At 34.2% G+C, this 144179-nt stretch overlaps 1 protein-coding gene across 2 annotated transcripts; it reads left to right on the forward strand.

Annotated features, from left to right (window-relative positions):
• Nucleotides 1–24220: 24220 nt before the first annotated feature.
• Nucleotides 24221–97927, forward strand: Msr1 (macrophage scavenger receptor 1). 2 transcript variants are annotated; one of them, XM_076852437.1, is made up of 10 exons: nucleotides 24221–24307; nucleotides 34229–34335; nucleotides 36730–36843; nucleotides 42223–42632; nucleotides 47158–47344; nucleotides 58268–58348; nucleotides 64032–64121; nucleotides 68109–68162; nucleotides 87664–87852; nucleotides 97646–97927. In XM_076852437.1, exons 2-10 carry the CDS (start codon nucleotides 34233–34235, stop codon nucleotides 97777–97779), a joined length of 1362 nt encoding a protein of 453 aa, XP_076708552.1. In that variant the 5' UTR covers nucleotides 24221–24307; nucleotides 34229–34232; the 3' UTR covers nucleotides 97780–97927. The 2 variants fall into 2 exon arrangements, with proteins under 2 accessions (XP_076708552.1, XP_076708553.1); XM_076852438.1 differs by lacking the exons at nucleotides 87664–87852; nucleotides 97646–97927 and adding an exon at nucleotides 70343–71688.
• The last annotated feature ends 46252 nt before the right edge of the window (nucleotides 97928–144179 follow it).

Raw genomic sequence — 144179 nt, forward strand, 5'->3', positions numbered from 1 at the left:
GGGATTCATGCATGTTCAGCAAGTGTTGTACCACTGAGATAAACTCAAATCCTAGAGTCAATGACTGAAACACACACACACACACACACACACACACACACACACACACACAAATAGAGGAAATAATTCAAATTTTGCTGTAATACCCCAGCCAGACTAATCTTCATAAAATGGGAAAACATTACGTATCAATGAGAGAAATATAATTCACTTTTAAAGATAATTGGAAGGTATTGTGACAATATATTTAAAAATTTAGAATAAATAAATAAATTTAAATATAGACACAAATTAAGGCAGCCCACACCAGAAAAAGATATAACTTGAAAACCTCCAAAATTTTAAAGAAATTTAATTTGTTGTTAAAAGCTTTCTCACAAAGGAAACCATTTATAAGCATCCATGCTAATGGAGTGTATCAAAATTTTTGGAAAGAAATATATCAATACTTCTCAAACTTCGCTGGAAAATACAAAAAGAGAAAAACACCATCTTGTATTATGAAGTCTACAGTACTCTGAGCCTTGGAATAGGAAAATATTATAAGAAAGAATAATTACACTCTCTGACTTACAATGGTTTGCTTTATAATTTTTAAACTCTACTAATGGTACAAAAGCAATATGCATTCATTAGAAACCATACTTTGAATTTGGAATTTTAATTTATTCCACAGCTAATGATATGTAGTATGGTATTCTCCCATGGTGTTGGACAGCAACAGAAAGACACAGGCCCCGTGGACTCACAGGTTCACAAGTGTAAATAATCAGAATTTGCTAAATTGGATGTATTAAATGCATTTTTTTTAACTTTTAACATTTATAACTTTGAATGGATTTATCAAGATGTAACTCCACTGTATTTAATCCAAACATAAATAAATAGGATAAAAAAAATCATGACTCTTTGGAGTTTATCCTAAACATGCAAACTTTGTTTAAATTTCAAAAATCAGACAAAGTAATTCACAGGATTAACAGATTAAAAATGAAAACATGTTCATTTCAATAAATGCAAAAAAAAACCCAACACATTCATAATAAAAATTTTCACAAAACTGAAAATAGAAAGAAACAATTTTCTTAAGATGATGAAGAGTAATTTTTGAAAAGGAAGAAGAAAAATACAAAGGAAAAAAATCTCTAATTGAGGGCATACTTTAAAGTGGAGGACTAAATTCTTAACCCCTAAATATGAAAGCAAGGCTAAGTTGTTCATTCTCACCAATTCTCTTCATTAACCTAATCAGCCTACCATGGCTCATGCCTAACAAAATACAGCAATAAAGAAAATGTGGGTAGGGGGATTAGTTCAGTGATAGAGCAGGCAGACCTCACCTCAGGCAGTGGGTTCAATCCCCACACCACAGGAAGAAGGAAGAGAGGTGGAGGGAGGGGGCAGAGGGAGGGAGGGAGAGGACAGGAAACAAAGGAGGGAGGAGGAAGGAAATATAAAGTGATTAGAAAGAAAAAAAAAAAAAACACCTTTATTTATACAATACATACAACCTGTAGAAAAACTTAAGATATTTGTTCAAAAACCACTAGAACTATTATTTAACATCAGCAAGGATACAGGATATAAGGCCAGTATGCAAAAAAATGTTGATTGTATTTCTACATACCAGCAGCCAATAATCTGAAACTGACATATAAATAGCATTTTCAATGCAAGCATCAAAAATTAAACTATTGCAGGACAAATGAAATAAAGGCTATGCAAAATCTATGTGCTAAAACTATAACATTGCATAGAGAAATTTCAAAAGAACTAAATAATTCATGAAATGTACCATCTTCATGGAGCAGGAGACAATTTTAGTGTGTAAAGGGAAAAAGAGGTTGATGGAAACTTGAAAAGCCAATCAACAGTTTAGGTTAGATATTGAAAAGATAAAGTGGGGAGCAAAAAATATTTATAAATTAGGAGGACTGGATCATTAAGGAATGATGAATTTTTAATGCAGTCTTCTGTGTCATCTTCAATATGTATCCTTCACCCACTCTGGGAGCCCATGTGTAGGAGTTAAGAAGTTATGCTATAGGAGGTTTGAATAAAGTGCAGAGTTAGTCCAACAACTTCAAAAAATTAAGTTTACTGAGACTGCTAGTGATCAAGTAATTCTATCAGACTTTTTTCCCCTGGAGAATCAGGAATGGCAAGAGACTAGTAAAGTGGAGAAACACCTAGAACTGTATTGCCTGCAGAGAAAAAAAACTAATTTTTCAAAAGTTTACCCAACACCAAAAAAACCTTGTGATTGGTGTTGAGTAAACTTTTGAAAAATTATTTTTATTCCCAATTCTTCTACCCAAGACTAAGGTATGTCCCAGATTGTCTCTCAAACATTTCTAATGAGGAGCATCATCTGAAATATTGTGGAATTTTAATTTAATCATTTTATTCATTCGTATCCAGAATATTTATACTTGAATTGTGAGATGTTAAAAATTATACCACAAAATAATATGTCAGTAGTATTTCCAAATTGGAATAACTCACATACAAATATAGTTCAGTTTTACAAAATTCTAAAATTTTTGAAAGGCATTAATAAAGTATGAAAAAGCAAGTTAAAGTTTTTAACTCTCTAAAACTTAACTGAGAGTTTGAAACATGATATATCAGGAAAGACTAGATTCTTTCTCTTGAAGAGCTGTTGAAGGCAAAGTTAGCTAATCTTGAGAAGGTCATGTATTTTATGTTGAATTATGAAAATAATGTTTCACTTTCCTCTTTAAATTTAATGTTTCTATATTTACACTGATAACCATGCTAATAAAAACAGAATAACTAAAAAAAGTTTTTTATCACACCTGGAAAAAAAAGAAAATTTGTTTTTTTTATAATGCTAGTATTACATGAATATTCGATTAATGAATGAATCAAATGTGTTCCTCACCTCTCCATGCATATGCTTAGTTCAGTATGTGTACCAAATCTAGACACAATTCGCCTCACTTAAGAAAACTTGTATTTATTTCTATGGCAATGCACATCATTATTTCAACTGTAAATACATAGTTATTAACTTTATTACTCCCAAGATCAAAGCCAGAAGTGTTTTAGTTTGTTTATAAGCTATCCCAGGAAGTTAAGGGAATGCTTGCTCATCGGGAAACAGAGGAGGAATCAGTATTGTTAAAAATCGGATTGAAGAAAAAAAAAAATGAAAGAACATTTAAAAATTGGATTAGGTGTTATAAAACCTTTCTCAACAAATTTTATGTCTATGTTTTAAAATGTAACAAGGATAAAAATATTGTCTCATAATTCTAATTTATACTCATGATTTATGACATGACATAATATTTGATATGGTCTAGTTCCATTTTGTAGTCAGAGGCAAGTTTTCAAAAATATTTACATAGTAGCTTTATGAATATTAAAATATGCTATTTAGTGTTCAACAAAAATTTCAAACAGTAAGAATACACTTTTTCAGAAAGACTCAGGGTTCACTAACTTCAACTCTAATACAAATGTTACCTCATAGTAATGATAACCCTTTATTTTCTGTTTTATTAACATCAAAATTTTCTCTTCACTTGAAGGTATAAGCTGAAATTTTAGCATTAAAATACTAATGAGCAATCATTTAACCAGAGTCTATTTTCAAATTGTCTCATTTTAAACAGAATACTTAATTCAGTCTTTGCTTCACTTAGATTGTATGTATGGTGAAATAATAAGAAAAATAGTGGATGGATGGCTTTTTAGATGTCCTGAAAATGTTTCTAGTGAGTATCAGAGAATGATTATTACCTGGCTCACAACAGTCACAGCACCTCTCCTATTCAGTGCATATCCCAAGCCTTTCCCTCCAAATATTTTGATGATCCCTTTACAGAATCAGCATAGAAGCGCTTTCATATTTAACTACTGCAGAAGCTATTTTTTAATACCATTCTATGTTTTGGGTGCATTTTTCTAATACGCAATAAATGTATTTATGTGGGTTTGTTTCTGTGTCTTCTATTCTATTCCATTGGTCTTCTTGCCTGTTTTGGTGCCAATCCCATTCTATTTTTGTTACTATAGCTCTGTAGTATAATTTAAGGTTTAATAGTGTGATACCTCCTGCTTCTCTTTTCTTGCTAAGGATTGCTTTGGCTATTTTGAACTTCTTATTTCTCCAAATGAATTTCATGACTGCCTTTTCTATTTTTATGAGAACATCATTAAAATTTTGATTGAAATTACATTAAATCTGGATAGCACTTTTGGTAATATGGCCATTTTTATAATACTAATTCTGCCTATCCAAGAACATGGGAGATTTTACAATTTTCTAAGGTTTGCTTCAGTATTTTTCTTCAGTGTTCTGCAATTTTCAGTGTAGAGGTCCTCTGGAAATCCATATGTAGTAGAATGAAATTTAAGCCCTATCTTTCACCCTGCACAAAAACTCAAAGTGGATCAAAGACCTAGGAATTAGACCAGAAATTCTGTACCTACAAGAAGCAATTGTAGGCCCAACACTCCAACATGTTGACTTAGGAATCAACTTCCTTAACCAGACTCCTAAAGTACAAAACGTAAAATAAAAAATCAATAAATGAGATGACATCGAACTAAAAAGCTTTTTCACAGAAAAGAAAACAATCAAGAATGTGAAGAGAGAATTGGAAAAAATCTTTGCCACCTACTCCTCAGATAGGGTGGTAATTTCCAGGAAATAAAAAGAACTCAAAAAACTTAACACCCAAATAACAAATAACCCAGTCAATAAGTGGACAAAGGAACTAAACAGACACATTTCAAAAGAAGAAATATAAATGGTCAACACATATATAAAAATATGTTCAATATCTCTAGTAATTAGAGAAATGTGAATTAAAACTTCACTGTGATTTCACCTCACACAAGTCAGAATGGCAATTATCAAGAATATATGTAACAAATGTTGACAAGGGTGTGTAGGAAAACGTACACTCATACATCGCTGGTGGGACTGCAAATTGGTGCAACCACTCTGGAAAGCAGTATGGATATTACTCAAAATATTAAGAAAGAAACCACCTTTCAGTCCAGCTACCCCACTACTCAATATATATCCAAAGCAATTAAAATCAGCATACTACAGTAACATAGCCACATCAATGTTTACACAGCACAATTCACAATAGCTAAGCTATGGAGACAAACTAGGTGTCCTTCAACAGATGAATGAATAAAGCAATTTTTATGCACACACAGACACACACACAAATGGAATATTACTCAGACATAAAGAAGAATGACTTTATGATATTCTCCAGTAAATGAATGGATCTGGAGATTGTAATACTAATTGAAATAAGGCATTTCAAAAAAAACCAAAGATCATATGTTTTCTCTGATATGTGGAAGCTAACCCACAATAAGTGGAGGTGGGGGAGACAGGAGATAGAAGTCCATTGGATTGGACAAAGGAGAATGAAGAGAAGGGAGGAGGGATAGGAATAGGAAAGACTGTGAACTGAATCTGACATAACTTTCCTATGCACATATATAAATACCAGAGTGAATCTCACCATTTTGTACATTCATAAGATAAGGGTCCTAATTAGAATAAGATATATACCATGCTTGTATAATTATATCAAAATTGACTTACTGTCATGTATAACTAAAAAAATCAATAAAATAATATTAATAAAAATCTTACTATTTCAGTCTTCTCACAAACTTTTCAAAATCACTTCTCCAACTCACTTCTTTATATTTATACTTTCCTACTTTCATTCTATCCTCTTTAACTTCTGAAATTCTACTACTTATGTAAGAATGTAGCATTCATTCCAATATTCATTTGCTGTTATGTAAGTTTTTAATTTAATAAAGCCTGAATCTCTTATCCGTGCTTGTAGGGGTGCTGTGTTTGGGATTGGGGTTGATGACTACGTGGCTGTGGCATGCTCTGTACCTGGAAAGTTTCTGTGCGAAGGCATAGGATGCCCGGTTGCTATGGTAATGCCCTCCATGCTAGAGTCTTATCCCTTTGACCTTATTCTTAGGCACATAGCTCCTGGGAATAAAGGAACTTGCTTGCTTGATAACTACAATGTTTCACCAAGCTCTCTGCTTCTGGAACTGCCTGCCAAACAGTAACTTCAGACAAGGGACCTTCTTGAGAACTGCACAAAGCTCCTAACATTGCATATTGTAACAATGAAATGTAACTGCAGAATAAGCAACCTTATGGATACTCTAAACAATAATGTGGTTATGGTACTAATGACCTAATGTAACCTATTGGTTTAAATAAACGTGGCCGCTTGGACAAAGAGCCACTCGCCACTTTCCCTGCCTCTGCACTTTGTCTCTTTGTCTCCTTATTATTATTCTTTACAACTGGTGACCAACATTGGGCATGAGAAGAATTCCCTCCCCCAAAGTCCTCCCAGGCCACAGAGAGTTTGGAACAACAGAATTCGCCATAATAGAGACTCTTCCAGACGTTGACAAGTAACAGGGGAAGAGAGTAGCTTACTTATGCCTGGAACAGGTTTTTGACATGTGTCTCTTTCATTGGCTGCTACTTATCCTTAATCAGTAGGCTGTGGGTAATTGTCTATCCCTATCTAATGCGAAACAATGTCATCAGGCTGAGCTTTCTCTCCGACTTAGCACAGCTGAACATACTATAAGTGACAATGATCTTACTTACTTGCTGACAGAGATAAGCTCTTGTTGTCCTCTTTATCCAGAAAGTGGGACACTAAATTTAAAAGACTGGGAGAAAGTAGGTGAAACACTACATGAGAAGCCACGAATTTCTATTCCTGTGCTTCAAACTTGGTTTCTCTGTAGAGATGCAATCGATATAACCTCTATTTATCAACCTGCCTTCTCTTCTCCTTCTGTGCCTATGCAGCCCCTTTAAATCAACAACACTCTGCCAGGAGCTGTCCTGGAGCCTCCCACACATGTGACCCCTCTAACTAATTCACTGCCATTGCCTTCATGGTCAGTTGTGGCAGCTACCCTAACCCTAGCTAGATCCCAGTTAATTCAGTGTTTGGAACAAGCTGTGGCTGAGGAGGAGTCTCATAACGTACCTGCCTGTACTATTAAGATACATTCTGCTAACCAACCAAAATATGAACAGTTACCTTTTGCTGTATTTAAAGAGCTACAACTTTTAAATGAAAGGGAAAATACAAGGTTTAACTCTACTGTCATTGAAACATGTTTATCAGTTACCGCAAATAGACCTAAATTAACTCTTTGTTTAAATGAGCAGTCAATTTCAAGGTTATTGGACACAAATACTAATGTCATGGTGATATATACTTTTATGGTATGGCTTTATGCATGGCCTCAAGAGGCCACCCCAGTCTGGGATAAAGGAAACAAAAATAAACAAGTGTCCAAAAACTCCATGTGGCTACCATGCTGTATCCTTTCCAATTCACAACAAATCATTACTTATATTCAACCACACATAGAAACTGTTACAAGATTTACAAGATTCAAAACAAAAAGAAAAAATATCTCTTCACAAAATATGTAAACTATAACATCATGCTTTAAGAGAATTATCTTATAATAGGAAGGGAAAAATGGTTACAACAGTTTTACTTACCTTTTAACTTCGGCTGGATCTCTAACTTTCCTAGCCTTATATTTAAAATGTAAATTACAGGACCTACAAGATTTACTAAGCTTATTAAAAAAAAAAAAAAAAAGTTAAAAAAAAAAGGAAAAAAGTATCTCATTTAATCCAAACTGCTTGGCTGACTCTCTTCTGTGTTCAGCTGTTTCTTGACCAGTTTCTCCCTAATGTTACAGCACAGAAATACAAACATTCTAAATGTACAAGCTTTATTTTCGAAAAAAGTCTTTTCTTAAAAATGTCACAGGCTTCCAACTGGCTCTTATCTGAGCTAAAATTACACTCTGACCTGATAAAATTTAGTATTACAGTGATGTAAGTTTTAAATATTCTACATAAGTTGATGTATTGTTCAGATCAGTCTTGTTTTATCTAACTATAAAGGTTTTTACATTCTGTCTTTATTCAAGGACCAATTTCTCCAAAGTTAACTCTCAAATACATTCAAAAATTTCTTTTAATAAATCCTTAGGAGAATATAAATATAGTTATGTTGGAACCATGAGTCTGATAAGTATCAAGAACAAAAATGCCAGCTAACCTGAAACTCTTGATTTCAGTGTCCATGATACCTGTTAAGGTTTCTATACCTAATATTTCTAATTAAGTATAATTAGAAATATTAGGTATAGAAATAATAATAATAATTCTAATTATACATACAGGATATGTATAATTAGAAATATTAGGTATATATATATAATTAGAAATATTAGGTATACATATATATATGTATATGCATATACACATACACACACACATATATCTCATCATGTACTTGATATCAAAATTGACATTTAGACAAATGAGCACGAATAAATAAAAATTAAAATAAAAAATGGATCCAAATGACTAAATTTAAATCAAGTAATGAAATAAAAATATAAATGTCTTTAAAGTTCTAACTTACGGGTTTTTCTAGGTGACCAAAAAATAAAGCCTTAATTTCTAAAAAATATCTAAAATATAATATAATATCCATTACTAAAATGTTTTTCAACAAAACAGGGATTATTAATACTATTAATCATGTTTTTCTTATGTTTTTATGTTACAATTAAAATAAGTAAATTAGATTTAACAAATATGGGATTAATTTTCATAATATAGTTTCTTAAAAACAAAAATTACAGTTAATGCCAAACTGATCTCTCATTTTTTTCCAGTTGTTAAAGAAACAGGACACTGCCTCCTTTCTTGGTATAACTCCTTCTTTAAAACAGGCTTTACAAAAAATTAGGAAGGATTATCAACAATAATGGTGAATCACTTTTCAGTATCTAATGTGCCATTGTCATTGATAGTTTTTGTTAAAATACCTTTTGCTTTTACAACAGTAGTTACTAATTATAATAACAAATTTTATATATATATATATATATATATATATATATATATATATATATATATAAATAATTATGTTGTCCTCATTTTTCAGGCAATGATATTTTGCCTTTTACTGCTTTGTATGCTCAATTAATTACTGATGGTCATACCAAAATTTTATCCTTAACAGACATGGACATTCATGTTTTATGCCTTACTTATGGAAAAACTTTGTATCTCCAATATTTACAGTTCTTCCTCTACTATCAAGTTGTATTAACAATTTTTTTTCAGAACCAATTGACCTTTAAATGCCTCATGATGGAAAATTCTATTTGTTATATCAGGTTATACATTTCCCTTCTTCCTTAATTTTTATCATTCCTCTTATAAATTGATTAAAGGTGTATACAAATAGAGGTAAACACAGAGGAGTAATATCTGTTCTTATTAATGATAAATGGACTGACTATTATACCCTACCTCAAATCTCTCCACAGCAAGCTGAGTTAACTACCATTGTCCTGGCACTAAAACTATTTTCTACTACTTTAAACATTGTTACAGATTCTCAATATATAACTAAACTTGTTCCTCATATTTTTATAGCTGTATTATGCCTTCCTTTGGATTCCAATTTACTATCTCTTTTGTTAACCCTTTAAACTCTTTCACAGCGCCACATGTCTCCTTTCTCATATACAAAATTCCTGGACTTTTGACGGAAGGTAACACTTACACAGATAAAGCTATAAAATCCCTTTGTCCTTTATTTTCAGATGCTGTGAAATCCCATGGATTATTTCATCAAAATGCTTGATCATTAATGAAAATGTTTTCCATCTCTTCTCAACAGGTTCATGCTGTAGTCAAAAACTTTTCTCACCTTTTGGGCCCCTATATAAAAATCTATAAATTCATGAAGCCTATGTTCTAATTGGCTTTTTTAGTTTTGAAAAAAGCTTTTTTTTTTTTTTTTCAAATGGATGTTATCCATTTCCCTTCTTACTTCTTTCTTCATGTTTTTATTGATACTCATTCTGGGTTCATTTGGGCTAGAGCCCAAAGGTCTGATAAGGTATCTACTTACATTTCTCATTTATTACTTTATTTTGCCACCATGGGCAAGCCTATCATTTAAAAATGGATAAGGCCCCTATATATACATCTCGTGCTTTCACACAATTTTGTAATCAATAAAATATAATTTTAAATCATAAAATTCCTCATAATTCTACTGGACAAACTTTGGTAGAATGAGCACATTGTACTCTTAAAACTTGTCTTTAAAAAGGAGGAAGGGAATCTAGCCTCTCTCATATTAATACTGCTTTAGATATTGTTTTATTTATAGTTAATGCACTCAACATGCAATATAAAGTTAATACTCACAATTGGTCATCCACTTTGGATAGACATTTTATTCCCAAATATCCCAAATAGCCATTACAAAAAAATTTATGTAAAATATAGGGTTCCCCCAAACCCAGGATGATAAGACCCTATGCTTCTGATAACATGGGGAAAAGGATAGACTGCTATGCTTACACCAACAGGTTCAGTTTGGATTCTAGCTCCATGCATGAGACCTATCAACTATGAATGGACATCAGGAACTTCACAACGTGATCCCCAAGTCTTGTTTGATTGTGAATGAAGAGAATCCCACCAAACAAAAGGACAATGATCACTCTCCTTCAAAGAGAAAATACATTGAAAGAGGATCTCAAGCTACTAGACTTCCAGTGATTTGAGGAGATACAAAATGACGAACAGCATCAGCTCAACATGGGTTGGCTCAAATGAGGTTAAAATGTACTCCAGAAAATTTAGTTACTGCTTTGATTGCTAAACTCACACAAAACTCTGTAAATGCTTTGGTCTTAACAATAATGTCGTTCTAATTTTGTACCCCAGCTAGGGAAACTCAGTACAGTCAGACTCCTTAACTTCTAAAACCCATTATATATGTATATATATAATATATATAATACCCATTATTTATATATATATATATATATATATATATATATATATATATATATATATATTTTTTTTTTTTTTTTAAAGAGAGAATGGGAGAGAGAAAGAGAGAATTTTAATATTTATTTTTTAGTTATCGGCGGACACAACATCTTTGTTTGTATGTGGTGCTGAGGATCAAACCCAGGCCGCACACATGCCAGGCGAGTGCGCTACCGCTTGAGCCACATCCCCAGCCCCTAAAACCCTTTATAATATCTGGGTTTGCTTGGCTAAAATTGTTATATAGCTACAAAAATATCTTCTGGTACCTATTGTTGTCTTAAAGGCTAACTGTGTTCTTACCATCCCTATAGGATTTAATAGGCCAAAATCCTGCCTAATATATTCATAAAAGGGCTATTCTCCTTGATAAAAACTGTGATGATTCAGTGAGCCTTCTCTGTAAGGCAAAATTTGATCCCTGGAACAGCTCTCAGGGCTTACAAAACCACTAAAAAACTGGACTATGCTATGGTAAATAAATCATACCTCTATGACAATTAATATGCTTCATGAAAAACAAAAAACAACATCGTCAAACCATACTTGACAATTGGGCTGCCATTGATTATTTGTTATTACATCATAAAAGATGACAGGAGTTTAATAATACGTGTTGCTTTAACTTAAGTGATAAGAGTAATTCTATTTCAAAGGAATTAGATTACTTTAATGATATCATTGATAAGGTCTGACAAGATGATGGAGGTTTAGACTTATTGGATTGGCTAACTTCATGGTTATCCAGCTTTACTTGGGTCAAACAATTATTCATAGGTGGAAGTTTACTAATACTAGGATCATTATGTTGTGCTTGCTATTGTCAATGTCTACTCTATTTTTTGTCTCCACCAGTATTAAGAAGAAAACAAATATCATTCATCTGAAAGGCCTTAAAAAAAACAGCAAAGGGATGCTGTAGGAGTTCTGTGTTTGGGATTGAGGTCCCTGATGACTTCATGGCTGAGGCATGCTCTTTGCCTGGGAAAGTTTCTGTGCAAAGGCATAGGGTGCCCGGTTGCTATGGTAATTCCCTCCATGCTAGAGTCTTATCAGCTTCAACCTTATTCTTAGGCACATAGCTCCTGGGAGTAAAGGAACTTGCTTGCTTGATAACTACAATGTTTCACCAAGCTCTAGTGCTCTTGGAGCTGCCTGCAGAAGAGTAACTTCAGACAATGGACCTTCTTTAGAACTGCACAAAGCTACTAACATTATACATTTTAACTATGAAATGGAACTGCAGAATAAGCAACCTTACTGATATTCTAAATAATAATGTTGTTATGGTACTAATGACCTAATGTAACCTATTGGTTTAAATAAACGTAGCTGCTTGGACAAAGAGCCACTCTGCCACTTTTGCTGCCTCTGCACCTTGTCTCTCTGTCTCCTTATTATTATTCTTCTTTACAAGTGCTAGTTGATTATATTCCTTTTAGGGCCCATGTTCAAAAAATGCAGAATAAATTTAGAAGTTCCTGTGTACATATCTGAATAATAAGTTCATACTGATGATGATGCATTAATGACGGTGTCTGATCCATCAGGTTGTTTTTTTTTTATTTTTCCTCATTAGCTAAATCATGGATGCTCTTTTACCCCAACTCAAAATATATGTTGTCCAAATTTGTGTTTCATCTTATTTTCAAATCATGGTATACTTTGAATCTTAAAGTCATTCTAAAATAGTCAAATATAAAATACAAAAAGCTTACTGTATCTTTTTTGAGTTGGCCAGCCATGTCTTTATCATTGGATTCTATCACTAGAGAAAAGGTTTAGAAATGTGGACTAAGACCTCTGAAACCATGAACCCTCAAATAAACTCTTCCTCCTCTATAATTGTGGTGGCTCAAAGCATCAAAAAAGGGTTACACATGGACATAGCAAAGAGAAGAATTACAAAGAACATAAATATTCCTTTCTTACATGGCTTTTCAATAAGGAAAAAATAAACCATTTAATAAGGTGTAGTGGCGGTGGGGGGGTCTGACTATTCTTTGTGGTGGGGGAGAAAAGCTAGATGCTTACTCTGCACCAATAAATATTTAAAAAGAAATACAAAAAAAAAAGTAGAGTAAATGTTAGTTCATCAATTTTATTGCTTATGATGTATACACAGAAAGGAAAAGATATATACATTTTAATGAATTATTATAAAATGAATACCTGTGAAACCACTCCCTCAAATCCAGAAATATATCATTACCTATCTTCTGGAAACCACCCCTTGCTGCTTCCTATAAGAACCCCTTCCCTTCCCAAGAGGCAACCACTGGCATGACTTTTGTGAGAAGAGTGTAATTCAGTGTCTACATGTTTTTATCACATGTATGTATCCTTATGCAACAGTTCTGTTTCCCCCATTTTAGAATGCTATATGACTAAAATCAAATGGCATTATTTAATTATTGCTAAATTTTTAACAATTATAGCTGTAATATTGATCTTACCTATTTTCTGTATCCTTATTTGATCACAGTAAGACTAAATCCAGCATGTCAGTAAAGTTCAGCATATCCAGCTCAATATCAAAACACTGTACTTTGGGGTATCATTGTCTGGGCAGCAGCACATTCTGAGAACTCTAGTTCTGGCCTCTTCAGCCTTTCCCAAAATTTAATACTTGGTTCCCTGAAGTATATATCTCTCTTCTCAAAATCCCTCAGTACTTTAAAGTATGCAGGTTTTTGTTATAGGTCATTGAACTCTTAGTGACATCCAAAATTTTTAGAAATTGATAAACTGGTAGAAAATTAACTCTAAGTAAGAAAACTTTGAGTTAAATTTAATTTCTTACTCTAATAAGTAGAGTAAGAAAACTTTTCCTGCAAAGGTGAGATAAAAAGTATTTTAGGCTTTGTAGACAGTACACTGTCACAAATACCCAGCTCTGATGTTGTAGTGAGAGTAGTCATAGGCCATATGGTAACTGAAAAAGGAGAAGAGGAAGGAATAGGAGACATAGAACTATATTACAATCAAATTTTATTTATGCAAACAGGCAATTGAGCATAGTTTGCTGACCTATAGTGTAAGGATAAGATAACCCAGAATTTGATGAACATATGATTAATCAAAATGAAGATGCATATATAACATTCCCACAATTTTCATTTTGTTTTGCTAAATAATAGGAAACATGACTTGAGTAAATGTGATTAATAAAAAAAAAAAAGTAATTCTCAGTGAATTAGACAAAGGGGAATGAAGGGAAAATGTTCTGTAGAATATAATTTATTTGAAATCTTATAAACTATTCTTAATTACATTTTGTAAAATTCTCTAATATTTTAAGGTGTTCTGCTTTATTTGAAATTAGACAGTTACCATTCTAAGAAATAGTACTTTTTTAGTACCGGCTTAGAAATATATTTTTTGCACACTGTCGCATGTGATTTTTGGTATCATGCCATTTTCTTTGCAACAAATAATCTAATGTTTAAAAATATTTACTATTGCAAGATTGTAGTATGCCTTCTTACCTGAACTGACTTTTGTCATTTTCTTAACCCCAAACTGACTTGCCTTACTTCTGTTAATAATGTCTTGATCCTAATAGCCACATGGATCCACAAGTGGGCTAGAAATCACGATTTTCCAAATGCCTAGGAAGGAAAGAAGAATCTACTACCAGTAAGTACTAGTAATGTCCTCCACATATATCCTTTCTAGATTTTAAATCTAAACATAGGTGTGTTTTCTTATATTTATTTCATCAACCTATCTATAAGGTAGTCAAACTAGTAACAGAAACTAATACATATTTTTTAAAAAATATAAACAATATCAAAAATGTTGAAATCTACCCAAAATTATATATATATAGATTTTTACCATGATGTTATAATACTAGACTCTATAAGCAAATAAGTCAATGATGATAATAAATACAACAAAAATATTTCTAACCATTATAATATTTATATTATCTATTTAAATTTCTGAATTGTCAAGGACAAAAAGAAAACTATTGGTAGATAAGTAAATAAGAAAGTAGAAGATAGAACTATCCTTTTCTTTTGTTTATATCAAAGTACTCTCCTCAGTTGATTTCACAGGACAATATAGCATGCCAATACTTAATTTCATCCTCATTTCATATATATGTGTGTGTGTATGTGTGTGTGTGTGTGTGTGTGTGTGTGTATCAAAGGCCCAGAAACAAATGCTAAAAATTAAACTATAATGAAATCACAATAAAAATTATTATAATAATGCTAATAGTGATAATTAGCTCATGATTGCCTACTACAGGAAAGCACAGCTACAAACTCATTTATTTTTCACAACAAACCTACAAGATAGATTACTCCTTTTTTCTTATTACAGATGAGGAAAATGAGGCACTATGAGGTTTAATAATTTTCACAAAGTCACAGGTGGAAGGCCATCCTTATATGTGATCCAGTTACCTCCCCCACTGGGGGAGAGGCACTTAGACACATCTTTGTGTTCAGAGCTTTCCCTACCCTTCTAGGTCCAAGAGCTTGTCCGTGCGGAGGTGTGCCTGACCACAGCCCCTGAAGACCCAATCATCTCACCTAACATTGGGACACTGCCCCTCTTAATCTTCATTGGATGGGATTTTCCCCAGAATTTTTTTTGTTCCCCAATAAAAGTCCACTCGCGGCATGTTCTCTGTGTTTTCTCTCTCTCTCGTTCTCTCTCTCTCTCTTTCTCTCTCTCTCTCTCTCTCTTTCTCTCTCTCTCTCTTTCGCTGGCCTCTTCAGTAAACCTCACTACTTTAATAGGTAGCTCAAGGCTGGGGGTATGAGAAGCCATCCTGGAGCTGGTTTAAAGGTAATTAGAGTCTGTCTCTTTAATTCAAACTCCCTTTGGATTTCCCACATAGCCAAACCTTAACCTGTGAAGCCTGTGCTGACCAGGGGCTAAAGTCACATAGTTAATAAGTAGTGGATCCAAGGTTTGAAGCCAGATAGCTTAGCTCCAGAATCTGAGATTTTTACCATGATGTTATAATACTAGACTCCATAAGCAAATAAGTCAATGATGATAGTAAATACAACAACAATACTTCCAACCATTATAATATTTATATTATCTATTTAAATTTCTGAATTGTCAAGGACAAAAAGAAAACTTATTGGTAGATAAGTAAATAAGAAAGTAGAAGAGAGAACTATCCTTTTCTTTTGTTTATATCAAAGTACTCTCCTCAGTTGATTTCACAGGGCAACATAGCATGCCAATACTTAATTCTCCCACTATCAGTTACTGAAGATGAAAGAATCTTGCAGATCAGTTAACATTTCCTATGAGACAGCTCCTTTAGGAAAACAATATGAATATTAATGGAGGTGACTCAACGTTGGTTTTTCGTTTTCAAATTTTAACATTTTAATTCATACTGTTTATGATTTGACAATATACTTATAGATAGTATACTAGATATGAGAGACAATTAAATATGCTTAAAAATATGAATTCATCCCCTGGGTTGGATCCCTAGGAAGGCCAAATAATGATAATAATAATATGCTTAATTATAAAATAGATCATTTTAAAAAAAATTCTCATTTCACTGATGACAAACTGAGGTTAAGTACCTTGCCTAATGTCACACAGTAAGCTCCAAAGACAGCATTCTAAACCCAGCAACCAGGTATTAATGTTCATATCGTATCTTCCACACTATACAAAAAAGAATCATATATATATAGTAATGAGCAATTATCACAAAAAGATAAAAATGTTTGGTTTCTGGAAACATTGAGGATTCTATAATGTGTTTCTTAGGTAAACAATGCCATCTTTTTTATTGCAATAGTTTTCTACTAGCTGATTCATACAGTATCATTAGAAGTCCTGCATTCCTCATTTTTCTTGTGATTTGGATGCAAAGAGTTTATTTCAAGATGTAAATATAATAATTTCAGTACTGATTTTTGAACAATTCTCTTTCATCTTTTTTAGGTACTAGATATTTTTAAATGTAAGAAATACAGTGTTTTGCGATAGGTATTTAAAGACGGAGATGCCTGTTTCTACCACAGTTAACCAAAATAAAATGAACAAATAAGCAAACAAAACTCTCTTCCATGTGATGTAAAAACAACCAGAGAAGACTGCTCCCTTGGGTTAAGATAATGCCATGTGAAGTGCTATGTAAATTTGTTGTAAGCATTATGACAGATGGGGAAGAACTCATTTAAATTTTCAAAAAGCTTTTGCTTTGCAAAGGAATTTTCTTAAGATAATTTGTATTCATATCTCAATAATGGAAGGCTCAAGATTAAGCATTGCAATTGTCATTTATATTACAAAGACAAATGCAATCTTGAGCAATTTATGCTTGTTCCATTTCCTCATTTTTCTAAATCATACTCTTCTTTGAACTATTATTCAGACTATGACATTGCCTTTTGTCTTTGTGGGGTATCCTGAACTCTGGCTAATGATAAACAGTTGCCATTTTCTTTCATCCTCATTATCATAGGCATTGTTCTTCTTCATGGGGTGCTGTTTTAGATGACAGCCTTGTCCTGCAGAGAGCTGCAGGATTCCACCAGATCTATTCAGGCACCTGAGCCTAATTAATGAAGTTTTCACTCTTTTTTAAATTTTTTTTAACCACAGATTTAGTAAAGGAGAATAGCCACTTCTAAGTCTCTATGGGTTAAGTGACTACTTTAAAATTGGTCGTTACTAAAGATCTCAAAGCATATCTCCTACCTAAGATATATCTGATGAAGAGAAATAGAATATGACAAATTTTCACATTTATACTGTTTATTCATGATGCCCGTGATTTGGCAGAGAGCTCGCCAATATAATTGGGAAAGTGTAAGTCATTAAATTTTGAATTATAAAAACTGAATTTGAAAAGGAAGGAAGGAAAATGGGAAAGTAAGGGAAGGGGATGGAAGGGAGAAAAAGAGGAAGGAAGGGAGGGAGAAAGAGAAAGTCCTGGAAGGTGGTGTTTAACCAGGGAATAGTGATCCGTATTCCTCAGACCATCTGGTTTCTCTGCATCTGCTTCTCTTTGTTTACCTCAAGAATAATCACTGTTGTAGTACTTTTTGTGAAGGGGTTGACATTCTTAGAAAAACCCGCATCTGGAGGAAAGTGGTTGGACTGGTGAAGAGTCCCTCACCAAACTTAAACAATCAGAGCTCATTTTTGAAGCCTTTAGACTTGGAATCATCTGTAAATTGTGTTCCTTGATCAGAAACAATTTTCTGTAATATGTATCTTTGTTGAATAAGAAATTTAATGTAGAAGAAGTACTGCAAGAAAGAAAGGCAAGTTCACATCTTCAAGTTCTTTTTGTTTGATTTTGCTTTCCCCCAGTGAGTCTTAAGCATGTCTCATTTCTCTCTGGAAGAAGCCAAGTATGATCAAAGACCATATCAGGAGGTAGCAATGTTTGCCTTGGCTGTTAACATACAGCAGGATATATATTGGCCTTGTTGAAAGAAAAGTCTTTGCTCAACTCATGTAGCACTTCCAGTCTCTGCATCATGACTGTTTTGTATATGCTGTGATTAAGTAAACATATTAACTAATTCACCAGATGGGTTATCTCTTCAGTCAGATTTTGGGTTAAGAGCCCTCTAGTGGGTATTTATATGGAAAATGAACATTTTCACACTCTGGTCCATTTTGAGAATTTCAAGCACAAATCATTCCCTCAGAGTCACAACCTTGCAACATGAATGGTTGATTGTGGCCCTGATCTCACCTGTCCTCCAAGAAGTGGGGTATTACCATCTTGGTGGAGAGGGAGAGTTCAGAGGCTTCCACAGTTCAAAAAATATCAATATGGATTCTTCCAATCATCAATTTAATATCCTCTTCGCACATATTTTGTGTCTTGGGAAATAAACACAGAATGGGTCTACAATTACCATAAAAGTGGATTTGAGCCAAGAAAGCACTCAAAATGGTGGGAGTGCTGAGTCTCTATTAACAAGTTCTGGGTAGTCACTTTGTGATGATGCCTCAGAGATGTTATATTTCCCTCTTGAGATGGCTTCAAGGAAGATTTATAATACATTTTTTTCTTATGGACTGAATTGTATCTCCCTCAAATTCATATGTTAAAGTCCTAATGCTCTTGGGTCAGGATGCGAGTATATTTGAAGACTTTTACAGAGATAATTTTACAGAGGTAATTAAGCCAAATTGAGGCCAATTGCATGGATCTTAATCAAATCTGAATAGTGTCTTTGTAAGAAGAGAAAATTCAGACACATTAAAAGCACCAAATATACACTTGGAGAAGTGACCATGTGAAGAGACAGAAAGAAGGCAGCTATCTGCAAGTTGAATGAGACATTTGAGAGAAATCAAATCTGTGGACTCCTTGCTTTTGGACTCTGACCTCCGGATATGTGAAGCAGAGACTTGTGTTTATTAAGCCACCCGGTGTGCAGTATTATGACACCCAAGCACACTCCTATAGACTGTAATAATTTTCTTTTTCTACTATGATGTTAGCACAAACCTAGTAACGTAAGAGAATACAAATTTATTATCTCACAGTCCTATAGGATAAATGTTGAAAATGGATCTTACTGAGCTAAAATCGAGTTGTCATTATGGCCACATTACTTTCTGGATGCTCTATGAGAAAAATTGACTTTCCTAGTTTCTACATAACAACCATATTTTGGGGCAAGTGACCTTCATTCTCCATCATCAAAGCCAACAATCTTTCATCTGTCCAGCTATTCTTCCCCCATCACATTCTTTTCTTGGACTCTCTTCCTCACCTCTCTTCAAATGTTAAAGATCAACTGATAACACTGGACTCACACAGATAATCCAGAATAATCTCCCTATTTTAATGCCATTTGAGTGAGTCCAATGTAACTAATATTCTACATGCAACCTTATTCCTCTTACCCTGTAATGTAACACTGTTTCAGAGAATTAGGATGTAGATGTCTTTGGCGGAAGGGCATTATTCTGCCTACCACAAGTCTTACTGCAAAGTTGTTGGAGAGTTCCTTAAAGAGCCTATCATTCAGGAAGTGGTGGATTTTTGAAATGGAACAATTGAGGAACTCTTGTGAATCCCCACAATAAGGACAGTCAGATTTCTTCTCACCAGACCCAGAAATTTTCTATTTATATAGATCAAGTAGTTCCTTAAGAGACCACCCCACATTCATTTACTTCATTTTTGATAATTATTTCACATTTTTGATAATTAATATGGAAGATTAACTCTCCTTCCTTCCACAAATGTCCTGCTGGAACATTAACTCTCCTTCCTTCCAGAAATGTCCTGCTCAATTGCCTTTTTGCCAAACCCAATCAGTAGCTAGAGGTCTAGGGGGCCTCTTAGGGAAACTAGAGGGGTGAAGGAAGGAGGAGAGTGGGTCCTGCGTAATAAGTGAGAAATTTCCATCTTTTGATGGAGATCAGGAGGCACAGATCTATCCTTCCTGATGAATAGATTTCAAAGGAATAGCATTCAAGTCCTTGAGAAAGATTCTCCTGAGTTATAGGAGATGTGCATACAAAGGGTGAGAGAGAGGATTTGAAATTATATACCCTTCTTATCAAATGTTCTGAGAAAGAAAGGTCAGGTGGAATAAACAGGAAATTCTGTTGATAACTGAACTTTCCAAGACAGGAAATCAAAGGGGGCCTGGCTTGCCCCTGGGTGTGCCTTTAATTGCTAGAAGCCATGTCAAAGTTTGGTGAAATCTCCAAGTGCAGAGTTTCGAATAGAGTGTGCCTGGAAATTAAGTGTCATTACAGTCCATATTATCTTCCCCACATGGTTCTTGGTTAGAATTTGCCAGTGAGTGGTCCTCTCAAGAGATCTGGGCAATAAAAGACAAAGGGACTTTTCTTCTCTGATTGTAAGCAGATGAAAGAACAATGAAAGATTTGAGCTTTAGAGACACTCCTGAAAATTATCAATAGTAACTTCCAGAAATATAATGGAGGGAAATGGGGATGTAGAGCATATGCAATTATGTGTGTTCAGGAAGGCTAAGTGACCATGTGGCTTATTGGAAAAAAACTTCATGGAGCAAATATTCTAGTAGGGTCTCTGTCACTGTCAGATGACCCTAGATAATCTATTGAAGGGACTTTCAGTTCTCTTATTTCAAAATAAAGAGGTTTGGCCTTGAGAATAAAAGGATATGAAGCATGTGAAGTTGTTATAAAGCAAATGGTATCCACACTGCTTCAGTCCACTTGGCTATGGTTCAAGTCCCATTTTATTTTTGAGCCCCTAGGCAGACATCCTATAACAATTTCAGAGACTTCTGGGTAAGAATTTGCTTGATATGTTTTACTCAAATTTAAGCTAAAAGACACTTTTTCAACATTTAAACTTATCTAAACTGCCTGGATCTTTCATCACAATTTTGAAGCCTCACTTCTCTAAACTTGATGCGTGTGCATTCATGTTTTTAAAATAGCACAAGAAATAGGCTCACATTCACTTTTTTTTTTTTCTTATATTTTTGTCTTTTTAGTAAGACAGGATCACGAGGAAAGGGTGGTTGTGAACGTTGCTCCTGGTAGACAGCTGAGCTTGCAAGGAAATTAGTCACTAGCACTTTGCCTATATTTTACTTTTTCGACTTCCCTAATTGCCTAAGGAGTATGTGACTTTAGGGTGGCGATATACTTGCTTGCCTTTCAGTCTGAGGTCTCATGTTCATCTGGCTAAGAGATGGATTGTGTTTAACGGATGCTGTAGATATAGCTGTCAGGGGCTAAAATTTCCCCCACTGGCTTTGTTTTCGCGTCCTCTATTGTCTTTGGGTTTCCCTTCAAACTTCCCTTAAAAAGGACCCTGGAGGCTTTTCAGTTGCTATCCCCTGGTGTAATACTGTTGCTGCTGAGGAAGTGGCAAAGTTTGGGGGAAGAGAAGCAATCTGTAATTTTAAGCATTAAATCTTAGTCTTGTAGTGAGTCCTTTTCCTTGCTTGGATTGTGACCTTCACAAGTGTTTCTTGGCTTTCTATGTTTTTAAAAATTTAGTATTATTATTTTTCTACTCCCCTATCCAGTTGGATTGACAGGCCATCAGGAACTAGAATTGAGTAATTGCCATTCAGCTGTTCAGGTAAGGAGACTGGTAAAGTCTTTTCAATGGAGGCTAGTTATTTGCTATTGAAAACACTCAGGATATATTTTTAAATGATTGCATTTCCCCTACCTCTGCCAGAGACATTGAATGATTTTTTCTTAGCTCTACACTTTGAAAGCCTGATGGGATTCCTGGAGGTAAGGCTCATGAATGTTTGGGGGGGTGCCCTGAGACTGCAGCCCCTAGGAGCCTTTTGTTCTAGTGCTGGTCTACACTCAGCTTTCTGGAGTTTGCCAGAATTTCCTTTTAAGTTTTTCTACTAGATTTCAACTTCCAGTGGCTTTTTCCAACAGGAAACTGTTGTGATTCTCTGTATCTGCCCATCTCTCCCAATGTCAAGTTGGTGATTTTCCCCTGAACCTCAATTCTTTGATGGGTCCAAGAAAAGTCATTGATTTTCAATATGTTTTGCTCTTTTCTTGGTATGGCAATGTTAGTAGCAACTTGTGAGCTCTTTAGGAATCCAAGCTAGAACTCTATATCTTCTAAACACTTTCTTTTAAATGCTGACTATGTGATATAGTCTAGTGTTTCTCAAAGAAAAGTAAATATGTTGGTCCCTCCACCCCAAAGAATGTTAATTATATTACATATTTACATATATAAACACAACTATAATGAAATGAATGCATATAGATAGTCCATGTTTATATATAGAAAGACAGTGAGAGATTTTTGTACTGAACAGTTAGATTGGTGAAAGGGTATGGAAGTAATCAAATAGAGAAGTGGTTAGCATTGTGGAAATACATCTTATACGTAACCATAGTATAGAGGCATACTAGAAATAGAGCCCACTCTGACCTAAAAAAGTCCTCAGTACGAATTCTATGAATTTTGGAAAGTTGGTGTCTCAGCTTCTTTTTCTCAGAGTCTGATTTTTCTAATCCTATACTAGTGACAGGGTGCTCAAATTCAGCAATATAAAGAAGGAGTTCTTAAACTCCAGATTCTGAAGAGCCCCCAAAGGATCATATTTTCCAAAGAGATGTATATGTATATAAGTGTTTGCAAGGGAAACAGAGTAAATTTGATGTTAGTTCCTTGTCATCTTCACCAGGAATTTCTTGATAAACCATTGTGACAAAGGAATAGCCTGGCTCAACTGGTGATACTACTTCATGTGGCTAAAAATCATGTGGCTTGTTTTAATGCTTCTCTTACTATTAACTTTTATTTATTAATTTATTTTTATTTTTTTCTATGGAGCTGGGGATAGATCCCTGGGCTCCATACATGCTGGGTAAGAACTCTACCTGAACTGTATGTCTCCTGTTCCACTATTAGCCTTTTAGTGACTCAGCAATGCTGTTGGTTTGTGTCTCGCAAATGCTGTGCATCATTCTTGAATTCTTCCTAGCAGGCATACTGTCTTCTGAGAGATGGTGTCTATGGGCTTGACAGTTTGGGCTACCATTTATTAGGAATTATAACCCCCTCCTGTTTAGACACCAAAAAGGGCCTGTGGAATAAAAGTAAACACATGCTCCCAGAACTATTATTTATAAAAGTTAGCTCATTAATGTCATGTTGAATGCTTTCCATGTGTGTCTAATTTGAACTTGTTGAATGTTAATAAATGAGGTAGAATGTATGCAACTCTGACAAGGCAGAAAATAAAAGGCTTTCCTCTCCTATGTCCCCATGCTTGACACCCTCCTGCTACTAGGACAGTAACTTGTTAAGTGCTGAAAAGAGAGATGATGCTAAATTCAGTATGCAGAGAGTCAAAATGAGCATTATTTGATTATTATTTTTATTTACTAAGCCTCATATCCTTTCCTTTTGTGTTTTATGTTTTAGTGTAAGGATAAAAGGTACAGGAGAAAGATGAAACAAAGATGGTCTTCTCTCTATATTATATAGTATGAAAGAAGAGTTAGTGGGACTCATGAATGCTAATAGGGGGCATGAATAACTTATTAAAAGGGAAAGGTCAATCTGTTATAAAGTATGCACCCCGTTCCAATACCCTTGTTGCTTTTCATTTTTAGTTCTCTCCCTTTTTATTTTTTATCTTTATTTTTTTTTACTGTCTTACATGGGGAGAAGGAATGAGTTATCTGACAAATTTAGATTTTGCAAACCAGTGCATTGATGAGAACACTACTGAAATACATTGCTAAGAAATTTTTCAACACACGAATGTGTCATTTCCTTTCTTCATAGACCAGATGCTGAAATACTATGAGATAAAGATTTTGGGTTTCAATTGTAAAGAGAGGGAAGTGGACAAATCAGAGCTGCCTTCTTTACAATCAACGGTAAAAGATACTTATTTTTTCCCCCAAATTGCCTTTATTGATTGCATGAGTCTGGTGTCTGTGTGTGTGTGTATGAATGATAGAGAGTGAGAAAGATACTAGTAATACTACATATGATCAATAGTTCTAGTACAGTGTTTTATTCTATCACTAATAATTTGCTTTCATTGTTTTGAATGGTAAAATATATTTCTGTTCAGGTTTCCATGAGTGAAAAAAATGGATGTGTGTGTGCAAAAAAATTATGTAAAATACACTAAATACTTTGTAGTTTGAACTGGAAATTTTTTGTCATATGATTATTCATATTTTGTTAAAAATATTGGTTTGTTCCAAGTATGATTAATAAATTTTCATTCTTCTTCTTTCTTTCCTTTTCACCTGACACTTTTGGCTATAACTTTAAGGGGTTTTATGATCCTTACTTGCTCATAGAGCAAATATTAGCTGATTACCTACTATATGCCATTGGTTGAACTAGATGTGAGGAAAGGTTACAAAAGATGAAATACATTTTTTTTTGTCTTCAGGAATTACATGATCTAGTGCATGTATCCAAACAGGTGTAATGCAGTTTGAACACCCTAAGGAGCATAAAGATGCTGTAGATAACTACTGAGAGAATATAGGAGAAGCCAAATTATTTCACAGGAAAAAAGTACTATTAAAAAATCCTCATAGAGATGCTAGAATTTAGGTTCATCTTTAAGACTGGGCAAGATTTACACAGAATAGGATGGGGGTTGTTGTTGTCACTGGCCATGGTAGAAAAGTCACAGGACTGAGATTCTAAATGTCTTGTACAGTCTTCAGGAGTTTTTGTTTGTAGTAGCTAAGGACTGATATTCTGCATATATACTGCCTGTTTGCATTTAAATCTCCACACCCCACTTCAAGTTATATAATATTAAGGAGTTACATGAAGATTCAGTAAGAATAAAATATTTTAAAAATGAATTTTAAAATAATGGTGATTTATTTGCTGATGCTTTCTGTGTACCAGGCAATTGATTGATTGATTGATTGATTTGAGAAAAAGGAAAAAGATTTATTGCTTTGCTAGCAAAGAAACACCTGGGACTCCTGTCCCAGAGGCTGTGATTCTGCCAATCAGCAGGAACAGGTGGCTTTTAAAGAAGTAATTCAAGGGCTACATTTCATGTATTCTCTGTTGGAGTTGTAATTCAATTGATAATTTGGGAGATAGTCATTTCCGAGATCTGGTACCATCCCAAAACCCTGGATTACTTCTTTTCTATAGTAGGTATGTGGGGACAGATTAACTATGTCTAGGAAAGAGAAGAAAGGTAATCCTGTTTCCCCTGAGATAAGGGAGGGGGAGAAATTAGGGAGGCATAGGGAGAGAGGAAGAGAAAGAAACATGTCTGATTTAAAAATAAGTTTCAGTGGCAGAGCAGCAAGGGATATATTCAAAGCATAAAGTGGACCACTGTTACATTTCCCCACTTTCAATTTCTACATTCCATTTCTATGGAAAAATGAGCATTGGTATCTCCAAGCTGTTTCCTGCTGAAAGAGGGCAAAGTTGAGGAAAGTAACCCAAAGTCCTTGTTCTCTATCAGGTGGAGCATGGACAGTTAAGGGTATTGAGCATCAGAGCAGTCCAGAGGTCCACAGTGGCAGATGGCAGGTGACAGGACAAGGAATATATAGGGCCAGGATCATGCTAAGAAAACAATAGTCCTAGACAGCAAAGCATTACTTCTTTGTAAACACTTAGCACATAAGCAATTAGTACTTCAGCTAGTCTCTGCAAACCATGAAGACAGTAACTCATAATCATATTTATGAAAAAGAGATCAAGTTTATCAATGCAGGAGGACAGGAATATTTGTAGGTCTATAAAATCAGACTCAAATTAACTCAGGACAAACTTGAAACTCTAGAGTCTTTTGTGATCATTATTGTTAGGCACTCCCACACAAGTATTCTTTCTTTATAGCCTCCAGCTTTACTTACCTTTGTTGGGCTGACACAAGTGTACATCTTAAGCTACATTAAAAAAAAAAATAACCTTGTAAGTTGGTCAAAACTGACCTTGTTCCTATATACTCTTAATAGTCAGCTGAGATTTCTCAGAGATCACTCTTGGGGATGCCTGTAAATCCTGTTGGCTTCTTTAGCTTTCCTCTACCAGTGGAGCCATGTGCCAGGACAGGTGAGGGTCCTGTTGATCATATATGGCTTCTCTTAGAAATATCAGGGACATTTCCATCTCCAATGACCTTCCTCTTTTCAGAATGTGCACTGTACCAGGCAATTTACCAAAAATATTTTTAGGCCTCATAATAATTTTAAAATTGATATTTTAATAATCTATCTATCTCTATATATGAAGAAACTGTGATTCAAAATTTAAATATTTTCCTAAGATCACACAGCTAGATAATGTCATAGCCAATAGTGAAGTCTAGATTCTGAGTCCAAAATCATTGCTTTTTCTTCTTTATTCCCAAGGATGAATACCACTGCTATCAGGTACAATATAGATAGATGTTTCTTATTAGAATCCTTCTAACAGACATATTCTTTGAGAGTAGAGCAGTTGGCTGTACAGATATATTGATTAAAAAGTTTACCTACACTTTCAACTATTCTAACAAAACCAAGGCTTTTATTTTTAAATAATAAGGAAGCTTCCAAAATAACTCTCCTAACTTAATGAGGAATTGACCTTAAGAATGTGCTCACACATCCAAACAGGGCACAATGTTAGAAGAATATACACCAAATTTTAAAAAAACATGTAATAACTATATGCTACAGATAGAAAATTATTACACACACACACACACACACACACATTAAAGCTGCCCTGGGGATGTCCAGCAGTGGATATGAATTGACAGAAACCCAAGAAGTAAGGTAAATAATCAATACTTACATGGAATATCTCTTGGGTGGTAATAAGAAAAAATGAAAATAAAAGCCACCTTGAAGTATCATTTTAACTCTTCTCAAAATGTAAATAATTCTTAATTATAAACATTGTCTATCAACAGTGCTAAATTTTGTTCAAAACTTCCATGCTCAATATGACATAAATATAAATAAATTTTAAAATAACAGGCAGTAAATTCTGAGAAGTTCAAGATAGTTTTCCTTTTGCCTAGTAGTTCGACATATATATGGCAAAATATCCTAAAGTGTTTGAAAAGAATAAGGGCAAATTATGAAAATATTTACATCATAATTGTATTAGCAAACAGTAGCCCTTTGGATAAAAAGGGGAGAAATTAAAAAGAAAAAGTTCATTATAAGAAAGTGGCTATATAAATAAGATATGTACATATAATCAATGAATTATTAATAGCTCATTATTTTAAATATAAAAAAATCATTTGAAGGATAAAAATGCTGATATAATTTTAAGGGAATGCCTAATACTAAATAATTTGAACTGTGACAGCAACAATATAACATGGATGTATATGTATAAAACTCAAGTTTCATAGGAAAAACAAAGGTATTCTTTTTCCAGTGCTATGATAATGGAATGACAGAAATTTTGTTTTTACCTTTCCTTTAATATTGTTACAATATTTCCACAAACCATATCCAAGAAAAATAAAGGGTATGGTTTCCAAACATATTAACCTTGAAATGCTTTCATTATGGTTTTCCTGTTTTTGCCTCTGTAAACTTTTCACCCTCTCTATGAAAAGCTGATATTGCAGAGACGTGTTTCACTTCTCATGAGAACATGCTTTCAATAGTTTGTACAAACCCACAGGATTTCACAATCCTGTATAGGTGCATTGACATTTGGTTGGAAAAGTAACTTTGGTGTAGTTGCTGTTTCTTTAAACTTTGGAAATGATAGTTAAAGGTACACTGGAAAGGTGTGTGTTGTCTTCTGTCTGCTAACCAGGCCTCCCTTGTGTATGTGTTTTAACATTATTTTAAAAATTATAATAGTCAGAATAGAACTGAAAATATCTGGTAATTCTAATAATGAACACCTCTGAAGCAAAGTGAGGACATTGAGGGTGATTTTTTTTTATTTCAGTTTACAAATTACATGCAATTCAGAGAAAAAAAAAAACACTTTATCTTCCAATATGTAATGAATATTTTTATTTGAAAATAAAAATATTTTCAAATTAATGAAATGTGAACTTTTCTTCAGGCATACACCAAGATATGAAATTTGGTCATCTTGCAAAATACTTTTCTTTCATCTGTGCAATTTTTTATATAATATGTATATAATGGATACTTCATATTTGTGAGAAACTCTCTGATTACTAACTAAAACAATGAAAACCCACATCATGCACCTAACTTGGGTGAGAGAAGACACACAACAGATAAGACAAATAAGGGAATTTTATTTGTGTTAGATGATGACACTTTTAGGAGGAGAAAAATCAAGACAGGAAGGGAAAAAAGAGGTATGATAATATGATATTTATTTTCTGATTTTCCACCATTGTTTCTGGTTCATACTTCCCTCCTGAATGCACACATAGGAACTCCACCTACCCTTAGTAGTGGGCCATAAGACTCTTATTATTACAGAGGGGTCCTTCCTACACTCTGGTGAGAGGATTGCTTCACTGACAGGCCAAGAAGAATCTGAGTAGACAGGCCTTGCTGGGTTTCCTCACTCAGACTACCAGCCATCATGCCTACATAGTGCAGTGAAGGACAGATTTGTAAGAGCTTCCAGATAGCTGAACATGTGCAGGTTCTTGGAGGGTGGAGCACCTAAAGAGGGCATGGAAGCTATGTGCCTCTTCTCCCATACCTTACCACATACATGTCTTCATCTGGCTGCTTATTGGTATTCTTTTTACAATATCCTTTTCAATATACTGGTAAATGTGTTTCCCTAAGTTCGCTGATCAGCTCTAGTACATTAGTCAAACCAGAGGAGGAGGTTATGGAAACCCCGATTTTACTTGGTCACTCAGAAGTACAGGGAAAACAACTGGGACTTGGAATTGACATCTAAAGCCATGGTGGGGTAGGAGGTTGTCTTGGGGACTGAGCTGTCTACCTGTGAGATCTGATGTTATCTCCAGGTAGATATTGCCAGAACTAAAATGGAGTAGAGAACCATCAGCAAATGTTGGCTGCTGCAGAATTGCTTGCTTGTTGGTGAGGCAAATCCCCACACCTCTGAGGTCACAGAAGTAACCTGTGTTGTGAGTGTCACAGGAGAATTTGAGTCTTGAGTGGTAGGAGTGGATTTGTCTTCTGTATGTTTATGAAACAAAATGAGAAGGCTATAATTCTAAGGCCCCCTTTTTGGGGGAACAAGGGAATGACATGATGTATCTACTGGAGAGAATCTTTTGGGAGACTGGGTGGAGAAGGACGTATGGAGTAAAGACTGAAGTGGCAGATTAGAGACCTAATAAAACAGTGAGCAGGACTAAAAAGGATAAGACTTGGACAGGGTGAGTGGGGGAATGGTAGAGTTGCAGTCAGCTTCTGCATTGGCATATGGCCAACAGGATCTGATGAGGAATGTTATGTGGAGGATGAGAAATGAGAAAGAAAGAAGACCTCTAAGGTGGAGCAGGTTAGAAATCTAAGTAGACATGTTAGGCTGTTGCATATAAGGGTCTAGAGTTGAGTGGTCTGGGAAAGAGGTAAAAATGGGAGTGTCCCCACCCATGTAGGTAGTATTTAAAGCAATGAACCTAGTAATATCACCAAGGGAGTGAATATGGAGAGAAAGGGTTACAAGAACTGCACTCAAGCACTCTATGGTGTTAAGAGATGGAAAGATGAGGGGGAATACCTAGGAAACATTAAAACTCCACTCAATGTACTGTCCCAGAGCATAATCAGCAAATCTCTTCTCAACAGGAAACATGAACATGACCAGCTTTCTGGTATACACAAAAATCCTTTCATTTAAATTTTATTTATTTATTTTTGTGACTTTTAAAAATTCTTTTGAATGATATACAAAATAGTATATTTGGACATATTTATGTAAACATGGAGTATAACTTTTTAAAATTAAGATCTCATTCTGTGGTTGTACATGGTATGGAGATTCACTGTGGTGTATGTACATAGGAAAGTTATATCAGATTCATTCCACTGTCTTCCCTATTCCTGATCCTCTCCTTTCCCTTCATTACCCTTTGTCTACTTGCTGAGTTCCTAAGAGTCTGTGTCTGCCTCTGTAACCAAACGAAACAGCTCCAATCCAATATGGCACGTCATGGATGTCCTTGCATATCTTGAAATTCTATTTTTTCCCCCTCCTTCATGACCCTGACCACTTTTTTGCTGTACTCTTATGGTATCAAAAAGTTCTCCCTTGTTTTTAGCTGGGTCTTCTTTTAGTCACCTATTTCTCTCTCTTGGGATTTTGTCCTGAAAAAGTTTTTTTATTTTTTAATTTTTTTTATTGTATGATTTGATTCTTCTACGTTGTTAAAAGATTCCATTAGTAAACTTTAATTTTCTCCTCATTCTAAAAGTTCTTAGATTTTCCCATTAATTTTCTATCCCATTGTTACCATTCAAGATGCCTGGCTGAGTAGATAAAAATGAGCTAAAATATAAAAATTAAAATAGATCATAGGAATGGATTCAAGGAGGTCAGTAGTTGTATACAAGTGGACATGAGTTGTGAAGGTGAGTGGGGTCTGGAAAAAAGCCCTGGCTGCTGGACGGAGTGACTGTTCCTCTAACTCTTTCTTCTGTCTTGCCGTATGCATGACTGTATCATGTGTTTCCACAATGAAATAAGATGATGATGATATATGGATATAATAATAGATTATATAAATGGATAACATGCCAACACTGAAAATCCTCAAAAATGAAAAGATAGGTTGGTGTGAAAATTGCACCATTATCTCTTTTTAAAAATCTGATTCTGAAACATGAGATTCAAGCTGGATAATTACTGGCTTGGTTGGTACACAGCAAGTAGTTCAAGTCATCAAAGTAGATGAGACCCCAGAAAGAATATGTAGAAGGTAAGAAAAGAAAAGTAACGACAAAAAACACCAGCAATACTATGACAGCAATGTCTATACTGGGTCAATACCTAATTTCTTTTTATGGAAAAAAATATATATCCTATAGTTCATGATGAACTGCAGTACATTGTCCTAGAAAGAAAAAAAAATAACAGAACTATCATACACCAGAATTGTCAAGAGGAATATTTTTAATTCATCCACCCACACATTAGATTTGGTGGTCATCTCCCTTCCAGCCCCCTATACATGTCTGAGGTGTTACACAGACAAAATATGGTCATATAGGCTAAAACACATACAGACACTGATTAGAGAATTTTCTTTCTGAAAATTTTAATATCTTGCCAAAGAAACCTCAGTTTATAGATACAGGCATCTGTGAATATTTCTTATAAAATTTAAAAATTATAAAATTCCAATTATTAATTTCTTATTAACTGAAACAATTATTATCATTAGCATAAGCTAAAAAAAGATAGATCAAAACTTAAAGAAAAGCAAAACCGAATTTAATTTTTATTTCAGGACAAAAGAGGGAAATGCAAAATGTTTAATAGACAATATTTATTATAACTACTAACATTAATCCAGGTTACTACAGTCAGAGCAAAAGAACATGTTATATTTTACAAATTTGTATAGTGACTTCAATATATTTTGGAAATCAAGATTGATTTATGCAATCAGAAAAATGAGAGAAGTCAACGAACAGGGTCCTGCCAATTACAAGCTCTGCAGCCTCTCGCTTGGCTCTGTGCCTTGAACTTCAGTTTGATGATGCTGTTAGGCTTAAAGTCCCCATGTTGTTCATGCCTCCATGCCTCTTAACATTAACTATTCTGCAATAATTTAACCCCCAATTTTTGCTTATTTTTTAAAGTGCCCCTCAAATGTCTTTTTTTTTTCCTGTGTTTTTCCCATGATTACCTACTTTCCCCAAAGACTAAGTCACTCCCTTTGGTATTATGCCTGTGCCTTCTCTGTTTAAAAAAAAAAAAAAAAAAAAAAAAAAAATATATATATATATACACACACACACACATATATGTATAAAATATATTATGTGCATATATTACATAAAATTATCAATAATATATAATATATAGATATATACACATGAGATATATCATGTGTATATATACAAACATACCACGATGTCAGGTGATTTTTGATAAAGAATACAGTCTTCCTAATTGGTACATGAATAAGATCTTTGGGTTACTAAGACTATTCCATATACATTGATCTTGGCCTCCTTCTCAGTTACACAGAACTTGTTATAATGTCTTGATATATAACCTGACATAATGACAAATTGTGTGGATAAAAATACATTTATGCTTCTTATTACTGTGTGTATATATGTGACTGCATGACCAATATGATTCTGCAACCTGTACCACTCAGAAAAATGAGAAATTATATCCCATCTGATTCAAATGTATGATATTTCAAAGTCGTTTTACTGTCATGTATAACTAATTAAAACAAATAAAAAGAATTTAATACATTTATGCTGATTTATCAAGGCCAAGATTAGATCACTGCATCATCGTCCTGGAAAGTGTCATTTCCCTTTTCTTTAACATATAACATGTTTAAGTTTTGTTATATAAGAAGCATTCCTACACACTTTAAAGGCTCTCTTACGTATACACACACATAAACACACACACACACACACACACACACACAGTGATTTGAGAGATACTGCCACACAAAATTTGACTAATCTGTATTGTTGTTAAAACTCATGAAGATTTTTTTTCCATAAAAACTAATGTTATTCAGGATGCAGGCAGCACAGTGGTTCTCAAAGAGGGTATAAGTTTGGAAATATATAGAGATGAGGTTTGTGTGGGGTAAAAGTTTTGCAAATTATTGATGATACAATAATTTAAGAGATATTACTGACATTTAGAGTGTGACAACCAGAGTTGGTAAATATTCTACACAACTAAGATGGTCCCTAATTAAAAAAAAAAATCTGTTCTAACCAAAAAACAAGCAATGTTTTCTTGAGAGAATTGCAGTGGGATATGGTCAAATCCAGTGGATACGTGGTACAGTGAAAATGCAAACAAACACAGGTTAGGAACAGGACAGAGGCAGTGTCAAAAGTATAATTCAGTTCTAAGGAAGCTATCAAAAGACTAAGAATGTAAATTAGAAAAAGAAAAGCCATAAAATCTGAATCACAGACAAAAACTATTTGCCAAGAATCTATCAGAAGAAGCACACCTCTTCACGTTCTTGTATTTCCCAAACATCCACCTTACCTCATACACAAAAGCAAAACTAATATATAAAACCAATGCCCTATGAAGCCAAACCAGTCATTCAACAAATATTTATGAAACATATTCTATGTTCCAGGTTGTTTTAAGCACGTGAACAAAAACAGACATAATCTCTGTCCTTATGTAGTTCAGTTTAGAGATATTTTAGGCTTTGTTTTATGTTTCTAAATTGGTAAATAGATACTCTGGTAAGGAAAAACTGACTTACAAAGATATGCTTAATAAATTCAATCCAGAATCTCTGATAAGAGGTCACAGGAAATATTTGTTCTAAATATGCATAACTATTTGTTCTAAGGGAAATTATAATATTCTTTTCAGCCAAACAGTTTTCTGTCACATGGGGAAAAAAAATTCTTTTATCTAAAAATCCTACCTCCACTCAAACTCAAAGACACACCATCTATAAACACCGAGACGCGTTTGTGCATTGACAGATACCTAAGTTCCACATAAATCTCTTTATGGGAAAGTTAAAATTCATGTTTAATACATTGCTATCTATGACATGTGTATTCGTTCTACTAATAATTGTTAAAATTGAATGTTAATCATAAATTTCAATTTGAAACATTAGGCAAAAAAAAAAAAACCCTAGCCAATTTATGTGGAAAAATTCATATATTTTTCCATGTGTTTGATAGAAGTATGGAGCAGCTGGATGGCTTTCCTGATCAACTGGAGGACCTGGATACCTATTCAGAATCTGTGAAATTTGATGCTCGCTCAATGACAGCACTGCTTCCTCCCAGTAAGTAGAAGGGGGACAGGGTGCCTACGGGCAGCAGGTGCTTTCTTAGTTTTTGAGGGCCATGCTAACTAACTACCACAAATTGGGTAACTTAAAGTTTCCTCACTAGAGATGTTTCTTTCACAAACTTGAATTCCAGAAGTGTTAATTCAAGGTCCCTGGAGGTCTGTGCGTCTTCTAAAGGCTGAGGGAAAATCCTCCCAGGGCTCCCCTTGGCTTCTCTTAGGCCCTGGCAGTTCTTGGTATTTCTTGGGCCTGTAGCTCTGTCCAACTAATCTCTGCCTCCTTCTTTTTTCCCCTTGTGTAACTCTTTTCTTTTATATTCTTACAAAGGCTCCAGTCATTAAGTTAGAGCTATCCTAGTCCAGTATGACCTCATTTAAAAGTGAGTATATTTGCAAAGATGCCACAGTCTGGCTGGGCACAAAATCACAAGCCACTCACAGCTTTGTAGATTCAAACAGCAATTCTTTATTCCCGATCTCACACCGGCCCTCTACAAACACGTTCTGGGGGAAAATCCCCAATACTCTCTGAATCCCACGAGAACTCAACGGGAACTCCAGGAGTGGACACGCCTGACGCAGCAGGTTACGCCCTATTCCCAGTAGGGTACACCATAAACCTGGAACCGCCCTAAATCCAAGGAGAGTCCTAAACCCTGATCCGCCCTAAAGCCGGATCCGCCCTGGTCCTTGAGCAAGGTCACCTTACATGCGATGTCACTGCAAATGTCCAAGGCAAGTCCATTTCCACGAGTCCTTCCTCTAAGCAACATGGGGTACGCTGGCAAGGAAATTGTCATACCTACTTGGCTAATGGCTCTCAGCACAAAGACACTATTTCCTATTAAGATTACTTCCTTGGGTATCTGGGGTTAGGAGTTCAACATATCTTTTGGGAGCACACAAAATGTTCTTGACAGATGAAATAGATGTTTATTCAGGTTATGATAAAAGCTCAAAAGTATCCAACTGTGTCTTTATAGGCTGAATGGGGGTGGGACAGGATTGTTTAGAATTCCACCAAGCCTTAAAGGATGAATATCCATATCCAAGGGAATGGGTGGAGAGGAAAGAACAGTTAGAGAAAGCAGCACACACAAAGCTACGGACTCGGATGTGAGTTTTTACTAAGGCAAACCTGGAATATAGCTCTCAACCCCAGCTGTGTGCTATGCTAATGATTGATGGGAGAAGGTGGTACCAGTGACATACACATTAAAAGATAATAGTAAAACCAACTATAGACAAAGATGCTCCATGATTGAGGAGGGAGGACAAAGGCATTGGGAGCAGGAAAAATAAGAGCAAAATCTGAGTTATTTAAAAGATAAACTACTCAGAACTTGTGATAATAAATTATACATGAGAAACTGGATGACCCATCGGCTTCAGGTTTAGTCAACCTGAACGATGGAATATCCCATCTTGCTTCTGTTATGAGTTATTCTTTTTCTTTTTCCAGCAATCTTTCCTTTTCTTTCCTTTTCACAATTTTTCTTTTCCTCTTGATCCTTCATAAAGCATTATTGAACAACATGTCAAATTTTGTTTTTAAATTAGAAGTCTGTAAACAGAAAGGAAGTTACTTTTTTATTGAACAATAAAAGAAATAGCTACAAAAAGAAAATTTTAATGGATGTTTTATTCATCTAATCAGACAATTTGTCTTCCCAAACTACTGAGCTTCCCCTGTATGTTAATATATTTCTACCACAATTATCTTTCCATTATGTGAATCACTGTTCCATATAAATGCATTAGGCTACAAAGTTATGGTTAATATGTTCTGAAATATCCAGAAGATGAGCTTCATTGATTCATTTCAAAATTTAGTCAGCATGTAAATTCTTTTATTTCATTTTTAAAATAATTTTTATATTATATTAAAATCATAGAGGTACACAAATACGAAATTATTGAGATGGAATTGATAAAGAAATATTTTGCCTAATGGTCATGGAAAGTAAATATTTCTCTAGTTTCAAAATATGAAAAAAATCATAATCATGTTGCTTGAGGAATTTTATTTGACCCAGAATATATTCCCATGTGAAATATGCAGAAGAATATTTATGCCAATGTATGTCAGTACCAATATTAAAATTTGCCAATTAATCCTCCCAAATGAGATAAGCACAACTTGTAGAGGGTAGTAACTTTCTCTTGGACTTTTGGTAAATAGATAAGTGAATCAAGTGTTCATAGTCACACCTGAATCAGCTTTTCCTATGACTGTCCCTTTGTTTGGTACAGACTAACTAAGAATCTAGTTTTCCTTTGTTTTGTTACAATAGGCTTGGTCCTAATCATATAACTAGAGATTATAAAATTTTAATCACATAAGAGCAGAAAGTTTTCTAACAATAGTTTTGGCTTTTGTTTTTCGTAGATCCTAAAAATGGCCCTGCCCTTCAAGAGAAACTGAAGTCCTTCAAAGCTGCACTAATTGCCCTTTATCTCCTTGTGTTTGCAGTTCTCATACCTATCATTGGAATAGTGGCAGGTATGGAATTCTAGAATATTGAAAATTAGCAATTCATCCTGTGAATTATTAAATGTAAAAAAAAAACAGCATTCAGTTTTCTTTTAATACAGTAGATGCATAAGGAAAAATTCATGTATAATTATTTCCTCAAGTTTGTTAAATTAAAAAATAGATTCAGTGCAGCCATAGTATAGAGATATTCCTTATTTATTTTTCCTGTAGTAATTTCCAAAAGTAAGCCCTAGAATCCACTTCAAATAACCTACACTAATAATCACACAAGAAAACTATAATACATAATGGGGGAAAAAAGGCAATTTTTAAAAAAAATAAAACCTTTTTCTTTTTCTTGAAATAAAAAAATAGATTCTGAAATGTTAAGTGGAAGCAAATAGATATTTTCAAATTAGAAAAAAAAAACAGAATAGAAAAGAACAAAATAAAACATAAACATGTGAAGATGGGAAGATTTTCAAAAATCTGTTATACTCCAAAGTTCTATGTATATAGGACTAGCAATGGACCATAAATTTCATTGCCAATGTGAAGTATTCTAGTTGCCAATGTGAAGACAAACATGATCATTTACACTGACAATGGATTTACCATTAAAACAAGGCTGTTGTTCAGAAGACCTTCTATGTCTAGTACTGAGAGCAGAAAGAAATATTCCCACTATAAACCAATGCCTTACACCTACCTCTTTAGGTGCAGTTTTTACAATTAACATGATCTCATGCTTCATGAGCTATTACTTAAAATATCTCTAAAAATAACTCATTGGCATTCTTTCACATTGAGCTCTCCTTTGGGGAGTCTGACTTGGATTGGGAATAGATTTAAGGATATTGACAATAGCAAATGGCTTGTATGTAGTTTATATATACACCTAAATGTTTTTCTCCTAAATAACATTTTTATGAATTTGATGAATTTCATTGGAATTTAAATTTATATGCCTTGTTGCTGTCCTCTTCTTTATGGCTGGGAAAACATATGGCCATATGTTCTGTCAAGAGATAAGTTTGGAAGAAGATGTATTTTTATGTCTATATTAATCAGCTTAACAAGAATATACTCCTGAATAAAAGATCAAACTTCTTTTATTAAGAGGAAATGTAAGAGGGTATTCCAAAACAAAGTCAAAATTCCATACCAAAAATATAATACAGAAACAACAACAATTGTAATAGCCCCTGTCATTTTTATCTTTTAAACATTTACTATATTTAGTTACTAGGCTAAAAACTTTCCAAAATTTTCTTACTACACCCTTATACTTTAAGCAGATGCTATAGTGTCCTCATTATCTGTACAAGAAAACTGAGATTCCTCAGTAATTTAGCTGGAGTTCCTATGACTTCTGAATTCTAAACTCTATGGTCTGCTGTTTCTCTAGGTTTTTATAACAAACTTGAATGGTCAGTAAAAATAAAAATAACAATAGCAACACAATGAGTTGTGATAATTTTAGCCAAGAAAATGGTTTCCTCAGGAAAAAATTATCTAATATTTTAGCCATTAAAATACAAATGAAAACAGAAATTGAACCATAACATCCAAACCAACAAGCAAATGCACTACAGTCATCTAAATAAAAGGATCTGATATATCTAGCAGTAAAAAATCAACTTCCTGATGAGACATAGTTATCTGTATGCTATTTGTGCATCTGCTTATCTCTAATGTGAAATGCATAACTGAAAGATGCATCATTGTTTGGGATTATTAACTACACCAGAAATTGGATACATTTTATTTTTTATATAAATCGCAGCCTACGGAGCCAACCTCAGGAACTGAAGCTTCTGACAGTTCCATGCAGAAGGCAGGCAGGAGTCTAAAAAAGATTTCAGGGATTCTGATCAAGGTCCAAATACCTGGACTATTAGAAAGTACTATAAGTGTCAACATATTTGTTCTAGAGTTGATAACAATTTATCTGAAGTAGTTTGTTTCCTAAAACCACAATAGGCACCTATTAAGATTGACAAGAAGCTAATATATTCCAATATTATTGGTTTGCATCAGTACCAAATCCATGAGAATTTGGAATAGAACTCACCGTATCTATCATTTATTCATAATAAAATATTGATAATCCATTTATAACTTAAAGTTGTAGATCAGAATATTTTAAAAATGAACTAAAATATAGTACATATCTCCACTTGACAAAAAATATATTAATATAGACAAAATATATGCCTAAGATAATAAAAGGTACTCCTTTTGGAAAATATGAATTAATGAGCCCCCAAAAATAATTGCACATGAAAACTAAATGTCTTCTTAGTTATACAGTTTATTCCATATGCTTCCTGTCCTTAAAGAAGCTGCTGAAACATTGTAAGAGCATAACACATAATGCTTTCCCATAACAATAAAATACAACCTAGAATTGATGTGTATAAGTTGCTCCTGAAATACTAAAAATTCTTATTCAACACAATATAAATTTTGGATAGGAAAAGATATTACCAACATGAAAGAGCAAACATGATCTGTAGAATCAAATATAACCCTCTCCCTAGATCTTTGCATAGGCTGTAAAAGTTTGTCTCCTTTCATATATGAAATAGGAAAGTCACAAAATGCCAGCTCTCCAATAAAAATGAAAGAAATGAACTTCTGAAAAGAAATGAACTCTGACCTTCTTTACCTCACTATATGATAGCATTAAACATTTTTAAAGAAAGGAAAGTTTAAGTTAGTTTCATTCAGGTTAAGGTATTAATCAATGTTGTGTTTTTAAATCTATAAGCAAAAGATAAGCCTTTATTGTCAACTCTTTTTCAACTTGTTGCCAAATTGTTGGCCTTTTCTAAAATTAGTTCTTCTCTTTCAATACTGTGAAAAAGACTAAGGTTACCTGCATGAAACAAAATTTTTTTCATGAAAGCAAAATTATGTGATGAGCAATTAGAGTAATGCACCTAGTAAAATAAAGCACAGTGACTACTATATTCATGGGAATATCCAATCCCAGAAAATTTTTTATATTATACAAAATTAATTTTCTAAAGTTAATCAGTATGAAGCATATAGATAATTGGGTCACATATATTGAGTTAAAAATCATAATAACAAAAACCCTGAAACTTATCCAATGCCTATTACATGCCACAAAGTGGTCTAAACTTTGTATATTTTATTTATGTAAACACTGAGATAACACTAGATAATATTCCATTTAAATAGATAGCAAAATAGAAGCGCTGACAAATTAAATAACTTGTCCAGTGCTTGTCCAGTGTCACACCTTATAAAGGGCAGAATCAGAGTTGCTAATGATGGAAGTTCTACTTCATAATCCAATCTTAACTGCTACCCAAGAAGCAATAATTATCATAAAAAGAAACAGAAAGAAAATTTTAAGAGGCGATCCAAAATTTTTCCCATATTGAATTTAATACATGTAATGAGATGTGGCAAAGAAATACATTTTTATGTCCAGTTTATTGATAAATAAAGAAATACACAGTAACACACATTTAATACAGCCTCTATTGTAGATCATATTAAAACATTTTACCTGAAGTTTATTATTTCAAGTAAGTTGATAGTGAAGGACTGTAACCAGGAAAAATATAACATATTTCTAAAAATTAAAATTGCATTGCATATAAAATATAGCATTTCTCAATATAATAATATATAATATACTATATATTATATCATATGTAAAATATAGCATTTCTCAATATAATAATATATAATATACTATAAATTATATCATATATAAAATATAGCATTTCTCAATATAATAATAGCAACAATCATTACACAAAGTTTTAACTAAAGGTAGTGGCTACAATGAACTCTATGACAATATCTTTCATGCAGAAGGCATTTTGTAATTGAATTGATTTGAAATATGGGTCCATTTGCTGCTATGGGATTTACATGCTTTATTTCACCAGATTCACCACCACAACTAAGGTAAGTTATCTCTTTTGTATCTTTGAGGAAATCTAAGCAAGATACTCTTTTTATTGTTCCCTACTGTCATGTATGACAATCAGATGCATCCAAACTAACAAGAATGGGGCTAATATTTGTGTACCTGAAAAGTCTACATTTATGGAAATATAACTATACATATATGGAGATATAAATATACATAAGATACAAAGAACCATTGCAATTTAGTTTTAAAATGACATTTAACATTTTTTCATTGTATATAATTGTGTATTATTTTTATCTGCAAAGTTAATGCTTGTGATTTATTTTTCTTCTTTCCTTTTAAACAAAAGAGCATATTGCTTTAGATCATTTTGGAATGATAATTATCTTGTTTAGAGAACATATGCCCATTTGGAAATATGTATCAGCAATTCAGTATGTTCCCCAAATGTCATTTAATAGCAATTTTTTTCTTCAGTAAATAATTTATCACAAGATTGTTCATCAAAACACCAGATACATTACTGGAAACAGAAGCAAACTAAATGTAGGTGGGCTATTAAATAAATCTGAGATACCCATTCATAGAATACAATGTAGTTAAGAAATTATTTTTTGTAAAACAATATTAAATAATACTAAGAAATGTTTATGATGTTGCATTAAATTTAAAGTAGCTTCCAGATTTATATAAAATATTTTTATTTCAAATAGTAATACGATAGTAGAAACAGAGAACAAGATTTGATATCTATACATCAAGATATTAGGAGTTTAACTTAGAATGGTAAGATGAGGATAAATTATTTTTTCTTATTATCCATATTTTCAAAATTTCTGCTGTGAATATATACTTTATAACAGGAAAAGAAGAGTTTGATGAAAACAATATATTTTTAAAATGTAAGAAAGTCATTTTCCCAGTTTCCTGCTCTACCAACTGGGAGTTGAACCTGTGAAAACTAAAATGGCAATTCTCTGTCAGCTTAAGCTATAGGATGAAGAAGATAAACAATTAATCCACAAAAAGGATGATGCTCCTACTTGTGCTTCACCTTTAACTACATATTATTTTGGTCAACATCATAGCTAACTTGTCCAACCTGCTTACCTCAGAAAACATGTTGAGCATTATCTCATTATATCCTAACAATAGTCTGTGGAGTATAACATAACAGATTTTATATTTTTTAGAATGTTCTCTTACTGGAAAAGCTAAATTTAATGGCCAGGAAGATTCATATAAGCAGAAATTCAGATATAATGACATAATCCTGGAATAAATTCTTATGTAAAGTGGGAAAGGGAGGCTGTGTGCTACTCAGTAGTATACTATCATTCACATGTAGCATATTTAAAATAAATACAGCGTTTAGGTTATTATCCCACATGCAATGAAAATAAAGGAAAGGAATTAAATGGAGTAATATAATGTATACTTTTAAGAACACAGGTCTTGACTTCATTAATTTTTACTTAAACATGCAGCTCATCTCCTGAAGTGGGAAATGAAGAATTGCACAGTTGATCCAATTAACGCAAATGATATATCTCAAAGTCTGGGACAAAGAAATGGCAGTGAAGCTAAAATGAAATTTCAAGAATTTGTAATGGAAAGCATGGTCAACATGGAGAAGAGAATCCAATCTATTTCAGATTCAGAAGCCAATCTCATAAATTCAGAACACTTCCAAAATTTCAGTGTGACAACGGATCAAAGATTTAATGATAGTCTTCTCCAGCTAAGTAACTTGGTTTCCTCAGTCCAGGAATATGAGAAAGCAATAGGTGAAATCTCCAAGTCCTTAATAAATCTGAATAGCACCTTACTTGATTTGCAGCTCAATATAGAAACACTGAATGGCAAAATTCAAGAGACTACTTTGAAACAACAAGAGGTAAGAATTAGTGTGTTTGAAGGCCATTTTTTGGAATTAAATCTATCCAGATCCTGTTTCTTCGGGCAGTCCAGGACAAGGAGAGTTGCAAACTCTGTTTCTACATCATCGTCTTTACCTTGGCTCCTCTGGCAATCTTTTCTAAAGGTTTCAAGTGGATTTATCTAGTGCCTTCTCCATACTTTCAGCAAAAGGGATAATTATCTTCCATTAGATGTAGTCTCTTTAAAGGTATTTTCGTTTTATAAATACTATTGCAGTGTCTTGTTAGATTGTCTAAAGCAATTGTAATTTTTAGATTATTTTAGCAGATCTGAAGAGGTAGGCACCCTGTATTTGTAAATTTTATATAGAACTAATATTTTATCATTCAAGAATGGAAACCTTATTTACATGGATTTTTTTAAAAAATCAAATTTCAAAATAATTTATTTTGCCACTCCTAAGAGGTACACTCATGTTCTTATGTGTACAAATAATTATATAAAAAACCGAAAATTTTGAATAATTTATATAATGTTATCTTCATAAGCTCATAATAGAATAGTAATGTATGCTTATCATTATTGTTGGATTAAACATGCTAAGTTTTCTACTTCTACGTTATGATATTCACTGATCATTGGGAAACAGCAACAAGAAAAGCACTAGCATAACGGGGCTGGAGAATGATCAGAGAGTCCCCTATAATAAGAGAACAAGACATAGTACAGACCAGTTATCATCAAAATTTCTCTGTCAAAGGTCAGGTGGCAATATTTTAGCTTGTAAGGACCACACAGTTTTTGTCTCAACAAGCTGATGCTGCCATTGTCCCAAGAAAGCAGCCATTAGCAACATGTAGAGCGGTTGGATTTGGCCCAAGGACTATAATTTTTCTGTCCTTTGCCCTAGACCATTCCGTGGTTAATTCTGTCAAAGATCTAGATTAATCTGAACTTATGAAAAAAAATTAAGAAACAAGTCATCAATTCTAAAATTTTATTTTTATCTAGTAATACCATTTTTTTCTTTTCATGAACAATAAATGTTTGACCTAAACTTCACTACTCACGTGAAAAAAATAATCTTCATATTATAAAATACCTAAGGCTTACGCTCGTTATATGAAACCTGTATTTTTTTCATTAGTTAAGAAATGCCAGCATGATTGGAGTGGATTTTATTTGAATAGATCCATTCTTGATTAATGTGATTGTTTTCTGTATAAACATATTATAACTACTGATTTTAGAATATGGACATCACTAATCCAGCAAAGTTAAAACGTTACCACTTTGGATGAACACCAACTAAACTACTGACTCAGAATAAACAAGTTAATAAATAATGTTCTGCACATTTATAATTTGTAAGATTCAATCACTCTAAACTTTTTTTTTTTTTTTTTTTTAATTTTCCTCACCTTAAGAATGTCACAAGACAATGGCATGAGTGTTTAAATACGGGAACTCTGTTGGCAAGCCTCATTTCAATACCAGCCTTGATGTCCTGCTTCTCTTTCATGTCTTTCCTTCTCAACCCTGCCAGTGTTTTTCTCAGCCATTAATAAGGATCTGAGCACATCAAGACAGACTGGGATATCAAAGATTCAAGATAAGGGGAGCGGGTAGTGGGAGACACAAAGAAGAAACCTTCCAGAGAGTTGAGGGACACAGGAGACAGACAAGAAGATGAAATGTCAGTTACAGGAGTCGACTTAAAGTTGGAGAGGAAAGAACTATTATTTTATGTAGAAACAGGATTAGAGGCTCACGGGGGTGAGGTGAGAGGAGAGAGAAGCTAGACAAGACGAAAGAACAAAGACACTGAATTTGGCAATGTGCTAAGTCCAGCAGAGATGATAGACTGTATTTGAACCCACTGTTAGTGAGGTATTCTAACCAAATTGAAAACTTTTTGAAAGAAGTAGACATTCTGGACATATTTGAAGTGATAATCATTAGAATCAAAGCCTCATGATCAACAAGCTTTTCTTAGTTTGGATAGATTGCTTTTATATTTTGCAGGGAGTTTCAGCCTTCCAAAACGGGGTGCAAATAAATAACTGCAAAATCCCCAAGCTCCATACATTTTTAAAGGTTGTAGTCACTTGCGGCAATTTAGACACAAAGTTGGTAAGTTGGTGCCATTGAAAGTGCTTGCATGTGCATGCGTGTGTGCTTGGAAAACAACCTTGATGCTTTGATCCCCGTTGCTTGAATAATTTTATTGATCTTTGAATCTTGATTTTTTTTCCTGTGGTGCTGGGGAGGGAATCCAGTGCCTCACCATAGTAAGTAAGCATGCTACCACTGAGCTACACCCCCAGTCCTGATCTTTGAATCTGTAGCCCAAAGAGGGAATAGGCGATTAAATGAATGGCCAAATCAGCAAATGCTGTTTGTTGAAAATGCTTATTGGTAATACCCTCTTACCATCAAGGATGACCAAATATTGATTTGAAAGGAAAAAAAAAAAGAGCACTGGTACCATATGAAAGAGAGTGTGGAATTTATCATCTCCATTTTTCATGGAAATGACTTTAAGATGAAAAAATTACATATCCATTTTTATCAGGGCCACTGTTGACAGAGTGTGGAGAGTATGCATGGATATCCTCAAGAAATACTTGTAAAATCATAAAGCATACCATGAGGATTTTTTAAAAATCAAATGCATTTTCCATCTTTTGAATGTAAATAATTCCAAATGAAACTTGTCAAATGTGAGCATCATATGCAGATTTTTTTAAAAAGTGAATAAATAGGTAGCTTCAGCTTTAGTATGAAAAACAATTAATTCTAGGTATCTAGGAAGTCAAATTGCTAGTTCTCTCATCTCTGCTATGTGGACTTCTGAAATTACCTGACATATTTCCATCAATTTTTAGCCACTTAATACAGTTGAGCTTATTTTATCATGTTACTATAACAGACATTTCATCATTCTATCTTTATTGTATGTACCATTTTGTATGAAAAATGCTAAATGACCAGGGAAGGAGGACCTGGAGGGTAGAGCTATTCTAATGTACAGCAAGGTTCCTGGTGGAGGGAGACATAGATTGAACAGACAGGATTTCTCCTTAAGAAGAGTGCCATGGGAGAGGGAAATCTGAGTAAACCTTTGTTTCTTGATCCTCACCATCTTGATCCTCTCATCTCCATTTGTCCAGTCCAGTCCAGAGAGGTATAAAATTATTTTAATGCATGGAGAAAGAAATAATATGCTACTGGCTTGTTTCTGTGTGCAGAGGGAAAATATTAATCTATCAACAGTTGAACATGGAAATACTTGTAAAATCATAAAGCATACCGTGAAGACAGGATGGGATAAGTGCAGAAGAGAAAGAAAGAAAATATTACCATAACACATTAGAAGACTTGGTGCAACAAAAATAGAGCCTAATGCCTGAAGAGAAAATTCAGCAAAGAATCTGAAAGGAAAAGTAATAAAGAAAAGCATTAAGGTTCAGGAACTTGATAATTGGATACTATAATTTCATTATACTTTGAAAAGCAAATTAAGTCACAGTGATTTATTATGTATCTGCTCTTACTCTTCAAATTTAAATATGTTGATGGTACCTAGTATTTGGATGCAAAAAGCAAGTACTGATACAAAAAAGTTAGGAAGAGAATTAATATGGTAACATACATTTAGAGAGCAGTTTTGTAGTATTGAATAAAAATTTTAATGTTTAATCCCTTTGGTCAAATCTACTTCCAGGAAGCTGTTCTATAGAAATTGTATGAAAATGTAAATGTATATAAAATGGTGTTCATTGCAGCATTGTTTAATGTTGTAAAAAGGAGAACAGCTCTAATCAATAAGAATCAATTAAAATTTGAAAAATACACCCAATATGGTTCCACTTTTATTGGAAGTGTCAATTTTAAAGACTCTAATAGGTAAATTTTCTTAGTATATCATTGCACAAAGTTAAAAACATATTCCAGAGGACAGTTTTCTCTTCTCGTTTTTACACATTTTCTACATGTATACACATACATGTACATAAATATGCACAAAATATGTATGTATTTGATATTGTAAAATAATAACGAAGTCTCAATAACAGAAGTATAAATAGTGGAAAGTAAAATGCTACTTTTAATTACAACATTAAACTTTGGTTATTGCTACAAAACAATTTCATACATAAATCTAGCAAAGTCATAAAATAGGAATAAGTTGCCATTCTAAATACACTAAAAAGAAATTTGACTTCAGATAAATTATCTTTCACATTTTGATATGTACATATTTGGAAATAGAAGCATAACTTAGATATATATTCAAATGATTTTTGTTGTTATTTTTGACTGGGCACGTAAAAATTTGTCCATATAGTCAAAAGAAGAAATGCTTTGCAACCAAAGAATCACTATTTTAAATACAGTCTCTCTAATTTTCATGTTCTTATTTCATAAGATTCCTATAATATGTGCTATAAAAACCAGAAATTCCAAAATTTCTTTAACTTACATATTTGATAATTTTGTGTGTAACAAAAGTTGTGAATGCTCACTATGTTTTACAGGAAATCAATAAATTAGAAGAACGGGTACACAACACATCAGCAGAAATTAAGTCTCTAAAAGAAGAACAAGTTTATGTGCAACAGGAAATAAAAAGAGAAGTGAAAGTATTGAATAACATCACTAATGATCTCAGACTGAAAGACTGGGAACATTCTCAGACATTGAGAAATATCACTTTAATTCAAGGTAAAATGTCTTGTGAGTCCTCCAAATGACACCTTAAAATGCACTGATATACATAGAGATTTGATTTTTAAAATGCAGTGGTTTAAAATAGTTTTCAAACATAAATACATTTCCTATATTTCTGCACAGCAGAAAGAATCTTAAGATTAGATCAAGACATGGTAAGATAATCAGAAGCATCAGTAGCTTGGTATCCTTGATAAAGGCATAAATAAATGAAATACCTCCTAAGATCCAACAAGCCTTTCACTGTTGAAATTGCCCCATTTATACTGAAGAACAGTGTAAGCTTTTCTGTCACTACAAAGTTCTCTACATGTTCATAACCCAAATTTGTTAATCCTGTCTCAATATCTCCATATTTTTCTTACCTCTTACCTTACTATATAATTAATTAGGAACTTTGTTTGAACTCTCCAAAATAGTGATAATTTGTCAATTTCTTCTTTAGTTCTCATTAGTAAAGCAAGGAGAACTGGATCATACTGATTTTTGAATAATATAAGTCACTTTAATTTTACACTAGCTTTTAGGTATTTTTACAGCATAAATATTAGTCCATATTTTGCTTCAACTTTTGATATCCTTTGCTCTAGCTTTGTCATTTGTAAAGCACATTTATCTTTTTTTTTTCTTAATCTTTTTTGGTTTGCTTGTTTAATACAATGTAATAATTTTTTTTCACTTTATTTATGTTTATCATCTTATTTGTTCTTTTTAGTTATACTTGACAGTTGAATGTACTTTGATATATTAGACATACATGGAGTATAACTTATTATAATTAGGATTCTATTCTCGTGGTTGTACAGGATGCTGAGCTTCCCTGGTAGTATATTCAAATATAAGGTTAAGAAAGTTATGTTCTATTAATTCTACTGTCCTTCCTATTGCCCTCCCCCTTTCCTTCTCTTTTTTTTCCCTGTGTCTAATTCAGTGGACTTCTATTCTTCCTCTTCCCACCCTCCCTTGTTGGAGTTAGCATTCACATATCAGAAAGAACATTCAGCCTCTGTTTTTTTCAGATTGGCTTATTTTATTTAGCATGATATTCTCTAGTTCCATCCTTTTACCACTAAATGCCATAATTTGATTCTTCTTTATGGCTGAGTAATATTCTGTTGTGTATATATACCATGTTATCTTTATCCGTGCATCCATTACATGATCATCTCATAATTATCTCATAGCTTGGCTATTGTGCATAGAGCTGCTATAAACAGAGATATGGATGTGTCACTGTTGTATGCTGATTTTAAGTCCTTTGGGTATAAGCTGAGGAGTAGGTTAGCTGGGACAAATGGTGGTTCCATTTTAAGTCTTTTGAGGAATATCCATACTGCTTTCCATAATGGTTGCACCTATTTGTAGTCCCACCTGCAAAGTATGAGTACCTTTCTCCCCACATCCTTGCCAGCACTTATTGTTGTTTGTATTCTTTATAATTGCCATTCTAACTGCAATGAGATGGAATCTTAGTGTAGTTTTAATTTGCATTTTTCTAATTGCTAATGATGTTGAACATTTTTAGTATATTTTTGACCATTTGTATTTTTTCTTCTGTGAAATGCCTTTTAGTTCCTTTGCCCAATTATTGGTTTGGTGCTTTTTTTTTTTTTTTTTTTTGGTGTTATTTTTTGAGTTCTTTTTATAACCTGGAGTTTAATGCTCTGAGCTGCAGGTGGTGAAAATTTTCTCCCATACTGCAGACTGTGTGTTCACATTCTTGATTGTTTTTTTTGCAGTGAAGAAGTTCTTGAGTTTGATACCATCCCATTTATTGAGTCTTGATTATATTTCTTGTGCTTCAGGAATCTTGCTGAGGAAGTAGGTTTCTAGGCCGACATGATATAGTGTTGGGCTTACTTTTTCTTTTAGTAAGCGCAGAGTTTCTGGTCTAATGCCTAGGTCCTTGACCCACTTTGAGTTGAGTTTTGTGTAGGGTGAGAGCGTAATTCGACACATCAATATACTTAAAGACAAGAATCGCATGATTATCTCATTAGATGCAGAAGAAACATATGACAGAATTAGCATCCATTCATATTCAAAACACTAGAAAAACTAGGGATAGTTAGAAGATGCATCAACATTATAAAAGCTATATACACTAAACTTAAAGCCAACATTATTGAAAATGGAGAAAAATTGAAAGCATTCCCTCTAAAAACTGAAACAAACAGGAATAACATCTTATATTTATACTCCCCAGCCACCCCCCACCCCGCAAGTTTGTTTTATGTTTCCTTTCTTTTTCTTTCCTCTCTACTTTGGGACTGACATGAGGTTTTTGTGAAAATTTTGTAGTGTATTTTTGTCTTCTTGATTGTTGCCTGCAAAAGTTATTCTAACCCTCTAAAGTCAATCAACATCTTACTATACAAGGAAACGAATGTTTCATCTGATGATCTCCTTATGGTTTCCTGCTGTCTTTTTTTTTTTTTTACTTCGTATCTTTTATTAACTCATACATATTATTTTTTAAAAATATTTTTTAGTTGTAGTTGGACATAATACCTTTATTTCACTTATTTATTTTTATGTGGTGCTGAGGATTGAACCCAGGATCTCAAACGTGCAAGGTGAGGGCTCTACCGCTGAGCCACAACCCCAGGCCTCATACATATTATTTATCTTCTGGTTTGTTGAAGCAGTAAGTCAGACAACACTTGCCACAATAATGTCTGTCAAAGCGACTGGCCGTAAAAACTCCACAGACATGTTTTTTCATTTACTTATTATTTATGACCACTTTTGTAGTGTAATAGTGGAACTGAGTAGTTGTAATAGAAATTGTATGGGCCACAAAACCAAAAATATTTACTTTCTGACTTTATGGAAAAGGTTTGTTGATACTTGGTTTAGATGAAGAGTCTCTGAATGGAGAAGGGGAAGAATTAAAAAATTGAGGCACATGTAGATATTATGGCTCTTTCACAAAGAATGAGCCCTGTGCTCCCTACTTTCTCACTAGCCTAGGATTTAATGTAGTTATTTCAGGTTTGTTTTTGTTTTTTTGCTTTTGCTAGAAATTTAGTCATTGTTTTTCTTACTTTATACAGGCAATATTTATTGATATTTGTCTATGGGTTTACCAGTTGTTCCACCTTCTCAATATCAGCCATCCATTCTGATGTCATTTTCCTTCTATCTAAATATATATCTTTTAGAAATTCATTTAATGAAAGTCCTTTGATGGTGAGAGGTTTTGTTTTCATTTTCCCTATTTTATTCTTGATATTTAAGATTGTTTTACTATACACAGATTTCTCAGGTTGACAGTTATTTTGGTTATTTTTGTGTTATAGTTGTCCTTCACTATCTATGAGATATTGGTTCTTTCAAGCAAAATGGTGGATGATCAGCTGAATATGTAAACTAGCTTAGGATTTGTGCGTAACTTATGTTCATTCTCTTATATAGTTTAAATCACTTTTAGACTGTTTATAAAACTTAAAACAATGCAAATTCTACATAAGCATTGTCATACTGAATTGTTTAGGGAATAATGTCAAGAAAAAAGTCTTTATATATTTAGTACAGATGAAAAATCTTGGGGGGTGGTCAGTTGGTTAAAATCGCACGTGCCAAACTTAGAGATATAGAATGCTGATTATATTTTGAAGAAATTGCTCCCTTTGCTTCCGGGCTTTCCTTGTTTCTTTTAAAATAACTTCTAGCAATATGCTTATCCTTCTTTGTCTTTAATAGCTGCAAATTTATTAATTAGTGTGTTTTTTGAGAATTTATTTCTTTGAAATTTGTTGTATTTCATACATTTGGGGATTACTTGAGAATTTATTCATTTGACATTCATTTTATTTTCTACACTTGGGGATTAAAGTCTGTCATTAAGTTGAGAACATTATCACCTTCAACCCATTTGACTATTGCTGTCATGGTTTTCTGTCCTTTTCTCTGTCCCTTCAAGTAAATTATATCAAATCTTCTTACTCTGCCTCCCATGTGTGTTAACCTTGGTTTCATGATTTTAGTCTTCTCATTTAGTAATTAAAGGAACAGAAATGAGGCACTCCATGACATTTCATTTTACATATGCTAGTTTAGGAAAATTAAGAAGTCTGATTAATCCAAGTGTTGACAAGAAAAAAATTAAAAGAAATTCCAGATGAATAGAGAATATTTTTGTTGCTAATGCTTATAATTTGTTAAAAGTAAATAATGTATATTTATAGACACATACATGCATAACAAAAATGGTTATTTTAAAAATGGAAGCAAACAAGAAACACCAAATTCAGGTTAATCTTTATCTCTGGAAAGGTATTAGATAAATGAAATGAGAAAATACTTAAGTAGATACTTACGTATTGGATTGTGACTTTGAAGGGATATTATCTTTATTAATGCACTTTGTATCTTATATAGAATACATATTATATGTGTTCTTTAATTATGACATTAAAATAGATGATAGAGAAAAATTCGAATTGATCGGTGTTCTAACAGTTTGATACCTCTACTTTGGATTTCAAATGAATATCCAAAACTTTCAAATTCAAGATCAAACCCTTGACTTGACCAGTTCACCTATCTTCACCCTCTCAAATCCATTGCTTTTCCAAGTTTATGTATTTATTTATTTTGTCCATTATATCATTTTCCAACTAGATTCTCATTCAAGAACCTAGAAAGTTACTTTTTCCCTCTCTCTTGTTCTCTTCCATTATATAATCCACCCATAAATCCTCTTAACTCTTATTACATATGATGTTTCCAATAAAAATCCTCAGTAATCACTGTCTCTACAGTAATTTCTATACTATTCTATTACTACCATAATTTGAACAACCATATTCCAATTGAGTGCACTATATCAATCTCCCAATTTGTTTCCTAGTCCACTATTTACCCATTCTACAAAAAACAAATAGTACTATTTTTAAAAATAGCCCATACACATTATTTCTGTCTCGTTTTCTAATCTTCCCTCCAGCATCCCTTTGTGTAGCTTGGATAGGTGGAAGAATGACAGTTCCCTGAAGATGTAAAAGTTAAGAAGAAGGAAGTGTGAGTTTAATTGCTTGCCATCCACAGTGAGCACTAGACTCCTTCTTTTGCTACCAAAATATTGTTTTGTGTCTCTCCACTCTCTTGTGGCTCCACTTAAAATCAGCTTTGTACTGACAATTTCCCTCTCTGATTCCCCCTTTCACATTGCCACCCTCCAACTCTCTATGTTATGATTATTTGCTTAGACTTTTCATAGCAGTTATCACTGTATACAATTATTTCATACATGTTTCCTTATGTGTTTACCATGTCTTCTCCACTAGAATCTAAGCTTCTTGGTTGGGTTCTGTCTTGTCCATCCCTGCACACCCAACACCTGTTAGAGTGCTCATGTCATTGTCCAGGTAGCTGCTCTCTTCAAGATATTAGAATTATCTTTGCCTTTTCTCTTGCTCTCATGGCCTGTACAATCAATCTGTGAGTCCTCTTAACTCATTTTGCATTCCATATTTCAAATGAAACTCCTAACCATCTCTATTACAGTGGATAAGCAGTTATAAACTGTGTATATTGAATGAAAAAGGGAAGTTGCACCTCCTTTTTGTTAAGTTGCACTTTCTAATAGCTGTGTCATTCCATTTCAGTTATTTTATTACATCTTCCAAGACCACTATTGGTTCTTATGTTCTGTATTCTCTATTTCTTGTCCCTTCTTTATTTTTCATATAAACTATTCTTAAGACAACCCTGCTAGACTATTGTAAGAATTTCTTGCCTCAAGCTTCCAGACTGCAATTCTTTCCACACCCTTATTAGAGCATAGCCTTCCTAAAGGGAAAACTTCCATTGCAAGAATTCTGTTACCTCCTCATTAGGCAAACATTTGCCAGTAGCGCTCAAGTTATTCTATAGTGTGTCTTTTCAATACGATTTGTGCTTCATTTCTGCCTTTGCCTCTTTTGTACACCAAATATTTCAACCAATTTGACTTTCAGACTAACACCCAGTACATTCCACATCCTGGATCATGCCTTTTGCATTATCTGAAATAATATATTTCCTCAGTATTTGTAACTGAAAATATCTACTATCTCTCACTGTACATTTGAGATGTGACCTCTTGTATGAAGCTGTCTCTGATTCTTCCAGCAGTAATACCCAGCTGACATTTACATCTTGCTTAATACCATACCATCAAATATTGAATTTCCAATATGACAGTCACATTTGAAATTATCTCAAACTATCTTCTAGGGAAATGTTAGCTTTTCTTGGATAACAGCTTCTTAAAATTAGGGAGTAATCTTTATAACCCATGTAGTACCTAACCATAAAATAAATATTAAATATATATTTATTAACTGTTACTCAAGAGGAACATTTATATACATCAATGAATGCTTTATCATATGTTGGTGAAAGATCACCATTCATTACTTTTGTTCCTCTCCTTTCATATTAAAAATTGCTAAATAATTATAAAGATAAAATAGACAAGGTTTTGCTGTTGTCTTGTTTTGTTCTTGGTACATGCTAAACATGTGCTCTACCATTGAGCTATACTGTAGACCCAAAGATTTTTTAAAATACATTTCTCAGATAATTGTAATAATTAGAGTCTAAAAATACAAATAGTATTATAATGTTGCAATGGTGAAATAGACTTTAATAGGAGTCGGTGGGAATATCACAATTTAAAGAAACAAAAGGGATAATCATTCCAGGAAGAAAGTTAACAGACATAAAATATGAAATGGCTCAGTGGTGACAAAATAACATGATGCTTATTTGGGGGAAAATATTTAGATATGTTTGCTTTTCAAGATCTGAAAGCATCCCAATATATATTTATTTTCATGACAGAGAAGAGAAAAAAAGCAATTGATGACATTTTAATTTGGAGTTTTGCTCAATTAATTACCAGGATTTAAAAAAAAATGGATTGTCTTTTACCATTATAACAAGGAAAGGTCAACTCAAAAATAATGGAAAAAAATGGATGCCAAAAATGAAGACCATTAGTTTTAGAATGTTGTTACATAAGTTATTACGAAGTGTTCATGTTCTAAATTTACCCTGTTAGGTTTAAGACCTTAGGCAATTCATTCTTGGACCTCTATAAATATGTGTAATTAAGCAGACTTTAAGATCTCTTCCAGATTAGACATATATACATCAGTAAATATGAAAAATGGAGACAGATGGATAGGTGTAGGCAACAATGGGCAAGAAGATCTGATAGATCTTGAGGCAAGATTGAGGATAAAGTAGAATATTTCTGATCATAATGAATAAAGCATCACTCTAGAAATTTAGGCAGATGTTATTAGCACTACATTATCCTCTGAGGATTCATATACCTGGGTTTAATTTTTCAGTAAACTGGGTAATTTTTATCTGTGATATTTGTGATTGCAAAGTATCCTATTGATATATTTCTTGTGGTTTAGTCTGTCTTTCTTTAAAAATAATCATAGGACTATACATAGTAAGATTTTTGTGTTTATATTTTAAAGAGGTAATTGTTATAGATGAAGGAAAAAGTATGAATTTTATAGCTTCTTGAGCAAATCATACATTTTGGCTAATATTAATCCTGTTTCCTTTGACATATCATCAAGGGAGCTGACAGGTAGTATTATACCCATCTATTGAGGCACAGAGGCAGTTATTGATGTGATTATGGGGCAGAATTTTGAAGAGGCTGAATAAGAACAAAAAAGGTGACTACAATAGACTTCAAGTCTCTTGTCTTAAAATTTTTCAGTGTTTTTTTCCAAAACATAGCTGGATAAATTGTATTTCTTTACAGTGGATACTTTCTAAAATAGATTCCTGTTTTCTAAAAAAAAAAAAAAGGTAGAACTGAAGAAATACAAGGCTGAAATAGACACAGTCCACTTAACCCAGAAAGGACCCTCCAGCATTAATTTAGGGCTAGGAGGAAGTGGGCTATACCAGAGGTGGAGAGGACAGCAGATTTGGAAGGGTGCAGGAAAGCATTCCATTGGTAATGTACTCAAAAGTTCCACCTGAGAAGCTAGGAGTAAAGTGGAATGTGGCTTTTAGTTCCATCCCTCCAAATACTGAAAAGACATTTAAATCCTCTTCGCATATTCTTGGAGGCATTGGAAAAAGTTATAACAATGTATGGAAACAAAATTCATAATTGGTGATTTAGGTTATGAGAAGAAGAGAGTATGGGGTTAGAAAAGAAGACGGGATGAGACAGACATCATTACCTTGAGTACATATACAAAGACATGAATGGTGTGACTCTACTTTGTGTACAACTAAAGATATAAAAAAAATTGTGCTCTATATGTGTAATATGAGTTGTAATGCATTCTGCTGTCATATATAACAAATTAAAAGAAAAAAATGACAAGTGTAATATGTAGAACACCTAGTTAGAGCTATTTAAGAAAAATCTTTGCCTGGATTTCGCATTTTAGAAATCAGATACCAGATATCAATATTAGTATCTACAAACATAGGAAGATCTTTAACTCCAAATTTTATAAAATAACACAGATTTACTTGTGGTGATCAAGCTAATACTCCAAAATGAGCGCTGTTACACAGTTCACTTTAGCTGCATGTAAAATATTTGAAGATCATAATTATAAAAGAGTTTCATTTTTTTTAATGAAAAAGATAGTGAAAACTTAATTTTAGCAAGGTATGATGGTGCAATTCTGTTATACCAGTGACTTTAAGGGGATCTCAATTTCAAGGCCAGCCTCTTCAACTTAGAGAAAGTCCATCTTAAAATAAATAAATTAATTAAAAGGGAACTTGGGTGTGTTCAGTGGTGGAGTACCCTGGGTTTAGTCCCCAGTACCACACAAACAAAACAAAACTAAAACCTTCATCTCAGGTGAAGATCCTGTATCTGATCTGCGATGCCTTGTTTCTTGTCTCATATATTCTACTTATTTCTGGAATGTCTGTGTCTTGCTTTAGATCCCAAATTACTAATTGAAAGTCTTTGCTTGTGTACTCCTTTTCAAAATGCCATCCTCGTGTACTGTGTGTTTATTTCTTCAATTTGCTCACCAAAATTCTGGCTGCAAATTGAGTCTTTCTGTCCTGCTTGTCCCCTAATTTGACACTGTGTAATGATGAATGGACTACAGCTGTGTTCATGTAGAGGATGTTAAACCCCCTTTCGAGCTGCATTCTTCTGCATAGACTAGGAGGTCTGTGCAGATTCTCACTGTTGTAGAATTATGATGTTTATTGTGCAATACACACATACATACACACACACGTGTCTTTCAATAATTAAGCTGCATCTTAGAATTCACTAGTTACTTGCTTAATGACAAGCAGTGTGTAGTTTGCATGATGATTATGTGAAAAAAATATCCAAACATATACACACAAAAGAAATATTAATGGTTATTCTCTTAAAATGATAGAATTGTGAATTATTTCTTTCCTCATATTTTTCCTAGCCTTTTATATATCCTCTAAGTAAAGTTGCTTTTCACAATAAAGCATGATTAAATATTACTGTCCAATGATGTCTGTGAAAAGAAAGGAATAATAACCGGAGCTTCTAAAACCCAGGTTGGTCCTTCAAAAATGGGACAGATCAGGTAAACTGACAAGGGACGAGGATGCCAAAAGAAACAAAGAAAATAAATAGAATATACTTATTTATGAGACAATCTTTATTTATAGGCATCCCTGTGGAATTGTGTAGGTATTGTATCTCCCCATCTAACTAAAATTTGTAACAAACCCTAAGTAGGGATGCTAAATACAGTTGTGTATTGTCCTTAGGTTGTACATTTGGCCAATCCGTAGCAACTGAAAATGCCTCTTCTAAAACATTACTGTTTCATTATTCAATGGTACATCTAAGTCTGTTTCTTCTCTTTGGATTTGAAAAGAAAATAAAGTGTGTGCTTTCAATGAAAGAAGGATTACTTGTCCTGTACATTTCAGTTGGAAGAGGGATGCTGGAAGAACTACCTTTAATTTTTAAACACATATTCAGTACAACAATTCTCAAGTGGTGATCATCAGATATCTATTTTGCTGGACACAGAAAATACGAATGACTGAATCAATGCTCAAACTCAACCCTGAGAAGTCACCTGGGGAACTGTGAAGACAAGAAGCCAAAGTTTTCTGTGCAGTCTCTCCATCTTACTTTATAATATGTATATTGATCTAGGGATTCTATTTAATATTTTACTTGAAGAAGCATCCCTCTACTTATTTTCACCTTATTGCTTTTCCCCACATCTCCCCACTTCTCCAGAATTCTTTTCCTTCTTATTCTATTCATTCTTCAAAGCACTCCTCAAATTATACTCACTCCCTTAATAAAGTCTCTTTCATCCTATGTCACTCATGCTTATCTCCAGCTCTCTGACAGACATCTGAGTTTATGGTCAGTTCCAATACTGTGATTTTTCTTTTTTTTTTTTACTACTGTGAATGAATTTGTTTCCCTGAGTGTACCACAAATGTCTTTTAGTCCTTACTTAGATGTTACATTTTATAACACATCAATGTATTGACTATCCAGCTTACAACACAAAAACATTTTTTTAAAACTGAAAACACAGCATCTGACTCAATATAATGATATTTGCCTCATATGTGCAGAGTGAAATGCAGTTTTTGAACCATTGTGGTTCTTTTTCCCTGCTCCAAGTTTTTGGGACCTAGGAAAGTGTTAGCCCCACATAAATATTTAATACCTATTTTGGTGATTTAATTTGGGGCTATGTCATCTTTAGCAGTAGAGAGCATTACTGTTCTCAATAGCAGAGTAATTCTCCATTCAGAAAGATCCGTCTTATTCATTCTATCATATTGTACAACAAACAAATAACTTTGGATTTCCTCATATAACTGTCCTAACAAATGATGAATCCATTTTCCTTATTATTTATAAATTATCATTAGTAACTGTATGTTTTTTTTAAGGTCCTCCTGGACCCCCAGGTGAAAAAGGCGACAGAGGTCCAATTGGAGAGAGTGGTCGGCCTGGCATTCCAGGTCCAATAGGTACGGTCATTATAACTACTCAATTATCTAACATATGGCTCAGTTGTACATCTATGAACGTGTGCAGGTGGAATAATTATTTTGTGTACTGTGGTTTCTGCAAGTGCACATATTGAAGGAGATATTATATGTTCTAGTCAAAATAATCATATATCAGCTGGGTGTGTTGGTGAATGCCTATGCTCTCAGCAACTCAGGAAGCTGAGGCAGAAGGGTCATAAATTCAATAGCCAGCCTCAGCAAAAGTGAGGCACTAAACAACTCTGTGAGACCCTGTCTCTAAATAAAAATACAAAATAGTGGTGGGGATATGTCTCAGTGGTTAAGTGTCCCTGAGTTTAAGCCTCCCCCAAAATAATCATATATAAATATATGTGTGGGTGTATATATATATATTCCTATCTGAGATTGAATGACAAAAGGTGGCTTGATTTTTTTAAAACAAAATTAAGTGCTTTAGCCAGAGTCACTACTGGAATTATTCATGAGTCAAAGGGTGTCATCTCTGTCATGGACAGCAAATAATATATTGCACAGCTAACTTCAGGTCACATATGAAGAATTTAAAAAATCCTCTTTGCATTGCATAAATGTGCAAGATCTTGTTTTTAAGATACAAAAATATCTTAATATGAGTCAAGGAAAACTGGAGTGTCTTTCTTATGTAATCTTTGACCAGATTATATCTGCTTAAACTCACAAAATGTGAAAGCAAATATTGACTGGAATGAAGATGGATTTTACCTTTGCTGTTGGCCACTCTCTGTATTTTAGTTACAGCAATATTATTTTAAATCATTTCTCTCTATGTTGTAATCTTGAAAGCAATATTTTGAAATAGATAATAGAAAATACAGAAAAGGAGAGAGAGAGAGAGAGAGAGAGAGAGAGAGAGAGAGAGAGAGAGAGAGAGCATGAACTTTCTTTGCTCTTAATAAAATGAAAAAAAAAGAAAATAACAATAGCATGATTGTCCTACTTCACTTGGCTAGAAATCAAACACCCTACATGCTGTTTGAAAGTAGAGAATACACTGCATGGCCTAATTATAACTAGAATGATTTGTGTTGCCAAAATTATCAAAATACCTTGTAATTCATCTTGTTTCTCTGTGTTTTATCAGATCAATGTATCGATTAACCCTGGTTACATAAGAAAAACATTTTTTTAAAATTTGACACTTAACTGATCTTTACCATTATGCTTAAAAATCAATATACACAGTTTATATTTTAAAAATATTTTTCAAGACTCTCTCTTGCCACGTTTTATTGTGTGTATCGTGTGTGTGTGTGTGTGTGTGTGTGTGTGTGTGTGTACCAGTGGGTTGGTGTTGATGTGCCTTTGAAAGTGATATCAGGTAAGACTTTTTACTCAGAAATATTCTTCTAGTTGACTAGTGCTCAGCAGATCTGAACAATGGTACATTAATGTCATAAGCAGGGGAAGTTACCAGCTTTATAGCCGCTGCCAGAGCTACTGTTGTCAAGGATCTGTCGGCTCCTTTATTACAAACTGCAACGGTCAAAGCTTTTATAAATCAACCAAAACCTTCAGTCTGTGCCACAACTTGCTGCTCCAGACTTCATCTTGGGCAGCATCTTTTGCAGCTCATTCTGTGGATACTTAAGACAGAAAGAGGGATTTAAGTTTCCACTTTCATTAATGCCATAGGCAACATCACAAAGCTTCTTGGATTCAGTTAGCCAGGGCTGAGTTTGGTTTAGCTGTTACTGCTTATTTCCACAAATAGGTATTGCCCAGTGCTCTCATTAATTAGAATTAGACATAGTTGTTGCTGTGATAAATCAGCTGTTTTAGGTTATCAGATTGTCTTTTGGCTTCATTCATGGCAACAAAACTTTTCAAGTTATGAAACATCTCTCCTAATGGATTCTTCCAAACTTAATTGCTGTATTCTCTCTAGACTCTGCTGGATTATCTAATTGCTTCAGGTCTGACACTGAAATCAGGAACTAAAGACTACATGGTAGACAGTCACAAAAATTCTACTCTATGAATTGAGGAAGTTCATAAGATCCCCTACCTATACTTCCATTTAAATGCACTAAACTTAGCTAGACAAAGTCAACACCTACACTCACAACCATGATATGAATATCAAGAGAAATTTAAGTGGTCATTAGAGTGGTCTTAAGTAACCAATACATTAAATACATCATATTTATTAGTCATGCACTAGAGTGGATACTAAAATAAAATATTCTTTAACTCAAAATAACATAATAGAAATTAATTTTAAAGTGCTAATTCCTTGGAAGCACTCAGAAAGTGTGATCTCTCCCTTTCACCCGAAAAATTCTATACTGAGTACCTTTCCCATACCTGGGGTTCTGCAGTACATTGTGGAAAAAACAGAAATTCTGCTAACTTCACAGAGCTTACAATATGAGTAATTTTATCAGATCAAGGATTCTTGATCTTATCCTTTTGAAAACCAGATTTATGGTTATTCTCTCGTGACAACAATGCTCAAAGAAGAAACACCTCCAAAGGAAAATTTGTAGGCCAGGTAATGGAATAATTACACTCATTGGAAAAATAGCAAGGTAGCCTGACCTATAGACACAGGAAGGGGTCCCTCCAAATGATGCTTTGAGAGAGAACTTAAGTCTCCACTGGGCACAAAATTTTCATCATCCACCAGTGCTGTGTATTTTTCTAGTATAGCCTAAGTTTTCCACCATGGGAATCAAGCTCCCATAGTAGAAAATAGAGTCTACCTTGATTGTGGATGTTGGGAGATGGGAACCATATTTTATTAATATTTATATTCATGTATTTCTCTACTTCTACTCCAACCCTTTTTCCCTATTGCACTCCAGCAAGGGCTTTCCCTCAGGCTTCAACAAAGACAGAATTCCCAAATATATGTTGAGTAGGGAACTTTGCCAGCTGCAGGCTGTTTCTCTGTGTGCTGAGTATTGAAAGCAGAGTTCTTATGGAGGTTAAAGATAGTGTTAATAAATCCAACAATGCCACTAATAATTGTGTACATATTATTAAATATAACTAAATTAGCAGCCTTCACAAAATGTTGGTGAAAATAATGATTTTGGCATGGGAGTAGAGAAAGAATGAAGAGGAGGAGGAGGAGGTGGAGTAAAAGAAGGAGAAGGAAGGCTAACATGAAGTGTTCATTATATGATAGACTCTTTTCTAAGTGTTTTTTTATATTTATTACTTCTAGCCATCACATTTGTCTGTGATGGACAGACAAATAATAAGCCTATTGAATAGAAGGACAGGGAGGCTAAAATGACTCACTCAAGGTCAACAAATAGCAGATAAATGCCAGAGATAGTATTTGAACCCTAGTGAGCACAATGGCAGAAAGAAGCCTGAATGGAGAGCTGAGAATCCAGGATATATATAAGTAATTATCAGGCCAACTTTATGCAAGTGACTTGAACTCTGAAGTTCTGTGTCATTGCACTTACGTTTTTTGTGAGTTAGAAGCTGGCACAGAATCTTAAAGAAAATTAGCTGAATGGTACCAGAAAGGCTCAGAGAATCCAGTCTCCTGGAATAAAATTCAACAGTGGAGTTTATGGTTAGGGGCTATATTTCAAACCAACAAGTCACATAACTCTATACCGTATAGAATCTGCTTCAACTTTTCCCATAATGGTCTAAGAATTGATTGATTTCTATGAAAATATCCCATGAGCTTCATTTGGGAGTGTATTTGTTCACTTGTTGAAAATGTACCATAAATCCAACAGCTGCATTCCGAGTGTTACTGTGATACAATCAATGAGCCATCATCAGAGAGGTCCCTGCTCTCCTTCTCTAAAGAAGATCCCAAAGCATTGTAGATGACAGCACTTAGGTTTCTCAAATTACCTTCTTTATTTGTTGCTTATCTCACCATCTGTCTCTCCCTACTGTGTCACCACATTGGAAGATCTTTTTGGATAAGGATATTTTAAACTCTAAGAATATGCAGAGACTGGCACTATATGTGTGCTCAATAGATATTTGTTCACTCAATGGAAAAAACAGTAAAAATAGGAATTACTTGTGAACAGTGCACTATTAAGATTCAGAAAATATTTAATTTTTTTAAATGAGAGAATTTAGTGTCAGTGCTTCTTTTATTTTTTTATTTGTTCTTTTTAGTTATGCATGACAGTAGAGTGTATTCTGACATATCATACATACATGGATTGTAACTTCCCATTCTGTGGTTGTATATGATGTGAAATTACACTGGTCATGTATTCATATATGAACATAGGGAAGTTATGTCTGATTCCTTCTACTGTCTTTTCTATTCCTATTTTTCCCTTCCCCCCTGTTCAATTGGTGAACCTCCACTTCTTCCCTGCCCCCTATTGTTAGTCAGTATCCCCTAGAAGATAATAATTGCTAATTCAGAGATATGACTATAGTGAAGGAAAGTATAAATATATATCAGGTTGCCCTGAAAATATATGTTAGACTTTTTTAGACAGTATGATAAAAAAATCCACCAATATGTAGTACAAAATATATAGAATATATGATATATATCATATATTCTATATATGATATATATATATATCATATATATATAATGTAAACAAATTAGTATATATTGAGTAATTAAGTTAAATCTTTTAAAACATATGCTTAATTTCTGATGGAATCAAAGTTTTACACTGAGTTGAATATTATTTCTTACTATTTATAATAATATATTTAAATTGAACATTTCTTAGGGACAGCCAAATTTGGGGTGTCTATGTGAATGAACCTCAATAAATGATTTTTAGAATAAATTAAATATGTATAAATTCTTCCTCCTGAATCCTGTGAACTAAAGGCAATATTCTAAAAGGTTGATACTAGAGAAAGAAATTAATCAAGCCTCTTTTAATGTGGCTCCCTAAAAGATTCAACTGAAAATTGAATTAATGGAATCTCTATGAATGGATAATTACACTTAAAATAAGAAAAAAGACATAAACTATTTTATGTTAGTTTGTTTCAATCACTGAACTCTAGGATGAAAAATTTTATTCCAGAAGAATATAACATTTTATTCCATAGGCTTTCATGGCCACCATAGATATGGGGTAAAAATAATGGCCATTTCAATTTTAATTTAAGTATATAAAACATTTGACTTATATGTATATACTCTATACCCATAAATAAGTCTGTGGGGTGTGTGTGTGTGTGTGTGTGTGTGTGTGTTTGTTTACATTATATGGGATTATAATGGGATATGTAAGAACATGTCTAAGAGACATGAAGCAGTTAACTGAAGAACTAGTACTCCAATTTTTAAATAAATATCCTTTAATAATTTTCATTGCTTGAGTTTTAATTTTTCTAAGACAAATCTTAAAAATTCAATTTTTAGCAAATTATCATTTCAGTTAGAGCAAAATGTGTCATTTAAAAAGATTCCTGATTAATTACATAAACCTTCTAATTAAAACTCCAAGATTTTTTCTTGTATGTTTTTACTTCTAACATTGTTATTTGTTGAATATCTGAAATGTACTAAATGCACTAATGTTTATACCTATTTATCTTTCAGTGGCACAAGTGAAATTTTAGAAAAGAAACTATCCTCAATTGGAGATTCACTTATTTCATATTCATTTGTAATACCCTCAAAACTATGTAAACAATGAACTGTTAACCACTTTCTTTTTCATTAACCATGCAGGTCCTCCAGGTCTTAAAGGTGATAGGGGGGCAACTGGCTTTCCTGGCACGAGGGGACTCCCAGGATTTACAGGAAAGGCGGGGAGGACAGGTACTTTAATACTGTGCATTCTGCTATCAAATATGCAAATAAACATCAGATCATCATTTCTGAAAATTTCTTGGACAACAAAAAATTGCTCATCATAATAGGAATAGTAGCACACACATGTAGTTTATTTTGTGGTCTGAAAATTTTTTGAAGCTGGTTTCTGTCCAACTGAGGAAAGCTTCTGTGTCCTGAAGGAAAATAGTTTAAAAACACATACACACACAAAGGATTTATGCACTCTATACAATCATAAGTCACCATGAAGAATGGTATCTATCTTAGAGCAAACAGAGTGGAAAGACTGGCAAAGAAAAACAAACTAGCAAAATATAAATACCCCTGTAACCACAACTAGCCAAACTCTGTTAAGACACAGTTGGCAAAATGCTTAAATCTTATGTGCAATAAATTTCTTGCAATATTTATTAATGCTTAATAATCAACATGGTTTAGCTCTTTAACATTTATACAAATGACAACAGTATTTCCACCAATGAGGCCAATAGCCTAAGCTTGGTCACTGTACTCTGAATAGCAATTTTAGAAGGAAGTAAGCCTAATATTTTTGTAATATCAATGTAAATTATTACCAAGAGAAAAAGATCCCTATTGTTGATGTAATTTTTAACATTTTATTTTTAGAGCAGTTTTTGTTTTCACACAGAAAACATAGAACTCCAATGTATCACCACACACTTTCCCCCATATTAACATCTTGAATCAGTATGATAAATTTGTAATGATAAATAAACTAGTATTGATACATTATCATTAACTAAAGTCTTACACTAGGGTTCACTGTTTGTGTTTTGCATTTTATGGGTTTTAGCAAGTGTATAATATCATGTGTCCATCATTGCCATATGTCCATCCTACAGTATATTTTCACTGCCCTAAAGATCTCCTATCTTCCATCTGCTCATCACTACCCTCTGCCATGGGCCAAGCCCTTAGAGACCATTGATCTTTATACTATCTCCATAGTTTTGCCTTTTACAGTGTCATACAGCTGGCAACAAGCAATACATTGTCTTTTCAGACAAGCTTCCTCCACATAGCAAGATGTATTTAAGGTTTCTCTCCATCTTTTCATTACCTGTTTGTTCATTTCTCTTTATTATTCAATGATATTGCATTTTATGGATTTATCATAATTGGTTTATCCTTTTACCTAAAGAAATAAATCTTGGTTTCTTCCAAGTTTCAGCAACTATTAATAAAACCACTCAAACCCTTTATTAGCATGTATTTTCATGGACCAAAGTCTACCTAGGAGTATATTTACTGGATTGCATGGCAAACATATTTAGTTTTGTAAGAAGTGGCTGAACTGCCTTCTAAAGTGACTCTACTGTTTTACATTCCTACAATGAATTAAGAATTTCTGTTGTGCCACTTGCTCACTGACATTAGTATCATCAGTGCTTTGGATTTTAGAAGTTCTAAGAAATGTGTTGCAGTGTTGCTGATGACATCAGTGTATATGACAGCCACAAATAAGCAACCTGTAATTAGTCTCCACTAGAGATGTGATTATCTGAAATGAGTGGTGTGTTTATGTACCAACTACCTCTAAACCATCTACCTTTAATCAGGCTTTTTGGGCAATATAGGAAGAAGTGTGTGTTCATAATTTGTTTAAAATTATCTACAACATCAGGGATCTCATTTCCAATATGGGCAATTTGAATTCAATAGACAAATATATTTAGAACCTTAAATTTGATGCAATTTCAAAGCTACTATAGTTGCAAGATAATTTAAAATAATTTTGTGAAAAAAGAAAAACGAATTTAACTGTACTGTAAACTTAAAGTAGAAATGAATCTATTTGTCTATGATCCATCTGAAATAGTAATGGTCATTTAGCTTCCCAGGAAAACTCAAAATAAAGTTTTGTTTTGGAATCTTTTTATACTTTCCTAGTTTTATAAAGCTACAAATTAACATTAAAATAAATATCCAAGACATAGCTGTGCAAAAAGACTTTCAAGAATGATGCACAGTCTTTCTCTCTTTCCTAATTGTGAATTAATGCTGAAGTAATGAAATTAAGCAGTATATTATATTATCTTCTCTGTAAAGAATTAGTAATGATTAATTGCATCTTGTTTTAACTCTCTAGACCATTTTTTTCCTTTAATTTCTTAGATTTTTCCTCTTGAACATCTGAAAACGTGGCACTATGACAAATTTAGGTCAAAAAGATAAGAGAGGTTTGGTAGGCTTTGGGTTACTTAATGATTTTTGTTTTGCCAATTTAATACTACTTGAAATTATTCAATCAAAATTATGAAGTTAATTTAATGATACAGAATAAAATAATAATATGTAAATTAATTCAAAACCAAGAAATTCTCTTTATATTACTCTAATAAGAATAGTTGGGCTTTCATTATATCTTCAAAATAAAATTTAATTGGAAATAATTTGTACATTTTAAGTGCTTCAAGTCTTATACTCATTACCTATTACATTTTTAAAGATTTAGTATATTAGAGGTCAGAATAAATCTTCTCTAAATGGCAAATAAAGACAAATGTCCAAAACTAAGCACCGATGTAGACAAAATAAACTAGAGAAATCAACAGTTAATCAATAAATTAATATTACAACTTTAAATAAAATTTTAAAAAGTATACCACAAAAATTGAATTGAGATGAAAAGGTCTTTGTCTTTCATTCACTGAGAATAAAACTTCAGGCATCAGATTCTAGCTAAGCTATGGGAGATTTTAAAAAAATGGAAATAATAATAGAGAAGCTCCCATCTCTTATGAACAAGTGCTTTACAAATACTGTTACTCATTTTCAAGGCAACTCTGCAATGAAAGATTTATTTTTTTTTAACTTCACAGAAGAATATGCTTTAGCTCTAAAAGTTGAAAGACTGTCATCAGCCACATTTCTATTAAGTGACAGAGCAGACTAAGTCAGTATAGAGGTATTCAAACCATTAGGATCATTCAAAATTCTGTTGTTTTTAAACTACATCCCCTAGTGTCTACATCCCATAGTGTATTTTGGATGGAATTATGGAGATTCTTGATTTTGTAGGGGGAAATAAAAAATGTTAACAAAATTTTGATCTTCAGCCAGAAATCATTAGAATCAGTCCTATGTTTATGCTAAGAAGGTAATTCCTTAGAAGATAGATATATGATGCCTGTTGGAAGAATTAATAATCAAGAGCAGCGCTACTCTCATGAAGTTTCACCATAAAAATCACTTGCTAGTACTAAAGAATGTTTTCCTGAGTATCCCTTAAAAATGTAACTGTGTGTGAATTAGCAAATCATTAGCAAAGATCGAGGTCTAGCAATATTTCCAGGTCTATTTAAATCCTTGCCCCCTATAAAATGATAATACTTGTACTACATCTTTATGTAAATGGATGCTGGTTTTTGAACTCAAAAGTGACTAGCCTAGTGGTTCACATGGTGCATGGACCTTTTTGCCTTCTGTCAGGAACCAGGTTGTCAGAATCTCAACATTCTCAGCAATCCATCCACAGTCTAGTGCTTTGGCTGCTAAGCCAGAAAGGAATGGAAAATGAGATAGGTAAATTATAATAGAAAAAAAAAACCAGTCAGGTTTAGGATAAGGTGGAAGATACTAGGTTTCCCCAGGATGGTAGGAGGCACAGTCAGATGAAGAGAAAAACATAAGAATGAATAAATACAAAATAAACTACTTACACATCAGCTCTGCTTGTTTTACAAAAATGGAATATGCATCACCTTTGTAATAATTTGAGATAGTATATCAGGTTTGCAATAGGTTTTCAAAAGTGATAGCAATTATTATTATTAACATCCGCATGATTATTATTTTGCAATATCTATAGGTTGCTATACATTCATATTTTAGATTAACTGGTGATGCCCTATCTCCATTTAATGCAGCATTGTTGGGGCTGGAGGTGCACTCAGTGAGGGTGTGTGCTTAGTACTAAAATACAATTTTTTTTGTTATTGTTTTTTAAAGGAAATCCTGGACAAAAAGGCCAAAAGGGAGAAAAAGGAAGTGGAAGCACATACAGTAAGTTGATAGTTTCTCGTTTTCTGTATGCATTTTTGTAATCAATAAGATTGTGATATCGGTGGTCTGAGCTTGAGACAAACGTTGAGAAATTCAGCATTGATCCATGGAGAGTCTGTGGAAGCCAGCCACAGTTTTCTACAAATAAAACATGCTAATTGGAGTAAAACAAATAGATGAGATTATGCAACTCTTTCAGTCTCATTACCCATTTGTATTCTGTGTTTGTGATGAGTACTATTTTCTAAAAATTCCACATAGAAAATTGTTCAATTCTCAAGTCAATTTCTAGCCACTGAGGGAAAATCAAGCTTATGAATAGAAACAATTACAGCCTCCTTACCTACTAAAACTGAGCGAACTGAAACCTTATATGTAGGAATTTAGACAGCCCAAGAGCCCTGACAGATTAATTCTCTGAAGGCTGTGTTGGTCAGGGGCTGAGGAGGGTGTTTTGTTTTGTTTTACTGAAACCTTAAAAAGGTCACATTACATATTCTAGACTTTAAGACCTGCAACAGAATAGATTTAGCAGCTGGGATCTTTGTCAGTGGAATGCAGACCCCAGGTTGCCAGGTAGAGAATCTATAAAATGGACCTCAAAAAATAAGGTCATCTTATTGTTAAATGAAATGTGCATTATTTCTTGTGTGTCTAGGTGAAATTTTCATTAATACAATGAAAGGGTTATGAAGAGGAACAAGGCTTAGGAGTGCATGTATTGTGTGTGTGTGTGTGTGTGTGTGTGTGTATGTGTGTGTGTGTGTGTGAGAGAGAGAGAGAGAGAAGAGCTGATGTGAACAGAGTCATAGTCTATTCAGGGGTGCATTTTAGACCGATTATAGCAAATCCTTTGATGTACCAAAATCTTGCAATTTTTAGTTGTAATGCTTGTTTTAAAAAATACAGTACCAGTATATCTATGCTTTCACAAAAAATGATTTTTAACCTAATACCATGTATGGATGGCACATTTAGACAATGTAGGGTTATGATTGTGAATATCAGTCAATAGCAGGATCATTCAAAGTTGAACAACTCAGCATATTGTGTATCTCTTAGAGTGTTTGGTATTAGCAACCATTATCATTTTTTATGATTATATTAAGATAATGGGAGCATTAATATATCTTTTGTGTTGTCTTTTTTGTGTATTTTTCCTTTAAGATGGTCACTTTTACACAAAATTCTTCTTATTCTCCTTTGTCCTCTTCCTCCATTTAAGTTCAGTTGAGCTCTTCTTGTCAGTCTCTCTTCCCCAGCTTTATGTGTATCTTTATCTCTACCTTTACTTTTTTTTGTCTTTATTTTCTTTCCCTGAGGCTTTCTCTGAGCTTCTAAACACTCACTCTAGTTGAGTTTGGAAACTAAGGAACTTCTTTCTTTCTTTCTTTCTTTCTTTATTTTGTCTGTAAACTGAACAGTCACACTGTCTACTGTTACCTGGGGTTATCAAATGCTTGGAAGATTTTTTTCAACTACGTTTGGAAATGTTGTCAGTTACAGATTTTTCAGTGCTATTTTGGAGTTTATGTGCATACTTTCTTTGACAAAGCCATAGAGGGCTACTTATGTATATATGTGTACATAACCTCCATATTCCTCTCTGTGCCTACCCCAAAGAGTATATATAACAAATTCACAATATTTTGAAAAGGAAGAATCATTTACCCGTACATCTAATATAATACACTCTATACTTTTCATGTTTAAGTTGATGTGTCTGTCCTCTATCTTTGTCACTATATACGGCTCTCTTTCTTCTGAATGACCACACATTACTCCAATATTCAGCTGTTCCATAATTATCATAATAGAATCATTCAGTCACTAATCTTAAACCCTCAATTTTGTTTGGCTTTAATAAATAATGCTAATATTCAACAACTTCGTACATGATATTGTGAGGATAATTTTTAATATAGGATTTACTCAAAGTAGAAGCAACAGTTCAAAGGTTATATGCATATTTTTACAATTTGATTAATTCTAACAAATGGCTTCATAAAGGTTGTACCAACTTATGCTGAATAAAAATAACTTGCTCCCCACATAATTAATTAACTGTGGTATATGAAGGGATCATATTGAATTATTTTAATATATATTTGTGTATATTTCAAACACAATTTAAATGTAATAAAAATAACCATTGATTTCCTCTTTTATATATATGTCAGGACCAGTACAACTTCCTGATCATATTAGGGGAGGACCCTTTTAAGATCAGGTGGGTTGGGCAGGACACTCTCTGATTCCATCTAATTAAAAGGCCTTTCACCTCTGGACAAGTCATCAACACAACTGACTTCCAAGATCCCTTTTGTGACTCCTCCAAATGACCTTGGTTCCTGTGTCAAGCCTGGCTTCTACTGGCTTCTTCTCCTGATCCTTGGAGCTGTTTGGGTCTCCACACTGCCACATTCATACATTCTCCACTCTACTACCATCACCCCAATCCCCTTTGCACCCCTTGCCTGACTCTCCCATGCAGTGACTGGTGGGTTGTCCAGGCCCATCCTCAGGTACCAGACCAACAGCCCTCTGCTGTTCACTCTCTTAGTCATGCTAATCCCTCTTTAATTCATCGGATCCTAAGGAGAATTGATCATATGAGAACTGATTATATGTGGTTCTTTAAGTTAAAAACATTATTCTCAACCAAGGTTAGGGATGGCATAGAAGAAAATCTATTCATTCATTCACTTAACATACGTTCACTGGATTCATCCAGAAACAGGATGTAACAACCAGTGAGATAGACATTGTCTCTGGCCTTGCAGAGGTAATTGTGCCTGAGAGATTCAGACAAGCCAGCAATTATAACATACTAGAGCTCTATGGGGAAAGAACAGGACTTTATAAGTGTTCAGAGGAGATAAAGATTCCCTAGAATATTAAAAAATAGATTGATTTAGTTTTCTTAGTTTACCTTCCTTTCTGATCTCCAGCTTATGGCATATTATTTTTCAAGTTTTAAAAAATTAAGGTAATGTGGAGCTTTGGATAATTCATTCAACACATTTGAACCAAAATGTGTTTCCTTAAATTACCTATTTCAAACAAAAACATCTTACACATGATAAAACAATGCTGAAAAAAAATATTACAACAAATCTCTCTGTATTTTAAGCTTTAAGTATAGATTCTGGAGAAAAATTAATATTTTAGTAGAAGCAGAGTTATTTTGTGTAGGTGAAGAAGAGGAAGAAATTGAAGAAGTAGGAAAGGCAGACAAAAACGTATTGGAAAAATGTGGGATGATCCCATGTTATTTTTGAATGCCTCTGTACTGAGAAATGTGTGACCACATTTTCACAGCTCTCCTTTTCTTCAAGTTTTAACACAACAGCCCCAAGGTTTACACCATTAAGTTTCTTGTAGAATTCCATGTAGTATGTCTATGTGTCTCTCTTCATTTCCTTTCCCTGCCCTTGTTAAGTGGTCATGTTAACACCTACCTCACAGGGTTGTTGTGAGGACCAAATAAGATATCCTGTGTGTGAAGATGCTCTGTAAAATCATAAAGTGCTTTTAAATCATAAGATATGGTTCACAGTGGTCTCTCTGAACGCAAACTGCTGTTCCTCTCTGGTATAATGCAGACATTTTAAATCTGCAGTTGTAATAAGAGAGAAAGCAAAATGTAAATGCAAGGAGCTAATAAATGTCATGGATGAAAAAAAATGCTAGAGAATAAGACAAGATTTTATATTAGAGCAATGCAAGTGTGACCAGATCACAAATCAGTGAGTCTGTGTAAAGAGCATTAGTTATAAATAAAAGAAATGACTACACAGAGTGCACACCAGAGGATGGAAGCTGTCAACAGAGATCAGAACCAAATGTCAGGAGAAAAAACAAGTATTCGGACTCTGAAAGACACAGCCTGAGCCCAGGATGCTTCTGTTGAGACCATACTAAGAAGGCAGGAACAAATTAGCGTTTCAATGAAACTGGTTTGTGTCTATTACTGCATGACCCCAGAATCTCCAGGGATGAAACAAAGGGATGATTAGCCAATTTTTCAGAGTTCTCAGTATCAGCAAGCCATCACCATTGAATAGCTAGTTAGTGCAAACATCTAGAGATACATTGGGCCTCTGTCCTTGGTTTAATTTGATGTGATTTCCTATCCCACATTTCACTAGAGGCCAGGTTGAGTGTGGGAGATGTCTCCTGCCACCAGGTCTTGATCCACACTGGCTAGAGAATGACCCTGAACCCAGAGATCCTAGGAGGCAGTTCCAGGGGATTCAATTCACAAGTCATTGGATATCCCAGACTAAATATAGATTTTTGAGACAAAAAATAGATGCTGTCCAGTCTGAATGCACCCACTTCACCAACTTTATCAATGTACAATGAAAAGGAGTCTATACCAAACTCCAAGGTTGGTCTCAATGAATTGTTCACTATGTTCTCACCCTAAATGAGAAGAACAAGTGTTTCAGTCAAGTGAAAGAATTCCTACCATTCAATTAAGCACTTTGTGAGGCTTTGTCCTACACAGTCACATTATGGAGGTGTGGTTTGTTAGTATCTTTTACTATGTTTTGCTCAGACCCAATGAGACTATAAGAATTTTGAGTATCTTATTCGGAATCTCATACAAAGAGAAGAAAAATCTATTTGTCTTTGGTTTCACTTCTATTGAGGACTCAATTCAATCTCAAATTTCTCAAAGCACTCAGATCACTAATTTTAAATAATGAACACTTAAGGGCACTGGCTGAACACCATGTGCTTTTGATACATCATTCTATCTAAATTTCAGAAGAGTGATCAGGGTAAGTACTATTAAGATCTCCATTTAATGGATTAAAAACTGAGGCCTACTGCTAATAAGTGGAAGAGCAGAAACTCAAGCCAAATCTATCATTCTCCAAAGTCCCTATAACTTTTATTCAACATCTCACACTACTTTAAAATGTGTGTGTTTACTTTAAAATGTGTGTGTGTGTGTGTGTGTGTGTGTGTGCGTATACACATGAATAAATAGTACAAATATTTAATAGGGAGTCTGTGGAAGGAGGGGAGAGAACAAGATTTGTAATGAGCAGTTGGATTTCCTAGAATAAGCTTTATAATCTGAGGACTCTAAGAAGATATAAAGTCTTATAGTAGGTCAAATTCAAAAAAAGCATTTTGATTAATCTTTATTTGCTTATGTTTCCACCTTTGTAACTGCTCTAGACATTGCCTGCAGTCTCTCCCCCAAGAATATTACTCAGAAGCATAGACTCCTAGAATGCTCACAGGGCATCCATTATCACTAATGAGAGTTACTTATGTGTACCTGGGGAAGAGCTACCTGTTAATATTCCATCTTGATTTCAGTAACTGGCTCAGTTTTAACATTTCTCCTTATCATTTGTCTGCTTTGATCTCTCTCTTCTTTTATTGTGTTTCTTTTTTTAACTCCACAGTGTTCTTTCCTTAGTCACTCTAGTTATGAGCTAGCAGAGCAGAATATACCTGAGAGTAATGATGACTCTAGGTAAATTAGATAAATGCTACTAATTCTTGACGGTTATGTGGTGCTTAAAGCTTGCTGGGATTGCACAAATTGTTGCTAAAGACATACAGCATTTCAGTAACACAATAGGTATGTTCTTTAATAGCATAAATATCCAATATATCTTTAAATTTAAATGGATATTTAAATCAGTAATAGATCAAGCAGTTAGCACTGTGTCCTATTTAGTTCCTACCCCAAATAAGTCTTGCAGCCTGACTCACCAGAGTCAATTGGAAGGGGAAAAAAAATCAATACAGATCCATCCAGGTCTTTTGCACCCAGCAAATTTGAAATTCATCCAGTATGTGCAGGAATGCAGATGGAGAAGAAACATCTGACACCCTGCTTCCCAGCCCTCCACAATCTCTGAGGACCAAAAAACTTTCTTGCCCCTCTCCAAAGATCTTCAAAGATCCTATTCTGCTGCAAGAAATTTAGCTTTATGTGAACTAACACAAGGTCATTTACTTTGTTCAAATTAAAGCACCTCTGAGGATAGGTTCACAATCTATTATTTGGTCCCTTAACCTGCCATCTCTAGAAATGTGCTGCTCTCATAATGTGAATCTCAAGACCAAATTCCCTAGAACAACATAGATTGCTTGCACATGAAGTGTCCAGGAAATTCTTCCCATTACGACTTAACCAACAGACTCTTGATTTTTCCCCGGTGCTACTGTTATTCTCTTTTTTTTATGTCCCTGAAATCCTCACATAATGCTTGATTCACTTCAAAGTCAAATACCTGAATCCCAGGTAAGTTAGAAAGCTATTTACAAGATTCTAATGTGAATTCTTCAGCAAATGATCCTACTTCCTAATAATGTTTTGTATAAATCTGAATTTTCACTTCCCAGAAATGCTGACTGATAAAGCTGAATATAAACATCCGTTTGTATGCACAACATTTTCACAAAAACTCCACATGGCATTCAGCATAATACCTCTGCCACCTGCAAAATGATTAGCTATCCTATCATGAAATATCCTCCACCCAGAACTCTTTCCTGTTATTTTCTTAAATCTCATAATCAGTACATCAACTATACCCAAGGATATAATTTCTGGGCACCAAAAGAAGACATAACATATTAATCATGGAGAGTAACCAGTTGAATAAATTATTATTAAGGTATTCAGGTATTATTGAGGTAGTTAAGGTCCTTAATAAGTACTTCTGTAATTTTTAAATAGGACCTTCCTTCCTTCCTTCCTTCCTTCCTTCCTTCCTTCCTTCCTTCCTTCCTTCCTTCCTTCCTTCCTTTTCCATCATTAATTTACACCCATAGCTCTTAAATGAGAATTTTAAGTACTCATTTAAAAAAAAAAAAAAAAACAAGATGTTTGTTGTGCTGAAATCACATCCTAGTTAGTATATTTGGTGCTTTAATTACCATCTGTGAATTAAAGAAAATGTTTATATTTTCAACTTTATGCCACCAAGGTTCTCTATTTACCCTCTTTCTTATAAATATTCCAAAATACAAAACATAAGTGAAAAGGGGGAAAGGAAATTTGTGTGAGTCTGGTTGTAATACCAAAACAGAACACCAAAAGTTGGTAGCTTAAATAACAAATTTATTTTCTCATGGATCTGGAGACTGGAAGTCCAGGACCCAGCTGCTGGCAGAGCTGTTCCCCACAAGGCATCTCTGCATGGCTTGCAGATGGCTGCCTTCTCACTGGGACCACATTTGGTACTGTGAGTGTTGTACTTGTGTTTTTTCTTTGCTACAACACAGATCCGACTGAATTTGAGCACCTTCCGGATGAATTCATATGATCTTACTTGCCTCTGTGAAAGCCCTACTTCTAAATACACATTGAGAGGCAAGATATCAACATGTAGATTTGACAAGGACACAATTTAGTCCATTAGAAGAAGGTATCAAAATTGATCTTGTGTCTTGTACAGTTTCCTGTCTAAATTTTCTCAGCATAGGGCTGAGAAAATGTTTTGAAAAATGTTTCCAAGAAAATTTAGTTTTCTCTGTCTGTCTTTCTATCAATTTGTTCTTAAGAGGGTTTAAATTATACCATAAACAAATTCTTCGAGGCATTCTGGTACATTTTATAGTTCTGAGAACAAGTTCACTTTTATTTGTTTCTGAGCAATATTATGTTTTCTCAGTTCACTGACATTCTTCTACATTATGGCATTTCATGAAATAAAAGTAAACAATATCCAATGTTGACGCTATTAATGAAAAACAGAATGACCTTGGAAATCATTTATATTTTCCCCAAAATGATCACCACCAATGTATTTGTAAGAATAGATAAGTAGAAAATAATGAAAACATGGTCAATCAAGAAATAAAATGTGTTGTTTCATATGAATATTCCAAAATGCAAAACATAAGTGAAAAGGGGGAAAGGAAATTGTGTTAGTCTACTTATAATACCAAAACAGAACACAATACAAAAAAGAAAGAAAGAAAGAAAGAATTAACTCTTTCAGAAAGAAAGAATTAACCTTTTCAGAAGATGGGTTTTGCTTCAAGAATGGAAGGATCCAGGAGTTCAAATTAGATCATTTGGACTGAACCTCTGAAACTGTGCGCTCTCTCTTTCTCTCTCTCTCTTACTTTTGTTTATTTTTCTTTAAAGAATGGTCTTGCTGTGTTTCTCAGGATGAACTCAAATTCCTGGGATCAAACAATATTCCTGCCTTCTCTATTTCCTGAGTAGCTGGGACTAGAAGCATATACTTCTGCTCCCACTTTTCTCCCTTACTCTTCATGTGTCACATTCATTGTCAGTTAGGCTTTTGCTGAGCTGTCTTTTCTTTACATTTAGCTGTGCCTGAGAAAAAGTGCCACCTTCTTTTTTTTTTTTTTTTGTCTCTGCTTGGATTTTTGAGCTTTCTCCTTGATTAACTCCTGTATCTGGAGAGGGTCTATATTTATTGCCCAACAAGTGGAGAAAATACTAAATAGGTGGTAAAACAGGATAGTCCCTTCAGAATCCCCAGAGTGCAGGGTCCAAGATACAGAAAAAGTGGACCAACATCACTGTGTTGTTCAATAATATTTGGAAATATTATTGCTGCTTATTTATTAGAAAGCAATGCACTAGTTCAGTTATTCCATAATGTGAAAGATTTAAAATTAAGTAACCATACCAATTCTGGTACATATTGATATAGAAGTTGTTTCTAGCTTATATAGGATATCAGAATATCCTCTGAGGATTTTATCATACAGAGATGACTGAACTCGTCATGCAGATTCAAATTTCAGTGGGTTTGTGTTATGGAGAGTGGTAGGTGATTTATAAAAGTTCTTTTTGGACTCTGAATTGCAAAGCAGTAAAGAGACTTTTATAATAATGATACTTTCGAGCTACCATCACCTATTTCTAATTATTAGTCCAGACATAAGAGTTTTCATAAATAATATTGTCATGATTTGGATATGAGATATTCCCCCAAAGCTCCTGTGTTAATACAAGAATATTCAGAGGTGAAATAGTTAGATTGTAAGAGCTGTAACCCAATCTGTCCATCTTAGTTTGAATGGACTAACTGGGTGGTAACCAGGTCGGCCATGTCCAGAGGTAGTGGATCACTAGAGGTGTGTCCTGGAAGGGTTCATCTTCTCTGCATCCTCTTCCTCTATCTATTTGCTTTCTGGTCACCATGAGCAGAGCATCACTTCTCTGCCATGTTCTTTGCCATGATGTTCTAATTCATTCTGGGCCCAGAGCACTGGCATCAGCCAGCCACAGACTGAACCTCTGAAACTGTGCTCAAGTAACTTTTCCTCCTTTAAGTTGCTTTTGTTAGGTGTTTTTGTCACAGTGACAAAAAGCTGACTAACATAACTAGCATTTATAGTATCCTTCTGTGCCAGGCGCTCTGCAAATCACTTCATATACTACATCTCCTTTACTTAATCTCTCACAAGAAATCTGTAAGTCTGCTATTTCTCCTATAAGGAGTTAGGGCTATTAGTAATCTATGAAAATCACATAACTAATATATGTGTCATAGGTCTCAAGTTTTAATCTCGGTTTATCTGATTCTAAATTTTATCACTTAAGAAAAATACTTCAGTATATCTTTTCTCTCTAACCTCTTCACAATAAATTTAACATTTCTCACATAATAATTTTTTGTGAGAATCACATAATATTATACACAAGATTATGAATTATCATAATGCATTGATTGATTCTCAGGAGAATCCTATAAGGTCATAACAAAAAACATCATAAGGAATGCAGAAATTAAGATGCAAACAGGCAAAACACCTGGCTCTAGAGCCAGGTCTCCTGGCTTCTAGCCTAGAGAAGCATCCTGTTTTAAGAGTCTGTCCTTACCCTGATGAGTAAGAACTGAAGTCCTTTATTTATTGAAATAAATAAAGCCTTTACTACTTTGATCTAAGAGCCCACATATTGATGTCCACCATTTGCTAAACATATTTCTTTATTTTTTTTCTGTTACAAAATATGCCAATATTTTTTTCTTAATTCTAATGAGTTTCTACCATAATTACCCTAATTATGGTCCAGCAAATGAAAGCAACTGTTTCTTGGAAGAGGAAAGAGCTTCTTTTTAGAATTTTTGAAGCTTCGTGTAATATATCCCTACCCATTTCTGGGCACAGCTGTTGACATGAATTATAGTCACTCCTGCCAGGTTTACACAGAATAAAGACCATACACAGTATTGTCTTCTACCAATTCCGTGAAATCAAACTGTACATACAGGAGGCATATTGTCTTTCAATTATTTCAATGCAAAGTCAAGGTCCAAACACTCAGTTTCTTGGAAAGTTATTTTTCCACCATAAAACATTAGAAAATCCTACCCTAGCTTCCAGATCTGCCAATAATTAGAATGACTATAAACTTTAAAGGGCCAAATTTGGGACATTTTACTTCACAGTACCCAGATATCACATCCCTAAGTTTTTAACTTTATAGGCTCCTAAGATTACTTTCAGAATAAATTGTATTCATAATAGTATTACTATTTTTATATAGTACTTTGTAGTTTATAGTACAAATTTTTCATATATTGTTATATTAGAAACCTCAAACCTAGGAGATAGGTGGTATTGTATTTATTTTATAAATGAGCAAATCAGGGCTCAAGGGGGTTAAATTCCTGGCCAATGTCTCAAGCCCTTAGAAGAAGGGTTATAAGGACTTTCATGGTATCTGATACATAGATTTTCAGAAATCAGAAAGCAGGGCAACATAATTTATGCTGTTTTATGCTGAGAGCCTTCTAAATATTAAATTGCATATCTTAATAGATGATTTGATTATTTTTGTGTTCCAGGGTTTTAACTGAAGAGCAAAACTTTAAACAATCCACAAATGGATAGTTTATACTATTCCCCTTTATAAAGTTTTTAAAGTTCTCTTTCTGAGTAATTCTAGAAATTGAGAATCACTTAGAAATGAAACATTAAGTAATAAAAAGATTGCTCTAAAATGGCAGCAAACATACCAATAAATGAATACTACCCTTCAAAAGATAAACAATATACTTCTCGAAATACAATTGTTTTTGTAATTGACAATTTCAAACACCAAAGTTGTTCTCTCATCTTAAATATTTGCCATTTTTAGAAAGATCATTCTAACTTTTATCTATTGATTTAATTAAAAATTGACAAATTAAAAAGAATTGACAAATTAATTATAGAAAATGACAGTCTTCTTTCAAATTTTTATTTATTGTTGTAATTTTCTCTTATCATTTAGACTTCCACAATATCATCTGAGTTTAGTGCAATTTTATGTTGAGTTCTCAATCAATGAGTTGAGTGCAAGATTTTATCTTGAGTTCTCAATCTTTATTTTAGTTGTTCAGCAGTTGAATTGTGTGTGTGCAGAGAGCCTGCTTCACTGCTTGGTTTCAGGCTTCTGACTTCCAAGACTGTGAGAAAACAACTTTCCTTCAAGCTACGGTTTGTGATCATTGACTATGGCAGCCCTATGAAACTAATGTATGTAGGCATCTTTGGCCAGAAACTTCTCTCCACACCAACTCATTCCAGCAATGAGCATCACATCTCTGCCTTCATTTGAAGAAGTGCCTTAGCTTCACTTGGGAATCTAAAATAATTTAACCAAGATGTGGGCATAATGGGAAAGCATATGCAGAAGTATCTACAACTTCAAGTTGAATCTTAACTGCACTTGAAATTCCCCAGCTAGTGGATACACCAATCTTTTCTCACTGATCATTCACCTCAGTCTCTTCTCAGCAATCATAATAACTTTATACACTTTATCTCCACTGAAATTTTCTCCTTATAGTTTTCTTCTCTTTATTCTGAGATCTCCAAAATTATCCTATCCCTTGACTTTTGAACTAAGACACAAAATATGTTGCATTATTTTTCTAAAGAAAAATAATGGTATCTGGGGGTGCATTCCATAGCTAAATACCTCACTAAGGTAATTATCTTAAATAATCATTTTCTGTTCTGGAAGAATTTTGCTATATTCTGAAGATATCAGGTCAAACTGCAATTATATATATATATATATATATATATATATATATATATATATATATAATTTCTGTATTACATTTGGAATTCAAATATAACAACTACCATTGTAATAATTTTAACCTTAAAACATAATTCCAATAAGTGCTACAAAAGAAAGAAACATGACCCTGGGGTGAGCAATATAACAATAATGTTATAGAAGTTTCTGAATTTACAATGAAATTACATTGTTATAAGTGCACCATAAGTAGAAAACATCATAAGTTAAAAATGCATTTAATACACCTAAACTACCAAGCACGACCTACCAACACAGTACAATAGTCTCAATAGTCCTTGTGGCGATGGGGCTCATTGAGAGCTGCAGTTTGCTACAACTGCCCAGCACCTTAAGAAGGTATAGATGGTGTTTCTCTGGCCATGAAAGGACCAAAATTCAAAGTTCAAGGTTCGTTTATACTGAAAATGCATTTTTTTTTCACATTTGTAAAGCTGAAAAATCATAAAGTTAAACCATTACAGATTGGGGACCATCTGTAATTGAAATACTCCTCAAAATCATTTTTTAACTTTGGTTTTTTACTTCTACTCAATAGCAGTGGTGGTCACATGTGAAGAAGACCTCAGAGGTCACATCCTCCCTGACTTCTGTTTGCAGATTACAGTTTTGTCTATCAAAATAATATCGGTAGATTCAAAATATCTTTCAAGGAAAGACATATAAAAAACTCTTTGATAATTTGTTTAGGGTCCAGGTATGACACCATTAACATTGTTGTGAATTTGTTGTTTGATTCTGTAAGTAAAATATATTTCAAATGTAAAGATAATGTAAAATGTTAAGAAGAAAAAATATTTATAGCAAATAGCTAATAAACAGTTATGTATATAACAACTGGATTTTTAAGATGTTGACAATTACTATATTAACTATATTTTTTATTTTGGGGGGTACCAAGTATTGAGCTCAGGGGCAACCCCGAGTCACATCCCCAGCCCTATATTATATTTTATTTAGAGACAGGATCTCACTGAGTTGCTTAGCATCTCACTTTTGCTGAGGCTGGCTTTGAACTTGTCATCTTCTTGTCTCAGCCTCCCTAGCTGCTGGGATTACAGGCATGCACCACTGTTCTGGGTCACATACTGGATTTTATAAAAAATATGTTATGAATACCATCGAGTTCCCCTAAGCCCACCTCCCTTTATTTTCAGAGTGAGCTTTTATCTTGGAGTTTACATGCTTTCTTTTACTTACACTTTTATGAATTTACTACATGTATATATGCATAAACAATACATGGTATTATGAGTCATTTTACATAAATAACAAAACACTGTATCTCTCCCTCTAAGCTTGTTTCTTTCCCCTCAATTTTGTGAATTTCAGCATTATGAAATCATCCATGCTTCATAACAGTAAAGACATTAGCAAATATTTAGCCTACTAATTATTTTTATTAATTGGTCATAATTAAGAAAATATAATTAAGAAAATAGAGAAAAGATATGTATTCAATTTCTGCACCACATGCAATAATACTGTCCATATGCTTGAGAATTTCCTTTTAGTATTATGTAGCAATTTTTTTACATAATTATAATTAATTTTTTATTGCAAATTAAAATTTTTCTAACTTTTCCCTTTAATTGGTGCATTATAATTACACATAATGGGAATAATCAAAATTTTAATCTTAATATAATCACCTAATATGCTCATTTTAACAATTATGCTTAATTCCTCTAAAACTATCCATTAAACCCAGGCATGGAGTTGTTTGCCTGTAATTATAGCTACTTAGGAGGCTGAGGTAGAAATATCTTCAATTTAAGGCCAACCTCATCAATTTATCCCGACCCTGTCTCAAAATTAAGAAAAGGAGGGCTGGGAGTAGACCTCTTTATTTATATAATTAATTATAGAATATTAATTATACTCCTCTATTCTGAAATAGTTAATACATTTCTGTTTTATCTCCAGCTTTAAAAAATAAAATTTATAAAAAAAATTACTGAAATTGTTAACTTTTATTATATTTGGAGTTCTACCTCAAATTAGACTACAAAGCTATTTCTTCTTTTGTATACCTAGCTCTGTTACCTGTTTTTCTTTTGATGTCTTATGGTAATAGAAATATGAATTAACTATCTGTGTAATAACTTTTTATATACTTTTTTATTTTATATATGAACTTTAGGAAGTATGAAGAAATTGTTAGTATCTATTCGTTCCTCAGTAACTAGAAATAATGAGGCAGGAGGATCGTGAGTTCAAAGTCAGTCTCAGCATAAGCAGAGCACTAAGCAATTCAGTGAGACCTTGTCTTTAAATAAAATACAAAATAGGGCTGGGGATGTGGCTCAGTGGCCAAGTGGCTCTGAGTTCAATCCCTAGTACCAAAACAAAGCAAAACAAACCAACAAAAAAACTAGAAATAAGAATAGTGAGGTTGCCTTTAGAAAGTTAAACTGCAAAATGAGCATACAATGAATCAGAGCAGAGATATGTCAAATCTCCTAACCTGACAGAATGTATTAACATACAAAAAGCAAGCATTGGCCATTTTCAGAGGCAAAAATCTCACTGATATGTCTCATTGTAAATTTATAAATTAGTTAAGCTAATAATTCACTGGTTGTGATTTGACTTTGCATGTAGTTGCCCGTGGGGAAACACTATCCTGGTCATGCAGATTCAAATATTCATGTTTTTGAGGTAATTACATCATTCATTGTAAACTGAATTGACATTTAATCCCAATATTCTGTTTAGCATTAGTCTGTCTCTACACAAGAGATCCTCTTTACAAGTTAACAAAAATCAGGTTTTTAGAATGTGTAAGGCTTCTAATCAGACCTTCCTACCAAGTGCTTTAAGCCTGGCAGGTTCTCAGTAGCTAGCCATGTAGGTTTTGCCTTTCAGACTCATGTCTACACATCAGTTAAATCAATCTTTCCTTCCAGTTTACTCTGTTTCTACACGTAGGAACTATATTTCGTCTAGAGATTTGAAAAACACTAAATTCTGTTTCTTCTATTCTTTCATCTTTAAGTACTTGCCAATATACTCCACTCAGGTAATGCAGTCCACAAAACCATACCAACAGGAGTTTGCCATCCCTCATTCACACATACGATAACTCTTCATTAAGTGACCACTAAGTGATAACCTACACACTGTTGGGTGCTGAAGAGATAACCATAAAGATCTTAAGTCTATTGGGGAAAATAGACAAGGTCTTGATGCTTTTGTACAGACCAATAGTGCTGTAGGAACCCCCAAAATGATACTTTACCATACCTGGGACTGAGGATGGAGAAATGAGAGGGGAAGTAGGGAAAGAAGAAAAACGTATTTCAGACAGGGACCAAAGCCTCAGAAATCAAGGAGAGTTAAGCTGAGCGCCTTGGCACATGCCTGTACTCCCAGTCGCTAGAGACTGAGGCAGGAAGATTGCAAGTTTTGAGGCCAGCCTCAGCAACTTAGCAAGGCCCTTATCAACTTAGTGAGACTCTGTATCAAAAAAAAAAATAAAGAAAGAAATCCGAGTAAGACTTATATAGAAAATGTGAATAGTTACATAACTGGCATACAAAGCCTAAGAATGTAGAGGTGGAGAACTTTTCAAAGGGTTTGACTGAAGAGGTGAGCAGAGATCAGTCATGACCTCATTTATCCCAGGAGTCAACTGGTAGGAGTATCCCTACTTAAATCCTTTTTCATTCTTGTTTATTGTCTTGGTAACTATACCAGGATGCACTCAAATGTTTCTGTAGATCAGATAGCAAATATATGTTTTGCATTCTATATGGTCTCTATCACAACTATTCACCTCTGCTCTGGTAACCTGAAAACAGCCATAGACAATATGTAAAACTATAAGTGTGGTTGCATTCCAATAAAACTTAATGTGCAAAACAAAAATCAGGTTGGAATTGGCTAGTGGACCACAGTTACTACTGGTCCAGAAGAGTCCCTCCATAAGGTAAAATTTGTGTTTGTAAATAACAAAGCCTAACTAATCTCATATCTAAAACTACATGGCAGATCTAGTCTTTCTGCAGAAGCTCATCATAGTTGAATCATAGCTCCTCTTCAAGAAGAATAACTGCTAAATGGGAAATTAAAAATCTCCTGAATTTGTAATGACAGATATACTCTACAGTTTTAGATACAAAAAAGTTATAGCACTAAACATCTAATATTATTAATATTGCACAAATATACCAAGATTATTAAAATATCTTTTACAGAATGGACTTAAGATTTTGTCTGCTTAAAACTCTTCCTTTAACAGGGATGAATCCCTACCCTCACTCCAGGAGAGCCATGTTATTGCAGGTGACCTTAAATATTTGACCCAAGCTATTTAGTCCAAATGTGGGCATCTGTCCCAAACAGTGCCCTAGACAGCATGCCTGGATCATTAGTAGTGCCACTAAGAAAGACACCACATAACACAAACTAAGGGTTGTTAGCGAAGTTCCACTATGAAAACTGGAGAGCAAAGATACACAGCTTGCAAGAAAAGATTAGATTGGAGCAACCTACAGATAGAAACCTGGATAACAGTTGGGTAGTTCTGAGCAGATTTGTCTTGGTTCATCAGTTCCAGATACCTAACTGTGATCCATATCTCAGTTCCACAAGATATCACATTTTTCTTAATTCTATGTTATCCTTTTCATTTTTGTTACTTTGGTTTCTGTTTTCATTTTTTCACCAATTAGAATGTTATAATTAATACAGAAAATTATTCAGCAGGCACATATTCAATGCTTTTCTGTGTTTATCTGATTTGAATCTGGAAAAGTCTATATTAATAAAGTTAAAAAGAGAATTAGGACAGCCATCATATATACACATATACAAATACGTGTGTGTGTGTGTGTGTGTGTGTGTGTGTGTGTGTGAAAATCTGCTTGACTAAATATATTAGCTTGATGCTAAGGAAGTATAGATATCATATAATGATGAGTTAGTTAAATCAGAAAAAAATCTGATCTGCAATCTAACAGAATAAAATGCTGTGACTAAGATTATATGAAATGCTGTGATTAAGACTGATGACAAAACGAACTTTTCTCCATCAAAACAGAGTAGCACAATGGTATGGGATGTCAATTCTCCACTGAGTCTTGACTTGCCTCAGTCCTATTTATTAGTTCAGAGATAACTAAGGATTAGCAAAGCATGATCACCTGTCAATAGTTGATTTATGATTGAAAAACATTTCAGGTGACAGATAGGCATAAACATATTTGGTCATTTTGGCCCTAAAGAATTTGATAGAAGGACTTCCTGTCTCTTAGAATCCTGTGAGCATAGATAGGATTTGAGAAAGCAGCAGTCATTCTCTTTGCAATAAATGAAACTAAATTATTTTGTAATTATTTTATAAGCTTTGGTAGCTATTTCTGATATAACATGCATCCTCTCTTAAATATCTAAAAGTATGTATTTAGGATTTCTCAAAGTGTCATATCTGGACCAACAGCATCAGGGTCACCTGAAAACTTGTTAAAAGTAATAATTATCAGGCCCCATTCAAGACCACTATATCAGAAATTCTGGTTGTGGGGCCAGCAATTTATGATTCTGTTACATATTAATGTTTGAGAACAACTGTTTCAGGACAAGCAAGACTCATTAATGATATTTTTTGAGACGTAAAAAGCAAAGAATGCACGCTGAGAATGCCTACATACACTAGTTTGGGCAATGAGACAACCAAGTTCACATAATGTTTGGATATTCCTGCTTTTCATAGACTATATGATAAATACATTAGGCTTGGATATATTTGACTCACATAAAAATAAGCATTTGGAAATGACACAAGTTAATAAAAGTTGGTTCTAATTTTGAAAAGCTTTACACAATTCATTCTTAGATTATTCTTTCTCATTTTCTTAGGCAATTATAGTGAATGATTGGGTCACCCAGGTATTTTACTCAGTAATTGAAAGTTTAAATACCTTAATTATGAATTATTTCTATTTCAAAAATATTTTTAACTTATGCTTATTGAGTGAGGAATGACTTATGCACTTTGGCATGATTATATTAATTGAGTATTTAGCACGGAATTACATTTGGAAGAATCAAGAAAATAATTATAATAATATATATTAGCAGGTCACCTTTTTATATTTCTGAGTGGCTCAGTTAGTTTTGTTATGGGATATGTTCAATTTTTCTTACATGTCATTGACTTACTGGTTCAACCAAATTTCTCAAATTGGGGGGAAAATGTTACTGAATTCCTTTAATTGACCTCTGAAAACTATACCCTAACTCCATTTTCACATTAGACAGATATTTTTGTTATAATAATTACTTCTTGATCTTTTTATAATATAGTGTTCCTCAGGCTTATATTTAAAAGAGATAAATAGAACTGTATTTATTCACTGACTTTTTATGATTATTAAGAATATTAATAATTGTATATAATATTAATTACATTTTTAAAATATCTTCCTCCTGAATTTCATTATATTCTTCACAGATGAATTTTTAAACAAATACTCACTGGAATAGCATAGGTTATTTTAAAAACTTCATTACTCATGATAAATCATTTTATATTAATTGTATACTTTTATTTATCTGTCCCTAGGTTGAAAAATGTATATATTTGTTTTTTAAAGTAGGAAAGAAACATTTTATATTCATGTGAATCTCTCTGTAGTATGATCAAAATTTTTCAAAACATCATACATATGGCAACTTTCATTGGTTAGATATTACTAAACAAAATTACTTTTATAATTATGAACACAGTTTAAGTAAAGCTTAGTGCTGTAGTCATTTTTCAGAATACCCACGAACTTTCTGATTATATCATTAACTTTTATCCAAATGCATGCAAGAGGACACACATACATACACATACACAGCACCCATGTTTTGGGGAAAAAAATTCAGAAACCTAATAAGAAGGAATGCCCCTGCCATTTCTAAATGAATGTTGTTGCTAGTGTTACCTTGTTTCTCTTAGCAAAAGACTAGGAAATTTGCTATGTTTTTGTTTCTGGTATTATAAAATAATCTGCTCCTTGACATCCTGTACCACTGAAAATCTCTGGATTGTATGTTCAAGATTGTGAGTTAAAAGTGTGTGTCAGGAAAATAATGAATCATTTTGTTATACATTTTTAAATAGTATGAAAATTTTTTAAAACTTTAAGAAACTTGTAACTTTTGATTTTAAGCTCATAGGAACATAATCATTGAAGTGTTCTCATACATAGAACATAAAAATGTTAGAAGGGATTTTGCTCATCTCTTACCAATGTGATGCTTGCAGTTAAACTCTTGAGCAATAGGTGGTGCTAGAAAGTTTAATATTTATTCCCATAGTGGAGCTTCTTTAAAAAAAAAAAAAAAAAAAAAAAAAAAGCGTGCTAAAATGCTTTTTTGAGAAGAAAAATGCATTATGAAACAAAGTGCACATAATTAATCCTATTATTTATTTATTTATTTACTTCACAGCTCAGTCCAAGACAGTTCGGCTGGTGGGCGGTAGTGGGCCTCATGAGGGCAGGGTGGAGATCTTCCACAACGGTCAGTGGGGCACAGTTTGTGACGATCGATGGGAATTACGTGTTGGACAAGTCATCTGCCGGAGTTTGGGATACCAAGGTGTTCAAAGCGTGCACAAGGGAGCTCATTTTGGACAAGGTAATTTAAATAAAATCTTGTTTAAATAAAACATGAAATGTAAACATTCTTTAATGATGTGGGACCAAGATGGGAAAGGAGCCATAGGATGGGAGAAAAGAATTCCATGTAGGATTTTTAATGGTCAACCCTAGAAAACAGAAATAAAAAGAAAGGGATATTACAAATATATTTCATATTTAAACTAAGGCAACCCAAATATTTAAATTTCATTTAGACTCAATTGATTAGTGAAGAATATTGACATAGAGGGAAATATTGTTATTGATAAGGCAGATAAAGAAGAGTAGAGCATAATGAATTACTGACAAGGCATGACACATCCTGGGTGACACGTGGGGGAGGCATCTATCTGGGTTTACTAATGTTCTTTCTTTCATGGGACTGAAAAGCACCAGCCTTAGGTGTACCTCCCATGAAGTCCCACAGAAATGAGACATACTATTCACCCCTGATTGACTACTTGTATTCACCCAGGACAGTGAAAAACCATGGGAGAGAAGTAATTGCATAGACTTTCTGTCCCTACTGTTTCTGGCCTGTGCTCCATAAGAGAAAGATGAGAAACCTGATTTTGAGGTTAATAAAACATTAAATATTCTTTGGCTGCATACACATTGGTGTATTTCACCTAGATGACTCAGTATACTGCTCTATGCATGTATTAGCAGGATGCAAAATGTTTTAACGTATGTCCATGAAACTTTTACTGTCATTTTTATCTAAATTGGCATATTATGCTAAGCTTTATGTATAAATAAACATACACAGATGCTGAAATTCTAAACGACATAGATAATTGGAAAAGATAGCCCCACACCCCAGCATTTTAATAAGTATTTCCCACTTCAATCTGATACTTTGTCTCAAATGGATGTTGACAAAAAATAAGATGTAACCTTCTTAGTTTCCTAAGTGTTATTATTCTAGATAGATGTAGGCAATCTGGCAAAATGGAAAGGAAAGTGTATGTAAAATTATAAAGACAAAATAGGAGCATTTCCAGATAACCTTATCTACAGGGATAAAATAGGAGAGCATGTCAAATCATTATATCGGAGGACTAGAATAAGATGAAATAGACTTTCTAAATGCATAAAGATATCAAATGACATTATGATACAATTTAGTGAGTAATGAGTATATGCCAGGCATTGCACTAAATGTCTAAATAATATTGATAATAGGTCATGGCTGCCTCCTTTATTCCTTCATGTAAATGAATCCTCATATCCAGTGTAAGAGAGAGATTTAAGCAGGGATCTGAGGTTCTGAGCCCTTCACAGGCCAGGAGGATATTTTAATTTCATGAAGAGACCAGACAGATAATACAGAGTGGTAATATGCAGTGTTTATGTATCCAGATTCAGCCCCTAGCTACAAGATTTTCACTTGTGCTTTAGAGGTTTGAATGAAAAAAAAAAAAAAGAAATGGAAAATATATTTAATTTTCTACTACCAGATAGATGTTGGGAGTTTCCAAATTTTCTATCCACACTCTTTCAGAACTTGTTTCTCAGGCTCCAAAGTATAGTCCTAAATCTTTTTTGCACCTGTGAAATTTACCTACTCAAAAGAAATAACTTCAAGGTCAATTTTTTTGGGGGGAATAAAAAAGTAAAATATCCCCAACCCTTGGCCACTAGAGGATCAAATGAGGTAGCCAATCTCCTAACTAAGTCTGAACTGCCAGTCTGCATTTCTACAAATATTTTATGGGGTGAAAATTCATTTCTATAATAACTAAGGTGTACACAATTAAAGGCTATTTATTTTAAATACATAATTCTATAAAACGTTTCCATTGAATGTTAGCATCTGTGAAATAGACAGCTGCGGTACTAACATAGGACACACAGTTCCCTTTAAGGGTCTTACTCACCCTTCAGATGGCTAAAAATTCTCCAGTTTAAGAAATAACAAAGTGTTGATGGTTTGGCTTCTTAAAATGTAACACTGTGCCAAAATGAAATATAGAATTTACCAGTTGTTCAGATAATTTAATCAGTATTGATAAGCTTAATCTAAAAAACAAAAATATCCTAAAAGACCTTTAATCAAGATGAGTTCTTTGGTAGCTTTCATTGTTCAGAGAGTTGGCAACTCTGCATTTAGCTTTGTTTCTATAAGAAACCCAGTAGTACAGTTTATTAATCTCCTGTGTCTTCAGGTAAACTTTTTATCTATTACAGAGAAAACCAAATTGAGAACAACAATAGTAGTATATGTAATTTAATTCAGGGGAAACTAATGACCTTTGGCAAAACACAATGTATGGTACTCTAGCTTTATTTCTTCTCTGAGCATGAAGACTTACTTCTTTGCTTTCCCCTTGGAGTTCCAAAAGTTATTGTTTAGATTGCATTAACTTTAATGTCTAAGCTCACGAGTGAAATATGCTTTTTTTCCTCAAAGCTTTTTATATATTCCTGCTTACACCTCTAGCAATTTTTGGTCTAAAGCACTGGTAAGAAAGTTTGGAAGTTAAGTATCCTGAAATACTGGGAATTAATATTTCCTATTTCAATAAGGAATGAAAAAATAGGGTTTAGTCTCATGTTAAATTGTTTATTTGGTACTATCAGGATGTTGGTTTTCCTTTTATATTTTTGAGCACCTATTAAAGCAAATTGGAAACTAGGAGCTTTGTTAGAGAATATGAGAGGTGAAACCTTAACTCTGCTACTCATGCCACAGAATTCCAGTTTCCTTTGTTAAAAAAAAAAAATCAATCTGGCAGATTTACTTTGAATCTTAAGTGCACTAGCATATGGAAAGTGACCACCACAAAACCCCATAGTATTGTTCAATACTAATAGAGATCAGAGCTAACATGCTGTATAATTATAAATTCATTTACTATTCTCTTTGAAAGAAGAGTCAGGGCAGTATTATATGGTATAGAGACATTGATGATGTTCCAAGAGTCAGAAATGTAAATGTGATTTTCCATTGTACAAAGGTGTGAGAGGTGCTCTCATCATCTCCCTATTTCTATTGGTCCAGCTCTTGTTTCAGCTTTCTGTCTGCAGTTCAATACCAAACAACTAAAGAATGATTAAGAGAATTTTAAATAATAAAGCAAGATGAACTGGGACAAAGACATAATAGAACCAAGGTTATTTGTTCTGAAGGGGAAAAAAAGTGTTTGAAAAGTAAATTTTATGATCTGCTTCGTTGGATATTATATTTTAAGAGACAGGCTTACATTATAAGCTGCTTTGGGATTAGACATGCTGAACAACCTTTTATGTAAAACTATTTAGACTCCCCCTTGTCTTTTTACTCCTCTACTTTAAATTTACAGTTTTACCCACAAGAGTGGGAAAAAAAAAAGCAATTTTGAAGGCAGAATAGAGACAGAAGAGGAAACTTAGAAATATGAGTGAATATGTAGAGGAATAAAAGAGAAACATTCATGAGAGTTCTAATTATTATTCTCTTAGGAAAATAAGAAGAATAAGATTAATATTGTATTGTACGTAATTACCAAAATTAAAACAAAAAGAGAAAAATTTAAATTTATCCATTTCGTGTAATTCCTCCATTACAGAAAGAATATCATTTTCTGGACACAGGCTCCCTGACCCCCCTCCATTTTTTTCTGGTTTTAAAATAGCAAACCTAGCTTACAAGTGATAATCCTTGTTAGCTTTAAGAACAATTAGTTTTGCAGCTGCAAGCAAAATGATTTATTGGAATAAAGCTTAAAGCATGCTCCTTTAAATAGGTTCTTTCATTTGGATGCACCTTTTGCATAAAGTAGAATGTTCTTTCTATTTCCTGAGTAGACAAAACCAGTTAAATTAAGGAAGTACTAAGAGCCATCTGGTATTTATCATTGTGTAGGGCAGGGAAGGGAGAGGAGTCACTTCTCCTTCCTATCCACCTCTTGTTCCAGAGGTCTCCCTCTAGCAAACTTGGTTGTTTTATCAGACAGTGGTACTACCTAAGGGAATTTGTTCAGGTATGTCTGAGCCTATGTGGTTTGTGATGAGAAAACTAAGAGCTAAACTAGGAGTAGCTAATTCATCTTAAGTTTATAGTGCTGAACTCCAACGTCAAAACAGAAGCAAAAGGAAATTTTAAACATTAAGTGCCAACTTTTATTCATTCTTAGCTCATTATGCTTTGTTTTATGTTACCACTTTCACATTCCATAACAAATTTTATAGTGGACTTTTGTTTTTAAATGCAAGGAAAAATAGCAAGCAACCAAAAAATTATAGCTCCATACCTCTGAACTAAACTATAGGGAATAGGAGTAAAATAATCCCCAAATTAATAAAAAATATCAATAGTTAAGAATTTCAAGTTTTACATAATTCTTCTCCCTCCCATAGAAAGTTTTGAAATGTAAATATTAGGATGTTGGGTATTTTGGAAACCCTATAGGGTTTATATCTATTTTGTTACTTTCAGTAACAAAGATAGTACTAAGAATGGGAGAGAATTAGTTGTTAAGTACTATTTATATAACCTCCTTTAGTGCTCACAGAGCTTGTGAGAAATAGATATTATAGCCCTAGTTTCTCATAGTTAGCAAGATAGCTAGTAGAGGTCACAAAATTTGTCCAAATTTACATACCCATTGTGGGAGGAGTGTGTCTCAGCTTCATTCCTGAACCTGGAACTCAGGCCACACTATTTTCACCACATAGAACATCCTTCTAAACCCTTTATCCTTAAGAACTTCATTTTTTAAGGAGTTTTTTTCTTTAGAATATTAGACTCATGGGATGTTAAAAGTAAATGAAATCTTAGAACTATTTGAGCCCCACTCCTTTTTTTTTCTGCATATGACAACATTGAGGGAAAATAAGTGGATTCTCCAGAACCACAAAGCATCCATACTATGACCTATGTCCACATGGTCTGCTATATTTCCATCCCAATGACATTTTCAACTTTGATTCCAAACATAATATTTGTTTTCCTCAAAGGAGAAAGTCTTCTTAAAGCACTTCCCTGATAAGTCATCACAGTGGTAAAATTCATGTCACCCATTCATGACTAGAGATAATGAAAATACATCCAGATGCTTTGAACCATTAATAATCTTTGCTTCCATTTTTATCTACTCAGCAGTCAATCTCAAATCTCATCATTTTATGAACTCCAATTACCTTTTTTCCCCATAGCAATGGTGGCCAACTGAAGATCAGATTAAAGATACCAAAATCACTTAAACTTGAAGAGGCAGGGCTGGGGATGTAGTTCAGTGGTAGAGCTACATGTATGAGGTTCTGTGGTTTTCCTAAGCATCACACACACACACACACACACACACACTTACTCACCCACTCACTCACACATTCTCACACAAAAGGTTAATAGGAAATATAATTACCTGTGCACTATACTCTCAAGCATCACAAACCAAGCTCATAACTCCAGAAGCCATAAACAACAGTTTTATTGTTTCCTGCTGTTAGAAACAAAATAAGTCCACTTGTCCTTCCTATAGCCCTCAAATTTAAAGAAAGTCACAGATGCATAGATGCCCGGATAGATAGATGAAATAAATATATAGATACATAGATGACATGAGCAGATGACAGATACATAGAAATAGATGAGATAGATGATGAATACTGATATAAATAGATGGGATTGAAAAAATTCAGGATTAAAGAATAAAAATATATCTAAAATGTACACATCCAATTTACATAATTTTCCACTGAGTAGGAAATATGTTTCAGAGGCAAATAAAAAAAAAACAGCAGCAACAACAAAAATCCTTGAATAACTGTTATTATCTTTAAAAAACCCATTTTTTAAATCTTGTAGGTTCATATGAATATAAAATTTCATGAATTTTATGCTACCTTTGCATTAATTTTTTAATGCAGAAAACAATTTGGAATGAGATAGAAAATATGTATTAAATAAAAATTTCCCTTAGGCTCCATAGTCTTGAATATATTAATATAAAAACAACAACAACAAATATTTGGAAGTTATTTTTATAACTATTTAAGCATCTACACAGCCAGTGAATATCATTAAGTGTCAGTATACTTGGCTGTATTCTTTGCTGTTTTAAGAAAGTCATATATCCTTTCTGAGTGACAGTTTATCTATGAGATGGAAGTATTTGCCATCCTTTTTCAGGGTTATTATGAGAAGAAACACTTAGAATTGTATGTGAAAATACCTAGCATATTGACTTATACAAATGCACTCATGGCATGTTTGCTGTGCCTGAATCTTTTCCGCATAGCAAAAGACACAGTTACCAAAACCTACAAGTGTTTATCACATCTGTGTGTCCCCAGTAGAAAAAAGAAGTTCAATAAGAGGTTCTAAGGTAGGTATCACTCTGCCACAGTTCATGTGTGTGCAGTTGCTTCACAACCCTAGAACATAAGGCCCAGTAGAAGGTCAGGGCAAGTGCGAAGGATTTTGGTCTTGTTCACTCCTGTAGATACTCAAAATAGATTTCTGTCATGGTTGTCTGAAAACACAGGGGTGTGCAGTACATCGTTGATAAAGGGCACTGGCTCTGGGTAGAAACAGGTTAGGAATTCCCTGTGACCTTGGGAAAAGTTTCTTATTCTTTCCGAGTTTCAGTTGCTTCAACGATAAAATGGCATGATATCAGCACTTAATTTTTTTTAACAGTTAATTGAGGATTCAATGAGATAATATGATAAATGGACATTGAATGTTTCCTGTTACATACTAATTCCTTAAAAGAGTAAGCTTAAATTTCCATTATTATCACCACATCCTTGCTATTCTGACATTCATAATTCCTTAATCACAGCGTCTAAAAATGTGCACTCACACATCAGCCCATCAGTAGACTAAGTCATTTCTTCCCTATGCTGCCCCTGCTAGAACAGTGCTACAGCCCATAGGAAATTCTCACTTTAATTCTCTTTTCTAGGAGTCTAGAAATTCTGCACTTAATCCAGTGACTGGATTCATAAAATATAGAGGAAAAACCTCACAGTAGCCAGTGACAGAGGCCATGGAGCCTTCTATTCTTGTGCACCCAGAAGTATAAGAGTCATGGTTTTCACCAAAATTCCTCTTCTCTTAATTTACACATTAATGTCCATAAATGTGATGTGTATAATTTATAATGAACCTAGTGTCTTGACTCCCTTCCATTTTGGCACTGGTATTGTCTTACCATCTGTAGATAGTATTGTCTTACTATTGTTGTTGTTGTTGTTGTTGTTTTTGTTTCGTTTTGTTTTGTTTTCATATTTGATACTGGGGATTGAACCCAGGGCCATTTAACCCACTGAGCCACATCCCCAGTGATTTTATATATATATATATATAAAATTTTGAGATAGGGTCTTGTAAGTTGCTTAGGGCCTCATTAAGTTGCTGAGTCTGGCTTTGAACTCTTGATCCTCGTGCCTCAGCCTCCCTAGCCACTGGGATTACAGGTATGTACCATGGTACCCAGTTGTTTGTTTTCCAAAACTTTTTTATAAACCTAAAAGGAAATACACACAAACGTATTCACACTCAAAAGTATGCATAAACAAAAGGGAATATGCCCCACATAACAAAAGCAATTTGAGAACCAAAAAGTGTTTTCGGAGGGGTTTCTGGAAAAACTCAATACTGTTATAAACACTTCAAAAAATAGTTGCGCTCTTCAGTTTACTATTACTACTTTTGCAATTGATCAGCCCAGGAAAAATCATTGCTTTTTAATAATAGAAACACTGTGGCTGGGGTTGTAGTTAAGTGATAGAGCTTTTGCTTAGCCATGGGTTCCATAATGAACACCACAAAAACAATCAAACAACCCATAATAGAAGCATAGTTTGGACTCTAATTGTTTAATTACTGTTATGGTAAATGAAAAATGCAATGTTCATAGTTACTTTGATAATGCAAACCAAAAGAAAATTTTGTCTCATGTTTGGATCTTTCTAGTGAAGGCACAGATTACTCATAAATTAAATGAATGTATCATTTATTTGATATGTGAAAACCAAAACTTTCTGTTCAATTCTAAGAGCAAATAAAAGCATGTCATTAAAAAATTTCTATATAGACATGTATTAAGTTTCCTTCTGTCTTACAAATTCTTTTTTCTTCAGTCCAACTACCAATCTTTTGCCAGACATACAATTTTAAAATGTACATCTGATGATGTCATTTTTTTGGTGACTTAACAATACAAAGTTTAAGAATTTTTTTAACATGGACCCCACTTTCTACCTAACCTTCCTAATGAATCTTCCTCCAGTGATTAATGTATTTTGTGTTTTAGATGCCCAGAGACTAATTATTTTAATACATCAAGCATTTTCATGATGCCCTTATTACTTGAAATAACTTTTTAATATATACTTATATAAGATGGAAAGCCTCCATAAATTTTTAAGGTTCTTTCCAGTGTTATCCACATAGTAAATAACAAAAGCACCAAGAGCTGATTATTTATACATGCACAAACCACTATACAATTATGCACATTATTAACCATGTACATTTTATTATATTTTATTTATTGAGCTCACAGAATGTTTGAAATCTTGGTGAGAGTAATATCATCATGCATGCCTCTTTGAAAAAAATAGTCTTCTATAGATGCACAGAGGTCTAAGTTGAAGTTATTTCTAAATATGTTATATAACTCTTGTGACTGAAAGAGAACCTTTCAAGATCATATTGGTCCAACTTTAGGAAAATCATCATAATTATGCATACAGTATTAAAATATTTATTTATTATCCACCAGTTTTGAAAAGATTTTGATAAATTCAGTGTGGAACCATCAGTATCTTTATGGCATGAAGTGTTCTTGAAAACTCCTCAGGAGATTTGCAATTTTATCTAGCTAACAAAACCATTTATTTAAAAGTTTCCCAATGGTTTAAACTATCTCAAGAATAAAAAAGAAGGAGAACATTTATAAGTGATCTACTTATGAAACTTTAGGGAATAACACATCCAAACATTTATTTTTAAAATTAGCTTTTCTTTTCATTGCATGAGTTTCTTTTTAAAAGAGTGGTTTGCTTATTGATAAAAATAGAGTATTTACTTGGAAGTGGTGGTTAAGTATATTCATTTAGTTAAATATCTGTCAGGTAGCTTACTGATGACAGCCGTTGTTTTTCTTATAAAGGCCTGAGAATTATCTCAGACAAAGAGCATGTGTGTTAGCCCTGACATTTTCATGTTATTTGCTTGTTCTTGTAGTTAGTAATATTTTCAATCCATGGTTCCTTACAGTGTAGTTTGTAAATTCTTTCCTGATTGGATCAGTTTTAGTTGGATCAAAGTTAGATAATATTTTGGCAAACTAGGCACAGCTCAATGAAACATATTGGAAGCTAAAAATAATGAAGATGCAGCTATGGAGTCCTCCCGCCAGTATTTCTTATGTTCCAGACATGCCCCAGGATGTTTCGAAAAACAGTTGCCATAGTTTGACACGTAGATCATCTGGTTATCACATATCTCCATTGCTATTGGAGCTATTTCCTTCCCTATGTTTAGATTAATAATCAATCTCATTGCACCCTTAGAAAAAGAATCAGCTATCCTTTAATCTGTGCTTTCATGGACCAGCATAGGAACCTTTGTTATAACTCTCATTTCTTGGTACATTAGTAGTTTACATGTTGACTGGAGTATAAAGTTCTCTGAATCAGGGGATTCATTTTGGAATTCTAACAGAGAGCACAGAACTTGCATGTAGATAATGATCAATATTTGGGTTTAATTAGTGAATGGGCTAATGGCTTTGTCCCACTAAACATGACCACTTACTTATGCTTACTAATGCAGTTGTATCTGATTTTTGCAGGTACTGGTCCAATATGGCTGAATGAAGTATTTTGTTTTGGGAGAGAGTCATCTATTGAAGAGTGTAATATCAGGCAATGGGGTGTGAGAGTCTGTTCACACTCTGAAGACGCTGGAGTCACTTGTTCTTTATAATGTATTGTGTTTTCATTCATATTTATGAAATCTTTGTTGTAAAACGAGTATTATCTTTTCCCACTAAAATTAGTTTAATGAAAATTTAAGGGATTAAGAGTATTGTCCAAATACCAGTAACATTTTTCAAATAATCTGATAAACATATTGAACACCTTTATACTTACTCTATATTTCAAACATTTTAACTCCTCTAGGTTTTTAAATGGAATTTTCTAATGTAATAACATTAAATTAAACACATTTGACTTTTAAGTCTCCTAGATCACAAACATGTCAATGATAATTGAAAGACACTAATCACTGGCTCTAATTTCTGATACTTTCACCACCAAATTATAATTTCGTCATTTTAATCTTCATTGTAACATAGTTAATTGATTTTAATTACTTTCTGAATAATGGGAGGGTTGAGAAGATCTCTTTTGTGCCCAGTTGGCAAAATTCTCCATTGCATACATATTTTTAAAGGCAGAATCTTATCTGGATATTAATATCTGTAAATGTAACATGGGTGTTAGATAGCATTGCTAATGATCTCTTGGCCACGGTGGAGAACTTATTTTCATGGCCACGTTCTGACTGCTGTTAATTATAAACTTAGTTGAAAGGACACATATCGCTGCATGTGTCCAGGCAACTGGTGGATCAAAAATGTTACTTGTCAACATACAGCTCAGTTTGTTATGCATTTTTAATTAAGTTGAATGCCTAAGTTGTTACAATTCTAGGGCACTGTGCTTAAAATGTATGTGTGATTATTCCATTTTAACACATATAATGCAAATGCCTTGAGTGTAGAAGACAGAGAAGTTTCAACTCTTTGTCTTTGGAATTTTTCATGAAGTCAGTCAACATTTATAAACACAGAAAAGGTGGGGTGGCAGGCATCTTCAGGCTTAAAAGGACAGTAATCCAGGGTATGCTCCCTCAGAAATAGTCATCTCATCCCCAAAGCCATATCCTAGAATATGAAAACCACCCTTTAAAGTAGCTGTCTACATGTAGGGCAGAAAGACCAGTGGGCGTTATTGAAATTCAACTGAATCCTTAAAAAAAATCAACCTTAATTTTCATCTGTCCTATCTATATTCAACTCATAGGAATCTGTGATTATATAATAAGTTTGTTAGAGAATTGCTCGACTCTTCTTTCTTTGTGACAATAAGCAAAAGTATAGGCTTAAGCCTTTTTAATCACCTGAGTCTCAGTACCCATCACTTGAAGAGGCAAATGTTATTTTGGAATTGCAACTGTTGGAAATAACTTACTGAAAATGTATTTTATTATGTTGTGTTCTTCTCCTGGGGACCACTGACAGTTTTCTCTATCAGTGTAATTTTGTAGTTAAGAAAATTAATTCTGAATCTAGACTGACTGTGTCAAACCTTAGTACCAATTTTGCTAGTTACGAATTCTGTGTGATCAGGTCCACTGTTTATGAATTTTATTCACAAGGCAAATAAGAGGGTTTTAAAGATAATATTTGCATCATCAGCCTGCATGGCATGTCTGAAAATTAGTGCCTATGGGCTGTGAATATTATATTGTTATAGAATATACGGATACTGATTTCCCACTTATGTATAGCTAGTTGTATTTTTATTAAGTAATCTAAAAATTATTTTTCTGTAATTGAGATGACTTACAAAGATCAGTCAAGTCTAGAAAAGAAGTTAATAACACCAATGTAATCTGAAGACTTAATTTACTTTGAAACAGTGAATTGCATTAACTCCTTCAAGGATCCTACCTTTGTGATTTGATTTTAATTTTTTCAAAAGGAACCAGCTGATCAGAAGCAATGAATTTCATTCATCTCATCATCTAGCATCAAAATAAACATAAAGTGTTTATTTAGAAATAAAGGAAGGGAGGGAGGAAGGAAGAAAGAAAAAAGAAGAGGAGAAGGAGAGGGAGAAAAGGGACTTAGAAAAGAGGAACAGTTGACATTTACAGTCTAAGCATATTTCACTTCAATTATCTGAATAGTTTTCAATCAAAACTTTCAATTTTTTCCAAACTCATGAACCATAACAAAATATTATTCTCAGGTGAAGCGTTGAATAGCGGTATGTGCCTATTACAAATTAAATAGTGATACTTGCTATTAAGGGGAAAATGCAACTTTTAGAGCCTTAGTAATGTATTTGTGTTCAGGGTGGCAGTAACGTTTATGCCAAAACCAAACACAGTCTGGTAACACAAACTTCCCATCCCTGGCTTACAGTGATATCCTAATTATCCTTCAGTGGCAAATGTGTAAACATTTTTACTATATAATACTATATAAAAATACAATGGTAAATCACATCTCCATATATAAATTTTATAAGAACACAAATTATTGCTTATACTTTCAATTATGCATCCAGATAGAAAAGCAAGTTCTAAGATGATATATATGTTATAATTATATTTATGTTAATATTTAAATATCTAATAAATTATTGTTTTTGGATTCAAACAGGTGGAGTAAATACACATAATCCTATATTGAAATGGTACCATAACCTCAGCACAGTGATCACCGCTGAGGTGTAGGGAGGACAACTGAGATGGGCAAAGTGGGCTTTAGACAAATCTGTAAGTGTATGCAGACGCGAATATAACTATGGATGCATATTTGAAAATACAAGAAAGCAACAATATCTGTTATAAGAGTGTCTGGTCCATTATTTCTGTATATTTAAAAATTTTAATAACTAAAACTATGAAAGACTTTTTTTTACATATGCTATGACATTAAAAATAGAGCAAACTCAGCTGCTTGAAATAGAGTACAAAGATGCTTGCTTCTGTATGTCCTCTAACTGAAAGACAAAGATTTTTACCATCCTCTTTCCTGAATGCTGCTTTTTGAGGCAGTCTACGTGGTATTCTTCACCCAATGAGAAAGACTGAAGCGTCCAAAAAACAAGCAAGATGCTGGGTCAGGCAAGGGCATGGTGCAGCATGTTGGGAAATACAGGATCCCAGAGAACATCTCCCAAACACTTCATTTTTTCATGTTTTTCATCTGTTAAGGACATCAGCAAGCCTGGAAGCAGGGGCTTTTTCATTAGAAGAAAGTCTAATAAGCTCTGGGACTTGTGATAGGAGCTCTGGATTTCCAGTAAGAAATGTGTATTATTTATACAATGAGATTGCTTTCTAATTTGAAAAATTAAAAAAAATAGAAACAGTCTAGTCCAATATTCTTATTGATATCAAATAGGACATTTGTGGCAAAGATAAAATATTTACTTGAGATTACTCAGCTATGAGGGGGAACCAAGTTTCCTAATTCACAAGTCAGCTAAGCTCTGATGCTTTGGTTGGCCCAGAAACTTTGTATGTTTCAAATGTGTCCTCTAAAGCCCAAGTGTTCAAAACTTAACCTCCAACACAACTCTGTCTCCTCACAAGTGTTGAGATGTGGGGCCTTTAGGAAAGGCCCTCATGAATGGAGGAATGTCAATGTCACAGAATTGGATTTTGTTATTGGGAGAGCAAGTTTGGTGTGAGTGGGAGTTAGTCCCTCTCTCCTGCTCCTGTGCTCTCTCGCCCTTCCACCTTCTGATGCAGGATAATTCAGTAAGAAGACCCTTATCAGAAGCCTGTACCTCTGTCTTGGATTCCCCAGCCTCTAGAACTATGAGAAACACATTTGTTCTTTATAAATTACCCAGTCTATGTTATTCTTTTATAATAGCAATTAAAAAAAAAAAAGGACTGAGAGAGACTTTAATGGGCAAATAATTTTCTCTATATATTTTATTCCTTGAGTACAATTCCACAGATCAGCTATTACCAGCTTTACATATAGGAGGGAGGTGTAAACAAATTAATCAACTCTGTGCAACTTTACAAGGGCGGTATAGTTTTTTTTAAAAAAACGTTAATACGGAAAGTATAAAGCAGATTCAAACCACTGGTACAGAAATTAAATATTGCAGTGCTCTTACTCAACTTCCCTTTTTTCTAAACTACCATAACAAATAAAAAAAAGTTAAACACACAAACACTATAGTAACTAAGCCAAATCTTCCCTTGTTCCTTCACTACATTGGTGGATTTACATTTCATGATTACAGCTAAGCCAGAACTATATTTTCTTGCATCTTGCTTTGGTTTATCACTGGCCATATTTTCTTCATGCTTAGAAAGTCACCACAGGACCAGCAGGATGCTGACACAGCATCTACAGATTGCAACTGCTGGCTGACTTGGTTTGTTGTGGGCATCAGCTCTTGTTCCCCCTGAGGTAGCTCCTGGAGCTACTCAGGAGCCCCTTTCAGTTTCTCTCACTCCCAGGGCCAGGTACATGCTTAACCCCATGGTGAATTCATCACTTTCCCTGGAGCCCACTTGGATCATAGAAGTCAGAGGCAGTGAGGAACTAATGCAGGTTCTGGTCTTCCTCGTGGGTTCCATCTTAGGCTCTCCCCTAGTTCATGTCCACCTTTCTCATGGCTGACCATGCTGTCTTCAGATCAGAACTAGGTACTAAAACCACAGACTTGCAGAAGCTGCTTAATCAGCCACCAAAATCCACAATTGCATAAGACTGGATCCCCTGAACAAACTCCCTGTATCATTTATATATGCTTCTCTACTCAAACTGTAACCACAATTTCACACAAAAGGAAGACTAGTGCTATTTTGTTTTTACATAAAGAAGACAGATGGAAAATTGATTGACTTAACAAAGAAATGGAAAGAGAACAAAGAAAAGGAAAGAACCCCCCTGTGATCTGGGAACATAAGACGACTTATTCTCAACTTTAAGCCTTCCACAGAGAAATGGGCAAGAGAATATAGGACATTTAATAATTGCAGCTATGAGCCGAATATTTAATCTCTTCAAGCTTATAAAGAATACAAGTTAAAAATGCAATTATTTTTAATTACTTTGTCAGCTGAACTGTGCTTTCTGAAGGCAACGCTATGCTCAGAATGAAATACAGAAATCCAGCTATGAAAAGAGTTATGCAGAGTATAAAGCTATTGGTTCATAGTTTTTTTTCTATGAAAAAGTTAAACACAAAAAACATAAAAGGGAATTAAATATGACCCTTAAAGCTCTTTTAGGGCTTTCAGAGTTAAAAAAAAAAAAAATAGAATTACATGCCTACAACAACTTTAGGGAAAAAAAAAAAAAAGACTAAGAAACACTTACTTGTTAATCTTTCATTAAGAACTTCCATATGACCAAATAAGTTCAATCAAAACTTCTAGAAAACTTTTCATTCTTCTCACAAAAATGTCTTTGGTGCTTCGTACTTACATTATATTCCTAAAAAGACTGCTAAAACTAATGACACAAAGTGATCATTTTTCCTTTTTCTTAAAATTACTAAGGAGCACAAAACAATTATTCCACTGTAAAGTTTCAATGGCAGGATAAAGTGAGAACATAGATATTATTTTGGATAAAGGAATTATTTTGAATTAAGGAAATCAAGGCCCTCTGTTTCTTGCTCAACTGACATCATATATCCAAGTCAGCTGCCAAAATGATTAGATGAGAAGAAACGATGAATTGGAAAATCTAAGAATTAAAGAAAGAAGGAAAGACAGGAGGGAGGGAGTGAGGGAGAAAGGAAGGAAGAAAGAGGGTAACTTCAAGGAATAACAAATTTGCTAATCATCTCTTCGTTATTTGCCAAAGATTTTGAATAAGAAGTCAGTTTGTGATATTTTTTCAAGATCTTATGACAAATAAATAAGGTAAAATTATTTGAAAGAAAAGGGTTTAGGAACTGTAGTAATATTAGATAATTACCTTTATCATGATTATTCAAATTCTAAAGTTTATTTATTACTTAATAAAAAGTCTCATTCCACAAGGCAGGTAGTAATGAAATCAAGAAATAAAAGAAGATCAGAAAATTATTATATAAAAATTTTCTTCCAGTATCTGAGTTCTCATATTATATTTTGGGGAGATCTCCACCCCAGAATTGGACTTGCACGCACAGACAAAAGAACAGCATTTCATATGCTAGGACTCCATGTGTTCTATTTTGTCATTTTAAAGTAAAATGATATTAATTATTCTGTTAATCATCAAGATAGAGAGAGAAATCATGTCACATTGATATAAAGTACAAATGCATAACATTTTACATGTGTGGATTATGTTATTTTAACAGAGAATAAAATCTTAAGGAGTCCATTACTATTTGCTAAGTGACTTGTTTATGCAAAGAAAACAGTGTCAGGAAAGAACTGGCATATTTATTAGAAATCCATGTGATTTGGTAAGTGTAGCAGGAAGGAGGACAGAGGGATATATAGCGTGAGTATCTCTTATCTGAAATGTGTGGGATCAGAAGTGTGTAGGATTCCTGATTTATTTTGCATTTTGGAATATTTGCTTATATGTAATGAAATAGCTTGGGGATGGGAGCCAAATCTAAACACAAAATTCATTTATATGTCATATACACTCTACACACATAGCTTGCAGATAATTTTATTCTATATGTTCAGTGCACCTGCATTTTGACTATGACCCACCACCACCTGCAGTCAGATCTGGAATCTTCTTGTTGATGTTTTGTTGGTGCTCAAATAGTTTCACATTTTGAAGCAATTCCGATGTCTGGTTTTCAGATGAGAAAAGCTCAACCTGTATTTTTGTACTGGCTCTATCTCTACTAGATGTACTTTTTTAAGGAAGTCATTTAGGCTGGAGGTCTCGCGTCCTCATGTGGAAAATGGAATGAATGATTATATGTGACCTACCTCATTCAGGCTGTGATTGTAAGAATCTGAGATGAACATGAATTACCAGCAGAACAAAAGCTTACTAGCTTTTGAAAGTTACTACTTTCACATGCCCCTAATATTTACCACCGTCCTGCATTTGATGGTGTTGATGCAGGTAAAGGAGGCAAGAACTTTTAATTTACCCAGCTCTTTAGGGAAGGAAAAAATGCTTTGTGAAACAGCTCAGTCTAATTTAGTGAAGGAAGAGTCTTGCAAACTGAAAAACATAAATAAAACAGAGGAGCCTTTCTAATTCTGCCTGAGCATCCTTGGTTTGCACAGTATAGACAGCCAACTGTAGGTCTCTGTAGGATTCAGATAAAGAAGAGAAGAAAGAGAAATTTTTACCAAGACTGATCCTAAATGGAGCCCTCACAGAAATCTCTAACCAAGAAGCATTGGTAAGACAGGTGATGATGCATAACTGTAATCCCAGAGGTTGGGAGGCTGAGATGGGAGGATCGTTCATTCATAGCTAGCCTCAAGAAAAGTGAGGTGCTAAGCAACTCAGTGAGACCCTAAATAAAATACAAAAATAGGGCGGGGGGATGTAGCTGGAGAGGACTCAAGTTTAATTCCCAGCACCCCTCCCCCCCACCCGCCATAAAAAGCAGCAGCATTGGCAGATGAATCCTCCCCAGAGGAATCCCCTTCCTCCTGCCTTCCAGAGTTTCTGTCCCTTTAGGTCTTCCTCTTTGTCAGTTTTCTTCATTCTTCACTGTTTCTTCTCTTACCATTTTCACTCTAGAAAATGACTGGGGTTCCATTGAAAGGCGGTTACACGAAAATTGGCAGGTCCTCGAGAATGCCTGACAAGGGCATCATCAGGAACACCTTCTCCATAAGCAGTCAGCATCTGACCCAGCACACCCTGGTCCAAGTTAGGCTGCAGGAAGGTACAGAGAAGGAGGCAACAGGGAGGAAACCTGGACCCCACTCTGAAGTTCTTATGATCTCAAGAAGAAGAATTTGGTCTAGCACAAAGGTCTTTATAAGCAGTGATAAGATAAAACTTTAGCAACACCAACAGTAGAAAACAAACCAATTGCTAGAAGAGCAAAAACTACAACTCAGGAATTTTTAACTGGATGGAAGTGGCATCTGGGAACCACTGAAAAAAGTCCCTGGAAAGGGAAGTACTATCTAATGATGATCGTGACTAGGAGAAACACAGGTTTTCTGCAGCCTTGAGAGACTGGGTGGGTGTAATACTTCAATGAAACTGAAGTCTTGTTTAAGCTAAAGTGATACTTCTGACTGCTGCCCCAGAGCTATTGAAAACTGGCCTCAAAATGCAAATGAAGCCTTCTCAGTGACCATGATGAGTAGTGAGATGTTACACAAACCCATGCCACTTTCCATGCTTTAACAATGTTTTCATCTTTAAAATTAATTATTTACACCCTGACGCTCTACCTCACAGCACTCCTGTTGTGATAAAAATTATTCTGATAGAAAAATGTGTGTAAATCATGCATTCTAAACGTATAAATTAGAACTATTTTTGTTATGATTGCTATCTAGGAAGAGAGGGTGAGCGGGGCAAAGAAAACTTCTTTCTGTTTTGCAGTTAAGAAGTGAGTCTGGGAGATCCAAGATGGCGGGCCAGAGGGAAGCAGCATTCTGTGTCATTCTGTGCCCTGGGACTCAAGCAGTAAGAATACGGTTTCTCTGTGAGCGATATTCCTGCTCCTGCTCAGGAATCATGGTCCCCTGCTGGTCCAGGGTTCCACACCACAGCATCAAAATAGGTCTCCCAACTACTCACCCATGCAGGACTACTGGGTACCCTAGCAGGATTATGAGCACCTGCGTAAAACTTTTGGCCACCCACCTGAGCAGAAGTCACCGCTCCCACACAGGACATCGGTAGCTTCCCAGCCTCAGGAATTCTGGCTGCCACTCACTCTTATGTGGAGCCCCATCTACCAATGTGGGGCTCCCCTAGTCACTGCCATCTTGGGATGTAGCAGCAGCAGAGATAATGCATGCAAAATGGCCAGCATACACCCAAGAACTTCACACAGGCTCTGAAGTCAGCCAATAGCCACACATTGTAAGCCACAGAGCTTGGCTTTGAACTCATGGTCCAACGTCATCACTCAGCTCCCCTCACACCAGCCGACAGTCCACCACCTAAAGCAGGCACATTCATCTTGAGTCACCTTCATCACCTTCTTCAGTTGGGGGCAACACACAGTTTGGAACTCTGGCTGGTGAGGTACCCAGTTTGGAACTCTCCTGGCTCCCGACAGTCACTACCCCAGCACAGTGACACCCTCGTTACCTTCACCATGCTGAGGGCAGAGATACCAACTAACAACAGACAATCTCACCTACTGGATGAGAAGGGAAGCAGGAAAGATATGAATTTCCAACCAAAACAATCCTGTTACTTCCTTCAAGATGTTTTTTTCTTCCTCTCCCTCTCTATTCTCCTGTCTTCACATCCCCAACATATGTGAAACCAAGTACTTTGCATGAATTAGGATTTCGAGGACTAGGACGTCTGAATAGTCTGTTGTCTATTTTTATTTTCCTTTTATGTCACCAATTAATAATATTTTAACATTTTTAAATTTTTCTTAATATAAATATGTTTGTTTTATGTACTCTACTGTCTCCCCAATTACTTGTCTACCCCAAATTGCTTCCTCTTCTTTCTCCTGTTACTAATCTTCCTCTTTAGATTTCTCTTTCACACTTCCTAAGATATAACAACTCTATATCCTCACCTCCTACTTCCTTAGCATGTCATCCTACTTTTTAACCCTGGTTCTTTGTCCACCATCAGAAACTGTAAACCCTTTTACAAACTTACTGATTGTATTGTAGATAATATTGAATTCACCATTTCTGTACATTGTGACCAATCCTTAAATGACTTAATAGCAAACATTTGTTTTTAGGGTGTATACTATTTATATTGGGGTCTGATAACATTGTCCTTCACCTCAAAGGAGTGGTATTGGATCCCTACAGGGACACTATAAGCCTGTAGGGTAAAAATGGTAATGCCTCAGATCCACAGTGCTAGAAGGGAAGACACGCAAACAATATGAAAGACAAGGGAAGAAAGTGCCCAAAACATATTGAGATACCATATTATTAGAATCCATGCCCAGCACAGCAGAAGAAATTATAGAGAAGAGTTCAGGATGTACATAATTAAAATAATCTGCAAATTAAAGGATGATATAAGAAAGCAAATACAGGTAGCAAAAGATCATTTTGACAAAGAACTACATAAACACATACAGGAAGCAAAAGATCACTTCAATAGGGAGATAGAGTTTCTAAAATCAAACAAACATACCAACAAACAAACAGAAATCCTTGAAATGAAATAAACAATAAACCAAATTAAAACTTCAATTGAAAACATCAATAGCAAATTAGACCACTTGGAATACAGGACCTCAGACAATGAAGAAAAAATATATAATCTTGAAAAGAATGTAGACAACACAGTGAAAATGGTAAGAAACCATGAGCAGAACATTCTAGAATTATGGGACAGCATAAAAAGACCAAATTTAAGAGTTATTGGGATAGAGGAAGGCATAAAGTTCCAAACCAAAGGAATGAGCAATCTATTTAGTGAAATAATAAGAGATAATTTCCCAAACACGAAAAATGCATTGGAAAACCAAATTCAAGAGGCTTACGGGACCCCAAATGTACAAAATCACAACAGGTACACACCAAGGCACATTATAATGAAAATGCCTAACATACAGAATAAGGAGATAATATTAAAAGTTAGAAGAGAAAGGAATCAGATTACATGTAGGGAGAAACCAATTAGATTACATGCAATTTTTCAAACCAGACCCTAAAAGCTAGAAGATCCTGGAACTACATATATAAAGCTTTGAAAGAAAATGGATGCCAACCAAGAATCTTATATGTACCAAAATTAAGCTTTAGGTTTTATGATGAAATTAAAACTTTCCATGATAAACAAAAGTTAAAAGAATTTACAACTAGAAAGCCTGCACTAAAGAACATCCTTGGCAAAATATTCCATGAAGAGAAATTGAAAAACAACAACAAAAATCAGCAAAGGGAAGTATTACACTAAAGGAAAGACTAATCATGCAGAGACCAAGTCAAATTAAATATCAAAAATAAACAAAAATGGCTGGGAATACAAATCATGTCTCAATAATAACCCTGAATGTTAATGGCCTAAACTCACCAACCAAAAGACATAGACTGGCATATTGGATTTTTAAAAAAGACCCAACAAATGCTGCTTCCAAGAGACTCATCTCAAAGGAAGAGAAATACACAGACTGAAGGTGAAAGATTGGGAAAAATCATACCAGTCACCAGGACTGCAGAAGGAAACAAGGGTTTCCAACCTCGTATCAAATAAAGTAGACTTCAAGCTAAAGTTAATAAGAAGGGATAATGAAGGACAAATCATACTGCTTAAGGGAACCATTTATCAACAAGACATAACAACATAAATTTATATGCCCCAAACAAAGTAGCTTCTACATTCATTAAACAAACTCTTCTCAAGTTCAGAAGTCAAACAGACCACAACATAATAATTCTTGATGACATTAAGACACCTCTTTCACCATTGGATAGATCATCTAAACAAAAGCTGAACAAATAAACTATAGAATTCAATAATACAATCCATAACTTAGACTTTAACTGACATACATAGAATATTTCATCCTTCAATGAGTGAATACACTTTCTTCTCAGCAGCACATGGATCCTTTTCTAAAATGGACCCTATGATATGCCACAAAGCAACTCTTAGCCAATACAAAAAAATAGAGATACTGCCCTGAATTTTATTAGATCATAATGGAATGAAATTAGAAAACAATGACAAGATAAAAATAAAAACTACTCCAACACCTGGACACTAAATAATATGCTACTGAATGAACAATGGGTTGCAAAAGACATCAAGGAGGAGATTAAAAATTTCTTAGAGGTAAATGAGAACTCTGATATGACATATCAAAATCTCTGAGACACTATAAAATCATTACATGAAGTTTTTTTTTTCCTGCAAAGAAGAAAAAGTCAACAAATAAATGACTTAACATTACATCTCAAAGCCCTGGAAAAAGAAGAACAAACCAACACCAAAAGCAATAGAAAACAGGAAATAATTAAAATCAGAGCAGAAATCAATGAAATTTAAACAAAAGAATCAGTTGAAAAAATTGACAAAACAAAGTTATTTCAACAATGAATAAAATTGAAAAACCCTTTGCCATGCTAACAAAGGGAAGGAGGGAGAAAACTCAAATTACTAATGTCCATGATGAAAAAGAAATTATTACAACAGACACTACAGAAATACAGAAGATAATTAAAAATTAATTTGAAAACTTGTACTCCAATAAAATAGAAAATTTTGAATGCATTGACAAATTTCTAGAGTCATGTGATTTGCCAAGATTGAATCAGGATGATATACACAATTTAATCAGATCAATTTCAAGAGATGAAAAAGAAGATGCCATCAGAAGCCTACCAACCAATAAAAGCCCAGGACCAGATAGATACACAGTCTAGTTCTACAAGACCTTTAAAGAGGAATTAATACCAATACTCTTCAATTTATTTCAGGAAATAGAAAAAGAGGGGAAACTTCCAAACTCATTCTATGAGGCCAATATCACCCTGATTCCAAAACCAGGAAAACATCTATCAAAGAAAAAAAAAACAAACTTCAGACCAATATCTCTAATGAACATAGATGGAAAAATCCTCAATAAGCTTCTGGCAAATCGAATGCAAAAACATCAAAAAACTATTGCACCACCATCAAGTGGGGTTCATCCCAGGGATGCAAGATTCGTTCACTATATGGAAATCAATAAATGTAATTCATTAAATCAATAGACTTAAAGATAAGAAACATATGAACACCTCAATAGATGCAGAAAAAGCATAACAAAATACAGCACCACTTCATGTTCAAAATACTAGAAAAACTCAAATTAGCACGCACTATTTGCCGACAATATGATTCTATACCTAGAAGACCCAAAAAATTCCAGCAGAAAACTTCTAGAACTAGTAAATGAATTCATCAAAGTAGCAGGATACAAAATCAACACCCATTAGTCAAAGGCATTTTTGTATATCAGTGACAAATCCTCTGAAAGGGATATGATGAAAACTATCCCATTTACCATAGCCTCAAAAAAATAAATAAATAAAATTCTTGGGAATCAACCTAACAAAAGTGGTGAAAGACCTCTACAATGAAAACTAAAAATGCTAAAGAAATTAAAGAAGACCTTAAAAGATGGAAAGATCTCTATAGGTCTTGGATAGGCAGAATTAATATTGTCAAAATGACCATTCTATCAAAAGCATTATACAGATTTAATGCAATTCCAATCAAAATCCCAATGATATTCCTCATAGAAATAGAAAAGGCAGTCATGAAATTCATCTGGATAAACAAGAGACCCAGAATATCTAAAGCAATCCTTAAGCAAGAAGAGTGAAGCTGGTGGCATCACAATACCAGACCTTAAACTATACTATAGAGCAATAGTAACAAAAACAGCATGGTATTGGCACCAAAACAAATTGGTAGACCAATGGTATACAACAGAGGACACAGAGACTAACTCACATAATTACAGTCATCTCATATTAGACAAAGGCACCAAAAACATACATTGGAAAAAAGATAGTCTCTTCAACAAATGGTGCTAGGAAACCTGGAAATTCATATGCAATAAAATAAAATTAAACCCCTATCTCTCACCATGCACAAAACTTAATTCAAAGTGGGTCAAGGACCTAGGAATTAAACCAGAGACCCTGCACCTAATAGAAGAAAAAGTAGGCCCAGATCACCATCATATCAGATTGGGCCTCTACTTTCTTAATAAAACTTCTGTAGTGCAAGAATTAAAATCAAGAATTAATAAATGGGATGGATTCAAACTAAAAAGCTTCTTCTCAGGAAAAGAAACAATCAGTGAGGTGAATAGAGAGCCTACTAATTGGAAAAAAAATTCTTACCACACACATTTCAAATAGAGCACTAATCTCTAGAATATATAAAGAACTCAAATATATAAAGAACTCAAAAATCTTAACACCAAAAAAAAAAAAACAACAAATAATCAAATCAATAAATGGACCAAGGAACTGAACAGACAATCAGAAGATGATATACAAATCAACAAATATATGAAAAAAATGTTCAACATCTCTAGCAATCAAAACTACTCTATGATTTTATAAGTGTTGGCAAGGATGTGTGGAAAAAGGCACACTCCTACATTGCTTGTTGGTGCAGCCAATATGGAAAACAGTATGGACATTCCTTGGGAAACTGGGAATGGAACCACCATGTGACTCGGCTATCCCACTCCTTCATCTACACCCAAAGGGCTTAAAAGTAGCATACTACAGGAACATAGCCCTGTCAATGTTTATAGGAGAAAAATTCATAATAGCTAAACTGTGGAACCAACCTAGATGCCCTTCAGTAGATGAATGGATAAAGAAAATGTCAAACACACACACACACACACTGGAATATTACTCAGCAACAAAAGAGAATAAAATCATGCCATTTGCAGATAAATGGATGGAGTTGGAGAATATAATGCTAAGTGGAGTTAGCCAATCCCCAAAAACCAAATGCCAAATGTTTTCTCTGATATAAGGAGGCTGATTCATAGAGGGGTTGGGAGGAGAAGCTTGGGAGGATTAGATGAACTCTAGATAGGGCAAAGGGGAGGGAGGGGAAGGAAGGTGGCAAAGGGGTAAAAAAAAGTTGGTGGAATGAGATGGACATCATTATTCTAAGTACATGTATGAAGACACAAATGGTGTAAATATACTTTGTATACAGAGATATGAAAAACTGTGCTTTATACATGTAATATGAATTTTAATGCATTCTGCTGTGATATATAACAAGTTAGAATAAAAAAATTTTAAAAAGTGAGTCGGACTTGGTAGAATTCTGTACATATAATATTTGTGTAGGGCGAATTTTTAATGTATGATAACAAGTTTCTTAGTGGTTCTGATGAATCAGTTTGGCATAATTTTCTTGCTTGATTGTATAATTCACATTATGACATTGCTAATCGCTTCCTTAACAATATCTCTTCTTCTTTTCTCCTGGCCCCAAAATGTGAGGTTCATGCTGGGCTCACCACATGCAAGTTTATACCCCAAAAGACTCAATCCATGAATAGCAACTTTCCCATAGTGTTGGAAATAAAAGTACTCACGGGTTCTTGTTAAAGTCAATAAAATAATGTAAGAGCAATTCAGTATAAATTTTAGTTTTTGACATTCTACAAGAAGTCATTTGGAAAGAAGAAAATTTTCAAAAGCAAAAGGCTGTTCTGATTGGGATTTTATTAAAACTTTAGTTATAGGGAGAATGAACAGAATTATGTGTATTAATTTCTAGTCTTCTATGATGAAATTCTAATTTCCCACTCCTAGAGTCTTTAAAAACATACTCTGGGGACATTAAAGTATTCAGTAGAATGCCTATTTAATAAATTTATCATTTTGAATATTATAAATGTGTTTTTATGGTGATGAGAAACTCTTAAAGATCTAGATTCCCCTTTCCAGTGATGGGCCTACTGAGTGTGCTACCAGGCACTCTACCAATGAACTATACCCCCAGACCAGATGCAGATTTTTAATCTATGCTGAATTACAAAGTGGGAAGATAACATGTGTAGAGAATTACTCTTTTTCTTATGTTCTGGAATGAGGATGTCTTGTAAAATTAGTAAATCCTTTGATATTAAACAGATTGATCTCCTTTCCTACCATAGGAAATGTCTCATTTATCCATTTTACTTTCTCTTCTCAACTACCACTTCTTTCTACTCTTCTTTTTTCTCGGACTCTCACCTAGCACCCAAATGCCTATTAATTTCTTATTTGCCACCTCTATAATTTGCACAAGTCCCCCAAAAGTTCATGTGTTGGAAACATAATCCTCAAATTTATATGTTGATGGTATTTGGATGTGAGGTCCCCGGGAGATAATTAGGTTAGAAGAGGTCAGGAGTATGGCACCCCTAAGATGGCATTAGTGGCTTTTTAAGAAGACGAAGAAAGACCTGAGTTTGTACATTCTTGCTTTGTGCCATGTTATAACACAGCAAGAGAGCTTTTACCAAATGAAACTCCTTGATTTTAGACTTCCAAGTCCTCAGAACTGTGAGAAATACATTTCAGACTCATATATTGTGTTGTAGCAGTGCAAAGTAGATTACGACAATCACAAACCTTCATTTTGTTTTATTTTATAGCTGTGTTCCTGAGTGAAGAGTCTTACTTTCCTCCTCTAAATCTACCAACAGTAGCTTATTTGCTACAGTTATCATTCTGTCTAAGAGGATCAGTTTTGAGCTCCTAAAGTGATATTCTCCTCTTTTCTACAGATCATTTTCAAAGGGAGAACATCACCACACACAATAAAACTAAAAACAGGTAGGTATTTATCTAGGTACGGCATGATGCAAAAATGAACACAATATACCAGTAAATAAGAGGGGAACATGATGCATCAGCAAGGTTTTAGATATCCTGAGTTAATAATATTCAAATTTTGAAGAAAAATATAGCAAAGAAATAGGCACTGTTAATTAATGGCTCAGTCTGCCAGTTCTTAAAAATAAAACTAAAACCCTATAAAAAATGCAATCTCCACCAAACAGGTGTGAGTTGAAATCATTAGTGTAGCTCTCGTCCTGGTATCCATCCTATTTCCTGAGAGCTACAGGGTCTTTGTGCCTTAGAAACCTGATTTCTCTGTACCCTACTGCATTAGCTGGCTAAGTTACTGGATATTGGCCTCGGTGTTATCTACAATAACTTCTAGTTATCCTAGAGGTTCCCCGCTAGCCTTGAGAAGTTTGGAGACTCCCCAGGTTGATGGGGTCTTATGGTTATAGTTAATCCACATCAACGCCCTCTCCTTTTTGGTCCAATAAACCCTTACTATGCCTCTGCTCTTATCAATGGAGATCACAAACACTACAGTCCTCTCTATCCTGATTTTTGGAATTGTCACTTGTTATATGGACCCTTTCTGAAATATCAGTCTTTTTTATGTAGCCCCTTCAGAAGAGACAGAACTTCCTTTACCCAATCCTTAATCCATGTAATGCATAAACTCATTCATCTTGTAGTATCTCTCCAGCTGTCATTTGAAAGCAGTTCAACTGTTTTATCGCTTTATTCTATTGGTAATGTAATATGTAATTTTATACTCCAATGCTTTGAAACAATGCCCCATTTAGAAGATAATATGAATAACTACTAGTTTAAGTATGGAATTGTTAGTAGACCATAAAAAGGTATTTGTTCCTATAACATATCACTCATTTCTTTCTTACCATACCCTTTATCTAAGCACTGTGTTGATGTCTCCATGCAGTAATAATTTTGTTTTTGAACTTTAAAATAAGCCTTGAAATGGCTTAAAGATCTGCTTAGCCAAGGAGGCATAACCTTCTCTGGGTATTGGTGTCAGGGAATATTAACTGGGCTCCCTGAACATTTTCTGACTATTCATAGCATAATTTAATAAATTAAAGCTAATGTAAAACATTTAAAACTTAAATATTAGACAGGTTGAAAATATAATAAATTTGTTATTAAACTTTCTTAGCTGAATATTCTCTCAAGTGAAAATGGTGGAATCTCAAAATCAGGAGCTCTCATACAATGGAAAGAAATGAAAGAAATGAGAAATAAGAAGAAAGGCTGTAAATGAGGGAAACTGTTGATTTTCCCAGCATTTGTTCCATGCAAGGATTCATCAGTAGGGCAGAGTGGTAATGGAGGATAGAGGATATCATCCCTGACCATTAAGCTGAGCAGAGTGGAATATGGTGGAGGGGGTAGTTGTTAGAGATCTGTCAAAGTGTAGTCATACACTTTGCACATCTACCATGAGGCAATAAGATCATCCAGGCTTTGGGTTAAACAGAGAAATGTGGGATCTAAGTATTTACCATGGTTTTGCAAAGCACAATGGAATGAGTACAGATCCAAAGCCAGAGAGACCTGGTTTTGCAAAGCACAATGGAATGAGTACAGATCCAAAGCCAGAGAGACCTGGGTTCAAATCATGATTCTGTGTTTTGTCAGTTTACGAGTTGTAGAACCTTAGGCAAATTATTTAACCTTTTTTCTTAGACTCATCGGTCATATCTGTTACATTAGTGTAATAAATTATTATAGTAGAGAATCATGGTTATCTCATACCCTTGCTCATTGGAAACCTTACTAAATGTTATACACTCTATTTGATACAGACCTTGGAAGGGCAGGACAGGGATTAGCATCAGTGATATTTGCTTTTAAATAATGGGGTAAGATTCTGGATCAAAGGGGAAGTAGGAAGAAGACCAGGATCTAAGACATTTAAGAGGTTATAAATTTAGGACAAACTTCAAGTAGGATGAGCAGTTTGGGGTCCTAGGATTCAGCCCTGGCTCATGATGAGCTGCTGGGCTCTGTAGTAAGGAGGATGTTGAACATGGTACCATACAGGAGCCAAAGAGATGGCACTGCTGTCAACTCCCAGTTTACCTAATAGAGGCAGCCACTGAATCTAAGAGAATGTTCTTTGCTTCTGCCTGAAGGTTGTCCCAGAATATCCTGCCTCAGAGTTAGATTGGTATTCAAGTTAAAGACTCTTGGTCAATGAGAAAAGGGAATCACCCACTCCCAACTTCTCTCATGGATTTATGAATACACTCATTAAATAATCCACCAAGCCCTTAAAAATTGTCTTTGTAATTTAGGCATTAATTTTTAGACAATTTCTCCTGGGTTTTTTTACCCTGCAGTGGTTTCTCAGGTATCTGTGCATTGTTGAAGCATTATCTCCAAAATCTCAAGAGATATAAACCACATGAACTGCCTCACTGTTATAAAATTCAAAGACAGAGGCCAATATGTGGAGAACACAAAAGACTGGCACTGGAGATCTATTGTTTTTTTTAATATTTGTTTTAGTTGTTGATGGACATTTATTTATTTATTTGTGGTGCTGAGAATCGAACCCAATGCCTCACACATGCTAGGCAAGTGTTCTACCACTGAGCCACAACCCAGCCGTGGAGGTCTATTTTTTCAGTTCCATGTTAGAGTCAGGTTTGTAGGCCATTCTTGAGTTCACTCTCCTGGATTTTTTTACTTTTTCTCTGCAGACTTGAGTCAGGCATCCTGCTCTTTCCCCTTTGTTATCCCTGCAGTTGAAGTCTTATCATGTGAGGATGTGGAACAAAAAACAAAAGTGGTTTTCTCTTTCCATACAGAGGGCGGGAGATGTGGCTCAGTGGAGAATGGCTAGACTTTCCATTAAAATTTATATCTATATCTATCTATTTATCTGTCTATCTATAAAACACATAAAAGTATGAGTTAGCTGAATACTCAAAGATGTATACTGTTCCTATATTCAATCTCTAGCCCAATAGCAATCAAGAAGTATAGTTTTCAACCTTAAATATTTATGTAAAACCTCATAAAAACTTTTAAAAGACATTGTGTGCATGGGTCCTCCAAAAGGCAGTGATGAAAATGTAATTAGAAGTGTGATAGGTTTATTAGGAGCCCTGTCTGAATTTAAAAGAGAGAGGAGCTTAGGAGAACTCTGGACTGTGATGCATGTGTGATACCTGTGGAAAGAGAGGGCAAGGAAGGAGGGTTGGATAGAAATCATCTATCTGTAGTGCAGGTCTAAGAAAGTTTCTGCCAGGCTAGAGGGGAATCCTTGGGCCAAAATTACTTGTCAGAAGAGACCTCAACTAATCAGGAGTGGGCCTACATAGGTGCCCCACTGTGCTCAATCACTGCCTGGGAGCATCCTGGGGGAAATACAAGGTCAGCTGCCCAACAGGGGGAGAGATCCAGAGATAAAGCAACTGGAGCCTTCAACAATCAACTGTCCTCTCCATGGGCGATCAGGGAAGTGAATTTTCATGTTCATCACAATATTAAGAAAAGTACAACCAAGTAGCAAGCTATCCCACATTTGCAAATAAAAAGACTGAATTTCCCTAAAACAAAACAATAATAAAATCTCAATTTTCCCCAGATTAATCTAGAGTCAGTGTAATTCCAAATCATATGCCAAAAGGATTTTACAATGTGTTTATTTCTAGTAGAAGTTGGCAGGCTGTCTCCAAAATTATACGAAAAAAGAAAACAAAAACACAAGACACCCTTAATGAAGAAAGAACTAGATGGGAATATTTGCTTTCCCGTGTGTCAAAATAGCATAGATTGTACTAATCAAAGAGGATGGCAGTGGTTTTGGAATAGATAATAAAACAATACAATGGAACTTAGAGCATGGAGCACACATATGAAACCTTGACATGTGATAGAAATTTGGATAAAATGTTCTCAATCACTATGCTGAGACAACTTGTCAGTCATATATGGAAAGAAATGAATCCAGTCCCTGGCTAAAACCATGCAGAAAAAATCAATTCCTGGTCAATTAGAGACCTAAAGGTTTAAAGTCAACCAAGAAATACAGAAGAAAATCAAATCACTGAATGCTCTCTGTATTACTTCTTGGTAGGACATTTCTGAAGTGAGAAGAAATATACATAAACTTTAATGGAAAGATTAATGAATTTTACTATATAAAACAAATAAAAAACAAAACAAAACAAAACAAAACAAAAAACAGAAAGAATAGACAAGCCCCAAATTGATAACTACCAGAGTCCCAATTGCCTTCTTCTTCCTTTTTTTTTTTTTTTTTTAAGTTGTAATGGGAGGGCAGGACAGTACTAGGGATTCCAACTCAGGGACTCTTGTATAGTAGGCAAGTACTCTAATACTGAGCCACATTCCAGTTCTATTCCTGTCATTCTGTTGGTGGCAGTAGTTTGAGTGGAATGGTAGGAACAGACATTGAGGAGAGATTAAAAATTATAAGAAAGAAGCAATAGCATAGAAGATATTTCTGAAAGGTATATTACTCCAAGAAATCTGTTGTAAGGTCGCCTGGGCACTGTTCAAAAACAAACCTAGCATAAAGAGCTTTATTGATGCTTTTCACTGTGTTTACTCCTACAGCACTTGAAACCAAAATTATTGTAATCAGTTCCTCTACTGAGAGGGAGCAAAAGCATGGCAAGTACTTGTAGTTATGCACTTTGCATTTTTAGAGCCTTTGATTGCTTCGAACTTAGATGACTTTACATAAATTAGAAGCAGCAAACCAAAGGTCAACAGGGTGGGTACCTTGGGGCAAATTTACCTGATTGAAGTACAGAGTTTGCAACTGTTGTCTCAGTTTAAGGCAATTAGAACAAAAAAAGAAAGGTGAAGGGAAATGAATCCAAAAACCAGGGAAAGACAATAGAAAAACAGGAGAAATAAAATAGTAGGAGAAGTAAGGATTAGGAAAAACATTCCTCAATTTGCAATTACTGACCCATGAGAACACATTTAATACTTTCTTTGCCTTCAATAAATACACTCACAATTAAAAATGCATTATCTGTGTATAACACATTGTAAAACTATGTGCTCACTTCTGGAAGCAGCCAAGCTCAAGTATTTAACTAAATGCTTACAAAAATGTTAATCCTGTGGCAACAATGTCTGGAAAATTCTGTATACCAAGTGAAGTCAGAAATAAACTACAACAAATGGAGGTTAAATCAGAATATCATACTAAAATGTAAAGATGAGAGGAAAGAATTTAATAGTAGTCATTAAAATGAGATAAAGTCAATGATCTAGTTTTAATAGAGTTGCCAGATTCAGCAAAGAATAACATGATGACCACTTAACTCTGAACTTAAACCATAAATAATTTTTATAGTATAAGTATGTTTCTTCCAGTATTTAGGACATATTTATATTAAAATCTTAATTTGTTGTTCATAATAAACTCCAAGTTTAACTGAGTTTCCTGATTTTTATCTGGAAATCCTAGTTCTTAGGTTCTCTCATAGATCTGACCACCTGAGTTACACATTTTATTCTTTCTGTTTCTATTCAATTTCATTTTCATTTTTTCTATTGCATTGTTCTCTTTTCTCTACGTTAAATATCTTTCAGAGAAGTAACAAACTGAATGGGATTTCATTTCTCTGAGAAGATCTTATGTTTTAGACTAATTGCTTTTGTCAATGCAAAACATAGCTCTTGCTCTACAGGAAATAAGAAATAGTTTATTCTGAGTCGAAAATGTGTTACTAAGTCCCAGGAACACAGATTCAGGTCACTTGAGTAAAATGTTCCATCACAGAAGAGTTTTTATATGAGTTTTTATAATCATAGAACAAAAGATAGTCATAAATCAATGCATTTGCCAAATACATTGGTGGGGGCTGCAGCAAACGGGGAAAATCTTTTCTATTGGTTTCAGATGTCACTGCATAGCATTCTTATGTTTAGTGTTGGCAGAAGCTAGACATCTGCTAAACTTAGTGATACATTTGAAGAGTTTTACCTAATAGTCACAAGTACATTAGGTCTGATATAGAGGTTGAAAGTAAATTGTTATTAAAGGAACTAAAGATAACTGGAGATAATTTGGATGTCTTAATGTGCAACATTCCATCTGCCCACAACCATGACATTCTAATCAAAGAGTCTGCAGGATCTTTAATATAGATGTGGCTTCTTTGGAGAACTTCAGTTCACACTTTATTTGCAACCTTCTCTGAATCAACCTGCTCTGATTGATGTCTTTTGGATAATAAGGTTCATTAGTATCCTCTCCTCAGAACACATTTTTTCAGAAGTCCTGTCCCAGTTTGATGTCTGAGTTTTGGTTTTTCAATAAGTTCAGTTGAAAAACACTATTCTTATACCACTTTTGTTTAAGAAGCAAGAATTCTTACCATATTGATAATGTACTAGGGCTTTCTAGAATAACAGAATCAAAAAGAGCTGTGATTACAAAAGGGGGGATTTATAAGATTGGTTTACACAACCAGAAGCTGGATCGTCCACAGTGGCCATCTGCAGGTTGGAGAGCTGAGGAACCAGTCCAAGATGCTGAAGCCTCAAAACAAGAGGGATTAAAGATGCTACCTGAGTTTGAGACTGAAAGCTTCCGGAAACTCCCTGGAGAATTACCAGCAGAGTCCAATTTGGAAGAGCGAAAGAGAGAGAGTCTAGGACATTGCAACAGCAATCAAGAAAGAGTTCAAGAACAATCAAGCTTGCATCAGTTGCTGCTTTCTTATTCTTCCAACTTTTATTCTCTCCAAGCCTCCAGTCTATTGGATGGTGCTGCCCACACTTAGGGAGGGTCTCCACTTAAGTTTGCTATTGCACATGCTACTCATTCCTAGCCTCTTAATCTTCAGGATCTCAACTTGACAATTCAAATTAACCTTTATAGATAATGACAAAAATTCTCTCCTTGACTGAATTTAAGTCAGGCTCTTATGAACACTGTTCTCAACTAATCCCTGATTTTTTAACTTCTGTATTTATGTCTGCATTGTCAAGTTTTAGCAAAGAATTCTCATAAACCAAGTTAGATAGAATCCCTGACCCTCCATATCTAATTGAGTTCTTCTTCCTTCATTAACCCATCAAGTAATGTCTGATCATGCTGGCTTCCTGAAGTAAGACCCCTGTAGGATGAGGTTAGGAGAATCCTCCTTTACCCCTAATGCTTCCACTTAAAAAATTTTTATCCATTGACACTCCACTACCAACCCAATCCTACTTTTTGATATAAATGCTCACTTTTCTTTGTCCTATTCAGAGTTGAACCCCATTTATCCTCTAGTTAAAAACCCCATCATAGTAGCCTCACCATGACCACCTTGTACTTAGTGCCTAGCAAGTAACGAGTCGGTGTGACACACTGCTATGGAGTAATTGCTTAGAATTGCTGTGTACTAAAGAATCTCAAAAACTATATGTCAGAGAAAAAATTGGGGATTTAGTTTTTGGGGATTGACTTACTTCACTTAGCATAATATTCTCCAGCTCCATCCATTTAACTGCAAGTGTCACAATTTTATTCTTTTTTAATGCTGAGTAATATTCCATTGTGTATATATACCACATCTATTGAACAGCATCTAGGTTGATTTCACAGTTTAGCTATTATTATGAATCAGCTGCTATAACACCTGATGTGCCGCAGTCTGGCTGGGCACAAAATCACGAGCCACTCACAGCTTTGTAGATTCAAACAGCAATTCTTTATTCCTGAACTCACACTGGCACTCTACAAACACGTTCTGAGGCAAACACGTTCTGAGGCAAAAAGTTCTGGGGGAAAATCCCAAAATACTCTCTGAATCCCACGAGAACTCAACGGGAACTACAGGAGCAGGCACACCTGAGGCAGCAGGATATGCCCTCTTCCCAGAAGGGTACACCTTAAACCTGGAACCGCCCTAAACCCAAGGAGAGCCCTAAACCCTGATCTGCCCTAAACCCTGATTCACCCTGGTCCTTGAGCAAGGTCACCTTACATGCAATGTCACTGCAAAATGTCCAAGGCAAGTCCATTTTACCACGAGTCCTTCCTCTAAGCAACATGGGGTACGCTGGCAAGGAAATTGTCATACCTACTTGGCTAATGGCTCTCAGCACTGATGTGGCTATGTCACTATAGTATGCTGATTTATAGTATGGGTATAGACCGAGGAGTGGGATAGCTGGGTCAAATGGTGGTTCCATTCCAAGTTTTCTGAGGAATCTCCACACTGCTTTCCAAAGTGGTTGCACCAATTTTCTGTCCCACCAGCAATGTACGAGTGTCCTTATTCCCCACATCCTCGCCAACCCTTATTATTACCTGTATTCTTGATAATTGCCATTCTGTCTGGGGTGAGATAAAACCTTAGTTTTGATTTGCATTTCTTTAATTACTAAAGATGTTGAACACTTTTTCATATATTTGTTGATTGGTTTTATATCACCTTCTGAGAAGTGACTGTTCAGTTCCTTAGCCCAATTATTGACTGGGTTGTTTGTTTGGTATTAACTTTTTTTTTTAGTTTTTTATATGTCCTGAAGATTAGTGCTCTACCTGATGTGAATGTGGCTCTCTCTCTACCTCAATGATTGTTTCTTTTGCTGAGAAGAAGGTTTTTTATTTTGAATCTATCTCATTTATTGATTCTTGATTTTATTTCTTGTGATTTAGGAGTCTTGTTAAGGAAGTTGGGGCCTCATCTTACATGATGAAGATGTGGGCCTACTTTTTCTCCTATTAGGTGAAGGGTTTGTGGTCTAATTCCTAGGTCCTTGATCCACTTGGAGTTGAGTTTTGTGCATGGTGAGAGATAGAAGTTTAATTTCATTTTGCTATATATGGATTTTTGGTTTTCCCAACACCTTTTGTTGAAGAGGCTATCTTTTCTCCAATGTATGTTGTTGGCTCCTTTGTCTAGTATAAGATAACTATATTTATGTGATTTTATCTCTGTGTCCTCTATTCTGTACATTGGTCTACATGTCTATTTTGGTGCCGATACCATGCTGTTTTTGTTACTATTACTCTGTAGCATAGTTTAAGGTCTGATATGTTGATGCCTTCTGCTTCACTTTTCTTGCTCAGGATTGCTTTGGCTATTCTCAGTCTCTTATTTTTCCAGGTGAATTTCATAATTGCTTTTTCTATTTCTATGAGAAATGTCATTGGGATTTTAATAGGAATTGCATTAAATCTGTATAACAGTTTTAGTAGTATGGACATTTTGACAATATAAACTCTGCCTATCCAAGAATATGGGAAATCTTTTTATCTTCTAAAGTCTTTTTAGTGTTCTGCAGTTTAACATTGTAGAGGTCTTTCACCTCTTTTGTTAGATTGAGTCCCAAGTATTTTATATTTTTTGAGGCTATTTTGAATAGGGTAGTTTTTCTAAATTCTCTTTCAGTAGACTCATCACTTGGAGAGTGGGGAAGGGTTATGAGGGTAAGAAAGATGGTGGAATGAGATGGACATCATTACCCTAGGAGTGATATGATTATATGAATGGTGCATCTCCACACTGTGTACAACCAGAGAATTGAAATGTTGCACTCTATTTGTGTATGACGAATCGAAGTGCATTGTTCTGTCAGGTACAACTAAGTAGAACAAATTTTAAAAAAACTATATGTAAGTCAAGGTGAATAATCTCCAAATTAAAAAAATTAAACTCATATATCTGCATTTATAGGAATACAAGAACTAAGTATTAGAAACTTAGACATAAAAGAGATAAATAAGTGTTTGAGCTACTGGACTTGTGGAAATGAAGAGAGTAAAATGTAATTACACTAGAATTGCTTTTTGAAAGAGTTTAAAATTGAAGAAGTTTAGAAGGCAAAATTTTCCAGTTAGAAAATCCACAAGGCTGGCTGAAATCCAGTATGATAAGTGTAGTGATTAGGAACACCAATGCTTATTAGAAAATACCTACTGAAACCAGGGAGTGAAAAAGGATTCCTGAATAAAATGTTCATGCCAACTCAGGTGACTCAGAATCTAAAAATAAGGGGTAGGAGCTATATAGCTCACTGCTGGAGTGAGTGTTTAGCATGCACGTGACCTTGGGTTCAATCTCCAGCATGAAAACACAACAAAAATGAAATGCAAAACCTAAAAATAATTTAGAAGAATTTTGCGATGACAGAAGTAAAGAAGATGAGAGAGCCCATGGCCTCATTCCCAGAAACTGTGAATATGTTACATGACAAAGGGCAATTAAGATTGTGGTTGGAATTAAAGTGTTAATCAGCTGATCTTGAAATAGGGAGATCTTCCCGATGGAGAAGGACTCAACCTATGATTGCTGGCTCTGCACCAGCCAGGGAATGCAGGCCACTCTAGAGGCCAGAAAAGGCAAAGAAATGGATTTTCCTCTAGCGCTTCCTAAATGGGAAGAAGCCCTGTTGATACCTTGACTTGGGCCTACTGAGACCCATGTTAGACTTCTGACTATAGTTGTATTGTTTTGAATGACTAAACGTGTGATAACTGGTTATTCTTCCAGCTTTAAATATCTGTCAGCCTAGTTGGAATGGTGATTGTACCTCTCCAAGCTCTGTCTCCAAGATCACAGTGCCTCCAACCACTCCACTCCATGTCGGGTCTCCCGGTCTGGCTTTCATTCTGAAACTTGTCACTGAATTTAGGGCCCAAGCAGTAAAATTCAAGATCTCCTTACATGCAAAACTATGAGAAACATAAGGAAAAGTCATCCTATACTTCTGAGCCCTAAATTCTGAAAATACATTGCATATTATCTAGAAGTTAAAGTCTAAAATGCCAGGTCATTAAGTATAAGACATAGTTACTAAAAAAAATAAATAAATAAATAAACTTTAAAAAAATGACAAATTTTTGAACATCACATATATTGTAAATTTGTTGAGCATATTAGATGATAATAAAAAATGTTATAGCCATATTGGTGGAGAGAAAGGGAGTTTTCTTGCTAATCTAAAGGGTTCTTTTGCTTGTTTCAGGAATGCTTGTTTTTTATTGTTGTTGTTGATGATTTTTTTCCCTTATATTCAAAAGAAATAGCAACTATTTATTTATTTATTTTTTAAAATTTACATGACAAGGGGCTAGGGTTATGTTTCAGTGGTAGAGCGCTTACCTCAAATGTGTGAGGCACTAGTTTTAATCCTCAGCACCACATAAATAGATAGATAGATAGATAGATAGATAGATAAACAAACAAATAAATAGAGGTATTGTGTCCATCTACAACTAAAAATGCCTTAATTCAAAAATTTACATGACAAGTAACAAATTAATAGATACTTTAAAACATTTCATCTGAAACATTTTTCTGTGCTGGAATTAAAGTCAGGACCTTGCATACGCTCATTGAGGGCTCTAGAACTGAGCTACATCTGCAGCCTCAGCTGAGACTTTCTTCAGTCCTACAGTTTATTAAGAACCCATGCTATTATCTCTATTTTGTTTAGAAAAACATTAAGGCCAAATGTTTAGGCCATACTGAAGATAGAAGCACTAAACCATGAATACAGGAGATTGAATCAGTGAAGAATCTTCTGTATTATACCACATAGTGTTTTACAAATTTTATAAACATTTAGTACTGTTATTACAAAGTATAGAGTTTTCTTACATCCTCAAAGCTAAACATAAGTAGAGTATTATGCAGAGATTGTGTTGAAGTCAACTATAACAGATCTCAGGATTCTTATCTCTCTAAATCCATGTGTTTCAAGCTACCTTGTCTGCAGTAGAATTTTCCTGGAGTTAAAGGTGCAAGGGGAGCATTGGCATCATGCAACCATAGTTGCCTCACTGAGTCAGTTCATGACGTGGGTTATACTGAGGTCTAGGCAGTGGGTGGATGTATTCCTGCAGAATGAGCTCACAAAGGCCAGAATTTCTCACTGCTCACTTGAAGTGACTAGTCATGGTAGAAAGCTGACTGAGTCCCATTTGCTATAGTTATCTCATGTCTTTTGTCTGAACTTCTTATCTTTGTATTGACTCTCTTCTTAACTGTCTTTGATCTTGCCGTCTTTTATGATGAAATCAATTTTTAATGACAGTGGCCCCCCATCACAACTAGGTTAGAGTGAAGATACTTCACAAACTTTTAGAAAATAGCTTAAATTTTTTTAATTGATTGTTTTGTTATGACTCTCCCACATTAGTGATCGATTACATCCAATTTTGCATTTTCTAGGACCAAAATACAGAAGTGAAAGCCCCATTGTACACACCTTGTCAATGCTTGCTCTCCTACTTCTGTTGACATAATTCTGATGTCCACAAATATCTTCACACCAGACCTGATTTCTTCTCTGAATAGAATCAAGTTCTTCTCAATCACTATTCCACTAGGTCAAACAGTGGTTGAAATCCCATTATCCTGTTACCTGGACATTCTGTTCTTTCTATCTATCCCTTTCCAAAGACTTCTCTTCCATTTGTCTAAAACAGAGAGTGACACTTAGGCTATATGCAACTTTGCTCCCACTCTCACCACCTACCTCCCTTCTACATATAGCATTCCTAATGTCTCTACCTCCAGTTAAGAAGTTCTGCAAATCTTTTAAGTGGGGCACACATTTTTGAAAATGAATTATAAAAGTCTAAACAGATACACTTATATTCATGTATAGCACCAGTTCATCTCTGCAAAATGTCTAACATGATGGTAAAGAAAAAGATGTGATAAAATGGCTACAGACAACATCAGGGCCAAAACACTAGAGATAAAATTATAGTTAGTGCTATGTTAGTTTCATTTGTCATTGCATGGGAATCACAGTACTGAGAAGATGAGTAGAAATACTTCTTCAAGGGATTTGGAGGCAAGTGTGGTCAGACAGCTGGAACTGATAGGCTAGGTGTCGAGCAATCGCTTCATTCATTACAGCTGCCTTTAAATGAATGAATAGGAGTTTAATCAGGCCACCCAAAGATAAAGCAGCCTCTCAGCCCACTTCTACCTCAATATTGCCTTAGGAGACCTCACACTATCTTTCATCTGCCAAGGACTCAGTAAAACACTTAGCCCCAGCTTCCAATCCATGTTGGGGCACATCTTTTGTCAACAAAAAAGCAATCTAAAGTAATTTTCCCTCTTCCTCCACCCTTAACCTACAGCTTTTATTTATTTATTTTTTCTCCAGGTAAAAATTAGTGGGAAGAAAAGGAAGGAGAGTGATAGATGTATGGAATGATTCTGACTTTATTTTAGCATCGTTGCTAGGAAAATGTGAACACAAAATTATCTATTTTTGACTGAAATTTTAATATGTGTAAAAACTCAAAGCTGGTTCAAATATCAACCAAGGAAAGTCAAGGTTTTTGAGTTCCAGGGTTAAATTTAAAAAAAGAAAAAGAAAAAAAGTGCATATAAAGACTAAGGAGTGTATTAACAAAATGTTGAAACATGAAGCATTACCATGGTAAGGAAGAGCCCTTCTCTGAGATCAATCTGAGGAAGGGGTAGGTGGTCCCCCCTTATGTTGATTCCCAGGTGCCCATGAGCCTCAGAAAGAAATCTGAATGAGGCAGCTCACACAGAAGTGGCTCCTTGAGAGCCACTGTAAACTTTGCTGACTCTACTTAGTAAGAGTGGGAAAGAGAATACATGTTAAATGGCTAAGAGATCTTTACTTTAGGGCCAGAGAAGACGTATCCACTATTTGAAAGTGACAAGCTTGCAGCTTTCTTCCAAGATGTAATTTGTAGTTAAAAACTGAAATTATTGATTCTTTTAATTGGCTCCTCTCCAGAGATCATATTTTTTAGTTGACAAATTATTCAATCTGCAGGTGCAAAATCTGCTAGATGGAGGATGTATATATTTCAATTCTATTTTTTGATATTAAAATGTTGAAGCATTTCAGCTGAAATATTTTCAAACATACTGTTTTCTCCCCTCCTTTCAGCATACCTTTCTTCTATGAAACACTTTCTTTATACAAAAATAATTTGTTTCTATTAACAGCACTTTTTAAAATATTTTGTGAAACTTTTACACTGCAAAATCATGGGCCTTTTCATTTTATTTCAGTGCAGAACTGAATGTAAATATATTCAGTTATAAAAAGAAGCAGGGCCAAAGATTCTTTCTACATGTTGAAATATTCCAAAGCATACATATAATTTTGAAATTATATCTTTTACACTGAACTCTCAGCAATTAATTTGCTCACTTTTACCTTTGCTCTCTTTGGAATAATTTTCAGCATCTTTCTGTATGCAACCACCATTTTCAAAGATATTTTGACATTTTTTATATGTTTATCAGTGTTCAAAATAATGTTGAATTTTTGACAAGGAAAGTTCTGAGTTATTGATATACATGGACATAGAAAACAGATCTTGAGAATGCAAAACCATTCAAAATTATGAAGAAACAAGAAAAAATAAGCAAACCTTCCCTGAGATCATAAAGGGAAAGACCATTTCCTGTGCTCCCATTCTCCATATTAATTTAGAATGGTGCAGGACAGAATTTTTTACTTATTCATTAATGTTCAAACTATCTTCCACATATCATCTGGCTGTTGTGACTCTGAACCTCTACCTTAGATAAGGATGCTTTTAACAGCCCTAACTATACAAGACTATATAGTCTTGTATATCAAGCTTTGGCCAAAAGCAGAGAGATGAGCATGTATTATTAATGGGGAAAATATATAGATGTATCCCTTAGTGACACTGGGTGGGAAACCTCTTATTCTTAGGAACTTATGCAAATTAACTATTGAAGAGAATACTAGCTTACATTCAGGATAGTATAAAAATAGATTAGCAAGAGAGAATATTAGTAGGTATAAATTAGGAAAAAAAAGATTGGGTGTTCTGCATGAATTTGTTCCACAAATACTCTTTATAAATTTGATGAAAGAAAAAATACTAGATAGGCATGATGTAGGCATCCCACTTATATGCTCCATGCCACAGTGACAAGGAAGATCACTTTTGGTCAAGTAGTTCCTTGGGAGCAATACCATACCAAAGATTCTATCATGTTTGTGTCTATACTGAGGGAAGATCAAAATCTAAGTGAATCAAGCTATAAAGATCTTTAGCTCTCACCCCAACCCTTGACAGCTCCAGGCTGACCATGTGAACATCTCTAAGGACAATATAAACAATATTTCCTCATTATATACGAAGAGTATTAAACTACACAGTCTCAATGCAATCTTTTTAAGGCACCACATTGCCTCATTCCCCTGACAGTTGTCAATTAGTAACAATATTGGCAGCCACCTCCGATGCAAAAATTGATGGCAGAGTTCAATATTTGATTTCTAAGCAGGCTTGCTAACCTATAAATCTTTGTTTCCTTAGTACATTGATCTATACTTGGGAATGACTAAATAAATGTTTGACAATTAATTGAAAGGTATGAGTGTGACTTATTTCTGGAATTCAATTTTTCACCTGATATCAATTTATATGAGTATATAATTGTGAATTAGAGTTGGGTAACAGTTTCCTAAACTTTCAATGCCTGTGCTTCCCTAGCTCTACTTTAACCTTGAAAAACTTTAATTTCTTTCAAGTGTGTATTTTAGCTGTGAATAAGTTCCATGAAAATGAACCATATTCTGCAAATTTTATGAAGTTTGAGAACACCACCCTTTTCTCCAAGGTGGCTATTGAAAGAAGTGATGTTTATCTGTCTGATGATATTGAATCATAGATGATATTGAATCACCTTCCTTCTTTTTCTATATGTTGAAAAGTGTGTTTCCTTTATTATTATAATTGAAAAATCATATCATTATTTAGAATAATCTTTTAAAAAAATATTTTTCTAATAAATCAGGCATGATAGTGCACATGGCTTGGGAGGCTGAGGCAGAAAGACTGCAAATGTAAGGACAGTCTCAGCAATTTATCAAGGTCTTAAGCACCTTAGTGAGACCCTGACTCAATAAAAATTTTTTTTAGAAAAAAGGAGGCTGGAACTCAGTGCCCCTGGATTAAAAAATATATATCTTTTTAAATATTTTTCTCAGAGAAGTTATATCAGCTTCTTTTCAATAAATAATCATTTTACCTTCTCATTTACTAAAGCCTAAGTATGGTTTCCTTATTTTTCTGGTATCCTTGACTGATTTGTAAGGTTTTATTTATAGCCCATAAGTTGTAGTTTTTTAGTTCGAAGGTTAAAGAGGTGATTTTTTTCTTACTATGATGAGTTCCTCTAAAATGGACATTTTTACTGTTTCTGTTCTCTATATTGTCACAGCTCACTTTTATATTTTGTTTCTGTACTTACTTTTTTCCTATAAAAGCCAACTTAAATTCTTTCAAATTTCTTGCCAAAATGAATTGTTTTCATTTCTGCCTCTACTCTCTCCCTTAGCCTTTTTTGCTGGGTTTTTGATTCCAGTATCTATGTCTTTGCTCATGTATGTGTGTTTCTGCCTTCTTTCCTACATTTCATTACAATTATTATTTAAAATACATGTTGTAGTCATTTCTTAGTGCTAGATCATCACCCTTGTATATTGGAAAACATAATTTATCTCCCAACCAACTTGACCAATGTTGGAAGGAATACATTGGTTCCTTTATCACATAAATTGGGAAATTCTACAAAATAGCAGTGATCTAAATTTACGGATTCTGGGCATCCACAAATGTGGGTAGAGATAGGCAACAATTTGGAATAAAGAACAATAGCTCTTAGCAAAATGAGAACATGAGCTGTAGGAGAAAGAAAGGAATTCAGGCAAATAGATAAGATTGTTGGCAATATCAGTCAAATATACTTTCCTGATTTATAAACATATTAAAGAAGTGGACATAAGTTCCTCATCCAAATATTCAATTCTGATGGAATTTTAAAATATAGAACATGCCATGCAGTATGTATGCGTCTATTAGGGGTTTCAGCAGCTAGAAAAGAATGGTATGCACATCATGCTTCCTGGGAATTTTCTGGTTTGATTTTGTGTGTGTGTGTGTGTGTGTGTGTGTGTGTGTGTGTGTGTGTGTGTGTGATGGGAAAACCTACAAAACAAATGAGTACACAAGAAAATAAGAGGTGGGCTTGGGATATAGCTCAGTTGGTAGAGTGCTTGCCTCTCATGCACAGGGCCCTGGGTTCAATCCCCAGCATCACACATAAAAAAAAAAAAAAAAAGTACTAAAAGGCTTACATTGATTAATTGAAAAGTAAGTGGAATAAACCATTATGATTCTAACCTCAAAAAGAAAAAAGGAGTGTTATTACTGAGATCAGTGCCTCAATCCTACTGCATTACTAATTGAAATTCCTTTCTACTAAATAATAATGCTCACTATTCAACACACTTTTGCATATAATTTTTAAGCTTATAGCTATTGATTATAAGAAACCCAACATCCATGGTTGCTTACAAAGGAAGTTCAAAATGTTTGCAACAGAAAGTTTAAACCTTTCTAATAAACAATAATTCTCATTGTTCAGTCCATTTTGTACATAATTTTTGAAGCTAGTAACTTATTATAGGAAATCAAACATCCATGGTTATTTAAAAAGCAAGTTTAATGTATTCATAACAAAAAGTTTGAAATGGTTTGAAATTTAATTGAAGACAGAATAATCACAAAATATGTGGCCATCTTTAATAAATGCTCTTCACCATTTGGTGCTGGAGACCTAAATATGTAAATATCCAGGTGTTTGGTAATCAGGAATGAGTAAAGGCTTATACTGGGATACCAGATGCAGGAGGCCAGGCCATCTTAACATATGGAAGAAAATTGAAAGAGAAATCTAAGCTAATAGCTAAAATCATAGATTACATTAAATAAATGATAAAATAACAGGGTTTGAGAGACAGGTTGTCAGAAACTGTACTCCACTATAACTGTATTTTTTTAAACAATTTTCCACAATTTTCTACTCTTTCTGCTGAAGCTATCAAAGATGATCATGGCAATTTTGTTTGAGAGATGTTCCACGATTTTCCCATGGCATTGATTAAACCTTGGTAGCAAATATTTTGAGCTACGCCCCCATACACACTTACTGGAAAATGGATCATAATCACAACAAATAACTTAAATCTTTCTCAAGAAGTCATGAGCTGCAATTATGCATTTTTGAGTAAAATAAGAAGGCACTGAATGAGTACTTTTTTCTGATATTATTTTGGATTCCCTCTCTTCTGACTTTATAGATTCTGTTAACATAGATTGGATGCACTTGGAATATACACTGAAGGAAACAGACCAGACGAGCCTTGGGAAACTTCTAGTGGCTTAAAAACAGCTGTGGCTGAATCTTCATAGATTGTCCTCCTTAAAAATGCTTCACACACAGCCTGACCCAAGTTTGAAGCAAGTAATATTTCAGCACTCTCTAGATGAAGATACTCCTAAAACAATGTCCAGCCGTTTGCTTATCAAATTATAAAAGTGTGTGTGTGTATGTGTGTGTGTGTGTTTATAAATTTCCTTGAAAAGTCTTTAATCAACTTATTTTTAGACATTTTTTAAGGGAGAATAAGACACTCCTTATGCTATTTTAAAAACCCTTGAAGGAGAGCATTGTCCACAAGGTAAGATGCACAAGGTAAAAATGCACTTCCATGGAATGGAAAGTCCCTGAGGAACTTTTCTGATTTACTCTGTAAAAATTAAGAATGAAAAACTTCCCCAATTCTTCCATTCGACCCTTTACTCCTTCAAAAACTACCCTTTCTTCCTTTGATTTTTCGCACAGTCCCTTATACATACAGGATCCTGTTGTCATCACAGTAACACTGTTTTAATTAGATCTAAGGCAGGAAATATGCTTTAATCACCACAAACAGATACAGTGACTGACACAGAGGAGAAACTTGTCAAATATTCCTAGAAAGAAACAATAAGAAGAAAGGAGGAAAGGGTGTGTAAAATAGAGAAGAAATGGGAAAAGGAATAAACAAAGAAGAAAAGGAGTAGGGGCAAGGAGGAGAGGGAAGAGAAGGAAAAGAAAGCATAAATTGCATGATCAGAAAATACAACTCCAAGTGTGTGCACAAAATAAAAATGTCACTATTCACCGAAAATAAAAATTAAAATGTATTAAATTATGAAGCACAGAAAGTAGTTAGTAAATGCCTATAAAAATATCAAAATAGGTTAATAGCTAGCCAATAAATACGAGAGTGACTCTATAGAATTTCATTCCAGAATCCTGAAGTCAACGGGATTTCTTAGGTACGCTTTTGTCAACACGAATCTACTTTTATTAGAATCAAAAATGAAATCGGGCAGCTGTCATCACCTAGAGATGAAGATGAAAACACCTATTTCTGATCCCGGAAGAGTCATTTTTGAGAAACAAACTCAAATCTCTGACCATCAAGTAAGGACTAATGAGATTTATTCTAAATTGGGTCTCTTTTAGAATTTACTGGCAAAAGTAGAAGGCTGATGATAGAAATAATAGGGTATGAAAGAGAGAGAGAGAGAAAAAGCAATTGCAAAGATACTTAACCCTAATGTGTGCACATCTTTGAGTGTATTTAAAATGTTTTATATATCAGACCTGTATTGGTCCAGATCAGGAATGAAAAAAATATCCACAAGATCTCCTTTTGTGAAATGCAAACAATCTGAGTTTCTGTGGTATGTCCTTAATTTCTCTTGTATTCGGTAATTTTTATTTTAAATTGCATTGGGCTCACTATTATATTTTATCAGATTAATAGTAGAAGTCTATTTCTATCAGTACCATAGGGTTAATTCTAGATTAATATTGTTAAACAGGTTTTCTTTTTTAAATTTTTTGCTAACCTGAAGCTTCCCTGTTAAGCATTTTGCATAATCAAGACAATATACTTCATGAAGCTTGCTCATCCAATATGTACTCATCTCTATTTAACTTTCTGTGATAATGAGTTATCTAAGTTCGGTCCATTGTAGTGGGTCTGGCCATGCTTGCTCACTACACCAAGTGTAGTGACGTTTTGTTCCAGTGCAGTTGTACTTAAGAAAGGGAAAAGATCGAAAAGGAGTGATGTGCCTATTTTCTTTCCATTGTTCCTTCCTTTCTTCAGTTTTTCAATAGAGTTGAAAGCAGGAAAGACTAAGCCAGCTGAGACAAAAAGATAAATGCTTGATGGGAAATCTCAATTATATGAGAAAATTACTTATATAATACCTTGCTGCCATTTTCTGCCTGGTTATCACAGACTTCCCTTTAGAAGCAATGTTGAGGGAGGCATATTTTTTTCAACATGTTCAAATAGCCATCTTCTTTTAAAGAAGCCAACAGGTAATCACTGGTTCTGGAAACTATAATCCTTTATCACTAATGGCAGGTTCCAGATGAGTTCCCAAAGACCAAACAATGAATTACCTTAAAATATTTTTATATAGCATCGGTGGATGTCTCTAAGTCCAATTTTCTACTCTTTGTGACAGAAATTCCCTAATAGTTCCATGAAATTATATTATGAAAAGCCTGTTCTATGCTTCCATGTTCTTCCTGGAATCGATTATTTTAGCAACAAACCCATAAAGGTTATAGTTTAGCATGATCTTACAGACTTTTCAATTGGAATCCAGGTGTAAAACTATTAAAAATAGTTTTAATTTGATTCTTTCTGTTCTTTATGCTATTAAAAATAAAAAAATAAAACCTACTCATTCAATCCTGATAACACTTTCTTTGTTCGTTAGCCATTTTAAAGTAACATATGACTCAATAGACTTTAGTCCTCAGACTGATTATGGTTCTATCATTTCCAGAATCTCTGCTTTGTACCATTCACTGGCCCCATTAGCAAAGCAAACAAATAAGCAAGCAAATAAAGACTTTTTTTTATTTGAAGAAAATGTTTATAACTTTTAACATAAAACAATAGAAAAATCTATAAGATCCAAGGCAAATTGTCATGTCTCTATGTGAAAACTCTTGTTTTCTGTGGTGGGATAGAAAGGGTGGAGCACTAGGCTGAATAAAATAATTTGGGGTTATCAAACCTCAAATGATCACCAAGCCTCATTTTGTCAATCATTTTATCTGCCTCCTCACCTTGCTCACCCATGGGCTGCCAGCAGATGGACTGGATTCTAGCTTTTTCTATTTCCCTCTCTTTTCCTGATGGTGCTTCAACTGTCCAATGATGGATATACATGATGTGGGCAAGTTCAGGATTCTATCAAATTAGACGGAATAAATGGGCTTTCTGATCTCCCACAGAGGACTTGAAAATCCCTGGAGATGATATTAACACTTTTTAACGCTTGTTTCATCTCTCCAGTGGGTACAGTTGTAGGTTTGGAGGAGAGAATTTCTCTCGGATACAGCATTAGGCAGGAAAGAGGCTTTCCTGGTATAGTGAGCTGTTCAAGGAGAGAAATTGCTTTCACAACACTGACATGCCTAGTGCCTGACTTATTAGGTACTTGATTATGAGTAATAAATGAATAAGTCAATGACTGAAGCAGAGAGTGGGAATGAGAATCAGAGTCAATCCTTGCACAGCCTCTTACTAGGCTTGTGAACATGTCGTTTCACCTATTTGAATATCAGTTTCTCATCTAAGATGTTATCACAGAAATTGGAGTTCTGCTATTCATCAGCATTATTCTGAGCTTCCCCTGAGATAATGAATGTGAAAGCTCTTTAAAACCTATCCTTATTAGAATGAAAAAAAAATTAGACATCTTTTCAATCAGGATCATGATTTATATATGTTTTTCTCTCCAGAATCCTCTCATCTAACTCAATGAAGCCAGCCAGTCAGGCTAGATTGATTTGGTCCTCATTGGAACCATATTAAAACTCTGGCAAAGAAGCTTTAGTACATCCTCATCAGTTCCTCCTTTGTAATAGGTCTTTTGAAAATTGCCCAATACAGTCATTGCTTTGAATTTTGAAGAAGATGTTTTATTGCCCTGTGCTTGGATCCTGCAAGCCACATCATTCAATGGGCTCTCAGCTCTTAGCAATTCCTTGATAAGTAACTTCTGTGCCCTACCTTGGAGCTGATCTAATTGGGTGTAACTCCTGCCTTGCTCTTAAGCCTGATTGAAGTACTAACCTCTTTTCATATCTAGAGAATCAGATGGGCCTCCACCTACGGCATTGGTGATCATAAACAGACACCCCAGACACAGACTCAGAGCCTTCCTGCATTAATCTTATTGCTGATGAGAACATCAAATCACAGAATCCATTCCCATTGGATCATAGGTGGTTAACTTGGAAAGCCCTGCACTGCCTTTCTTAAAAAAAATTAGTTTGGGCTTTGTTAATAGTCCAAACTATTTTTAAAAAGTATAAATAAAAATTTCTAATTTTTATGCTTAATTCTCACCATCTCCCCCGTTTTAGGAGAATGAATACATGATGGCTTTTGTTCATTTACCCTTCCAGTGCTTCTACTCAAATGAAAGAAAGTACAAAGATATACATACATGATCTTATTCCCCCATATTTTTTCATGAAAGTCATGTACTAAACCTTCTGTCCCTCTGTATCTTTACTCAAGAATATGTACCTATCAAGACATGACTATCAGTATATAAACGTTCCAAAATTTTTTCAACTATACAATATTCAATTGAAAAACATGTATCTGTTCCACCAGTTCCTGTGAAATGAGTCCTTTCTGCTATCAATCTTTTACTATTTACAAAAAAAACACACCTTGTATATACATATATATGGTCACAAGAAAGTGGGTGCCTTATATGACTCCATCTGTAATGATTATGGTTTATAGACAGTATTAGTCTTTGCTCACAGAATTTATATCATTTTGCAATTTTATTAGCAATGTTTGAAAATATTTTCTCTTTTTTAGTTTACATTTGTTCATTTGATATGCAGAAATTTCTAGAATTAAGCAAGTTTTTTCTTTTACAGTTTCGGAATTTTGAGCCACTGCTTGGCCTTTATTTTTTAAAATTGACCTTTTTAATTATGATGTTTTGGATCAAACAGAGTAAATTTTTAGAAATATTCCATTTGTTTTCCAAAATAATGTGTATTCTTGAATGCAAAATTTTAAGCCTCTATAATAATTTAAATGTCTGAATCATTGTTTTCACTTCTTCTATAACTTTATTGTCTTTCTTCCAATTTCTGAAAACTATAAATTAAATCTTCAAATGCATATTGATTCATTTATTTGTATGTTGAATTCTCTCAACTATTGCCTCTTATAAGACTCTGTTTCTCTGGCACAACTGTTAATGATCAACTTTTTTTCTTGATTGAATATTACATTTATCTCTATATAACCTTACATTTTCATCTTAATTCTCTTAGCTATTAAAGTAACTACTAATAGTGACTATTAAAATAGCTACTATAGATTCTTTTTGTTTGTATTTGTTTTTATATAAACAAATACAAGGAAATGTTTTTTCCTTCCCTCTTGGTGTACCTATCTTGTATTCTCTTGCTCTCAGGGTAGGCTGAAACTTCTCCACTAGAGGCCTGTACACCCCCCAGAGTTATTCTCACCCATGGGTGGTTGTCATAATTGGTGCACTGTATGAAGAGGACAATAAAAATTATTACTCTATCTTATAGCTATCACTCTATTTTCTATTATTAAAAAAACCTTGAAATCTCCTTTTCACTTATTGGGATTTGCATTTATTATAGTTGTTAATATTTTTGAACATGTATGATGAATTTTTATTTGCTCAACTTTTTTCTTTTTTTTTATTATGTTTTGAAAATTCTGCCCTTTTTTGTAGTTGTTACTAATTTTTTGGTAAGACTTATATTTGAATGTATTTTCTTCTGTCAGCTTTTTAAAGTTTTTTTTAAAAAATCTATATTTTCCTAAACTCCTCTCTCAAACAATGTAATATCTTCATTTGCCAAATTCCTATATTTTACCAAACCCCTCTCTCAATGTAGTATCTTCTTGTGCCCTTTGTACCTCTCTCTGTTCTCCTCACTGGCATGCTCCTCAACCATAACAAAATTGTTTAGAATTTTAGCTTAAACTTGTTTTTACTATGTCTTTGCACTATTTATCCTTGCTTTTATATTACTTATGTATTATTTGGTTTGGGTCTTTCTTTCCCAGTATTTATGCTTCCCATATATTTAGACAGTTAATTCCTTGAATTCATACTCCTTTGGATGAATCTAGTAATATATTTTGGGGGGCTGAGAGGATGAGTTGGAAGCCCAGGCCCTAGATTCATCCATGACTGCCTATTCAGAGTTTGTAAAGAAATTCCTTTTAGAACACAGGGCTCTGATGTTCAGTAGAGTCCTACCTCCTCAAAAAGGCTCCTTCTCTCCCATTAATCAATGTTGTCTTTCAGAAAATCTTTTTTAAAAATCTCATAAAATCTTTTTAAAAAATCTCAGTTCAAGAGATTTTTTTCAAAGAAGAATCTGGGTACATTCATCCAGATGGTAGACGGGAAAGGAATGCATACTGGCCAAACTTCCAACACAGGATGACTCTCAAAATCCATTCACCCACCAGCTGCACCTCCTTAATGCTGCCTCAGCAAGTTCAGAGTACTGAACTTCTCCTATTGCTTGATCACCCCCAAATAGAGCTGGCATATTTAAATGCCCATGGCACAATCAGAAAAGCTGATAAAGGGCTCACTGTGACACTTGTTTTAGTCAGCTTTTTCACTGCTGTGACTAAAGGACTCGACCAGCACAATTGTACAGGAGAACAGGTTTAGGTGAGGGCTCCCGATTTCAGAGGTCTTGGGCCATAGAAGGCTGACTCCATTTCTTAGGGCTCGAGGTGAGGCAGAACATCATGGCAGGAGAGTGTGACAGAGGAAAGCAGCTCACATTATAGTGATCAGGAAGCAGAGGAGACTTCATTCTCCAGATATAACATATATACCCCAAGTAACCACTTCCCCCAGCCACACCCACATGCCTCCAGCCACACTCACTTAATCCCATCAGGGACCAATTTACTGATTGGGTTAAGACTTTCACAACCCAATCATTTCTCCTCTGAACCTTCTTTCATTGAATCACATGTGAGCTTTTGGGGGGTATCTCACATTCAAACTATAACAGTCCTATTCCTTTCTACCTTAATCGTCATTTCTTGGACATACATTAGGACCCAATCACCATTTAGCAAATCACTGTGCAGTTTCTTGTGGTTTACATATTAGGTTCTGTGACAAATCAGTCACTCTCTTGTTTCTGGAATATCAGCCCAGGTTGTGTTTGTGAGTAGGAGTTAGCTGCTATTAGTTCACTATCTTATCCTGAACCAAGGCTTTAAAATCCCATGCCTTCCTAATAAATACATGTGCACAGTTAATAATGAACTTGATAGCATCTATCCTAGAGTCCTGGTAAGACGTATATTGGGAAAAAAAAAGAGCTAAGCTTTTATTGTGTATCTATTTTATACATAATTCAAATACATAAAATTCTTGAAAATTGAGACCATCTATAATTAACTGTTGGATTTTCCTAAATACCTGCCAAAATGCTTTGAACATAGAAGGTTCATCATAAAAGTTATTTGATTTAATGGGCATTTTTCAGCATAACTTCAGGAGGATAGCTTTTATACAAAGACATGGAGTATGCAAATTCATGCCATTTCAGATATACCGTCCATATTATTATGCATATAAAAATATATCCTCTATCATATGGTTTCTGAATGAAGTGTTTCCATGAATATTATAGCTTGAAATATCTCCATTTCATTAGTTTTAAGAACCCAAAGCATAAATCTAGTGTAAAAATCTCTCAAAGTAATGTTGAAGAGCTATATGCTGTTTCCTTTATGTTTTAAAACATAACCACACCACATGTTGAGTGCAGGAAATGCAATCATAAACTCCGTTTTGTAAGAAGAGGTGGTATAGTCTGGTATTAAAATCCTGGGTTTAAAACACAATTATTTTTACAATCGAACTTTTCCTATAAGAAGAACAAGTAGGGAGACTTTCAAGAAATCAACCCAACATATTGAATTAAAAATGGAAAGCAAGAGAAAAAGAATAGTCTAGGGTAACTTTAAGGTTTGGGGCCATTTGAAATGTCAGGGCAGAAACCTGGGAAAGTGATTAGCAACAGAGTTTCTGATGAGGCCATATAACTATCACTTCCAAAAAATCAAATGGTTATTTACAAATATAAGTACTTTTTTTTCCAATACTCTAAAGTTGCCTGACCCTCTGTTCTTTATTTACACCCTCAACTGTGTGCACTTTTGTTGTTGGCACTTGGATAACTAAATACAGTAGGGAAAATTATACAAAATACATGGATACAACCATTTTCTCTTAAAAAAAAGTTGACTATGTTTCTTTAATTAACTATATTTCTTTAATTTAATTTATTTCATGCTCCCTGCTATGACAATTAAAAACTTTGTATAATTTCTTCACATCTCCTAGCCTAGGCTATTACTAACTCTTGTCAGTATGATAGCCTCCTAACTGGTCTCCCCAATACTATTTTTGTTTCTCTCAAATAATTTCTTTATTAACAGCTAAAGTGAATTTTAATTTTACTTTATTTTTTATTAAAGTATAGCATGATTGTACAACAATCCAAATATTATAAGATAACACTTTATAAGTATTCACAAACAGAAAACACCCATGTAACTATTTCTAGTCAAGAAATTGAATATTGATGGCACATGGCACATTTAATTTTGCCTTTTTTGTGCTTTATTTAAATATATTAATATAGTATGTATTATTTGTCTACTGGATTGATTTTGCTGGACATTATGATTTTAAATAAGTTGTTACATGTGGTTGTTTTATAATATTGTGTGAACACACACATTATACTATTATACACACACATACACACACAGTGTGTGCATGTGTGGATATACTAAGATATAAAGATCTACTTATTAATGCCCATTTATATAGCAGGCATTGGTTAGTTTTCAAGTCAAGTTTATCATGCAATATTGTACTACCAGCACATCTGCTAATATCTTTTGCTTAGCATTATATGTACCTTACTCTTGCATAATACGTAGTACCTAAAAGTGTGCTAGATAATGCATTTCTTCAGTTTTACTAAATACTCACAGTCTACCAAAGTTTAATTTACACTAACAATAAGCATGTGAATAAAACCTACAGTTGCTTCAAGTTTTTGTCATTCCTTGATATTCAGTCTTCTTTGAACATTTTAATTGTTCACAAGGATTTGTAGTTGGTCTACTGTGGTTTCAATTTAGATTTCCCTGATATCCCATGAAGTTAAATAAGTTTTCATATATCTGCAGGACACTTCAATTTCTTCTTTTGTTAAATACTTGTTGAGTTGGACCCACTGGCTTTCCTTACTGATGTGGAGGAGTCCTTTAGATATGACTGAGTCTTCTGTTAGACATATATATTGCAAATACCTGTCCCCATTCCAAGAGTTGGCTTTCACTTTCTCAATGGTTACTTTTTAGGAACATGATTTCCTGATTTTAAGAGAATTTAATCTATCTTGTTTACCTTTTATGAGATTTTATGTGTCATTTAAAAGAACATTGGCCGGGGCAGGGGATTGGCTCAAGCGGTAGCGTGCTTGCCTGGCATGCGTGCGGCCCGGGTTCGATCCTCAGCACCACGTACAAACAAAGATGTTGTGTCCGCCAAGTACTAAAAAAAAAAAATAAATGTTAAAAAATTCTCTCTCTCTCTCTCTCTCTCACTCTTTCTTTAAAAAAAAAAAAAAAAAAAAAGAACATTGGCCTACTCCCAAATCACATTTTCCCCCTCTAAATGCTTTATTACTTTACTTATTACACCTAGATCTACAAGTTACCTAAGATTGATTTTTTTGTTTGTTTGTCATGAGGTGGGGTCAAGCCAAATTTGTTTTCTAAATTATATCAATTATTCAACATTAATTTTTTTTAAGAAAGCTTTTCCATTGGAAGGTTGAAATGTTACCCTTGTTATAAATTAGAACACTAGTCACGTGTGGGTCTGTTTCTTTTCCAATATTCAGATTACTTGTCTTTGATTCATATCAATTTTCTTAATTATTATGCTTTCTAGTTTGTCAGATTATTAATATTTGGTACAAGTCCCACAGCTATTAATTCTCCTTTAAGATTACTTTTCCAACTTTTTACTGCTTTTTGGCACTTTTCATCTCTATATAAATTTTAAAATCAGTTCATCAATTTTCTTAGGAAAAAAAGTCTGAAATTTTGATTGAGACTGCATGAAACCAAGCAGTTTGGGGAGAAGTAATATTGAACATTATATTATATGAACAAGGCATATTCCCACATTTAATGAATTCTATATTCTTTGCTTTCAATAATGTTTGGCACTGCTGGTATATTAATTGTTAGAGTTACTCCTAAGCATTTGACTTTATATGTTAGTGTTAATTATTTTAGTTTGTAGTTTCCTTATCTCTTTGTTTCCAACATACAGAAATGCAATTGCTTTTTTATATTGACTTATACTCTATTACCTTGTTAAATTCAGTTATTCTTATACTGTATCTGCATGTCCATTTGGATACTTCATGTACTCTGTCATGCTTTCTGGGAATAAGTAATCATATTATTTCATTCCTTCCCATTCAAATTCTTGTTATTTAATTTTCTTGACTAACATTTCTAGTATAACATTAAATAGAAGTGAAGATAATAGGCAATTTTGTCTCATTTCTGACCTCAGTGGAAATTTTTTAACTTTTTACAGTTGATTAAGGTTTCCATTGAACACTATGCCTAACTGCATTCTAGTCAAAAGAAACCTGTCTGTTTCTGTTTCTCGTAATCATCATGTCATTAAAAGGATTGGGGGTGCTGGGACTATAGCTCAGTTGGTAACATGCTTGATTTGCATGCACAAGGCCCTGGGTTAAATCCCCAGCACCACCAAAACAAACCACAAAAAAAGGGGGGTGGGGGGCTTTGGGACTCTGTTTTCCTCAGCCAGATGCTTCTTTCTTATGCCACTCCCCTCAAATAGTGAGCAGGTAGAGTTATTTTTCAGGTCTCATCTCAAATATCACTCCCTCCCATAAACATTTCTTAATACTCATGTAGTTTCCTCTCTTTCCAGTGAATCTGAAAATCTGGAGATGGTTCCTAAGATTTGCATGTTTACTAGGTCCTGGACTTTTTTTTTTTTTTTATCTGCCTTAAAATTTAAGGAACTTTAAGTACTTTGATAGAGTAAAGGTTTACTCAAATTAAAATAGTTATTAGTATTGGGAATGAAGAAAAGTAAGATACCTTATTTGCAGAGCATAGAAAATCTTATAAATCCCTTCTTGGGGTTTCTATTAAGTAGTTCATTTTATCTTTTACTAATGAAACTTGGGCCATCAGAAACCTGGAAAGTAAGGACAGCAACATACACAACCCATTTTGGATGTATGAGAAATATATTATAATACACCAGAAAGGGCACAAACTTCCTTTAGATTGATTAGTGAGGACAACTCTGTACTGATAAGGCAACACTGTCCATCTTACAGGATCAAAGTTAGAATCAAATTTTGAAAAAAAAAAAAAAAAAAAAGAATGTGAATAAGTTGTTCTGTAAACTACAAGATTAAAATCTAAAAGATTAACCACAGGTGATAACCTATAAATGCATAACTTTTCTTAAAGCTATAAGAGGGCCGAGAGGGCAAAAAAGAATCTAAGGGATAGTAGACAACTGTAGGGAGACCAAGTGAAGGCCACATAGACACACCACAGCACTCACGGTGAACCCCTAGATAACTTCAGGTTGGAAGTGGTCCCAGAAAAACTAACCCTTGTTGTTACAGAGACGAAATTTTCAGCTCCAACTCCCAATGTCCAGACAAGGGAAAAAGGGTGGAGATTGAGTTCAATCACCAATGAGTGATGATTTAATCAACCATGGCTACACAGTAAAACCCTAGATCAAATCTATGGACATGGAGGCTCAGTGGAGTCTCAGGATGGTGAAAAACTGATGTGCAGGGAGATTGTCATGACTGGTGATCCCCTGAAGAGAGGGCATGGAAGCTCTGTCTACCCCCACCCCAGACCTCACCCTCTGTTTCTTCCAATTGTCTGTTCCTGATTTGTATTATTTTATAAATCTAAACCCTAAATATGACTCTTTCAGTGAGTTTTATGAGTGTTTCTAACCAATATTGAAAGTGAAGAGGGGAGTATCATGAGAATCCCCAGATATTTTAGCCAAGTCAGACAGAAGTATAGGTGACTTGGTACTGTGGACTAAATCATGTCCCCCCAAA

Source organism: Callospermophilus lateralis, chromosome 4, assembly GCF_048772815.1.
Source record: "Callospermophilus lateralis isolate mCalLat2 chromosome 4, mCalLat2.hap1, whole genome shotgun sequence".
Classification (NCBI taxonomy): Eukaryota; Metazoa; Chordata; class Mammalia; order Rodentia; family Sciuridae; genus Callospermophilus; species Callospermophilus lateralis.

What these genes read in the sequence shown, in the direction of transcription:
- Msr1 (XM_076852437.1), top strand. Translation starts at nt 34,233, where the DNA reads ATGGAGCAGCTGGATGGCTTTCCTGATCAACTGGAGGACCTGGATACC. An exon ending in AAATATCACTTTAATTCAAG is followed by an intron (nt 47,345 to 58,267) that starts GTAAAATGTCTT and finishes GTTTTTTTTAAG; the next exon opens with GTCCTCCTGGACCCCCAGGT. An exon ending in AGGAAAGGCGGGGAGGACAG is followed by an intron (nt 64,122 to 68,108) that starts GTACTTTAATAC and finishes TGTTTTTTAAAG; the next exon opens with GAAATCCTGGACAAAAAGGC.